This window comes from Lepidochelys kempii, chromosome 13, assembly GCF_965140285.1.
Source record: "Lepidochelys kempii isolate rLepKem1 chromosome 13, rLepKem1.hap1, whole genome shotgun sequence".
Lineage (NCBI taxonomy): Eukaryota > Metazoa > Chordata > Testudines > Cheloniidae > Lepidochelys > Lepidochelys kempii.
The window spans coordinates 2027120-2149015 of NC_136392.1; the positions used below are offsets into that span (position 1 = coordinate 2027120).

The following is a 121896-nucleotide window of genomic DNA, read 5'->3' on the forward strand; positions in this document are numbered from 1 at the left end:
AGCATGGAACAGTCCAAGGCACAGTTCATGTTTTTAAACGGTGCCTAAATGGGACCCTCCTTCAGGATAGAAAAGGTTGGAGTTCTGATGAGTTTGGGGCACTTACTGTAGACAGAGAACAAATAACTGGACAGCTCTAATTTCAGTCCTGTCCCCTGGCCAGCTGAGTTTTGTGAATTAAAGCTTAATCCATCAAGATTGTATTCTGTAGCCATTCCACTGTGTGCCAGGATCCTGGTTCTGCAGAGTCAATTATTTATCGTGTTTATTATGGGAGTGTCTAGAGGCTAACTGAGAACAGGCCCCGTTGTATTAGGCACTGCACAAGCACAGAATAAGAGAGAGTCCCCATTCCAAAGAGCTCCCACACGAATCTAAATCAATGGCACTGTGATATACTGGATCATGTGGGAATCTATTTCTCTGGCTACTTGAACTCAACAGAATTCAGCCATTCTGCTGATAAAGACTGATGTAAGACGTAAAGATGCTAGGTAGGAAATGGAAACGTATCCAGTGACGAGTGAAAGGGTGATATTGACAGACCCAGCACAGAATACCGGCACTCACAGCACGTTGATACTGATGTCCTTGAGAACCACAGCACACTGGCAATCCCTGACGACAACGCTGGTGGTAAGCGGCAAATACTTAGGCAGCAGAACAAGAGCACTACAGTCTACGCGCATGTTGATGGTGGTCAGGCCAGATAAGAGGACAGACCAGCTGCAGAGACAAACACACATTAAACGGACAGGTTTCAGAGTAACAGCCGTGTTAGTCTGTATTCGCAAAAAGAAAAGGAGTACTTGTGGCACCTTAGAGACTAACTCTACATGCTCAAATAAATTGGTTAGTCTCTAAGGTGCCACAAGTACTCCTTTTCATTAAACGGACAGATACTCACACACAGCACGGCAACCCTCTGATCTGCTCCGGGTAAATGGAGGCTTGTTTCCAAATACAGGGTGTGTACATTGAGCAAAACCCAGTTTCCTTCCATCCCTGCCACCGCTACTGCTCTTCCCACCAATCAACTCACTCACTGTCCACCCCTCAAGGGCTCCTCGGATTGCATTCTGCGGAGTCATAACCCAGGGCCAGATTCTGACACCCTGACTCGCAGTGCATATTACCTCACCGCCGTGGGTACCCCCCCGATAGCAGGGGGAACAGTCCATGTGAGCAAGGATGGCAGAATCTGGTCCTAAAGAGTGCAAGTATTCCGTGTGTAGATTTGCTTTGCAGTGAGGATGGGTAGTAAATACTTTGATCCCCCTGAGAGGATTCCACCCCTGGTTTTCCTTTAGACAACGTAGGGGACATTGTTTATAGGCTCCAGGCCGTGGCATTGTTGAGTTAGTGCACGCTGGCTCAAATCCACATTTACAGGAAATCACAAGTGGTCAGTGGAGAAATTAGAGACAAATGACATAGGCTATTTAGTCCATCGTCTGAGATCATGGCAGGATTGTTCCCAGCGGCGGATTCACCAGTGCTTTCAGGGATCCGGGTTTAAATGACTCATGAAATGGGGCCTCCACTCCAGTCCTTGGGAGCCTATCCCCAAATCTTACAAACCTGGTCTAGCCAGTCCAGAAGGAGAAGGAGAAAGACAACCATCTGAGAAAGCTCAAGCCGCAAGCCAAAGGGAGCAAGAGACACACAGGAAACAGGGAGAAGCTGGCGGCCAAGGGAGCAAGAGACACAGGAAATGGGGAGAAGCTGGCCAGCCAGCTCTGCAGATCAGAGACCTGCTTTAAATTGACTCCTGTCATGGAGAGATTTTGAAATGTTAAAAAAATAAATATTACCAAGCAAAAAATCTGAATCTGGAGCTAAAGTTGAGAGCGGGGAGTGGGAGTCACTATAGAAGTAAAAAGGAAGCGAATGTTGTAGGTTTTTTTAAACACAAACATTAGAAAGTGAGATATTCAAAGTTAAATTCCCATGTTAAAAAAACAAATGACCATTCTGAAGTATGGACATTTATTTTTGCCCACACAGCCAGAGTGTGACCTCCGATATCACTGTTCAGACAACCTCCGGAAGCTTGGATCCAATGCTCACAGCAAACACGAAGCAGGGGCATTTCAGCGGTGACTCCCCAAAGTACGCATGCAGTTAACTAGACTACCCTACTCTTACCTTTAGAGTAATGACAGACTGCTGTCCCACTGAAGGGAAAAGCTACACTTGTCTAAATCACAGACTCATGCGATTCCTGGCTTCTTTAGGACCATATGGTCAATGGAAATATGCATTTGGCCACTTTGTGCTGAACAAAAAGCATCCTGGGAACATCTCCTCTCCATGATCGCTAAAGGGACCCGGGCTTCCAATAAAAGCGTGGTTAGACACTAAGTACTGAATCAACAGTGCACATTTCCAAGGCCCAGGACCTGCACATTAAGAGGTTAGTGTAGTGATGAAAGGAAGAAACCTGCCTGAAGCCAATGCCTTAAAATACACAGGTGCTGACTCTCACGTGGGAAATGCATGAATCCTTTCAAATACCTAGAATTTCTGCAGCCTTCCAAAATTTCATTCCAGGCCCACTTCTGTTTAATCACATCTTACATACCCGGCATGCTGGCTAAAAGATGGGAGGCTGGAAAGAGCACAGAGGAAGATATAAGGTTATCAGGTGACTGTGGTATCCTTCTGACTGGTGGCCTGTTCTCAGCAGAGTCCTAGTTCAAAGACTACAATTCCCAGTAGCCACTGACGCTGCAGTATCCGAGAGCAAAGGGACCAGAAGTACCATACGTCATGAGACCTCCCACTGCCCTATTAGTGACTTGCAGAGCCACCAAATGGGCAGGGCACAGAGGTTGAGGGGGTTTGGGTTAAAGCCATCTGTTATTAGAGAGTCTAGTACCTTCAATTTTTTTTTTTTTTTTGCTCTTTGTCTGATGTTCTCTGAGCCTTGTGGGCTACAGGGTCTGAGTCTCACCAAGTTTTCATCATGGAGAGGGATCCCAGGTGCAGAATTTTAATTTTTGCAAAGTTTTCTGAAGCAACATGATGTTTCCTGCCTCCCCACCCCCATCCACCCAGACAGCTTCCCTCATTCAATTCCCTTCTACCATGGAAACGAACTAAAAAAGAGTCTAGCTCCACTCACCAAGTGCCAAGGATTTTGAGTTTAGCAGAAAATCCCACCTTGACCCCAACTCCAGGAACGTACTCGGATTTCACTGGGAGCACAATGGCTTTAGCAACATGCAACCTGCAAAATGAAATCAGAGTGGATCAGAAAGAAAACTAGGCCCAGATGTTCAGGGAGGCTGCTTCAGAGCCCCGCTCATAAATATTATCTGCTGACCTGACCAAGAACACCCCGTAACACAGTGACTAGGGCGAAAAGTTTTAAGGGAGTCGTCTTTCTCCTCCTCTTCCCTCCCACCCCCAGCTCTAGTCCTGGTTGAAGAGTGGGGCCTCTACACACTACCATGATACAGATACAGAATATTAATAGTGCAGAAGCCTTGGTTCTATTTTTCGTTACTCACCCATTGATAGCGAATAAGGTAATTGTTAATCCTGGGAATTTGAGTCTCTCCATTTCAGACTGGAAGAGGCCCGTTACTGACTCTTCAAAAGCTGTAAAGAAAAACGTTCCACGAGACCTACTGTTTCGGACACTGAGCTCAAGTTGGATATAAGAGAAGGCGGTTTAAGTCATCACTTTCTCTAGTCTAATAGGCCAAATAGACAGAGGAATCTTAGCCCAGCCTCTGATCTTGTGCTCTCCGTCAATTGTGGCTGCAGACTACAGGATTTAGGTGTCTTAATGAACTGATTTACGGGTGCAGCAAAGGAAGCAAAATTTCTGCCACCTGCACCTGTCATTTTGCTCCCATGTGTGACGGCAGGTGTAAATTGTAGGTACGATAGTACGGGTGTTTTAATACTCGATCCTGGCGTGCTCGCACGTCACTCGTTCAGAATTCTCAGTACTCTCTCGACCTAGCAAAAAGCGTCAGAGTTCAGTGCAGTGCACGCCTTACTGAAAACTGACACAAGGTTAGTTTATTGGGCCTACTGTCTAATTCTGCTTCAGTCCATTGAAATCAATGGAGATCTACAGCAGCGTAAAGCTGCAGTAATAACGCACTGGTGTAGCCTCAGGCCCATATCTGTGTTTATGGAAGGGTGCTTTGCGCTCAGGGGCACCATCCACAGAGCCAGCGGCGAAGGAACTTCGAACCATCATTTGCATGGTAACAAGTTCAATGACCCTGATCCTTCACGACACACAAGTTGCACTGGAGCGTGGTGGCTGCAGGGCAGATCGGATTCGGGCTCTACCAACTCCGGAGCTAGTTGGGGCTGCACAGCCTGCCCTGGCTTACACCACTCAAGGGCCTCTTGCCAGTGGAGGATTGGGCCTCCTCTCTTCATCCCATCCATGCCCCCCTCCATCCCTTCAAGACAGGGAATGTAGGCAGTTGGCCTGCACTAGATTTCCAGATGTAAGTGCCCCTGCACATAGCGACCTCTCTACTGGCCTTCTCCAGCCACTTTGTGAGGCTTACAGAGTTCCGACTGGCTTTAGCAGATTGGAGAATCTGGCCCAGAGGCTTGCACAGTCCAAAAATGGCACAAATCCAGCAGGGACTCAAAGCAGCCCATCCATATGCTGTTCCTCTCAGCCTGACATAGCAAATGGGATCACCTCCATGAATGAAGAGAGCAAGAACGGAGTACAGCTCCCAGATTTCTCTGCTAATGGAAACTGTAAAGCATTTCCTTGAGTCCTTTGAGAAACCAATTATGCAAAGGACGCGCAACCTGGCCCTTGACATTTGTGCCTGCAATTTCACTTGCACAGCTGTTTGCAAACACAAAAACCCAGATTTGCGCACATAAATCTGGGGGATCTGTAAAAACACCTGCATCTCCTGACCTGCAAACACGACTTCACAGGCTGCTTTGTAAAGTTTGGCCAATAATGTGTTCTGGGAACGTTTTCATTTCACAAGGGACAAGACTGCCATGTTCCTTGCAGGGCAGATTATTCTGTTGCCTCTCTCTCTCTCAAAAGGAAGAGACAAATACCTTCCTAACTCATGGGCAGGAGAGGGGTCTTCAGTGCAGTAGCCTGTCTGAATTTCCTAAAGGAGACAGGAGTTCAGAGGACTTGGGACTGCCACAAAACAAATCAGTAAATGCAAGAACAAACAGAGCAGAAGTATTCAATAAGAGAATGAAAATGGCCTGGTGAGGCAGGTTTTATCCCCAATTATCCTGCCACACAGTGTAAAGATTGACATGACCTGAGTCACTTACCCTTTTCATATGACTCTTGAGGGACAATGCAGCGTCCTGTGCCTGAAACTTGCATTGGCATCAGCAGGCCACAGAGAACAAGGCCCAAAACCTTCATCATCTTCAGTCCTTGTACCTGCCGAGAGCATTCAGGATCAGTGCAATGTCACAGAGCAACGGGGGAACCTGCCCGCAAAGGAGAAAAGGTGTCCAAGGAGACAGGCCCTGTCTACACTACAGAAACTCATGCTCCATGGACAGAGTTACAGCAACAAACCCCTAATGCAGTCATGTTGCATCAGCACAGACTGGCACTTACATCAAGTATAGGGGGCCACAACTTTTCAACACCTCTGTCCTTGTCTACACTAGGTGCTAAGTGGTGTTTAAAAACATGCTAAACATACCTCATTTCCCCAGTGTAGACAAGGACACAGGGAAGAGGGAACAGAAGGCTAGAGAGCCACCTGAACAACAGCTCAGGCCAAACAGGAATACTAAGAAGGCACCTATGTGAATTAAGGACCAGAGGAAAGAAATTGTAAGCTTGATTCTCCATTGTGTTGCACCTCAGGGAGGTTTTATACCCATGCAGACTGGATAGCATTTCACACTCACTCTGCACAGGGGTGAATACTACACTATGTGCAGGGTGGAGAAAATTGGGCCCAGTGTATCTAGTAGAGAAAATCACACTGGAATTTTGAGAAAGAACATACAGAAGATGGCACCAAAGTGGCTTCTTTGCCTGCAGCAAGAATTTACCAGTTTATTTTTCAGCTCCTGTTTGATGCCTTCAGGTATCACCAAATTACATCTCCGTAAATGGACTTCCTACTTCCTCCTTGTCCATTGCTCCTTGTGCAAAGCTCAGCGATCACTGAGTAATGTGAACAGAGAGATGGAAGTTCTCAGTGGCCCACAGAGGTGAAACTGAGCAGCCCACATTAAAACGCTTTGTTAGATAAAAGCACCTGCCACACTTGGTTCTGTACCCAGAATAATCTTCCCTAATAACATCCATATTAGGACCTGAAAGAGTTTCAGAGACAAACTGGAGGCACATTGAAAATCTCCTTAGAAGAACATGGAGCCCTTTTTACTGATCCATAAAAAATAATGAATTGGACCAAATTTGAAGTCCTTATGCCGCTAGAGCAATGTGTGTTTTCCCTGAGTAATGACTATGGAACGTAGCTCTAATAACTATTCACTAAGCCACTCCCCAAAGCACAGCACTCTTGGCATGCCACACAAAACGCAACCAGCAAAACTCATTGATGCAAGTGGTTCATTCCTGTGTTCTTGACTCATTATTGCCCTGCCAGGAAGAATCAAAGGATCTTTCTCGTACAGTGTCCATAATCAATCCATAAAGGTAACAGGTTAGACAAAATAATTAATCTGGGCTAGTGGTCTCCTGTAATTCACTGTGACCAGAAAAACGCAACCCCAACCAAAATACCAAATGGCAAGCGCTGGGTACTCAGCAGGGCGCCATGACAACAGGATAAGATTGGTAAAGGCCAGGAATCCACCATAAAATCTTCCTAAAGCTGAAATCACAGGCAGTCAAAATCCTTCCTCCTCCCCATCCCATAATCACCACGTTCTTGTCCACCAGCCCTTCAGATGGACTCCCAGGGGCAGGTTCTATTTCTCACCATTCTCTTTGTTCTCTACTAGCTTGGCCAATCACCCACAAATTAGACGCAGCAGCCCACCCACACTCAGCAACAGCATGAAACACACGTACAATTTGTTACCAACAGCAGACAAATTGCAGGTGCAACAGCCCAAAGCCTTCTCCTCCCTGCTGAACCCGGTAGGCACCCGACACTGGCTGGCAAACTCACTTAAATAGAAACTGCTCTGTGCCGAGTACCCAATCAGTGACCAAACCGATGAGAATCCCTTCATGCACAATCACATCAGGTCATACTAACCTCCCAGACAACACGTCCAGAACAAGCAGTCACTAAAGCAATGCCAACAGACCTAGGTGCCATTTCAAGAGATGGGCAAGATGCATTGCCATTGTTTGGATTTAGCCAAAGTGGGAGCTAAAGCTTTCCAGGGGAGGCTGACAGTATCTGCAGCTCAGGAAAGGTCATTGCAGGTACTCTAAAGGCAAAATAATTGCTCTGTAACCTTACTACATCTGAAGTGAGTTTTGCTTGACATGATTCGGGGGCCATATCCTCTAAGGAAGCACTCAGCGCATACCTGGTACCACCCTTCGGCCTGTGCACACCACACATGCTCAGTTTGCCTAAAAAAAAGAGAAGAAAAGGCTAATCAAAAATATTTTCAAAAAAGATGGTTTTCCATCTGCTGTCCCTGCCCAGTCCCTTGGGCTCTGAGTATCAAACCAAGCTCTTTCTGGACCTCACACCATCGCTGGTGATAAATATCTCGCAGCTCTCAATGTTGCTGGATGGGATAACTATGTTTGAGCCAGGAAAAAACTCCAGTGGCTGCATTTTCCTTCGCAACACGGCTGAACATCTCAAGCGTTCATCTACCATCCACTCAACACCTGCCCATCAGCTGCCTTCTCTGATTTCAATGCCTGTTTCTGTCTCTTCTCTGCATTGTCTCCCACGCTCAGCCTCGCTAACTTCAATTTCCATGTAACCTAGGCCGCATATTCAACTCGGGCCTCTCTCTAGGTCCTCAAACGCTGGCTATATCTAAATCTCACCAGTTCTTTCAGCACTTTCCTATCCATCCCCACAGCTAAAACTCTTACCGAGGCTCTCCACATCTTATGTCTTGAATATTGCAACATCCTTTTCTCTGGCCTTGACAAATGCAATCTTGCCCTGCCTGAACCCATCCATAATGCTGCTGCAAAGATCGTTTTACTAACCCATCGCTGTGGCCTCGTCATCCCACTCTGTCACATCAAACATAAGCTGCTTGCCTTCACTCCCAAGGCCCTTCACGGCCCATCCCCACCTTGTCAACTCTCATTTGCTATCGAGATCTCAACTCCCACCTCTAGTCAGCCCTATGACACCAGCCTCCATGGCCCACTTGTTACATTTTCCAACAAACACCTTCATACTGCTCCCATGCATAGGAAGAGTTCCCTTTAACTGTCTGCAAAGCCACCTCATTATCCTTCAAACTCTCCTCTGCCACAATGTCTACAGCAAAATTGACCATGCCTAGGCCACTGGTGTGCTGAGACCAGTACCTACTGTGCTAACCAATATTGTTTCTCTGTACTTCCCCCATCTATCTGTATCCATCTGTTGTCTCCCGTCTTCTACTCAGATGGTCAGCTTTGGGGGAAAGGACACTCTGTTTGTACAGCACCTAGCACCATGGGGTTTTGGCCCATGACTGGGGCTCCTACACACAACAGAAATACAAAAACAACACCTCCTCAAGGTCTGAGCTCTCTCCCATTGAAATAAATGCTAACAATGATGATAACCAATAGTAAATAACAAAGATCCTTTCAGAAATCAAACTCTTCATGGAGTAAAGCCCAGCCCAGCACAAGGATGGAAGAATTGGGCTCAGGCCAATAGCAAAATGTCCGTGAATACGAGAGGAGGACAGGTCCCTCTGAGGAGTTAATGGGGGGTGGAATCAGAGGAATTCTCCTACATGTCCACCAGACTCCTTCTCGCTCTCCCACACCACAGCACACATGATGCTGCGTCTCTGGGGAACGCCTCTGCCAGTACGGGTACAAACACAGCTGCCAATTTTCCATGAGACAGGCGACATGCCCCGTGCACCCAAGTTCCTAAGGAACTGGTGGCTGCGATGTTATCGGCAGCCATTGTCCAAGCTCCATTCAGTGCCACGGTTCAAAGCCACTTCACAAACAATGGGACACTTCACCACAGGAGGTACAATTGCGGCTAATGTTACCTCAACGAGCTTTGTACAGCAAAAGGCTCCTGCACACACTACTAACCACTCACATGGGCCACTGCACGGTAACATCACAGGCCCTGCAAATGGCCTTAGGGGAGAGTATGTGAAAAATCTATAGCTATAAATCTCAGGTAGAATAAAATGTCCACATGATTCACCATTTTCCTCTGCTGTGAATAAACAGCTCCATAGAGGGAAAACAAGGAGCATAGACCAAAAAAAACTATTTAGGGGTAGGGATTTGCCGGAATCAACTCCCTCCCCTTCCCAATCTGAACACTATGCCCTGCATTTTTGGATCCATTTATGAACTCCTTGGGTGGCTCTGTCTGAAGAGTTAATTCCACCAAAATCTCCGTTTTGAGACACCTCAGACTATAGGGATGTTCAGATCTGAATCCAGCCCCAAACTTCACAGGTGAGACTTCTCACTTTCATGAACCCAATCCCTCTTCTCCAGGTGGGAAAGGTCTGGATCCAGCTTTGTATTCAGAATACATTGAGCCAGACCCCTCAGCTCATGGCAAGCTGCACAGCCCCTTCGATTTGAGTGGAGTTATGCCCTATTTACATTAGCTGAGAATCTGGCTTGCTGTAATGTGTATACCAAGAATCAGCAACCTTTGGCTCACGGCCCACCAGGGTAAGCCCCCGGCGGGGTGGGCTGGTTTGTTTACCTGCCGCATCTGCAGGTTCGGCTGATCACAGCTCCCATTGGCCACGGTTCGCTTCGCCAGGCCAATGGGGGTTGCGGGAAGCAGCAGCCAGCATATCCCTAGACCCGCACCACTTCCAGCAGCCCCCATTGGCCTGGAGCGGTGAACCGCGGCCAATGGGAGCGGCGATTGGCCGAACCGGCCCAGCCCACCAGGGGGCTTACCCTGATGGGCCACGTGCCAAAGGTTGCCAATCCCTGGTGTATACTCATTTTCTTGATAACGGAGTGAAGGAGAAAAGGAATGAAAACAAATACAGACAAACCTCATGGGCCCGTTCCTCTTTCTTTCATTCTATCCCTTTATGTTCCACAATTTGTTTCCTACAAAAGAAAACTGAACTCAGACGGATGTCTACTTCTTAAAATATTAAGATAATTGAACAGAAGCTGTTCCAATCCCGGCTCAGCTCTGAGCTTTGCCTACACACACAAGTTGCACCAGTTCAGCTTAAACTGATTTTAAAATAGACTAAGTCCAAACCCTGTGTGGACTCTCTTGCTGGTTTAAAACTGGTTACGGTGGTTTAGTCTGCAAGCCAGGTTTAAATTGATTTAAGAGTGTCTGCACACAGACCTGCACTAGTTTAACGCCATCATTTTAAAATCAGAGCTTTAGTTAAACCAGTGCAACTCTGGGCACGGACCAGTCCTGAGATTTGAGGATCTCAGTGCAAGCTCGGTACTACGGGTTAGAGGGTTTCGGGACCTTGCACAGATGCTCAGGGAGGAAGAGAGGACACAATGAAGCCAATGGGAGCGGAGACCACTCTAGGAAGCATTGTAAGTGTGGGTAAGGCACAGTTCTGCTCCCGTCCCTGCCACAGGCTTACTGGGCAACCCCGTTACCTTCACTATAGCTCAGTTTCCTCCTCTGGAAGAGGAACAACTTTGAAGGAAGTCATGAAGCTAAATCCGTGAACATTTGGAGAATGCTTTGAGAACCTCGGATAGAAGGAGCCATAGAAATGCCAAGTACTATTATACTGCATTGGACGGACTTGCAGCTCAGCTCAAGGAGACTATCTGCATGACAGGCTATATAAGGGTTACCAAAAAGTGTAAGAAAAGGAACAGGCCTTAGGCGTCTGTCACAGGGAGGTGCCATCTGCAGTGCAGGGGTGTTATCCCCTGGTGCCATGTGTCCGTAGCCACCAGATCAGGGTGCTACACAGTGCAGTGTCCGCTCTCTCCTTTGTAAATGTCCTGCCTGGATTCCTCATGGCTAGCCCCATTCTCCCAGCACCCCTTCAACAGAGCCACGGGATGGGTTCATGACTGGAGGCCAGCCAAGCTTTTCAGAGAGGCCGACTCTATATTTACTTTGATAAACTGGAAAAACCTGCTGGGCGAGCGCCTTTTGTTTTATATTCCCCACCCAAGCTCTGGGAGTACAAAAGGCTGACATGCGTGCCATAGGGGTGTCGCTGTCAGACAGCAGGGCCGGCCAAGGACTGCTCTGACGGGATTTCCGCCAGTGGTCCAGGCCCCGGTGTGGTTGTAGGACAGCTTACCCTGGTTTCAAGCAACTGCAGTGTACAGCAAGTTACCAAGTCTCCATTAGGGGGTCTAGCTGTGGGCAACCATCGGAGGCTGAAATTCCCAGTGCAGCAGGCAAGGCCTAAATCAAAGGCTGAAAGCGTGGGTACCTGCTCACCCACTAGGCCCAAAATATCTACATTTGTCTACACAAAACAGGCAAATGTGCACTCACATGGATACATGTGGATAAAGGCCACAACGGCTCACCCACCTCTCTCATATCCTGGGACCAACACAGCTACACCAACACCGCAAACAATTTCTCCTGCAATCCATCCACGTAATGGATTTTAGCAAGAGTTTCTGGATGCAATTTCCTGTGTGCACCTATGTTTTACACTTAAAATTAGGTCATAAGGAGCAATAGATCATTATGTATGGAAAAAAATTAAAACCTATAGGCTTGTTTCTGCTGCTCCCTCCCATTCACGGGTGTGCCCACTGTGCATCTGATACAGTCAGCTTTGAGTACGTGTACAAACCGTAGTCAAAATGTACATGCTACAGGCGACATGCCCCGTGCACCTGGAGAGTCCAATCAACCCCCAAATGGGCAGATGGCCGTGATGTTATCAGCAGCCATTGTCAAAGCTCCATTTAGTTCCAGAGTTCAAAGCCACTTCTGTAAATAATCAGACTCTTCTAGGGAGAGCTATAATTGTGAGCTAGTAAAATGCCAAGGAGCCCTGTGCAGCATAAGGCCCATGCATTGTTCTATCAGCTACTTGTGTCTGCCTCTGTACATTACAATATCCCATGCCCTGCAGATCTTTGACTTGGATAAGAATTTTTTTTAATTATTTATTTTTAAAGGGTGGGATTTTTTTTTATATACCTCATCATTGGATATTTCCTTCCACAACATAATGCCTCTTCAAAAACCAAAGAGGAGAATAAAATACTTCTCTCCCCGAACAGCCTTCTCTCTATCATCTCACCCCTTCTTTCTTACAACAGAAAACTGAAGACTTCAAATGTTAACTCACACCAGCAGCCTTTTAGAATAGTTACATCCCTGAGAAAGAGTTTACCCACTGCTGAGTCCTGAAATGCAAAAGAACTCTCAAGTCAAGCACTGAGGGGTTTTTCAAGCAAGCAGTCAGACTTACCGGATGTGTATATTGATGATGTAGTGGAAGCTGCCACATTTTATAAGTTTTCATAACTGTTCCCTGGGGTGTCCTTCAGTATAATTACCAGATAATAAGCCTGGTATCCTTAGGAATCCAGTGCCATGGCAGAAGGGTCACCAGTCACTTAACTCTCTTGCTGAGGATAGCGTCTCCCGCCAACATAGCTACTGCGGCTCACTGGGGGCGGTTTAATCATGTTGACTGGAGAGCTCTCTCCCATCAGCATAGAATGGCTACATGAGAGATCTTCCAGCGGCGCAGCTGCATCAGTACAAGTTCTCTAGTGTAGACACAGCCTAAATACCACTGTTGTGACTGGACTGGACAAGGCTGATACTGTAGGCATCCTAGTGATCCCCATCCTGAAAAGGGATTACCAAGGCAGAGAAGTGAGTGTTGGCTCCTGGTTTGATCAGGGAATGAAGAGGCATGACTGCTGGGGTCCATTCTTGGCTCTGTCATTGATGTGCTATCCAACTTTGGGCAACTGACTTCACCTCTTTTGCCTCAGTCCCCTCCGACTGGAAGACGATTGTGATGACTTACACACACTCCACATGGGAACAGAGTTACAGTTAGTCAGTGTTTGTAATTGTGATCGCACCTATCTCAAGGTTTTTCCTTTTGTAGTCTACAGGATTCTCTCCCTTAAAATGGATTGATAGCAGCAAATTAAACCCAAGAGAAACTCTTCACTTATTTGCAGTAAAACCCCCTTTTCTGATAGCTGGTCCATGGGGAGTATAAAAATAATTCTGCTCATGTCACCCCCTCTTTAGATTTCAGTCCGAATTTTTTAAGATCAGAAAAGGACGATACATGGCACAGGAACCTGGAAATATTGAGGTAACTTGCAAACATTTAATGGAAAAAAGAGGGATTTTCCCCAGTCAGGTTTTGAACTAAGCTGGTTTGGCTTAGCTCTCTCGGAGATCTTGAAACGTAACTAACCTGGTTTTCCCCAGTATACACATATTTCTGCACATGCCGAAAGAGGAGCTGAGACGCTCAGCATCAGTAGCCAGCGGGGAGGAGCGGCAAGGGGCTCTACAGTTGATATACTGAGCAAGTCCATGCGATTCAGCACCTGTAGATCACGTGCCCTCTGATCTTTGATGCCTGCCAGGTGGCAGCAATATCCCGTCGTATTCTTTTGTTTACCAGATTTATTCCAGAGCTGTTTTTATCAACTAACACACATTTTTACCTCATGATTTAGTGAGGACACCACTTGGGTTATACCTATATGCCCTGAGACACCTGCTCCCTGAGTCACAAAGATCCCTTTAAAGCTTTTTTTACCACTTTGTCTAGTCAATATCAGCAGAATATTACACTTCTTTGTAGAAGAAGCTAATCAAGTAAGGGACAGCATTGTCTAATGGCTAAAAGGTGGGGCCATTCTCAACTCTTCCTTTGGCCCACTGCAGCACTGGGCAAGTCACTTACCCTCTACCTACCTAGAAAATGGAAACCCTTGCCTGTCTTACAGAGATGTTGTAACAGTCTACACAGCTCTTAGGAAGATATTAGTATTAAATACTTTAGACATATGATGAAGTTGAGACTTTTTCCTCGTGATTACACATCACACTAACTGTTGGGAGCAGAGGGGCGCCTCGCTACATACCCAGGACAACCCTGCCAATGACGTGTAATGTATCTAGAAGCTGCCAACCCTAACTTCTTTATGAAGGCCACTGCATTCTGGTATTGAGAGCTCTGTGAAAGATTCCATCCTGGTTTTCTGCAGCTCTTCAACAAGGTGCATTTAACAGGTGGAATTACTCCAACTGGCAACATTTCAAGGCTCCATGTCTCATTCACGAAGAAAAACATGCAGTGCATTAAACTCCAAGCTAGCACATAAAATAAATGTTTCCTTTATTTGCAAGATCCTGCATTTTCTCAAATACGTTACCTGTTCAAAAATTGTTTCTAACATTTATAAAACCAGATGGCTAGAATGTCTATGACTCTTACAAGCTATAAATGATGCCCATATATTGTATGGACTCTAGCATCTGTTAAGAAAACAGAGTTAGGTTTTTCACATATCCTACACATTTTTCCCCTATTACATGTCAATCTATTTCAAAGGACCATATCAGCTTCTTTCAGTGAAGTTCAGTCTTTTGTGCGTGAAGACAGTTTACTTTGTTGATGGGTTTTCAGATTTAGCTTGTGAGAAATGACAGCTGATAACCTTTTCCCTGACCTTGATTTTCTCCTAAAGTTTGCTTGAAATTGTTGCATCTCTACCAACATCTCAGGAACTGGAGGAGGAGTGACATTCTGCAGGTCAGCATACTGGATACAGTGATAGACCCTGGCCTGGACGAGACAAAAGAAGTCTTGTTTGGAAATTTTTAGAGGCTTTTTTTTGCACTTTCAGGCCTTGTTCTGTAGCAGTCGTAGAAGGAAAACAGGCAGCAGTAGCACAAAAAAATGACTGTACTGCGCCCCCCCCCCCCCCGGCCCCCATCAGCCTCCTGTTCAACATCCAAAAATTGCCTGCCTTCCTTTAGAACCTCTGCTCCATCCTAAGTCCTACCTGCCTCTACCCAACTTCTGTTCTTTTCACATTCCTATCATTTGCCTCCTTTCTGCTCCTGTCCATCTTACCATTTGTGCAAGATCCCTCTCCTCTGCAGTGCCTATATCTGAAACTATCTTTCCATTGTCAAGGACTAAAGACATCTCCCTCAGATATTCAGGCCCTGAGGGTGTAGCTTCCAGTGGAAAGACATTAACTTACCTGCTCTTTGTTGGTAACACAGGCTTTTACATCTGGGAGGAATTCAGATAAATGACGCCTCATTTTTTGCTTGTAGGAGGAGCCCAGGATCTCACTCTTCTGTGATAATTACAGTAAAAAGAAGGCAGTTTACTACATTTGTTTCCCTGTGCAAGATTCTCCCTCCAGCCCTCTGTACATTGTCCCTTTTAAACAGCATGTCAGACAACATCACTGGTTTCCTCACCAGCTTCCCCTTCTTTTCCCACTGGTGCCACTCGGCCTCAATTTGTTCATCCATATAACGGGTCAGTCGCTTCTCTTTCTGGATCATTTTTTTAAAGTTCAGATTAAAATCTAAGATTAGGTCTGATTTTCCTCGCAATAAATTCGTCAGCATGGAATGCTGCCTCCTCTCCTGGCTAAGCACATGCATAATGCTTCGAGTATCTCTGGGCACAAAGGCATAAGGAGAGGATTAAACTTCCACAGCAAACTAATAGCCTTTCCCCTCTTCCCTAATGCAGCAGAATGGAGCCCACCCTACTCATTGAACTAGGAAATATTTAAAGCAGATGCTGCATTTGGACTACGCAAAATAATTAGGATAAAATAAGAGAGGACTTGAACTGGAGCCTCTCTGGGTTTAGGAAAAGTCAGCATCGTTTCTCATTCGCCCCTCCCTGCCCTCTTATCTAACATTTTCTCAGCTCTCTGCAATTCCTAGTTCGTGGTGGGACTCAGCACTTCTACTTCTAACACTGGCTGCTCTCCCGAGGCCCAGCTCTGCCCTCACTACTCTCAGTGGTTTCAACCAGAGCTGATGGGTGTATGTGAGGACAGGACTAGACCTATGGAATTTAGTGTCCAGTCAGACAAAGAACAAATCTTCTCAGAGCAGCCCTAGAAACAGAGACATATCGAATGCTTTCGATAAGGCTCCATACATTTTTCTTGTGAATGGAACCCTTTGGGAATGGAAAAATTGATTGAATTTATCTCAAGTCTAAATATTACAGACCCCCAAAAGTCCAAGGCTATATGTCTACACTGCAGACCTTACTGCAGCACAGCTGTACCTGTTGTAAGGTCTCCCATGTATGCTGATGGGCAAGAGCTCACCTGTCAGCATAATTAAACCACCCCCAACAAGCAGCGGTAGATATATTGGCAGGAGACGCTCCACACCAGCACTTTTGTCGGTGAAACTTGTGTCAGTCAGGGGTGTGGTTTTACTGACAAAAATGCTAGTGTAAATATAGTCCAAGAGAGACAGCCCTAAAAATCCAACTTGGAACCATGGAGAAAGAGATTGAATACCTGCTGAACAGAGATTTATAACAAATCATGGCAGCTACTGGGTTTACCCCCCACCCTGCTGACAAAAAATGAATGAGTTAATCAGTTCCTTTAACCATCCCTGTCCATTATTTTGAGTTCAGATACAGACTGCACCAGCATACTGAAACCAGACGTGACAAAGACAGAGGCTATCGTATTTACCCTCCACACAAGAAAGGCATTTGCTTAAATGTGACTCTTCAAAGACGCATTCCAGTTCACTTACTCCCAGTGCGGGAACTTGCCCTCATTGAGCACTTTCAGGGTTTGAGTGGAACCAACCCTTCGGATTTCCGATGGCACCTTGGCTGGCCTCAGATACTGCAGCCCAACGTTCCACAATGACTGCCCAAAGGTCCCTGCCATTTAAACCAGCAGAAAAGAAAGGTCAGAATGAGGGCTGAATGGATAACCCAGACACAGCAATTAACAACTGCCTACAAGCAAACCTCTCACTCTTGTTTGCCTTTGGAATGACTGGCAATTCTCCTATCTCTGGAGAAACAAAGGTTTTTGCAAGTGAAGCCGATGATAAACACAGGACTTTATGGTCATCACTATGCTACAGATCCCTAGAGCTGGGTGGAAATGTATTGACAAAACATTTTTTCTTCAGAATATGCCAATTCATCAGAACTGAAGCTTTCCATGGAAACTTATTGGCTGCGACTAAAATTTCATCAGGAAGATTTCTCCAATCCAGGATGGAATTTCTGGTCAACATTTCCTTCATTTCCCTCAACAAATTAGATTGTTTTTTAAAAATTGACAAATTGGATTGAAATCTTCTTTTTCTCTTTTAAAGTAAAATTTACAGAAAAGGGGGAAATCCTAGAAATGGGAGTTGTATGGCATCATTTTTCTTAACTGCAATACTGTATGCAACTGGTGTTATTTCTACAACATGGAGGCTCCCAGTCGAGCCTTTACTAAAGACCAACTTTATCTTCCTAAGGGCTGTCACATACTTATCTTTAATGTTTTAGTAAGAAATAGCACTATGCCTGGGATGGCTTCAGGCAGCAGCTGGGCATTGCTAGCTCACCTACAGAGGTTCGTTCCCTCTAAGGCACCTGGCATTGGCCGCTGTCAGAAGACATGACACTGGGCTAGATGGATCTTTGATCTGACCCAGTTTGGCCGTTCTTATGTGCAATGTTCTCCCTGAAGATTTTCAGCTGGGTCCTGAGCCATGAGACAACTTCCTTGTAGTTTTAGTTTCACAGTCTTTGGTGAGAGTTGGCTGACACTTTCCGTTCTGCAGCACTTTCCTCACCTTATAACCAAAACGGCATTGATGGGCTCAGAATATTTCTAAGGATGTAGTTTTTTGGTGGGGTCAGCTGTGGTCCAATTTAGACTGAGCTGAGAGCCAGCCATCCTACCCAAATAAAAATCCGTTAGAGTTAACAAATTGCACTTAAGTTAGGAAGCCAGTTTTATCTAACAAGACAGCAAAAGTGACACATCTATTTGTCTCTTCTGTCTCATAACCAAGGTGGATGTCTAGAAAACACCAGCTGGTATGAATGGCTTTAGCATTCCAAACCATTGTACCTATGTGCCTGCCTGAGAGCATCCAGAGTTTGACGTTGCAGTCATAGCTAGACGTGACAATTAGTCTGAGCTTTTCCACATACACAATGTGGGAGACGTTCTTCAGATGACCCCTCCAAGAGTTTAGAAGATCTGGGGGGATAAGGGTGGTACTCCAGCCATCCAGGACCTGCAGAACAGATGACATGAGAAATTAATTTGTGAAGATGCTCACTTGGGAGGTCAACAGCTTTGTTTAAACATGACACAAACCTTTATAACCGATAAATAATCTCCACACCTTATCTCAGCTATTTTTATGGCAGTTATCACCATGGTATTTAAATACCATGAGAACGTAATCTACCAAGAAACAAACTTTTATCCCTTCAGGTTTGTGGACAGCAATGATAATGGTATAAAGCTAGACATAAGAACGGCCATACTGGGTCAGACCAAAGGTCCATCCAGCCCAGTATCCTGTCTACCGACAGTGGCCAATGCCAGGTGCCCCAGAGGGAGTGAACCTAACAGGTAATGATCTAGTGATCTCTCTCCTGCCATCCATCTCCACCCTCTGACAAACAGAGGCTGGGGAAACCATTCCTTACCCATGCTGGCTAATAGCCACTAATGGACTTAACCTCCATGAATTTATCCAGTTCTCTTTTAAACCCTGTTATAGTCCTAGCCTTCACAACCTCCTCAGGCAAAGAGTTCCACAGGTTGACTGTGCACTGAGTGAAGAAGAACTTCCTTTTATTTGTTTTAAACTTGGTGCCCATTAATTTCATTCGGTGGCCCCTAGTTCTTATATTATGGGAACAAGTAAATAACTTTTTCTTTTTCACTTTCTCCACACCACTCATGATTTTATAGACCTCGATCATATCCCCACTTAATCTCCTCTTTTCCAAGCTGAAAAGTCCTAGCCTCTTTAATCTCTCCTCATATGAGACCCGTTCCAAACCCCTAATCATTTTAGTTGCCCTTTTCTGAACCTTTGCTAATGCCAGTATATCTTTTTTGAGATGCAGTGACCACATCTGTATGCAGTATTCAAGATGTGGGCATACCATGGATTTATATAAGGGCAATAAGATATTCTCAGTCTTATTCTCTATCCCTTTTTTAATGATTGCTAACATCCCATTTGCTTTTTTGACTGCCGCTGCACACTGCGTGGACATCTTCAGAGAACTATCCACGATTACTCCAAGATCTTTCTCCTGATTAGCTGTAACTAAATTAGCCCCCATCATATTGTATGTATGGTTGGGGTTATTTTTTCCTATGTGCATTACTTTACATTTATCCACATTACATTTCATTTGCCATTTTGTTGCCCAATTACTTAGTTTTGTGAGATTTTTTTGAAGTTCTTCACAGCCTGCTTTGGTCTTAACTATCTTGAGCAGTTTAGTATTCATCTGCAAACTTTGCCACCTCTCTGTTTACCTCTTTCTATAGGGTTCTATAGTTCTGACACCTTTTTGACCATAATCTGTAACTATCTTGATAGCGGTATGCATCAGCTGGCCAGGTCTTCCTTTTGTATCCCAGTTCCACTGGGTATCTCCTAATGGGTTGTATCCAGTACAATACTAGGGAGTCTACAAAGTCAGGATCCTCTTGGCCCATATTTCTCAATTCAAAGAAGGCAAGTATATTTGTTTTTCCCCTCTTGCTATGAAATCACATCTCGCTGAGCCAGGAAGGGCTGAAGAACCTCCTCCCTTCCTCACTGAGGTGGTGTCAATTTAGTGCAGGTCACCTCCAAGGGTGAGGAGAAAGGTATGTTTTCCTAATGTCACTCCAAAAAGAGAAATAATCCTGGTATTTATTTTGAAAATAATGTCATGCATCAGCACATCCAGTGATACCTTCCCAAAAGCAATGAGACCAATCCACATAGCTTAATTAATCTACCAAATATTTCAAGAGGTGGTCACTGTGACGCTGGCAGGCCAAGTGCCAGCTCACACCAAGGCCCCTAGGCCTCACAGTACGATGACAAATGCACGGCTGGAAGCCAGTCTGACTCACCTGTGTGTTAGTATTGTTAAAACAGGTATCAGATTAAGAAAAATGGGTTTAGAATTTATTAAATGCTTGTGAGTTGCTGCCTGCATTAATCTCACTTCTAATGTCTGTATCCCAGGTTATAAGATAGCATATAAGCGTTTACTCTGAAAGTGTAAACCTCACAGTCAGAAGAGAAGCCTTACCAAGTGTGAAATACTAGTTTTCCACAAGGGGTGTCATCTCCTGCCCAGCAAAAGAAGAACCACAGACATCAGACACGCCATTGTGGAAAATCCGGGGACAGAAGACTTTGCTAATTGCTCCCCTCCCACTCACAAAGAGGAGACATGCACAAGCACTCGTCCCACCAGCTTGAACTCTGGGAGGAAGGCAATAAAAATCCACCATGAAGAAACTGATATCTCTATGCTGCTTGAACAATAAGGGGCAAAGATTTCTAAGCATAAGCAAGGGATCCCCAGCTGTTTGCCCTGGGTTAACCCTAAAGGGCTTATAGAGCTTGCATATTACAACAGCTTCTATTACCTTTTGGAACTTAAGACTAACTCATTCGTATGTGTTTATCTGCTTTAACTTTGTAAAGAACTCATTTCTTTTTCTTAGTTAATAAATCTTTAGTTAATTTATTATAGGATTGGCTACAAGCATTGTCTTTGGTGTAGGATCTAAGGTGTAGCTGATCTGGGGTAAGTGATTGGTCCTTTGGGACTGGGAAGTTGTAATTTTTGGTGTAAGGGAGCATCTATCACACAAAGGCAAGTTTACTGGGTGGCAAGATAGATAGGAGTACCCAAGGGGACTGTCTGTGACTCCATGTTAAGCCTGTTATAAGTGCTTGAGGAGTTCACACTTGATCCTTTGTTGGTGAAATCTAAGTATAGAACTCTCAACCAGTTTGGGATTTGTGCCCTGCTGCTACGCAGTCTGACCTGAGGCTGGTATTCATGCTTGAGTGCCACTCCAGACAGCTTGACAGTCAGACTTCCAATAAGCTTCTAAAAATGCGTGGGCAATATTTGTGGATATAGGGTGGGATTTTCGAAAGCACCTACATGATTTAGGAGCACAAGTCCCATTTATCATGCAGAGACATCTTAGAGGCCTGCAGAAAATTCAGTTCACTACAGAAAACTCTTGAAATGCCAACCCCACCCTGAATGTGATGAGAAGAGTTTAAGGAAACAAGGCTATGCTACTGCTAATTAATATAATGTATAAACTCTTTACAGCACAGATTCTGAAATGCACTACCTCATTAGTTTCCACAGATGGATTTTTTCCGGCAGGAACTCTGCAATATTTTGGGATTAGGTCACGAAACACGTTCTCATTTCTATGAGAGGTTTCTGTCTTTCCTGCCCTGGAAACTTTCTTTACCTCTTTTGATTTGCAATAATTCTCGATATCCCAGATCTAAGGAGAGACTTTGTTAGTAATTTTTTAATTTTCATTTACAGAAACACCATGTTGCACATTCCCCTGAAACTGGCTAGGAAGTGACCAGTCACAATGCTCCCATTCACCATAATATGAGTGATGCATATAACTCACCCCCCAGTTTTCATTCTTGTGACATCTCTAGGGACTAAAGATAGTCCCATTTGCTCTGCAGCTTTGTTCATTCATTCACTGGGTTTTAAATTAAGGTCTCAAGTTTTCACACAGCTCATTACTTTCCCAGCCTTTCAAATGGAACAAGCTGTTTGGTCTGTTTTGAACAGCAGACAAGTTACAAATCCTATGACTTTATTCCTTATCTTCAGAGTCAGACTCTCAAAGAGGCTGTTTCTCAGATATCATAAAACAATCACCTTAATATAGCCTAGGGAATCTCCAGTCAACAAGATGAAGTCCTCTGGATCCGTGGACATGGTACCGACTACTGCATTTACATCATCACCATGTACTGCCTGAAATTTGCCCAACATCCCCCCTTCACTACTGACTGACCAGGCATAGATGTAGCCACCTGCAGAGCTGGTTAGCAGAATGGCTGTGTCAGGGGACTGCTCACGTGTCTCCAGGAAAAGTATCTGCAAAAGAGAAAGCCATAGCAACACGTTCCCTGTCCACTCTCACATCCACTCTGATTGCTGGGTAGGTCAAAGAGAAATGTAGATGTCTAACCTTTTCCACAGCAGCTGGGAGGCCCTTCAACTCTTCCTGCCAATTTGGATAGTTTTGTTTTTGGTTGCTGGTTTCAGCAGTATCTTGGTCTTTGGGAGAATCACTGTCTCTGTCAGTATTTTCCCCTCCTGGAGGCTTTGCCTACAGAATCAAAAACACCACCACATACCTATAGCCAGGCCTTTCACCGGAGGCTGATTAGGTTCTGCTCTTCTTGACAGCAGTCTCTGCAGGGTGGTAAGACATGACAGTGATTTTTTGAGGGGCCAATATTTCTTTCAACCTTAACTACAAGAAGTTCTCGTTATAAGGCCAAGTCATGAGACCCCCTTACAGAGGTGAGTAAGGGCCAAAAGAAGCAGAGAGCTGTGTAAGAACCATGCAGTGGCAGCAGGGGGTGGGTGGGGAGTGAAAAGAAGCAAGAGTACCAGGAAACCACCTTGAATTTTTACCATTTGCTGTTTATGGTGTGGTTCACTGTGTAAAAGACAACAATGCTTACGCTGTGACATGTCTTCACCCCAGCTTGGAACAAGCCAGAGCTTGTTGTGGGTTTAGCCTAAAGCACAAGAGCCTTCACAGAACCATACCTGCTGTGCTTTAGCTTGATCCCGTTGCTTTTCTCTGGACTGTCTTATAACAGATGGAGCAGGAGCCAAATTTCTGCCTTGGCCAAAAAAGGAAACCGAAGGCTTCCCAGTCGCTGAAAGCCTAGTTGAGGCGTTAGTCCTCGAGCCTGCCCAACTCTTTTTCCCAGATTCAGCATAACCGCTCAGCTTTATGGATACTGATGGTTTCTTTGGGATGTTTCCTCTGCTGGGATCTTCCTTACTCTCAGTAAACACCTAAGCAATGGGAACAAAAATTGCATTCAGGGTGAAACTGTCCCTAGAGACTTTTCCCATCTTCCTTCTTCAAACTGCTACATCCCATCCCACCTGCTGGGCTGCATGACTGAAGCAGCAATGGGTTCTTCACTTGCAAAGCAGACCCAGCCATTCTGGCCAGCAACATCACTTTTCTGCTGCAGTAGCTTAAGGAGAAGTAGAATCCCTGTTTCTATTGAGAAGTAGCTGCCAGTGGGACTAAATTAGGGTCTGATCTTTCTCCCATTCATAACTTCTGTGACTTCAGTGAGAGAAGGATGAGCCTTTAACATGTGGAACAGATACCAATGCAATATATTTTCAATACAAGATCTGAGGGTTCATAGTGGTCAAAGCTTCCCACAATCCAGCCTTGTAAAGCATTGGAACAAAAGGAGGGGGGAGAAAAATTGTTGTTCTTAACCTCTGAGGATAGGACAAGAAGCAATGGGCTTAAATTGCAGCAAGGGTGGTTTAGGTTGGACATCAGGAAAAACTTCCTACCTGTCAGAGTGGTTAAGCACTGGAATAAATTGCCCAGGGAGGTTGTGGAATCTCCATCATTGGGGATTTTTAAGAGCAGGCTGGACAAGCACCTGTCAGGAATGGTCTAGATAATACTTAGTCCTGCCATGAGTGCAGGGGACTGGACTAGATGACCTCTCCAGGTCCCTTCCAGTCCTATGAAAACATGCTGCATCTTACAAAGCACACCACAGATCTATGCTGTCCCCCAGTGTGCAGATGCTAGCTCTGTTCTGTAAGAGCTAAACCAGAATTCTGGGCACTGACATGCGGATGAAACATCAAGTGACTCTTCATGCTCCACAATTTCAATCTGTTCCAGTGATAGGACAGCTGCTGTTTCAGCTGAGATGAGCGTGCTCTGATGTGGACAAGCACAGACTTGTTCTGTGCCTCAACCAACTAGAGACCAAGAGACTGATTAAAAACACAATTGACTGTACTTTAACTATCTTGTTTCCGATTGGCTGGAGTATTATTAATATTCATAATTTTATTTGGATAACTTCTCTATCACTCCCAACTTAGTGTGTAGAGGATCCATCTTGTGTCCAATAGCACAAAACAACTGTAAAATTCATCAGATCTCCAGGTCCCCATTCAGGAAATGGAAGAGCGGGGACGTTATAAATCAGGATTGCAGAACGTTCGTAGAACTAAAGGCACACAGCCTGGCTCCAGCTATCATCCGTACCTAATTTTGATGAGCAACAAATTAAACTTTTTTTTTAAATAAAATAATATAATATATTTTCTAACTGTAAATCATAACAGCACAAGAACGGCCATACTGGGTCAGACCAATGGTCCTTCTAGCCCACTATCCTGTCTTCCAACAGTGGGCAATGCCAGGTGCTTCAGAGGGAATGAACAGAACAGGGCAATTTATCTAGTGATCCATCCCCTGTCCTCCAGGCCCAGCTTCTGGTAGTCAGAGGATTAGAGACACCCAGATCATGGGGCTGTGTCCCTGACCATCTTGGCAAATAGCCATTGATGGACCTATCCTCCATGAACTTATCCATGAACAGACTGGCTGAGACCTTGGGATTTGCCTTCCTCTGCAATTTGGGCCATGGGTCACTTGCAGATTTAAACTAGTGTAAATGGTGGGTCCTCTGTAACTTGAAGTCTTTAAATCATGATTTGAGGACTTCAGTACCTCAGCCAGAAGCTATGGCTCTATTTCAGGAGTGGGTGGGTGAGGCCCGCAATGCACAGGTCAGACTAGATGATCATGATCCTTCTGGCTTTAAAGTCTATAATGCTTTTTGAACCCAGTTATACTTTTGGCCTTCACAACATCCTGTTAATGACTTCCACAGGTTAAGCTGGACAAGCTGACCCTGTTATAATGTAGTGCACGCATCCCCTCAATTTAACAGTAATTGGAAGGCATCTTTAACATACTGCAGCACTGAATTGTGTAGGAAACAGAGCTGGGCAGCTGTTCTTGAACTTACCCTGTTTGGCTTAAGGGTCAAAGGACTCTGGGATGCGTTAAACCTGCAGACTGCCTGTCCCGAGTCTGTACTCCAGATCACTACATCTCCATCGCAGGAGGCAGTAGCCAAGAGTTGACTGTTGTATTTGGCTATAGATAAGATGTCCTCTGAGTGGTAGGATTTCCAGTGTTTGTATTCAATTACCTCATTTTCTTTCACATCTCTGGTAAGCAAGATCAAACAGTCATCCAGGAAGAACAGTGTATTTAATAAAAAGAAAAGGAGTACTAGTGGCACCTTAGAGACTAAACAATTTATTTAAGCTTTTGTACATCCGATGAAGTGAGCTTTAGCTCACGAAAGCTTAAATAAATTGGTTAGTCTCTAAGGTGCCACAAGTCCTCCTTTTCTTTTTGCGAATACAGACTAACATGGCGGTTACTCTGAAACCAGTGTATTTAATGAAGTTAGAAGGAAGTGGACTGTAAAGTACAACAAATCCCTCTCCAGACCATAATCTACTTCACCTTTTAGGTATTGGTATGTTTAAGGAAACATTTGGTACACAGCAGGGTTAGAGATAACGAGCCAGCAATGGGAACCAAGGAAATACATTTTTACATTGGATCGTGTAACCCCTGCCCACTTCCTACTTACAGGTACCATGTAACTCTTTTACTCCACCCAGTCACATATATCTTCAGATTGATATACAGAATTCCACTGATCTACAGGAAAGACACAGACACAATGCTAAGTTATAACTAGTAATTGCCTGGAAAACATCTGCTCACATATGCAAAATCCACACTTCCCCCATTTGTGCAAAATTTGCACAAATCAGATAATTGTGCACCAAATTACCCATCACTGCTGTCACACTTGGTCAAACTACATGTAGGAAGGCAGGTTTTATATGCACAATGGATGCCTCTGCAACGTTTGCAGGGTTTTTACAGACAGTTTGATAGTCTGGCCCTAAAAGGGCCCCTTTTCCAAGTAAAATTGTTACTGGTATTTCAGTCTGTCAGTCTTCTCCCACTTACTTATCCTAGGAGATAAAACACTATGGTAGCACCACCCTCTGCTCCCTGGCAAGCTGAATCAAGGATAATGAAACGGTGTTTCTACTCCAGGCTGGAGCAGAGGAGAGATGGACGTGACAAGCGCTGATAAAACACATCTCTCTCCTTTCATGCGGTGCTGACCTCCGTTTTATCCAAGTAAGGCATCTCAAGCAGACAGGCCCCATTGTTGAAGTTCCAGAATTTGATTGTCCCATCTTTCAAAGCAGTGATGAGGCGTCTCTCCGGCCCATCAAAAGCCATTGCTGTTATTTCAGTGTGCTTGCCCTCCGAGGTCATAAACTGCATCATCTTTTGCCCAGTCATGATATCCCAGACTCTGACCATCCCACGATGGCAACCACTCACCACCTGCACAGACCACCATGAAGAAGTACATATTGTCAATCTATCAAGTTCTCAGCATTTCAAGGTCATAAGATATAAAGGAGGGGAGCAGATCAGTGCATTAGACATTGATATGTCATTACGGCAGTTTATTAGTGACCACAGATATTAAGGCAGTTTATAATCCTGGCACTCACCTGTTTGAAGTTCCTGTTATACAGGGCTGTACATAGCGGCTGGTCATGGGACGTGACTTCTGAGTTAATGGTTTCCATGAATTCTAAATCTCCATAGAAAATTCCAATCTGGATTGAAATAGATTTAAAAAACCATAAACTGCAGAAACAAACATTTCTGCAAAAAGAACCATCAGGATTTGAATAAAAGATGAATTATATGAATCAGAGCTGCCACCTCTAGGCAGTGAATGGAACATAGACTAAAGGTATCTACATGCTTCAAGAACAGGGAAACCATCAGCAAAGATAGCCCCCCAATATTACTATACCCCCCAAAGAAAAATAAACCAGGACCTCAAGAACATCTGCACTGCTGTGTTACTGATACCAAAGTGCCACTTTCCTCCATTGAAATACCCAGACTATAATGTTTTTTCAGGATGGCCATCCTCCTGCAGATACACTGGAAGGAACGTTCGGTTACATCCAGCTATTCCTTCTTCTAGGGGGGGATATCTGGAACTGATGTCAGAGCATCAGTTGGCCTGCAGAGCCCTGCGTGGATACAAAATTTGTAACCATGTCTGATCTGCAATCCTCAAAGATGGTCCACATATACCCAGGGATATACGCAGATCTGCAGGGCTCCAGATATAGAATTTGGATCCGCGTCCATCCCCAGACACGGTCAGTGAATATCTGCATCTCTATTCCAAACCGCCTACTGAATAAAAATCCAGCATTTACTAATACCGCCACCATGTATCACTGACAGCATTTAGCACTTTATGTCATCAAAGCACTATAAAAACACTTATGGGCAGGACCTTGCAAAGTGCTGTGCTCATGCAGTTCCCATTGACTTCAGTAGGAACTAATGGCACCCTGTGGAAAGCACTCAGGACTCTGCAGGATCAGACCTCAACAGAGGGCCAAACCCTGCTCCCCTGACGAACGTGAGCAGTCCCACTGATGCTCTGTTCACTTGAGCAAGATGAGAATTTCAGTCAAAATCTTGTTTACAATATCCCTGTGAGGTAGCTAGAGAGTACCACTGTCCCAGTTTTGCAGTACAGAGAATGAAGTTAGTTGACCTCCACTTGGCCACAAAGCATGCCAGTTGCAGAAACGAAACTAAAAAGTACATGCTCCTGAGTTTGTCTCCACTAGGCCATGCTGTGTCTCAGTGGGTGGACATTCACCTCAGGCACAAGGCCCCATGAAGGACTGGTTGGGATTTTTTGATGGTTTTTCAACAGAAATGTCAATTTGGTGAAACACAACCTGCTGATGAAACGGGGTCTGCTTCAGCAAGTTTCCCCCTTCAACAAAACGTAGAGGAAAAAAAACTTTGAAAAATAGTTGGAACATTTCATTTTAACATTTTCAAAAAGAAAAATACTGGTTCTGCGGTTCAAAACAACTTCTCATTTTGAAACTTAAGCGAGACGGACTGAAAAAGTTTAAAAAAAAAGAAAAAAAGGGCCAAAATCAGACATCTCAAAATTATCAAAACAAAAAAACATTTCAATTGACCCCAACCAAGAGCTTACACGACGTCTGTTCGAGCCGGGAGGCGTGATTCCTTGCTGGTGTACAAAAACCTGCCCTGGTTCTGCTCCAAAGCCAGGACAGCACAGACAGCAACTCCGGTTCCCTGGGTTTGTACTTGAGCCGCTAGCCCCCACAACACCTCCAACCACACCGCTATGTTTGGGTGCTCGCTTGAGCAGAACTAGCTCAGGTATGTCGATGCCAGACCTCCCGGCTCAAACAGGGATGTGCTTTCCGGTTTTTTTCATTTGTGAACAGTCAAGATTTCAATCTTCCATTCCCATGCTGATGGTAACATTTTCAAACTCTCAAAACCATTTGCAGGTTGGGAAAGACATTTCCTACCCAGCCCCAGTCCCATGTAAGCCCTAAAGATTTAAACGGTGCATAAGCCTTGAGTTGGCCCTTTGCACAAGAGTGAATTTAAATCAACAAGACTAAGTCTTTGAACTTCAGTCAAAAATTAATCCCTCACTGATGTCTGCGAGAAAGATGAGCAAAGAAAGGAGAAAAAATATGTTTTTTCCTTTTGTGAAAGAAAAGGGTACATTATGTCTTCTGTTAAATGGTAAAATAACTAACTCACCTTGAAGGTGGTGCAGATAAGCATATTGTTTAACTCGCTGTAATAGGCATCAACAATCGGGCAATTTCCTAACGAGATAGTCCTGCCAGGAATGGACTGGAGACAAAAGTGATCAAGCAAATCCCAAACACGGATATTCTGAAGGATGCAGGAAAGAAACCAGAAGTCAAAGGGATTAAGGCATTTGTGAAGCACATTAGAGAGTTCATGCTGTTTGGCAGTTCAACCCAGAGGAAATACACTTTTCCCATACGTTCAGGCCAATATCCAAACATATGCACAATCCCAATGTAAGGTTTCGTTCACTGCAATAGCCCAGGAATGGAGGCAAAGGACCTACCAGATAGACACCGCCTTCCCCAAGGAAACCAAATATCAACATTCTCCAGGAAATTTTTGTTTTGCTTGCAGAATTCCAGAGAAGGTAGCATTAAAGTATGAAGCTGCACTAGCTTTAAATTACAATACAAGCTATATGAATGGAATGCTTAGGGGGGTTGGTTCAAACCCACAACCTACAAGGAGATTCAAAGCTAAAGCTAAAATCTTAATATTTTAGCCTTTTCTACTGCCCTTGTTCTTCCTCCCACCAATGTTAGTGAGCTGAGCACAACAGACAAGGATACAATAACAAAGGCTCTTTGTACCCGACATCTGCTCAAGATGGAGCTACAAACAAAGGTGGAATGGCATCACTGAAGATGGCCAGGGACTGAGCAGTGTTACTGATTTGCTCTGGGTTTTGATGGGGTTAAGACAAACAGGGCCAGAGGAAGGCAAGGAGGAGCAAACTGCATTTTCATGTTTTGGGAGCCCCTAACTAAACAGATGTGGGAGCTTCCCAGGCTCCTGGCAGCTATAATATTTGACTAACTGATTCTGGTGCCCCTCGGTACCCTGCACCTGGCCCACAGAGGATGCAAAGATGTAGTTTTCTATTCAGCCAAGCTAGTTTCACCAACGTTTAACCTCTTTTTGAAGAGCACGTACTAATTACACCAAAGGCTCCTCTCTCCTGATCCCACGTCTAGCACTAAAGAATCTCTCTCAAACCTAATACAAATCCAGCTGGTCATTCAGGCACAGCTCCTGCACACATCATACCCACAGAAGTGTCATCTAGTAAGTTCTACTGATATTTAGAGGACGATGCTTTCCCATTGCCCGAGCACAGAAATATACGGCTGCAAATGCAACAAGCCATTTTTCCTTTAATCCGGACTTTGTACTTTGTCTTTGGAGATGCTGAGGATGGTGTTTCTCTTTCCATTGACTATGATGTGAGTCACAGCAGTAACGTGGCCTTTCATCAGCGTTATGGGGCTGTTGGTAACAAATGGATTCCATATTCTAACCAGTGGATCCAATCCCCCGGTCACTAATGTAAAGAAAATACATTTTAGTTACAAAAGAAGGCAAGGACGTACCTAACTTCTCCAGCATCCCATGAAGGAAACACTGGAACAGGACATCAGAAGACGCTTAGGCCCAAACCTAACCTGTCTCCTTGTTCGAATTCAAAGTAATTACCACACTTGACACACAGAGGAGAAAACCTAGGACCATGAGATGAGTAATAGGGGGTGAAGCACAGATTGGGAGAGTTCACTGTATCCAAACAGTGTGTGTTCTTCCACAATCTCCAATGGATAGTTATTTTAAAATAGGTTTTTTTCCTACATGTGCTATAAATCTTAAATAAGGCCAAGCCTGTGTGTCGTCACTAAGTCTCCTATTTCTAGTCTGAAATATTACAGCATTCTAAAACTGGCTTAGAGAGCGACAGATTCCACCAGAGAAACACAGTGTCACATGCTTTAGTCTGCAATGCAAGTACACGTAAAGGGATTCAGATGTCAGGTGTCTCACATTTCTCTACGGATGATGACGTAGGGAATTTGTATTGATTTTTTTTGCTGATTGATAGCTTCACTGAAAAATTTACTCAGGCCACTAAGAGCAGGAGGCAGAAGAAAAATCTCATTGCCCATGCTCCACTTAACCCCTATTTTGAGGGTTTCAGTGGGATTGAAATGGAATACCATATAGGCCGTGTGCTGGCTTTTACATGAGGTAAATTTCACACATACAGAATACAATCAACCTATGGAACTCCTGCCAGGAGATGATGTGAAGGACAAATCTATAACCGGGTTCAGAAAAGAACTAGATAAGTTCCTGGAGGATAGGTCCATCAATGGCTATTAGCCCACGTGGTCAGAGATAGAACCCCATGATCTGAGAGTCCCAAACTCCACCATTATGATGAGGCCACTGCCATTAAAGTAACCAGAAAGAAAAGGAGTACTTGTGGCACCTTAGAGACTAACCAATTTATTGTGAGCAATTTAATGTGCTCACGAAAGCTTATGCTCTAATAAATTGGTTAGTCTCTAAGGTGCCACAAGTACTCCTTTTCTTTTTGCGAATACAGACTAACACGGCTGTTACTCTGAAACCTGTCATTAAAGTAACCAGTTTCTGCTTGTCCCCTACATGGCTGCTTAAGACACGGCTCTCTGTATTTGAACTCATACTCTTTCCCAACACTTGCCTTTTTATCAAAGCTTTCAACACAGCAACTATAGATGGAGTGCAGAGATCAGTGGGGTGAAAAATGGGCTTTGATGATGGTGACTTACCAAGCACGTTCATCTCAGGTGAATAATCGAAGCAGAGAATGCCTTTCTTTAAAGCAATCGTTGATGATCTAGAACAGAGAAAATAAAATGAACAGACTTTTGCAAGAACCACAGCTGGCCCTTTTAAAACATATTCCAGATTTGGTGGGCAAGGCTGTGGAAAATACATCACTTGTGTGAAGGACACTTTATGCTGATTAAACAGGGGACCTCCTGCATAGGTGGGGTGGTCAGAAAAGGGGGAAATACAGACAGAAGCATGGAGAACCAGAAGGAACAGCAAGAGAGCTCTATAAAATTAGCGAAACTCTGTAACCTGCCCTACAATGAGCTCAAACTGAAGCCCCCGATCCAAAACATCCCCAAACTTTGGAAAAGACCCCCTCCGAAGGGTGTAGCTCAGACCCATCTCTAAGAAGAAACGATTAAGGAAGAGAAGGGGCCAGGGCTGGCCTTCAGCACAAGCAGAACAAGGGACTGTTTGGGTCTCCACATCCCATACAAGTTCCATAACTTACGACTGTCACCAGCAGGAGCCCAGGGGGGAAATACTGCAGGCCCTTTCACCCTCTGCGAGAATAGGACAGGAAGGGGAGGCAGACTCACTTCCCGACTGCTAGGGCCTCTTGCATTGGGCTTCTACATATGGTTAGGGTGACCAAGCAGAAAAGAAGTTGCAAAGAGAGAGGAAGAGCAGGGTGAAAACTCAAGGCGGAGAAGTGCTATGTCGGGGGGAGAAAAAGAGAAGTTAACCAGGAGAGGCAGGATCACAGAGAACGTGCCCCTTGGTGGCTGGCAAAGAGGAAATGCAACAGCATTCATATAAAGAGAAGAAATGGAGCAGCCTGTAAGGAAGGAGCTGAACACAACCATCCCCGAACCCATTCTTATGGGTAGTACAATAGTCAAGAGCAGGACAAGGCCCGGGCTGGGACTATTCAGTGATTTATTATCTGAGAGCCGGGGGTCATAACAGAAGAATAACGCCCGACACTCGAAGAGAAAACACCTGCAGAGAAGCTTCGGCTCACCTATTGTCAGAGGGATTGTTCTCTGAGAAGGAAATGAAATAAAGATCTGGGCAGTGTGCTGTTCTATTATTTTTGAGTCCTTGGAGCTCCATCTCAGATGATATTCGGACCCCAGGGGGACAATTCACCCCACTGACAGCTGTCAATTCCGTGACTTCCACCAACCCATTTCAAGGTACACAACCCACTTCTAAAAGCAAAAGCAGCACCCGTTAAAAATAATGAGTTGGGGGGGGGAGCACAAGGGTGAAAACCATAAAAATGGGATTGGTGCAGAGCAAAAGACTCAGCTGCATTGGAACAGTAACCTCAATAGCTAGCTCACGAGTGGAGACCATTAGAAATGAAGAAATCGGTCTTCACGAGAGAAAAAACACTTGCAAACAATTAGATGATTTCTAAATAAAATCTCTCTCTGACTGTGTCCTTTTTATCCCCTCATCATGAACACACACGAGCAAAGATTTGCAATACAAATGGACACAGAGCAAATTCTAAGCCTGCCATATGACCCAAGGTCCGCTCAATCACTAACCAAGCTACTGTTTGAAAGGAAGCTGGATCAGAACTCATAAGCGTTCGGCCACCTTGCCAACAAACCAAAACAATACCATGAAACTTAGTTAACCAGCAGCACAACTTAAATACCAAGTTATGAATACTCAAGGGGTTAGTTAGCAAGTGACCCGCAGGCTGGAATTTATTCACACAAAACTTCCATACAAATAGCATAATAAAAATGCTGCAATGATCCAGGCTAAAGCTGCCAAATAAACTGTTCAGTGTGAATTGCTCACACAGCTCTCATCTACATAAAGGAACAAAACCAGTAATTCTCTCTTCGCAGGTAAAGGAAAGCCCCGTAGCACCACCTGCTGGTAAATCTGCCGCTTCGCAACCGGGGGTCATGAAATTCTGAAATAGCTATTTTAGCATTAATCCAGATTTTCTTGAATTAGGCCAGAGAAAAAGAGAGAGAGAGAGACACACACACACCACCACACAACTCTTCAGAAATTACCCAACATACAGATACAGCATGGGACAACGTCTCTGGATTTAAGGATGCACAATCATCAGAACTGCAGACAAATCCATTAATAAAGCAAGTTTGTTTAGTATTAAATGCAGACGAACCCAATGTAGTCCCGCACACACCATCTTTACATTCACAAATCACTGGAATCCTTTCCTTTAAACCCATCTGTCACTAGAGGAACATATTTCTACAGTAAGAACACCATGACCAAACAGAGAGATTGTTAAATTATATGCATTATCAACAGAAGACTTGGCATTACTCTCTCCAGAGGCTCCAAAGACAGATGAGTTTCAACACCCAGGTGTCAGCAGCATGCGATTGAGAGTTTAAACTCGACTCCTGGAGGTGGTTATTTAGCATTCACATCTTTTGTTATTCCATGATCGTTTGGACAGATTGCAGATGCAGAGGCCTGCGATTTCCAGGTCAACAGATAACTGAGCCTTTTCAAGAGCAATAGCCACCATTGTCAGAGGGATTGATTTCTGAGAAGGAAAGAAATGAAGTCTGGGCAGGGTGCTGCTCTAGTGGAGCAAAGCATTGCATGTATTGGGAAAGGGGAGAGAAAATGGTGATTACCAGGGGCCAGGGAAAATTGCAGAGGGAGTAAAATTGTGGATTCAAACCATTGGCCGCTATCTGCACAATTTACAGTGAGCCAGCTGCTGAAATATGTATTTGGCCTGTTGCCAGGATGCTAGCTAACTACTGGGCTTTCTGCTGCACCCCATTAGCTTTCAGGAGGCGATGGACTGCTGCCAGCCCTAATGCACTTTGAAAGCAGAGAAGGACAGGGACAGAATACAGAGATGACAAGGGCTGGGAAAGAAGGAATGAAAAAAGCAGAAAGGATTGAGGAAGAAAAGACAAAGAAGGAGGAGAGAGGGGTATGTAGAAAGCAGAAGGGGATTAAAGGAAAAGGGAGATGAGCTAAGGCTGCAAAGAGAATAATCAGAGGAAGGAGTGAAGGGTAGAGAGAAACGAGGGAGGTGAATGGCAGCTGGGGTACACAGTGTATACAGCTTGTGAACACTAGCAATGTATTCAAGACAACCTCATCTTCCCCTTCCTTAAACACTTTCAGAAACATGGTCTTCACCCTGTGCTTGTCCTGCCGGATGTGTATTACTCTAGATCCAACCCCTGAAACATTTGAATTAGCGATAGGCCTGGACTGGAAACATTGGATGCAAACTCCCCTCCCCATCTCTGATGTTAACTTTGGGGTGAGCTGAACTTTGGATCAGAATTTTGCTGCCCAGTTCCATCCAATTTACATTCACCTGCCCAGTCCCCCCACAGCCTGCTGGGCCTGCCCAAATCCCACCCCCTCCTCCTCACAACATGGAGAGTCCTACCTGTGCTGCTCCCCAATGATAGCTCAGCTCTCGCAACACTCAGATTCAGCACCACTGCCTACAAACAAGCACTGCACGCTTGGGCCCAACAGACCAGGAGCAGCAGCAGCAGGACGGGCACCCACCCCCAGAAAACAGAGCAGAGGACTGTTCCCAAGCTTCGCTACACTGAAGCCCCACTTCACCTTGCCTTGCCTCGCCTCTTGAAGATGGGAAGAGGGAAAAAACAGGAAGTCAGACATCACTGCGGCTGCATTTTGCTTAATTCCACTTCAGCAAATCTAATAATAATTTCTTTTTAGCTAAAAAGAAAAGAGTCTAAGAGACTTCCATTTGTTTGTTCACTTTTCCTGTGGAGTACAGCACTTGAGGTTTACAGGACACTAGAAAGAAGTCCAACCCAAGCAAAATTTTAGATCCAAAGCCCCCCAATTGCTAGGGAAGTTTGGACCAAGATTGGGACTTCCCAGCTAGACCTTTGCTCTGTGACAGATCAAACCAAACCCTTCAGCCCAGCAGCTCTGGGGACATTTGGGTCTAGGTTAGACTTCTCAGGTCAGGCCCATCTCTCTAAAATATAGACGACATAATAGAGCTGGAGCAGTGTCTTCCCATCTTCTCTGAAATTTTCCTCAAGAAACTGTTCCGTATCCAGCCATTTTCCCACTGCCTAGAGGCCCCAGAAATGACTGTACTTACAGCCTGAAGTCTGTTGGAAACTTCATCTATTTACAGGCCACTGAGTAGTGTCCGTTATGGGCCCCTTTACCCCCGTTCTGTAATTTAGGTTTCCTGAGCCCTGCCTGAAAGCTGAGTCCCAACAGGATTTTCCTGGAGGAAATGGAATTTTAAGAGAACTGTAACATTGCCTGCTACCATTGTGTGATGGATAATTTACAGAACAGACAAAGAGACCTGTCTTACTGGGGTTTACCCATGATATGTAGTGGAAGTGAAGTAAGCACCATTGCTCTCTTATCAGCTGCTGAGCAGGAGGCAACAAGATTGAGCTGAGGAATGAATCTTATCTGGTGGCACCAGTCCCCATGGAGACCCTGGAAGAGAGAGGAAAGACTTTGCTTAATGACACTGCAGGTCATAAACAAGAGCACAGAGAGCTCATTCTGCGTCATTACAATCGTCAGTGGGGGCCAACAGTGCCACTCCCATTCAGACATTCCTGGGTTCACGTACAGTTTGAAGAAGACAGAAAAACTCCAGCGAAAAACAGTGAAATGTGAAGCTGAGGAACAATAAACACAGGAAAAGTGGGACAAGGAGCAGAGGCAGAAGAAAGAGGGAGAAGAGAAACATTAGGGTGGCACACACAGCAGAACCCTGAAAAGGGAAGGGCATGGTATTTGATTGGATGAGTGCAGTTTTGAATTAAGAGGAGATGGTTCATCATGTACATCAAGAAATGTGAAGAGGGTCATAACTTGGACATGGGGATTGAGAGGGTTCAGACCAAAAGGATCCTTATAGACAAGGCTCTTCTGGGATCCAGGAAGCAGCGGTGCTTTGCATGTGCATTAGCCATTGTAGCGAAGGGACGTGGTCTCCCCCTCTGATTGACGCGGAGAGACCCACTGTCTTCCCTTGGTGGGCAGAACCGGGTCACTCGTGGCTGTCAGAGGAGCAGGACATCTCTCTCCCCACAGCTGCTGGAGCCTGGCTGCTATACTTCCAGAGACCTGGAGTTGCTGCTGGGGCTGCCAGACAAAGGGGGCACTGAGGAGCTGTTGGGGCTGCCACGAGCTGTCTACCCCAGCGAGGCAAATGATGACCCCAGAACCTAGGTACCCCCCAACTGGGAGTGTAGGAAGGAGCCCAGGGAAGCTGTATAGTGTTCAGCTGTGTGACTGACTGCAAGCTGGTCAGCGTGTGATGGACAGATTTCCCCGCTGACCCAGTGGCGGACCAGGGTTAGGGCCTTGGGCTGGGATGCAGTGCAGTGGGTGGGCCTGCATCCCTCAACCCCCGCCACCCTACCATCAGGGGCGGCAGCCTCCACGCCTTTAGGCCGAGAGGCCTGCATTGGTCAGACACCCACCCGAGCTAGGACACCAGATGGTTTTCCTGACTCTCCCATCAGAGAGCTAGTCTTTCCCTAGACTACTGAGTTGCTCTGCCTGACAGCAGGCCAGAGCCCTTTAACTGATTACGGCCCCATCCTGATTGAAGAAGCCAGGCCTAGCGATGTGCCACTACCCTGCCCGACCCATTAACTATGTGCTGCCCCGCTCTGGCTGAACGTTGGGGCTACCAGACCCAACTGCTGCCCGGCCTGGACTGAGGGCCAGGGCCTATTAACTGTTGGCTAATCCCCCCCCCAAACAGAGCCGCCCTAGGAGTATTACAGCGACTGACAGGGAGAGACCCACAACCGCCCTACAGCCAGCCAGAATGGTCTGAATTGGCTGCTTGCTGAGCTGCAAGATCCTGAATGGCTGGCTGGCGGAAGGATACAAAACGGCCCAGGTGTAAGTCATTGTGGTTTGCAGAGCCAGCCTTCGGGATGTGTAAACGGCGCAGCCCCTGGTGGCGCTCCGCAGCCCATACTCCGCTCCACGCAGCGAGCGGCAGCAGGTCCCAGAACCCAGCTCGACAGATTCAGACTCGCAGAACTTGCACTACAGGACTGAAAGTAGCTGTGCAGGGTTCAGGCTCCGGCCCCGAAGTCCACCCCCTTCCTGAGGCTTCAGACTCCGAGCGCCCGCCCAAGCTGCAACATTTATGCAACCACTTTTAACGCTATAGGGAAAACCTTGCAAGCCTGACTCTGTAGACCTGCGCTCTGAGACTCACCACTGTGGGCTGCTCCTCAGTGTAGACACACCCCGAACGGCCAGAGTTCTTGGTCTACGAGCAGCAGCAGTAAAGCACACTTTTCCTTTTTACGTAAGAAGACGGAAGGAATGAGAGCAATGGGCGTCCCACAGACCTATTATTAGTAATGTTTGATTATGGCAGCACCCAGAAACCCCACTGTGCCAGATGCTGCACACAAACAGGAAGATGAGGCCTCTGCCCCAAAGAATTTACAGATTAAGAAGGCGAACAACATACAGAGGCTGTGGGAAAGAGACAATTCTGCTAGACATTGTACATAATGGCTTTTAAGTTTTTTAGTTTGTAATTTAATAAAGATCAACTTTCCTCAACTTTCTTCAGGATAGGGGAGCAACAGGAATCTATGCAGGAATGGGGTTTGTCCCAAAATGTAACTTTAGACAGAGAAACTCACTGGCACTCGGAAATTTCTGTACAGGCTGGCCTTTCCTTTCAGGAGAAGATGCACTGGAATTCTGGCTAAGACGCCTGATGGAGAAAAGCCATATATTAATCCTGACCCAACACCTGCCCCATTTCTCAACAGAAGTTATTTTAATTGTGCTGAAGTGCACTGAAGGCAATAATAGTAACCTAAACCCCATGTGTGACCTAGGATATATGGTGTACAGGATAGCTAGTCACAAGGAACATTCATTAATGCCTGGAAGGATTACATGGTATTTTCATAGATCCACCTTAAATGTCAAGACACAAGCATGGCACTAAAAGGTTTAAAGTGTTAGCTACAATCCATGCTTAGAAGAAGTATTAGCAAATGCATTCAAACAGGATATGGGCTAAAAGATGAGGATTTGGATCCAGGTCACATTTTATCCAACCCCTCAAAGTTCACAGATGTTCAGAGAAATGGTTCCAATTTGGCCCCACTTGTGTTTCAAACAAAGATGGACAAAAAAGAAAAGTTACTTATGCTACTGGCCCTCTGAGATGAGTAGTCTAGTACATTCCACTCTTGGAGCGCATGTGCCCTTGCGCTGGAGATCAGTCTTTTGGCCAGCAGCATTCACTGGGGCCACATGTGCCTTAAGTGTCCTCATGCTCCCTTACCAAAGGCATAAGGGTGGAGCAGGCCCAACTGCCCCTCAGTTCCTTCCCCACTGCAGAATCCAGGTGTAAATGGCCTCCGTGGTAGTGGGGAAGGAGGATGGGTCATGGAAGTATGGCAAGAGACCACCCTGGCTTAACTAGGAGATCTTCAATGATCTAAAAATCAAAAGAGAGTCCAACAAAAAGTGGAAACAAGGTCAAATTACAAAGGATAAATAAAAACAAATAAAACAAGCATGTAGGGACAAAATTAGAAAGGCCAAGGCACAAAACGAGATCAAACTAGCCAGAGACATAAAGGGTAACAAGAAAACATTCTACAAATATATTAGAAGCAAGAGGAAGACCAAGGACAGGGTAGGCCCGTTACTCAATGAGGGGGGTGAAATAATAACAGAAAATGTGGAAATGGCAGAGGTGCTTAATGACTTCTTTGTTTCGGCTTTCACCAAGAAGGTTGGTAGTGATTGGACGCTTAACATACTGAATACCAGTGAAAATGACGAAGGATCAGAAGAGGCTAAAATAGCGAAAGAATAAGTTAAAAATTACTTAGACAAATTAGATATCTTCAAGTCCCCAGGACCTGATGAAATGCATTCTAGAATACTCAACGAGCTGACTGATGAGATATCTGAGCCGTTAGCAATTATCTTTGAAAAGTCATGGAAGATGGGAGACATTCCAGAAGACTGGAAAAGGGCAAATATAGTGCTCATCTATAAAAAGGGAAATAAGTACAACCTGGGGAATTACAGACCAGTCAGCTTAACTTCTGTACCTGGAAAGATAATGGAGCAAATAATTAAGTAATCAATTTGCAAATATCTAGAAGAGAAAAAGGTGATAAGTGACAGCATGGATTTGTCAAAAACAAATATAGTGTCAAACCAACCTGATAGGTTTCTTTGACAGGGTAACAAGCCTTGTGGATGGGGGGAAGGGGTAGATGTGGCATATCTTGACTTTAGTAAAGCTTTTGATACTGTCTCACATGACCTTCTCATAAACAAACTAGGGAAATACAACCTAGATGGAGCTACTATAGGGTGGGAGCAAAACTGTTTGGAAAACCGTTCCCAGAGAGTCGTTATCAGTGGTTCACAGTCATGCTGGAAGGGCATAACCAGTGGGATCCCACAGGGATCAGTTCTGGGTCCGGTTCTGTTCTATATCTTCATCAATGATTTCGATAATGGCATACAGAGTACACTTATAAAGTCTGCAGACAATACCAAGCTGGGAGGGATTGCAAGTGCTTTGGAGGATAGAATTAAAGTTCAAAATGATCTGGACAAACTGGAGAAATGGTCCGAAGTAAATAGGATGAAATTCAATAAGGACAAATGCAAAGTACTCCACTTTGGAAGGAACAATCAGTTGCACACATACAAAATGGGAAATGACTGCCTAGGAAGGAGGTCAGGCTTGACAAAGCCCTGGCTGGGATGATTTAGTTGGGGATTGGTCCTGCTTTAAGCAGGAGGTTGGACTAGATGACCTCCTGAGGTCCCTTCCAACCCTGATATTCTATGATTCTATAAGTACTGCGGAAAGGGATCTGGGAGTCATTGTGGACCACAAGCTAAATATGAGTCAACAGTGTAACGCTGTTGCAAAAAAATGAGAACATCATTCTGGGATGTGTTAGCAGGAGTGTTGTAAGCAAGACACGAGAAGTAATTCTTCTGCTCTACTCCGCGCTGATTAGGCCTCAACTGGAGTATTGTGTCCAGTTCTGGGTGCCACATTTCAGGAAGCATGTGGACAAATTGGAGAGAATCCAGAGAAGAGCGACAAAAACGATTCAAGGCCTAGAAAACATGACCTATAAGGGAAGATTGAAAACATTGGGTTTGTTTAGTCTGGAAAAGAGAAGACTGAAAGGGGACATGATAACAGTTCTCAAGTACATAAAATGTTGTTACAAGGAAGAGGGAGAAAAATTATTTTTCTTAACATTAGGAAAAACTTCCCAACTGTCAGGGTGGTTAAGCACTGGAATAAATTGCCTAGGGAGGTTGTGGAATCTCCATCATTGGGGATTTTTAAGAGCAGGTAGACAAAGACCTGTTAAGGTTGGTCTAGATAATACTTAGTCCTGCCATGAGTGCAGAGGACTGGACTAGATGACTTGTCGAGGTCCCCTCCAGTTCTATTATCTTAACAGTAATCATATACAATTACCTAGAGATTCGAAAAAGTGGTGCATCAGGACAGAGACACTGAGGAACAGGGATGATTCTGGTTTTGCAAAACCTGCAACAGAGTTTGTTTTTTCAAAACCAAAACCAAGTACTTTGGATCTAGCCCTGCTTAGGGAATCAGGATGGTTAAGGAGCAAGCAGAGACCTGAGGGCCAGGATTCCTGGATACTACCCCGACCCTGTGTGACTTTGGACAAGTCATGGAAGGTGTCATTTTCAGAGGGGCGAAGCACCTGTCAGCTCTCTGAAGTCAATAAAATCTCAAAGTCAGTCTCATAACACCTCTGTGTTTGTAAAATGGGTAACACTTGCTCTTCCTCCAGGAAGGGCAATTCAGATAAATCCTCAGTCCTGGCTCATCTCTCTAGTATATCAGACAGGAGAACATGTGATGGTCCAAGCATAGCTATAAAGTATCTGTACCTGGTGTAGTTATATAGTGACGGACATTGAAGATCCCATTTGCCAGAACGTCCAGCGAGGAGAAGATCAGAATGTTTCCTTTCACATCGCCAATACAAAACACTCCTTTGTGCCCATCTGTCCTGACTCAGGGAGAAAGGAAAGAAAACAGATCAGACCCCCCCCCATGTACATTGCCACTTCAGGCAAGTATTAAACTAGAGCACTAGTGGGGATCACAAATAGAAAACCCAGTTTTCAAACAGGGCCAGCTTAACTGAACATTTGTGCTTCAATTGGCTCACAGGCACATGTAGTAAACACCCATCTTATGCACCTAAGTGCCAATCTAAGCATGCATAGGCAGGACCTGGAGAGCCTATTTGAGAACTCATCTTTGGAAAGTGAACACCTAGTACCATAGCTGTGCACTGGGCACAAGACAGATGTAGGAAGCAAGGCCGTCGTCTCTCTGGAAGCAGCTTTTTTCAGATTGTCTGAAATTTTTTTTCCAGGTAGTATCTGAAAGCTGAAATGTTGCTCCATTATACACAGCTGCAATTCAGATACAATAGTATTTATTTATTATAAGCATGAATTTGAATTAATAAAAGTGACCATCCCACACTCGGCCCCCTTGACAAAGTTTTAAGGATCCTAAACCAGACTCCAGCAATTATCCAGTGAAAACACTACTGCCAGGCAACCTAAATATGGTGAAGAGGGAGGATTCAATACATTTTCCACTTGACTATGATTTTGGTACACTCCAATGCTCACTGAAGTCTCATGAACAACTGAAAGAGAAACATTCAAGAATAATTCTCTGTCCATGATAGTCACTGTCCCCTCAACATACGTGACCGCACAAGCGGCATACCAGAGACAGTGATATTGAGATAAAAGACACTGAGTCCTTCGGGAAGTCATTGAGCGACACAGAAGTGTCAGGCCTATTGGAGGAGCCACACAAAACATATGGCCCTTGCAAAACACATTTTCTTGTTTTTAAAAAGATTCATGAGCAGTTGAAAAAGGGGTGTGTAAAAAACAAAAGAATAGGGTTGAACCTCCCCTAAACTCCTGTCACTACACTATTTAGTAAGAAAACAGAAAAGGAGAGAGTCTCACTATTTAAAGTAAGAGAATGTAGGTGACAAATCTGCGGCATCTCACAACTTGCCATTGTCTCTACAATATATACGGTGGCCGCTCAGAGCTTCACAGCAGCAGTAGATAAAGAATTCAGGTCTCTTCTACTCCAAAAAGCACAGATCCATAGCCTTTAAGTGTTAGCCAGTACAGGGGCTGTGGTTCAGTGAGCAGTTCTCTCTCTGTCCAGTAGAGGGTATCTGTGCTCACGAACATCCCCCAGTTCATTACAATAGATGCATCCGATGAAGCGAGCTGTAGCTCACAGAAGCTCATGCTCAAATAAATGGGTTAGTCTCTAAGGTGCCACAAGTCCTCCTGTTCTTTTTGCGGATACAGACTAACATGGCTGCTACTCTGAAACCTTACAATAGACAGGTAATCATTTCTCCTGCACCCCGCACAGCAGAGGAGCCATGGGACTGTGATGCAAGTATCTATTTTAAAACCGGTAACAGCCCTTTCGGAGAAGCAGGTAACCTACCAGTAATCCAAGGCCGTAACACAGCTGTCAAGCTCAATGAGGGAAAAGAGCCTGTCACATTTGTTGCCACTGATATCAAAGAATTCTGTGTAACAGAAAAAAAGAGAAAATCCCACGAATCTCAAAATTAGCATCAACATCTTGACGTTTGGTGTTCATGCAAAGACAGACCTTTTGAACCTATCACATGCATCTGTGTTTATTTAGACATTCTGCCACGCAAACATGCCGGTTGCTGAACAGGTACTGCAACTGACTGACACTACTACAGCCATACAGAGCAGGACCTCGTGCTCGCTGCAGACAATGGCAAGGCTTCCGTTAACGTCAGTCAGTGGTGCGGGATAGGGTCCAGATCGTCACAGGAGGGAATGATTTGTCTCTATTTACCAATAATCTGATCAGTAGACGCTATCGCCAACAGGTTGATATTAGACAGACACACCATGTCAGTGACCCACATCTGCTGACTGGGCCGTCGTCCAGACTGGTCAAGCTACATAGAAATGGAAACATACATTGAAAACTCAAGTAACCCCAAAGTAGTTGCAAATCCCACTCAAAGCTCACGTAATCAAGCACTACCATGCATCAGTCTATGGGCTTAAGCAGGGTGTAAGCAATGCATAGGCATTGGGCTCGCTGTCTGACCTGAGGAGAATTTCCCCCTAAGTTAGCAGCAGCTCTGGTATTTTCCACCCTGAATGAGAGCCCCAGACCAGCACTTATTTTTAAATAGGAAGAGTTTTACTGCTGAAATGGTAGAAAGATGCAGTGATTCAAGGGTCTAATTGATCTTGTCCTATAGTGCTCATCTCTCATTCATTATCTTATGTTTAGTTTATAAGAGGAGAAAACTTAGCAGATAGATCAAAACTTGAGCTGAGACCAGGTGCTTCTGTTTAAAGAGATTCTCCAGGGAAATTAATGCACAATATTCCTTCCATGAGAAATGGTTCATTTTCCCCTTATACTCCCTCAATATTAGGGTTTTTGTGAGTGCTGGAATCCAGAAGAGAAGGCTTTGACCCCACCCTCTGCATCCAGTGTAGCAGAGCACTGCCTTGCCACTTACTAAAGTGATTTGGTGATTTAGAAATACTTCATACAATGGGCAAAACTCTCCCCTCCGATCCATGCTGTGGGTCTCTCATCTGCAGTGGGGGGCTCTGTGGTGCATCCACACTTGTGGAATCGCCACTCATGGCAATGGGATGTCGCACATGCAGAACGAGCACTACATATGCCAAGGAGACACCTGCACCGTGTGTTCAAGCTCCATGAGGGCATGGGTTGAGACCCCCCAGGGAGGCCACATCCACCTCATTTCTAGAGGGCTAAATGGGAGGGTGTCATGGTCTGGGAAAGGTTGAGAGCCCTGCATTATGTGGATTAGAGAGAATCTAGCCCTTCACTTCGATCAAGTTCATGAGCCACGTACCTGGACAGTGCGGAGTAGTTTGAACGTGTCACTCCAGTAGAGTAGGATTCCATCCCGGCTGACCGTCAGGAATCGCCCTGAGAGATTCCAAACACTACTTTTCTTGGCCTTTTCATTCCTGTCCATTGCCTGGCCCTGGTTTAGGAAAAACTGCACCTTGATGATTTCCTGGCCTTGGATCCTGAGCAAGGGAAAGGAGTGAGATAGGAGAAATGGAGCAGAATGGTCAGGAAGCAGAAGGGTAACGTAGGCCTGTAAGAGGGCAGGAATGGAGCAGGTGGGAACACAAGAACTGAAAGGTGATGACCTTATACAGTCTGATGGGGCACTCAGCACTTAGCAGAAATTTGAAACTCCGGCCCCTGAGCTGAGGAGCTTTTGATGCAAGTTAAGTCAGTCTCAGCCTCACAGAGAGAGAGAGAGAGACAGAGACACAAGGCAAAGTGGTGGGAGTGAGAAGGAGATTGTCACACTATCAGGTTATAAGGTTACTGGTGTTCACACTGCAATGTCTCCAACCCCTTAGCACAAAGATACATTACAGCATATAGAGAAGAAAATACCTGTTGGAGGGACTGTCACGTGTGGAAATAAATTGAAACCTGGACACATCACGTGGGATGTTTTTTTTTCAAGCTGGAAACAAATTGTTCGTGAAGATGGGCTGAGCCTTTGGGTGCAGCTTAAAAAACCCTGTATACACAGGATAAACTAGATGATCGTAAGTTTAAGATCAAAAGAGACACTAGGACTGAAGTATTTACAGCGTACCCTTTTTTGTGAGGCCTGGACAACAAAAGACCCACCTGTCCCTTTATTTAATACCCTAGAAACTGAAGCCAGCCAGAGTCTCCATGGTTCTGGAGCATGCTTCTCTAGTCGCTAACCTCCAGTTCATGCTGCAAAGCTCATCTATTGCCAGGCTCTATCCAGGTAGGAAGGAAAAGGGATGCATGACTGGGGGGAGAGTTTTGGCTGGGTTGGAGAGGATCTGAGTTTAAACAAAACAGAGTCAGAAGCAAGTGTGCAAGAGAAGTTAGCCATATTTCACCACACTCGCTCTTTGTTCTTCATCATAGCACCAACCCCAAGTGGTATCACACTGGCAGGTCTGAGAAAGAGGCAACACCTCACTTTCAAGTGACCCCCAGAGAAGGGAGTGTTGTCGTTTCTCATGCTCTGATTTGTTGCTATAACAGCAATAATCTACTGTGTCCCTAGTTATACTCACAATATGCTACTGAGACTGAATAAATCCTGACGGGAATTCATCTCAAGCAGCCGTTTCACCTAGGCTATTATCTTTCATAGAGGTTGTTCCTTAAATGATTAGAGGCTAGTTTATTAAGCCAATTTCATATGGGAAGATGCACATGTTTGTCATTTGCTGTTAAATGATTTTTAAAAAGACATTTTTCGCAGCTAGGATGTCACAAGAACACACTAAACTGGAAGACAAATACAAGCGGCTTTAATGTGGCTCACTCCTCCTCAGACAGTAATGGCTAAGAGCTTACACTGGAATGATTTTCATGGGGGTCTGAAAATGCAGAGGAGATTGGCTTTTCAGCATGTCATCCTTTCCTCTGTACTCTCGTAATATATAGTTCAGATATTCTTCCTGTGAGAGAGAACAATTTCATCAGTATAGTATAAAAAGGAGAGCAGAATTAATTATCTCAAGTCCTATGGTGCTGACAGATGCAGCAAGAACTATAGCAAAGATAATAGGAATAGCAGGAAACTCTGCCTTCCCCCATCATTAAACCAAGGTAAATAAAAATCAGGAAATTTTTGCAACTGCTACATAGCCACCATTCTCTTTGATTAGAGTACAGTATTACCCAGCCCACGGAGCCATCACAATCAGTGTCAATTTTCATAAATATGATATCAATATCTTCTTCAGTAATATTCTCCATTATCTTCTTCATTGCCTTGCGGAACTCCTTAATATCCAGCCCTGGGAGAATAAGCACAGTATATTCAGCCCTAAACTTTTCCAGACAATTGTATCTATTGAAAAAAATAGACTGAACAGAGCACATCAAAATGGCAATTAAGTATCAAAAGCAATTCCCCCCAAAAAACAATGTGGGCAGATTTCTCGATAATTTGTGCATACAAAAAACATATGCAGTTGGATATCTAATTTGCTCATACAATCTATTGCAACTGTGTAAGTAACATATCGATGGGTGCAAATGCTTATAAATTACCTGTTTACATATGCAATTTCCAAATCTGCATGCACATCTGCAGTAGTTGTGCACACTGGTAAGCACCAAATATGTGCAGAACTTCTTTGAAAGTCTGATCGTGGGCAAACAGATTTTTGAACAGGGGCCCCTAACTAAGATTTTCCTAGAGTGTCTAAACCTGACTCACAACGTGGAGCAATGCTCTTGCCCCTAGAAAGCGTTAGCCCAAGTTTTATTGCCTACAAACCTTGGTCCAGTGCCTAAAGAAAGGAGTGAGGCAGCTTACAGATTTTCATGGCGAGCAGGTTATAAAATAGGAGAAAAATAAGAGAAAATGCTTTTCTGTTTTCATCTAGTTTTCATTTCAATTGAAATTTTCCAGACTGCTCTATTTTCACTTGTACCCTATTGTGTCTGCTGTTAAAATAATCCCTCTGAAACCTAAACTTTACCATTGCAGAAAAATCATCCTGCTGGGGGTGACTGGGTACAGTACATGGCTCTCAGACACGCTACGCACAATGTCTCTGTCAGCCAGTATTTAAACTTAGGCTGCTCTTTGACAATACTAGAGAACTACACCCAGGATCATGCAGGGATGTCCAAATCAGCATCTCTCAAAGTCAGGCTACAGATCATCCCTCCTCAAAGACCAACAAAAAACTCAGCCATAGGAAAAAAAGCCTAAGCATAGAGGAAGGTTAATATCTAGCCACATGTCTAGGTAAGTACAGAACTGGGAACCCGAGAGTTGGGGTTTAGCCTTGGTTCTGACCTGTTGCGACACCTTGGATTAGTTACATACTCTGTGCCATATTTTTCCATCTGTAAACTACCCTGCTGCCACACTGGGAGCATGTGAGGCTTAACTTATGCTCTTAAAGCAAGTCAAGATTTTCAGCTGGAAGATGCTATGGAAGTATTCGTGTCATTATTACAATGTGTGATTTTACCCTATTTAAACCAAACCTAATTAGAGAGAGTGGTAAATTTGTTCTCTTGGCTTCCTGACATCTAGCAACTGAGGAAGAGGAAATCAGAGTCTGCTTCACCATATAGAAACCCAACGCTATCACAAAGAATGGGTGATATAGACTCACTGAGAGAGGTAAGCTGGAAACCTCTCTAGTGGAAAAATCAGGTCCAAAGTAACGAATGAAGCTTGAAGGGGCTAATCTGGTGGATGCTGTTGTGTAGACTGCATGCTTCTTAACAGCAACAGAGATAGCTATGAAACTAGAAAAGTGACCAAAAGAGCAGTTATTTAGAAACTGAAATGCTTTGGGAAATGCTGCATCATCACCTCCACCCTTGTCTAAATCCGCTTCCCGGAATGATTGCTCCAATTTTTGCAAATGCTCATAATTGATCTGGTCCTCAACTTGCTGGGCACGGGAGGTATCGGTGGATTCTGGGAACCTCCGTATTTGTTTGGGAGATGAGCAGCTCGAGACAGATTTCCTCAGAAGTCCAGTGAGCTGAAAAAACAGTTGGGATCAAGAACAGCATGTGCAGAGTTTTTATTCCACCCAAGATAGCCCTCTTTACTCAGGTCTTACAGAAATGGGGCAAGAGCAGGAGGCCAGGAAACATCTTATAAGCAGTATACTTATGAGCGCATGTACAGATAAGCAAGAGAAATGGCCCCTCTGCCAAAGACCTTAGAAACTGAAGGTCCAGTTCTCTAAACTCTTGTTCATGGAAGTAGTCCTCACTATTGATAGTAGCCCCATGGACTTCAACAGGGGTAAATCCATGACAGTGCAGAGACCCCACACAAGGTCTTGTGCACCACAACTCTCACTTAAGCCCCACTGCATTACTACAATATCATTAATTTTAAATCACTTAAGAAATGCAGGACCCAATTTATAGCTTCCACCAAGCAATTACCTTTACATAGAGGGCTTCATTGGCTGGGGTACAGCCGGCATAGCTAGCTCTCTGCCATCCTCCTGGCACAAGGGGCATGGCAAAGGCAAGACCAGAAATAAGCAGGCATGGCTAAGCTCTCTCTATTCCCAGCTGCTATGCGGGCCCATTTGTCCCAGGCAGCTGGGTGCAAATCAGCACAGCACTCAGGCTGTTTCAATCTGTGCTGTGAGCTGAACTGGCCCTTCTCTGGTCGAGGATAGGAAAGGAGCAAGATAAGCATAAAGCCAACATTCCCTGCACCTACTCAGCGACTGCACAGAGTTTAGCCCCAAAGCCAGGATGAACTGGGCACATTGTGGTTTCAAAACAGGAAACACTGTGGTAAGTTTCAAGTTTAAAACAAAATATTTCCCTTCCCCATCTGATACCTTAAGGTAAAGGTATAACCATTAAAGCTTGCTTTAAAAAAATAAACACATGACCAGCAGTTCTTAAAGTCATTTAAATCTGAGGGAAAAAAATATAGCTGGATGCAGATATTAAAGGGGACATGAAATACGGCACTTGAGAGAAGCAAGGATATCATTCAACCTTCCAAAATATTGATGTGTACAGTTAAGAAAATAAGACCACCACATCAATTCTGCTCCATTTGCATTTTAGGAACACTTGACAACAGCCCTTTTTCACATAACACTCTGTCCATCAATACCATTTCTGCTCATTTACCTTTTGCCCCATTTGATGCTGTTTAAGGCTTCCTTCATCTTCAGAATCGTTGCCTGCCCTGAAATGTTAAATGTAGCTGTATTTGCTTTGGGGGTGGGAAAGAGATTGTAATCATTAATAAGACTGCAAGTCTTTCGACCCTGAAAATGGCTATTCAGGTAATATTTGTATTAAAGTAATTTCAGTATAAATTAGCATAACCTGAAGTGGGACATGGCCCTCTCTATACTGCCTTAGAACTATGGACATCATAGTACTTTACTGTAGAGCTATGTAATCCTGAACTCACATCCTGGTAGCTATGGAAGAATTTGATCATGAGAGGTGCTAAAGCAGCTTGACTGGGGTCTCAAACACGCAGCCTGCAGAGTTATTTGCTGCAGCCCGCCAAGCTCCCCGCCCCGTCCCCCGGAGTTATTTCCTGCGGCTGCCAAGCTCCCCTCACCTACAGCTCTCCCCCCGCCCGCCCCACACCAGCACGCCACGTCCCCGCTCCTCTGCCTACCTCCAGGCACTTCCCGCCACCAAACAGCTGTTTGGCAGCGCTTAGCACTTTCCAGGAAGGAGGAGGGGGGAAGCCACATGCTCAGGGGACGAGGTGGAGAAGAGGCGGGACAGGGTCAGGGATTTGGGGAAGGGGCTGGAATAGGGGCAGGGAGGGGGCAGAGTTGGGGTGGGGATTTTAGGGAAGGGGTTGGAATGTGGGCAGGGAAGGGGCAGGGCCTCATGAAAGGGATGGAGTGGGGGCAGGGCTGGAGGCAGAGGAGGGGGCTTTTGTATCTTTATATGAAAAAGTGTCAGTGATGTGGCCCTCAGGCCAATGTAGATAAGAACGGCCAAACTGGGTCAGACCACAGGTCCATCCAGCCCAGTATCCTGTCTGCCAACAGTGGCCAATGCCAGGTGCCCCAGAGGGAGTGAACCTAACAGGTAATGATCGAGTGATCTTTCTCCTGCCATCCATCTCCACCCTCTGACAAACAAAGGCTGGGGACACCATTCCTTACCCATGCTGGCTAATAGCCATTAATGGACTTAACCTCCATGAATTTATCCAGTTCTCCTTTAAACCCTGTTATAGTCCTAGCCTTCACCACCTCCTCAGGCAAGGAGTTCTACAAGTTGACTGTGTGCAGAACTTCCTTTTGTTTGTTTTAAACCTGCTGCCATTAATTTCATTTGGTGGCCCCTAGTTCTTATATTATGGGAACAAGTAAATAACTTTTCCTTATTCACTTTCTCCACACCACTCATGATTTTATAGACCTCGATCATATCCCCCCTTAGTCTCCTCTTTTCCAAGCTGAAAAGTCCTAGCCTCTTTAATCTCTCCTCATATGAGACCATTCCAAACCCCTAATCATTTTGGTTGCCCTTTTCTGAACCTTTTCTAATGCCAGTATATTTTTTTTGAGATGACGGGACCACATCTGTATGCAGTATTCAAGATGTGGGCGTACCATGGCTTTATATAAGGGCAATAAGATATTCTCAGTCTTATTCTCCATCTCTTTTTCAATGATTCGTAACATCCTGTTTGCTTTTTTGACTGCCGCTGCACACTGTGTGGACATCTTCAGAGAACTAACCACAATGACTCCAAGATCTCTTTCCTGATTAATTGTAGCTAAACTAGCCCCCATCATATTGTATATATAGTTGGGGTTATTTTTTCCAATGTGCATTACTTTACATTTATCCGCATTAAATTTCATTTGCTATTTTGTTGCCCAATCACTTAGTTTTGTGAGATCTTTTTGAAGTTCTTCACAGCCTGCTTTGGTCTTAACTATCTTGAGCAGTTTAGTATCATCTGCAAACTGCCACCTCCCTGTTTACCCCTTTCTCCAGATCATTTATGAATAGGCTGAATAGGATTGGTCCTAGGACTGACCCTTGGGGAACAACACTAGTTACCCCTCTCCATTCTGAAAATTTACCATTTATTCCTACCCTTTGTTCCCTGTCTTTTAACCAGTTCTCAATCCATGAAAGGATCTTCCTACTTATCCCATGACTACTTAATTTACTTAAGAGCCTTTGGTGAATGACCTTCTCAAAGGCTTTCTGGAAATCTAAGTACACTATGTCCACTGGATCCCCCTTGTCCTCGTTTGTTGACCCCTTCAAAGAACTCTAATCGATTAGTAAGACACAATCTCCCTTTACAGAACCCATATTGACTTTTGCCCAACAATTTATGTTCTATGTGTCTTTCCTATTGTTTCAACTAATTTGCCCGGTACGGATGTTAGACTTACCTGTCTGTAATTGCCGGGATCACCTCTAGAGCCCTTAATAAATATTGGCATTACATTAGCTATCTTCCAGTCATTGGGTACAGAAGCTGATTTAAAGGACAGGTTACAAACCACAGTTAATAGCTCCGCGATTTCACATTTGAGTTCTTTCAGAACTCTTGAAGTGAATGCCATCTGGTCCCGGTGACTTGTTACTGTTAAGTTTATCAATTAATTCCAATGTAGTGGCCCTTGTAGTGATTTGAGTTTGAGATCCCTGACCTTGACCTTGAATTGAAGTCATTTAAGGCCTGATTTTCAGGCATATGCAGAAAGTCCAGCTAAAGTCAATGGGAACTGCATGTGCAGGCCCTTCGGTGTTTCACAAGTTTGAATTAACCCTTACAATGCCCCAAGAAGGTAGAGACATTTTTATTCCCATTTTACAGACGGGGAAATTAGGGGAGAATTTCAGTGCACTTACACATTAATTTACTACATCATCCTAGCAAGGAAGCAGGATGGATTAAGAGAAGGGTTTACTATACTGGAGGGTGGCTCAGAGAAGAAGCAATAAATTAACTAGGTATTGTGAGAAGCAAAAGGTTCCTTGGGTGTTCTGTCTTTCATCACTCACCATGCCACAGAGGGATGAATACTGATCCTATGAGTCTCTGAGCCCACCAAAAAGCTGCTCAACTTCTCAGAAGTAGACATTCTCCCTGTTCCTGCTCCTGCTGTGTATCCACTGGGGACTTCCAGCCCAAGGCCCTCAGCAAACTCAACTATGATGTCACCTCTGGATTTGTGACATCACCCGCAGAACATCAGGCAGACTTCTTTCCCCAGCCTCTGTTGGAAGGGGTTCTCTTCCTTAGAAGGGCTGGGTGGAGGTCTCCATGCCAAGAAGCCACGGAGCAGCCCATTACTATCCCTCTCCGTCAAAGTAGCTGGATGAGGAGAGGGAATTCCTCTTCAATTGCGCCATCAGGAGCAACACATGCACATGTATGCACCAGAGATGACTTGAGGCAGGAGCTCTACAAAGGATCCATAGAACACAAGAGAGGAACATAGCAGAGGCCATTTCCAGGGATTTATGGCTAGAGATCCTTTCCTTTTCCTGCCCTTTTCAAGGACTGCTAGGAGAGCAGTCTCTGCAATGGATCCATAGTCAGGACTCCCATTGGTCTTGGTCATTAAACCAGCCCCTCACCTTCCAGTGACAGGATGATTGAGAGAAAGCCAAGCAGAAATGAAGTTTGTATTTAGATTTTTTTGAGCTGATCTCACCTCAATTGTCCCTCCATTTTAGGCAAACGTGCTGCTTGTTTATTTGATATAAAATATTGAATCATGAAGTTGAGGTTATGTTGAGACTTATGTTAATGTTATCCCACATTATTTTATCCAGGAAGCTTTACAGTTCTTGTAGCTCACATTGGAACAGCAGTAGATTCAGAGAGATCCTGGAAGATTAAGAGGCAACCAGTTTATGAAGCTACTTTGCAAAAGGACATCACTCTTCCGGGGCCTTGCTGAAATTTCTTGCAGACCTCAGAAAAAGCACCCTCAGTTCCTGTTTTCTACATTTCCTGACAGGTCAGCCACAGATTTTTAAAAGGCTGCTGTTTGAAAGCTAGCCAAGCTTACTAAGAAAAATTTGCTTTAAAGAGAGAAGCACATCTTCTGACAAACACCACTGTCTTCCAGATCACGTCTCTATGGCCGGCAGGCAAAGAATGGGTTTGTGCCAATATTTTACTTCTATACGATGTAGAAATAAGGTGGCTGCTTCAACCTTAAACAAAGGGTTTTTTCCCTTCACTTTCGTAATATCAGGAAGGTCAAATTTAGCTTTGTACCTGTTTGGGTTGAAGCCTCTCTCGGACAATGCCGACTTGTGCACTGGAAGTTCTTGGCCTCTAGATAAAGATTCAACACCCACATCCTTTTCACAAATTATTTTTTAATTCCAACTATTAATTCAGCTAGTTGAGTGAAGTAGGGGTTTCCAAAATGAGTTTTAAACCTCCCATTCCCTTGTCTAATATAAAAGCTATAGGTTTTACCCATGCTGTCTCCAATTTTTGGTATGTATTGCTATTTAGGATATCACACATATCCCACTCTCCAGCTCCAACCACCAAATACCAAGGTCTTCACCCATCCCATCCGGAGAATATACTGTTCAACATTCATAAATGATACGGGAATGGAGGTAAAGAGTAAGGCGGCAAAGTTTACAGAGGATACAAAACTACTATCTTGAGTAGTTGCTGACTGCCAAGAGTTACAAAGGGATCTCACAAAACTGGGTGACTTGGCAACAAAACGGCAGATGAAATTCAATGTTGATATGTGCAGAGAACATACGTTGGAAAACAATCTCAACTATACATATAAAATGATGGGATCTAAATTAGCTGTTACCGCTCAAGAAAGATCTTGAAGTCATTGTGGATCGTTCTCTAAAAACATCCACTCAGTGTGGAGCGGCAGTCAAAAAATCAAACGGAAAGTTGGGCATCGTTAAGAAAGGAATAGATAATAAGACAGAAAAGCTCATATTACCTCTATATAAATCCATGGTATGCCCACCTCTTGAATACTGCGTGCAGATGTATTGGAATTGGAAAAGGTTCAGTAAAGGGCAACAAAAATTATTAGGGGTATGGAACAGCTTCCGTATGAGGGGAGATTAATAAGACTGGGACTTTTCAGCTTGGAAAAGAAATGACTAAGGGGGGGATATGACTGAGGTCTAATAAAATCATGACTGGTGTGTAGAAAGTAAATAAGTGTTACTTACTCACTCTCATAACACAAGAACTAGGGGTCACCAAGTGAAATTAATAGGCAGCATGTTTAAAACAAACAAAAGGAAGTATTTCTTCACATACCACACAGTCAACCTGTGGAACGCTTTGCCAGAAGATACTGTGAAGGCCAAGACTATAACAGGGTTCAAAAAAGAACTGAAATTCAAGGAGGATAGGTCCATCAATGGCTATTAGCCGGGCTGGGCAGGGATGGTGTCCTTAGCCTCTGTTTGCCAGAAGCTGGGACTGGGTGACAGGGGATGGATCACTTGATTGAATGTCCATGTTCTGTTCATTAACCCGTGAAGCATCTGGCACCAGCCACTGTCAGAAGACAGGATACTAGGCAACATGGAACATTGGCCATACTGTGTGTCTTGAAAACTTCCTTCCTTGTGTGTCTTGAAAACTTAAGAGTGGTCTGTGAAAATGTTTTATCCTATGAATGAACCACTAAAGCAGACTGGTCTGTGAAAATGTTTTATCCTAAGATTTCAAGACACACTAGGAAGGAAAACTGCCCAGTTGTGAGACCAAGGGGCTAGTAGAACAGTAGGATTACCAGATGACCACTAACATCAAGCTTCCCCCTCTCAGGGCAGGAAAATCACCAAAGTTCACCATTGAGAATCAGGCAATGAAGCCCATAAAAAGAAAGCTAGAATGTCAGGGGGACAAAGTGTGCTCTGAACCCATCTAATAACAGCACAAATGCTTTTCATAGGAATACGCCACCATAGTAAAGGAAGCAGAAAACCTTCTATTCGATCATTATAGCTGGCAGAAACTACCCCCACCTAATAAAACAAGTGGCTGCAGATTCCAATCGTGGGCCCGCAAGCACCAATCCTAACTCCCATCCCAACTTTACAGGAATTGTTAATGAGCAAGAGGTGTTGCTAGATCACCCTCTTTCATAAAGCTCTTCCACCATAACACAGGGAGAACAAGACACAGACACTGCACTAATCCTGAGAAGAGTCCTATCACCAGGGAAGGGAGAAAAGCAGAAGAATGCACACAGGCCGTTAGGGATCCTCCACCAACACATAAATTATCTGGATAAGAGCTCAGGTTTTTATTTTAATTTTTTTTTTTAAGTTTTCGAATCTTCATACATCAAAACCCAAAGATGATCTGCAAAGGGAAAAATTAAGTTATCTTTCAAAGATGGAACTCTGAGAATAATTTTTGAATCAATTAATACCACCCAACTTGTAAGAAAAAGCAGCAAAGGAGAAGGAAAAAAACTCAGCCATGATTTTACACCTGGCAATTCTAAGCTTAAAGCATCACACCTAAGCTATGCTGCTCTGGAACCCACACCAGTTTGCTGCCATCTTTTGTACAGGTGTAATGAAGCTGCTCTGGAAAGTCAAGCAATTTCCAAAAACAAGGGAATGGCACCCTCTTTTAACCAAAATGCAGTAGGAGTTTCTCTCACAGTGACTAGGTGGGCGGCTGTCATCCTCTGCTCTGTATCACAAGACTATAATCACATGGCAGGCATCTGTTGAAGAGCCCCATTTTGCCAGAGTAGATGTATTGCAAACCATGCGTGGACAGTATTAGAAGACTTCAGTACTTACACATTATGCCTTCAGTGCTGTAGAAGCAATTGGACTCGAGTTTAAGAGTTCCTGCACAACAGGCCAAGTTATTTTCTTAATTGCACAAGTGTAGATGAGCTGTTTACACTAACGATGGGAATAGCTACAGAATTTTCATTATTAAGCTCAGAAATCCATAGAGCATTGCATAGTGCCATTTTTCTTTACACTGGGTTCTTAAGACTTGCGTAGTTCCAGTCAGAGCACTGTACAAACAATTCCCAGCTAATCCTCAAACCCTCTGAGATATAGCCACATCTTAGTAAGCACAGTAGGGGGAAGAGAGCTATGATCAGAACTAAAGGAGGACTTGTGGCACCTTAGAGACTAACAAAGTTATTTGAGCATAAGCTTTTGTGAGCTCCATGCATCCGATGAAGTGAGCTGCAGCTCACGAAAGTTTATGCTCAAATAAATTGGTTAGTCTCTAAGGTGCCACAAGTCCTCCTTTTCTTTTTGCGAATACAGACTAACACGGCTGCTACTCTGAAACCTATGATCAGAACTAGTTCCTAGCTCCCAGTGGTGCTCAAACCACTAGCCTAAGAGGATCCCCAAGTACTAGTTCAACTTCAGCTAATTCTATAAATGTGTTATTGAGTGCTAACATCAAAAGCAAAAACAGGATATCATTTGTCAGTGCAACAGTGGTCACATTAAATATTAAGACAAATGAGTGATGTAAATTCTTGGCTTTTATTTGGAGCCTTTTAACAGTTACAGTAAGAATTGTCATTGCAAACCAGGAATTTTGAAAAGATTGAACAATTAAGTTAAAAAAATCAGAGTGCACACCTGTAAGACACATTGGGTACAGAAAGATAGATATAAGCTTTTGGTTGTTCCATTTTGTTTCACATAACTGATAAAACTAAATCTAAGAAAGGTTGTTTGTTTGTTTTCTGAAATAGTCATTCCAGCAGAAAAGCACTTAACATCTATCAGCCAATGCTGTACCAGGTCAGCAGAGTAGCCACTTGAGTTTTAAGTTTATTCTGGTTATTTTCTTTCCAGCAACGAAATTATAAAAGACTGCCAAAAAAGTCTATGATACAAACTTGTAAATAAGTTACCTGTATTATGGATTTCCAAATTCTATTTATGACTTGTCATTTCTTGGTATATTAGGGAATGATGCAGCAATCTGGAATTTCATAGGACTTTGACTTGCAAGACTGAAAGTTTCCACATTGAGTTGTGTAGACTCATTGGATACCAACTAGACATTTGACTATTTTGTGGTCAAGGAGCACAATTCCAATTATTCTTTCCCCTTTAACCTAAGAGATCTGTTTGCTTTTGGCAGAAGCAGAGGTCAAATTGATCACAGCACAACTCATCTAGTGTCATGGTAAACATGGATCCATCCTTGCTCCTCACCAGGTAGGATCTTGTGATACAGAGGTAAAACCACAATGATCCATAGCACGTAGCTGACTCTTCACAAAATGTGTAAAGCCTACAAATGTAATTTCCCACGGCAGGTCACACAAGCCACATGTTGCTACTTTGCCTTGAGTATGCAGAAAGGATAACAGTGATCTACACAGTTATCAAAAGAAAGATAGTAAGTTTTTGACCTCATACCAAATAAGTAATAGTAGAGAAGATTTTATGTGCATCAAAACCCCATTTTACCAATGCACTTTCACACTGCAGTACTAGTTTTGTTGCCATCAGTAACTATTCCTTAGGATAAGACCTCTATGGACCATTCCAAAAGTCTGCCAGCATGAATACTGGCAGGACTTTGGGGGATTTATCAGAATTTAAAAGGCAAGACATGCCACATTAGCATTTGTTTCTGCAGAAGCTAGTTAGTACTTGTCTAACATTAAGGCTTGGCTCACTGAAACTAACGGCAAGTTTAACAAGATGACTAAATTAAAAGAGATGTTTGCTCAGAGAGGCCGGTGACTGAACCTAAGGTCAAAAACATGGTATTCTTTTAACTTTGGTGTTCTAGTAATGCAATGCATTAGACTTCATGAGTTAGATACAGAGAAACAGACCAAATGTTGCTGTTACACTGCTCCACTACATTACACCCAAGGAAGGGGAAGCCCACAGTCAAACTATGATTTGTATTCACTGTAAGCCTAAAATACCAAAAGAAGTTCTCTCCCAACAGGATACAGGGGAGCCCCAAGATAAATCAATGCAGCAGTAATTTGAGCAAGGAATGGAGCTATGATTTGAGGATGAAGGCCAACGTTGCAAGTAGTGTAGCTTCAGACTGAAAATACCAGGATCCTTTGCTTAGTCTAATCATATCCCCAGAACATGACGACTCCAGCAGACATGACACTCTTGAAATACAGAACTTTATTTAGAAACGGCTTAAAGTAGAAAAAACCCTGTCAAGAAAAATCCAGGTGGAATATGGTTTTTCAGTAAAATGGAATTTTAGGGCAACAAAAGTCTAGAAGGCCACAAGAGAAATAGCACCACTGCAATTTTAAACAATGGCTAGTTACTTGCATTTTATTTTATTTTTGGCATTCACTGAAATTGGGTTTTCCACTGAACTTCACAAAGATTCATGCACTACACAACAGTTACCATAAAATGCTCGCCTTCTACACACATTTTAGGACAAGCTACGACCAGAAACAAATGCATACAAGCACATCAGGACTGATCAGACTCAGGGTGGGTGGATCATATGTCCTGTGGGATCTTGCCAAACACAAACAGCAATGAGAGGAACTTGATAGCAAAGGAATGGACAGTTCAAGAATAAAGTATCTTAAATATTAATATTAAAGTTAGTCTGGGTACTGTATTTTCTGCAGCAACATTAGCTTTTCTATTAGCTAACACATTTTTTGTCCCCAGAAGGTTACTGTACTGGCAAGTATCACTATTAAGATACACCAAGAGCTGAGGAAGACTTCCCAACAGGCACAAAATAGGTAAAGCCTCAACCCGCTCACTCCCTTTAATACAACAGACACTTGCATAAGGCAGGTTCTGTTAGGTCCATTGATTTAACCAGTACTCTAGGACGGGGGAGAGAATGGGAAACAGAAACAAACATACCAGAAAGGACACCACAAAAATAGAGGGAGACAGGACAAGTAGAAAAATGATCCAGAGAGTGAAGTGAGAAACTTTTGAAGAACCTTCCAGGCAATACGACTAGATACATGTTATTTCTCAGAAAATATAGTTCACGGGTTTGGCAAAGTTGTTAGTCACAATGTCAGAGAAAGATTTAGCACTCAAGATAATTTGTACGTTTGTCTGAGCTCTTCATACTCCCTCCCAATCTTATGATGGGCAACATTAAAGCCTATTTTGTCATTGAGAACTAACCACTTAGTAAGCGACTTTACACAGGGATGAAGTTTTATTTTACTAGCCCCTTTTGAGTAGTCACATTGCCACACAAGGCCTCCCAGACAGCAGTGCAACGTAGACGCTTTCTTACCCCATTATGAAGCACATAAAATCTCCTGTCACATCACTTTATAATTTGGCATATGGAAGCATATTTTAAATACTCTTAAGGCATTTTTATTAGAAGTTCTCTGCCGCAATTTCACATTAACTCAATCTTTCAGTGAGTCAGTCATTAGTTTCTCTACTACACACTCCACCTCAGTAAGATACAGAAGAAAAGACTTTCCACAAACCAATGTTTAACCAGCAACCAAACAATTCCGCAGCAAGCTTCAAAATATTCAACCTCTTGTTCCCTAAATATACCAACTAGATGTTAATACTGTTCTGCTACGAAGTGAAAAAGAGCTCCTAACTCAAACCCATTGGAAAAGAGTAAAACTTCTGCAAAGTGCACTTTAAGAAGAGGTACTTTTTGCTTACGAAAAGAAACCAGTGAGTCCTCTAAGAATAATAAAGTGGAGTATTTTACAGTTAAGCACATGATTTGGGGCAAAGAATTCTGATGTTCCTGCTCTGCTGGTACAGTATGTGGACTGTTAATACTCTTCTTGTTCCTCTTGTGGTGCTCCTTCGTCAGGTATCACAAAGCCTTCCTGAAGGGGGAAAGAATGAATGTATTAATGGAAGCAGATGTCAAATGAGGCCCACTGATCCAGCTGGTTGCACATACCCTTCCCTACAGTTTTACTTGGGATACTGTCAAGGAGGTATACACTCACTTATGAAAGACCAGACACAATACTAGAAAGATTTTCCCCTCTCAAATCTTGGATCCAGTTGTCACGGAATTTCAAGTATTTTTCCATTCAAACTGAAACTCCTGCGTAACCACAAGGATACTATCTAGAGCTTTAGTACAAAAGATGCCTGCCCCAAAGCACATCGAAGAAAGCAAGATTTGACACTGGCTTCATGGAAGACTTCTAGTTAGAGAAAATTCACTCGCTTGCCAACTAGTAGTTTATGTAAAGGCAGACTTACATCTGTTGCATAAAGAATTTCCACAATCCTCTGCAACACTGGATCACTCTCCCCTTCGTTCTCTTGGCAGATCAATTCGATATTTCTCAGTTTGCCGAAGTAGAAGTCCCTCTCCTTCTCCAGATCTTCAACAGTAAGTTTCAATACATTGATCTGCCAAAGAGTCACACATGACCATTTCTCCACCAGAGAGAAGTCTGCAAAGCATTTACTCAGAAAGCAAGATTCTCACAGTTCACAAAAAAAGCAGCTTTTCGTGATGTGAGACCACTTTGGGACTAATCAAGACCTGCACTGGTCTATTACTGAGACTCAGTTTACTTCATATATGTTCTATTTCTGTGCTAGACATCCAATTCACATGAGGGATGGTCCTCTTTGCAAATGTTAAGAGATCACTACTTCATGCAGGTAAAAACCCAACCATCTGCCCAGCTTATTCTTTTAGAGGCTAAATTACCATTTACATGAGGTCAGTTTAGTTTATAACAGTGTGATCCATGACATCTCACACTGACTACTGCAGCATAGCAGCAGCCATTCATAGTTTAACTGCAATGCTGCTAGATGTCTGCAACAGTGCTGTACGATGAAGTATCAGGATGTAATAGATTTAAGTTAGTGTGTGTGTATGCCATGTTGCACAAACATTTGAATTGTTTGCTATATTTCCAAGACCCAGTCATTTCTTAACTTAAATAAAGATTCAGGTAGATTAATCTAGAGCACTTTCACTTAACCTGACAGTCCACAGGTTTAACACTCACCTGCTGGATCAGCTCTGCTGATTCATCCTCTACTATTCCTACGGGAGCCTTTTTAACCATTCCAGTGCCAGTTTTAGGAGCTGCTGTGGTTCTCTGAGTAACAATGGGCCTTTGAGGAGCTAGAAGGCAAGATGCAGTGTTAATTCTTAGCCTAATCATTTTTAGAACCAAGTCCCCTCAGGAGTTATTTCCATCCATGCTTAGATAGAACAGTGAAGAATTTGAAAGCCAGTGTAATGCAGGAAGAAATGCCCCAAGCTCCCCATGTGAAGTGTCCCTTCTCCCTGGCAAGGGTGTTGGTACCAATCATCGCCATTTTCTTTAAGGAAGAAGCGTCTGTTCTTGCAGCCTTCATTTCTGTGGCTCCCAGGAAACTGTCATCTATAAGAGGTATAGCAATTCTAATGGTTACACACTATCTGACCTGAAAATGCCTGCCATGCCAAACCTACAGATTAAGTGTCTCACATGGAAAAGAGCTTCCTATCCTCCATGAAATAAGAAGTTTAGCACTACAGTGTGATCTCAGGCATATGATTTGATTCTGTGTTTTGAGAGACTGGAATCTTTGTGAAATAGAGGAAAGCTATGAACTACCACAATTTAATGCACTGAAATTAAGCAATGAGTCAGTTTTGCTATTTAGGTTATTGAAGCTCTTATCAACTAGAAAGACTTTCGGAAGATCTTCAATGTTTCCTTTACCTGCACTGCCGGAACTGAGAGCTTTCTTGGGTTTGTTCAGTACTGGAGCAACAAGGGTGGGTGCTGGAGCTGTTTCTTGGCCTTGTCGAGCCGCAACAGGGTCATACTCTTTCCCATCATAGTTTGCGTCAAAAAATTTTTTGAACCATTGAACAAATTCAAAATTGTCCTGAAATTTTCCTTTCACTAGTTTGTCCACAGGGATTATCTGGGGAGGGAGAAATAAAGCTTGTTAAACAGAAGGGAAATAATCTGAGAGTAAAGAGCAAGCTCTACAAAGTCACAGACTGTGCTCAGGATTGTGTAAATTCAATCTCTAGTCTAAATCCAGGGAGGATTTCTCTTATGTATTTAAACGCAGGAGTGGTCAAAGATTTTTCTCCATTAGTTGGAATGGAGAGATAATTGGACCCTTAAAGTTGAGTGGCGACTATCACATCTTATACCATTAGGCAGTAAGAATTTCTGCAGTGAGTTCCAATGTCAAATTTGCTCCTCCTATCCTAAAGTCTGTCCATCTCTCCCTACTCTAACATCTTAACTTCATGCCAAGTCTCACCTGTTGGCCCACCCCCCCACACACTCCTCAACACCCAGTTTTGGGATGGTTCCTCTCTCCCACAGTGCACGCCACCCTGCGAGAAGGGAGATAGAGAATTATTAAAAACTTGAAGGTCAGTCCAAATGGGCAATGACCAAGGCTAGCCATCTGATGGTTATTCAGTGATCTGAGACATAGCAGTCCAGCCCAGTTCTTACTAAACAAGAACTGCACAAAATAAATAGCAGTCTTAGCCCATTCTCTATATCCGTTCAGTGCACCTATGAATTCACCCTTAGGTGAGGTTCCCTCAAAATAAGAGATAACATTGAAATGTTAATATTGAAACCTTGTACTGATATTGCTATGCAGTACCCGTTACATGAATAAACTGCACTTTCCATGAACACAAAGATTATTTAAAAGGAGGACTTGTGGCACCTTAGAGACTAAAATTTATTAGAGCATAAGCTTTCATGAGCTACACTTCATCGGATGCATGCAGTGGAAAATATAGCGGGGAGATTTTATATACGCAGAGAACATGAAACAATGGGTGTCTGTATGGTAACACCCATTGTTTCATGTTCTCTGCATATATAAAATCTCCCCACTATATTTTCCACTGTATGCATCCAATGAAGTAAGCTGTAGCTCACGAAAGCTTATGCTCTAATTAATGTTAGTCTCTAAGGTGCCACAAGTACTCCTTTTCTTTTTATAGATATAGACTAACACAGCTGCTACTCTGAAACCAAAGATTATTTAAACTGTGAAGCATCACTTTCACAGGTCTACTCTACAGCAGCTTGGAATTTGTGGGAAGTAGTAAAACTTGCAGTCCTTGGGACCATCACACCAATTGGTTGTAGCCACGTCTGGCACAAACAGAGCAGGAAGCTCAACTGCAGTATGTCAGAAGAGTTGTAACAGTATTCTGTAAGTAAACATGTATGTTTCAGGTAGTGAAACTCATTCTGTTTGTAAGAGCCAGAAATCCAATCCTAGCAGCTCAATTTCCAATTTTGGGAAGTCAGAAGGGTAAGTGCTGTCATCTAAGCTGATGACTGGCAGACACCCAGATGTAAACAGAAATCCAGGTCTAAGCCATAGGGTTCATACAGCTGTGCAGCTGGCAGTACTGATAACTTGAAACTAAAATGTGTGCACCCAAGTGCAAGGAGTACCAATTACAATTCCAGCTTACTTTGTCAACACCCATTCGCTTAAAACCTGCTTGTAGAATCTTGAAGTTTTGAATGTATTCATGTTCCAGCTTTGCTTGAAATTTCACTTTCTTGAGTGCTACAGAACCAGGGAAGAGCATGTCCAAAAACTGACAGTAGGCAGCACCTGCCAAGAAAAACAGAATGTTTCCATAAGCCATCTTATACAAAGAGAAGTTGGGCAAGGTAATATCTTTTATTGGACCAACTTCTTTTGGTGAAATAGAGAAGCTTTCAAGCTACACAGAACTCTTCTTCAGGTGTAGCTCAGAAGCTTGTCTCTTTCATCAACAGAAGTTGGTCCAATAAAAGACATTGCCTCACCCACCTTGACTCTCTAATATCCTGGGACCAACATGGCTACAACATCTTATTCAAAGTAAGTCAGAATCAGAGACTCCTGGGCAGACCATTTACTGCAAGAGAGGGGAAATATGAAGGTTATAAGGTGGTCCCTGTTATGATTTGAACCCTTATTACACTGCCTCCATAACTCACTGAGTGAGCATGTAACTAGGATCTGCACCATGACATTACTTCAACAATTAACTCAGTGGGGTTATGTGGGATAGATAACCAGTCATATTCGGCTAGGCAAGAAAACCTGGTTCTCTAACTAGTGAATAAATTTGAGATTATTTTAGAAATTAGAATGACTAAATAACTAAATAACTAAATAACTAAATAACTAAATAACTAAATAACTAAATAACTAAATAACTAAATAACTAAATAACTAAATAACTAAATAACTAAATAACTAAATAACTAAATAACTAAATAACTAACTAAAACAGCACTTATCCACAGTTCTTGGTGCCCTGGGAGTTAAAAGGCCATATCAATCCTCACTCCCTAACAGAAATCCAGACATAATAAAAGTAACAAAAAAGCCAGTGCTTCATTCCACCCACCTCAAAGACCTCTCATTCCCTTCCTGTCCCCACATAACTACAATTTAGAACTTGGGGGTCGGGGAGGGGGATGAAATCCACTCACCCAGCAAAAAATAGAAATCTTTCCCCAGCAAGTATTAACTTAGATTCTGCAAAAATTTTAATTAACAAAAAAGAAGTTGCCAGCCCTTCCGGTTGGCTGCAGAGGTAATATGTATTTGGTAATAGGTTTGGAAGGTGAACTAGCCACATACATGGGAGGTGCCTATCTTGGAGGGGTTATTTTTTTCCAGATATACCAAAGGAGTCCATGTCCACATTCACTGGCGACAACAGAAGCCAAATACCCTGAACTGTCATACCAAGACCGGTGGTACACTTTTGTGGAAAATTTGTAAGAAGTCCGTTTAACTGCCAAGAACATAGAATTCATAGAATCATAGAATATCAGGGTTGGAAGGGACCTCAGGAGGTCATCTAGTCCAACCCCCTGCTCAAAGCAGGACCAATCCCCAATTAAATCATCCCAGCCAGGGCTTTGTCAAGCCTGACCTTAAAAACTTCTATGGAAGGAGATTCCACCACCTCCCTAGGTAACGCATTCCAGTGTTTCACCACCCTCCTAGTGAAAATGTTTTTCCTAATATCCAACCTAAACCTCCCCCACTGCAACTTGAGACCATTACTCCTTGTCCCGTCCTCATCTACCACTGAGAATAGTCTAGAACCATCCTCTCTGGAACCACCTCTCAGGTAGTTGAAAGCAGCTATCAAATCCCCCCTCATTCTTCTCTTCTGCAGACTAAACAATCCCAGTTCCCTCAGCCTCTCCTCATAAGTCATGTGTTCCAGACCCCTAATCGTTTTTGTTGCCCTTCGCTGGACTCTCTCCAATTTATCCACATCCTTCTTGTAGTGTGGGGCCCAAAACTGGACACAGTACTCCAGATGAGGCCTCACCAATGTCGAATAGAGGGGGACGATCACGTCCCTCGATCTGCTCGCTATGCCCCTACTTATACATCCCAAAATGCCATTGGCCTTCTTGGCAACAAGGGCACACTGCTGACTCATATCCAGCTTCTCATCCACTGTCACCCCTTGGTCCTTTTCCGTAGAACTGCTGCCTAGCCATTCGGTCCCTAGTCTGTAGCTGTGCATTGGGTTCTTCCATCCTAAGTGCAGGACCCTGCACTTATCCTTATTGAACCTCATCAGATTTCTTTTGGCCCAATCCTCCAATTTGTCTAGGTCCCTCTGTATCCTATCCCTGCCCTCCAGTGTATCTACCACTCCTCCCAGTTTAGTATCATCCGCAAATTTGCGGAGAGTGCAATCCACACCATCCTCCAGATCATTTATGAAGATATTGAACAAAACCGGCCCCAGGACCGACCCCTGGGGCACTCCACTTGATACCGGCTGCCAACTAGACATGGAGCCATTGATCACTACCCGTTGAGCCCGACAATCTAGCCAACTTTCTACCCACCTTATAGTGCATCCATCCAGCCCATACTTCTTTAACTTGCTGACAAGAATACTGTGGGAGACTGTGTCAAAAGCTCTGCTAAAGTCAAGAAACAATACATCCACTGCTTTCCCTTCATCCACAGAACCAGTAATCTCATCATAGAAGGCGATTAGATTAGTCAGGCATGACCTTCCCTTGGTGAATCCATGCTGACTGTTCCCGATCACTTTCCTCTCATGTAAGTGCTTCAGGATTGATTCTTTGAGGACCTGCTCCATGATTTTTCTGGGGACTGAGGTGAGGCTGACTGGCCTCTAGTTCCCAGGATCCTCCTTCTTCCCTTTTTTAAAGATTGGCACTACATTAGGATTCTATGAATTCCAAGTTCCCTTTTGCCTTTAGTCCTAATGTGTGGTCTAGTCATGCCATCTGCAGCTGTTAGGAAGGGGAAGAATGCAGGAGTTTCAATCAGGCTGCTGTTCCTGCTTGGGGCTCCCACTGTCTCCTCCTGTTATTGGAAAAGAGCTTCTTCTCCCTTCTCCATAACCTTCTGATGGTGCAAATTAAGGTAGGAAAGAAGCGTCTGCAACTGAACCCTCCAGCATCTTTTTCTTCTATTCAGCGAATAACTCCAGTGTCTGCCTCTGCTGCTCATGACATTCCCCAGGAAGTTGACATGACCAGTCAGTTTTCATTGAACAGCAGCAAAACTGTTTCATCTTGCTTATTTCACACTGTAGAGAAATGAGCAGCAGCACTGGAGAGGTCTGTTTTCAGACACTGGAAAGTGACACTACGCAGTTAAGAGAAAGTATGCATTTGAAAGTTTTTCGTTGCAATGGTGAGTGGTAGGATCTAAGACCTTTAAAAATTAATCAAGATTCTACAGAAGCTGATGTAGGTTCTCTCACTCCCCAGGGCAAGGTTCTCATGGAGTTCAAAATAAAAGACACCAGCAATCCAAAAGTCTTTATTCTTATTCTGATTTAAAACCTTGGACACTGGGTAACTCAGCTCAGTTCTTTGATTCTTGTAACTCTGTACTTTTGGTTCTTTCTACCCTTGCTGACCATTTCTGCAGCATCTTATTAATAGCACCTCACTCTCCTTTCCTTCTCCCCCTCCTTTGTCCAATCAGGAAATTCCATGTTTCCCACCTACTGGATGTCCTGCCACTGTCTCATACTCACCTCCTAGAACTGAACTATTTTCTCCTGATCCTCTCCACCTACCTTATCTACCACTACTTTTCCTGTATCCCATGCTCACAACCTTGGGTTAGTCTTCAACTCTTTTTTCCTTCCCCATATCCTGTCTCGAGGTCTGTTACTTCATTTTTATCAGCATCAAAAGACACCCTTTTGTTTCAATTTCCAGAACTAACTCCTTTAAAATGTGACTCTTCAGGACCATAACCCTAACACACTTCCCTTCTCTCCCCCTCCAAGTCTATCCAAAACACCACCATATCAAAATCCTCTCAACTCCAACTATATCACCTCAAATCACCTTGTTGGGCTTTGCCTCCTTACCCCATTAAATTAGAGATCCTTGACCTCACCTTCAAAGTTCTACCAGTATATTTTTCCCATCTGCTGTCCCAGTTCAATCCTTAAACTCCTCCCAGGCCTGCCACCTTACTTTTCTTTTCATCTTTTTAGTAACCAGCTATTCATAGAAGTTGGTCACCACCACCACTATAAACAGTGGCCACTATCTAGTTTCCGTCTTTCTTTTCGTGTTGGCATGAAAAGATGCTTGGAAAGTCTACTTCCCGTTGATGAAATCCACTTCAAATCCTCCTTTAGAACTCAGTTTCTCCCAGGAAGCTTCCCCTCTCCACACCAATGATTTCACTTCATTCTCCCTTTCCTGAACTTTTGTCCTATATCTTAAACTATAATCTTCTAAGAGGAATACACCTTTCACATTAAATGCAGGGTTTCAGAGACAGTGTCACAGCCAAGTTATAATGCAAGACCCACAGATTAACTCTGATTATGGGTTTGTCTATACTAGAATTTTAACTAACCATGTAGTTGTGGCAGTGTAAAGGTGTATCATAACCATGTTTTACAGTCTCCAGCTTTTGCCTATTTTGTTTGACAACAGGGCTATGAGCTGAAAGTTCAAGGCTATATGCTAAGGTAAGAGTGGAGCGTACAAGTCTTCAGCTTCCACAAAGCTATAGAAGCAATCCTTTGCACTCACAACTAAGATAGTTTGGGGTCCAGGGTTAGCAAGCCTCAAATCAAGCAAGATCCAGTGACAGACTACTGGATGCTCTTAAAACCCCTATTCGTGCCCTGTCATCAGCCCTCTTACCTGAGCACAGATGTTCAATCTTTGTCAGGTTCAACTGCAAAGACTCGTTGATCCAGGCAATCATGTCATGTCGACTCAAGTTATCACTGGTCACTGAAGTAGAATACACATTAACTGCCATTTTCTGAAAGATAGAAACCACAGATTAAAGTTTCATACTAAAGTTGTATATGGGTAGAATAAGATCTGCTACAGACTTGACTGGTTAGAACAGTAACGTACACCCTGATTTACACCCTCCTGTTGCTACAGAGGGCAGATTCTAACAGGGCCCGGTAACAGAACTAGCTGCTGGAAATACCCCAAGTCATCGGAAGCGGAGAGGAATGGATTTAGTATTTTGTGAGAGACGTGGGAGACAGATCAGCAGATGCCACCCAGACTTCCCCGAGCACGCTTCCCCCCGGACGTCTCGGATGAGCTGGTTCAGCCCTCTTGCCCCTGGCCCCGAAGACTGCCGAAAAGGATAGTCCACTACACTGCGGGGCAGGTTTCCTGGTGGACCGTACCGAGTGCAGGTGGCAGGGCTGAGGCCGCTAAACCATTCAGCCGCTCGCCACCCCCGCCCATAAGCAGAAGCCACCCTCTCCTTTCCCAGTACCAGCCTCCAGGGAAGTCGCCTCAGCAAAAAGCCAGGGCCCCTCAGAGTCTCTTTTTCTCACCGACACGGGACCGAAGGAGCGCGACCCGCCCGCCCTGCAGGGCTGCCGGGCCGGGCAGGAGGATCGTCCCTGCCCGCGCCTAACTCCCGCGGGGAGCGGTCGCCGCTGGAAGCGTCCCGCCGCCGCCGCCGCCGCCCCCCCCCCCGCGGGACGCGCACAGCTACAGACCCCCCCGCATCTCTCACCTCTCCGCCCCCGGCGCCCGCAGGGCCCGGCCATCGCGGCCCCCGCCGACGGGGCGCTTCACGCGGCCGCCGCCCCGGCCGTTACCGGCCCTGCCCGCTGGGCGGCGACACGCGCCCGGGGAGGGGGCCGCTGCTGCCCCAGGCCGGCCCGTCAGGGCTCAGCGGCCCGGGGGCGGGGGGGGCGCCTCAGCCGGCCCCGGCCCCGCCCCAGCCCCAGGCCTCGCGCCGGGCCTCACGGCCTGCCGGCCCCGCCCCCTAGGCCCCTCCCCGGCCGGGCCGCGGGCCCCGGCCGGCGCCGCGACCCCGTTACCTGCCCCGGCTCTGCCCCGTCTCCTCCGCGTTCAAACCGGCCCCGCCCGCCTGCCCGCCCGGGAGCAGCACGTCACGCGCACTGTACGTGCTCGCGTCACTACCCGGCGTCCGTTGCAGCGAGCGTCGCTTGTCACCTTTCCTCGTGTTGGGGGGGGGCGAGGCGAGGCGGGAAGTAGTTACTAAGGGGCGGGGCCGAGGCCTCGTTGCTAAGGCGCAGCACGGCCTCCTCCTTGGGTCACGTGATATTATTTAGCCCCTCCCCCGTTGAGGGCGGAGGATTGCTGGGGTCGGTCATTGGGCTACCTTGCCAGACTCCGCCCCCTTCTGGGTCATCCGCCCCCAGCCCCTCCCCGCCCTTCGCTCATCGCTTCCTCCACACGGCTCACAGCCCCTCCCCCCAGCCCCTCCCCGCCCTTCGCTGCCCCCACACAGCTCACAGCCCCTCCCCCCCGGCTCACAGCCCCTCCCCCCAGGCCCTCCCCGCCCTTCGCTGCCCCCACACAGCTCACAGCCCCTCCCCCCCGGCTCACTGCCCCTCCCCGCCCTTAGCTCATCGCTTCCCCCACACAGCCCACAGCCCCTCCCCCCCCGGCTCACAGCCCCTCCCCCCAGGCCCTCCCCGCCCTTCGCTGCCCCCACACAGCTCACAGCCACCCCCCCGGCTCACAGCCCCTCCCCCCAGGCCCTCCCCGCCCTTCGCTGCCCCCACACAGCTCACAGCCCCTCCCCCCGGCTCACTGCCCCTCCCCCCAGCCCCTCCTCGCCCTTCGCTGCCCCCACACAGCTCACAGCCCCTCCCCCCGGCTCACTGCCCCTCCCCCCAGCCCCTCCCCGCCCTTCGCTGCCCCCACACAGCTCACAGCCCCTCCCCCCGGCTCACTGCCCCTCCCCGCCCTTAGCTCATCGCTTCCCCCACACAGCTCACAGCCTCTCCCCCCGGCTCACTGCCCCTCCCCCCAGGCCCTCCCCGCCCTTCGCTGCCCCCACACAGCTCACAGCCACCCCCCCGGCTCACAGCCCCTCCCCCCAGGCCCTCCCCGCCCTTCGCTGCCCCCACACAGCTCACAGCCCCTCCCCCCGGCTCACTGCCCCTCCCCCCAGCCCCTCCCCGCCCTTCGCTGCCCCCACACAGCTCACAGCCCCTCCCCCCGGCTCACTGCCCCTCCCCGCCCTTAGCTCATCGCTTCCCCCACACAGCCCACAGCCCCTCCCCCCCCCGGCTCACAGCCCCTCCCCCCAGCCCCTCCCCGCCCTTCGCTGCCCCCACACAGCTCACAGCCTCTCCCCCCGGCTCACTGCCCCTCCCCCCAGGCCCTCCCCGCCCTTCGCTGCCCCCACACAGCTCACAGCCCCTCCCCCCGGCTCACTGCCCCTCCCCGCCCTTAGCTCATCGCTTCCCCCACACAGCCCACAGCCCCTCCCCCCCGGCTCACTGCCCCTCCCCCTAGCCCCTCCCCGCCCCGCCCTTCGCTGCCCCCACGCAGCCCACAGCCTCTCCCCCCCGGCTCACTGCCCATCCCCCGAGCCCCTCCCCGCCCTTAGCTCATCGCTTCCCCCACACAGCCCACAGCCCCTCCCCCCCCGGCTCACTGCCCATCCCCCGAGCCTCTCCCCGCCCTTAGCTCATCGCTTCCCCCACATGGCTAATAGCCCCTCCCCCCCCGGCTCACTGCCCCCCCCAGCTCTTAGCTCATCACTTCCCCCCACGCGGCTCACAGCCCCTCCCCCCGGCTCACTGCCCCCCCAACCCTTAGCTCATCGCTTTCCCCCCCCCGGCTCACAGCCCCTCCCCCCCAGCAGCTCATCGCTTCCCCCCCCCCGCTCATGGCCCCTCCCCCCAGCTCACTGCCCCCCACCCCTCCTCTGCCCTCCAGTCCACAGCTCATCACTTCCCACCTCCCCCCCGCCCCTCCTCTGCCCTCCAGTCTCCCCCACCCTTACCTCATCGCTTCCTCCCTGACTCACAGCCCCTCCCTCCAGCCTCTCTGCCCCCAACCCCTCCTCCTCCCCCCCAGCCCCTCCTTTGCCCCAGGCAAACTGCCCCCCAGCAAACCCCGACCATCCTGCACAGAGACCCCTCTAGGTCCCAGCAGCCTCCAGTTTCCCTGTTTGTTTGGCCTGTTGTCTCTGGTGCTGCATAGGGACCCTGGCGGGAACTGAGCTCCTCTCCTCGCAGGGGGAGGGCCAGGGGACTCTGAAGACACATGCACACTTTAGGTAAGAGAATCAGCAACGGCTGAGGCGTTTACTCAGGTTTGTCTTTTGCATAGTGGCCATGTCTCCCCTTACTGCCCAAGCCAGACCTTGGCCACCCCCAACCACCAAGTAGGACCATGTTCATCCCCACCCAGCCACCCATCCCCATTTCAGGGAGATAAGCCCTTTCCCGCTTGGCCAAAAGAGAACTGGCATGGCTTACCCCACTCTCTAGGACTGGGGTGGGCAAACTTTTTGGCCCCAGAGCCACATCGGGGTTGCACAACTGTATGGCGGGCCAGGTAGGGAAGGCTGTGCCTCCTCAAACAGCCTGGCTTCCACCTCCATCCACCCCTTCCCACCCCCCCTCAGAACCCCTGACCCATCCAACCCCCCCTGCTCCTTGACCCCTGACTGCCCCCTCCCAGGACCCCCTGCTCCTATCCAACTCCCCCTGCTCCCTGATTGCCTCCCCCCAGAACCTCCACACCATCCAACCCCCCCCTGCTCCTTAACCCCTGACGCTGCCCAAGAGGAGCCGCGGGCCAAAGCCCTGCCCACGTGGCGGCATGGCTGCAGGGGAGGGAGGACAGCGGGGGAAGAGCCGTGGGCTAGCCTCCCCGACCAGGAGCTCAGGGGCCAGGCAGGACAGTCCTGCAGGCCACTGTAGCTTGCCCACCTCTGCTCTAGGAATACATCATCTGCCACTTCAACCTCCCAGGGTATAAAAACATTTGCCAACAGGAAAATAAGGCATCACCAGTCCTCATCACTGGGTACAACAAATGAGTAGCCATTGCTCATCCTCAATCCAGGGCTAAAAGAAATCCTCACAAGATGAAAGACAAGTGTAAATTGTTCTTTAAATCTGCATGGAATCTACCTCAGTACTATCAGTCAATGACTCTGTCTTCCCTGCATTCACATACTCAAACTTCTCATAGCTCCCTAGAAGACCATGTTAGCCTGGGTAGGTGTTAATAGCTAAGGACCTGAATCTTCTTTGTTCTTCAGCCTGTGTTGTACTTTTCACCAGTTCTCTACACTCACTTTGTGTAGATGTAGATGGAGACACAAGATGCCAGGCAGTGGAGAATTATGTCTCCTTGTTGTATGTCTCCATTGTACATATTGCACATAGCTGGAGACATAATATAGAAAATACCTCATCTTTATGACTACAATGTGCAAAAGCAAACAACAAAAATACAAAGTTTATGCTGCTCCTTGATGCATGTATATTTTTAACATATCTTGCAGTTAGTTTCCTTTTTTGTTCATCTTGAAGATATGTCTTTGCTCATGTGATATGTAGCACTGTAACGTAAGGAGCATGATGAACACAAACAAGAGGAGTGTTTCTTTAGCAATAACTATTTAGAAATTCCTGTCCAATCATGTGAGTTTCTAATGCTTTAGAGAGCAGAAGGTTCACCAATTATAATTTATATATAGTTCTTTTTGTAACAGCCTTCTCTAGGGGCTTCGCTCTCTAAAAAACAGTTCAGAAAAACAGTTAAAACTTCTAATTAGTATCACGGGCTTTAAGAAAAATAAGGGAAAAGTCTTCAGTCAGGCCAGACCAAATTCTCTGGCAGAGAATTCACAGCCAGGAGCAAAGGCTTCTAGATGACCACAAACATCCCTATGAAGAGAAGTCAAGCTGTAACTGATAAAGTACTACTGGCTTCTTATCCACTTCAGAGTGAGGAACAATGTGGATATGATCACCTCAGCTAGGTGTTTAAGATGCTTGGTAGATAACCGTGTGGGTGTGGTAATAACGCTTCTACTCACATGACAAGAATACTAAGTGGACAGCTAACTAATTTTAAACACATTTCTTATCACCACCATTTCCCAGCACAGTACTGTGTTTTTTTTTACTTTCTCTTGTTTCTGTTAAAAAAAAATTGTCCAGTCGTATAGAAATACTGATTTTAATTAAACTGTGATAAATGTTAAGGTAAACTCAGGGCATTGATCTTTTTTCTTTTCCATAAGAAAAGCAGTAAACTGTTTAGACAAGGCAGAGTTTTGATTTTTCACACTTTGGTACTGGGCCCATTTTACAGAAAACATGAATTATTGCAACACAACAAAAATACAAGCTTGTCGTGATTTTAAAAGATCACCCACAAAAGTTTTGACATTAAAATCCTTAGTCTAAAAAAAATAGCACCAATGAGAGTAAAAGGCTTTTAAGAATCATTAAAATAGAATTCCTGAAATGCAGCTCTCTCCTTAAAACATTTGTATAAACACGTAATAAAAGGCAGATTTCACAGGGAAAAAATATTTTGCGGAAAATTACAATTTTTCATGTAAATTTAATGCCAAGACAACTCTTATTCCTCTTTTCCTTATCTTTGTTTGCTTTCCAAATCTTCTGCATTGTATTTATTAATTTTTCTTTTGATGAGGAAGGGAAGGATATAAAAACTGGGATAGAGAATTCAAAGATGAAGCTGAGTTGAGGTTGTGTGTGTTAATTCAGTCTGAAAAAAGGTCAAAGGCTAAAATAAATGGAGGACTCACATGAGGATTTTGTAATCTTCTTGTCTCATTTGAATTTAAAGTCTCAATTCTGCCATGAGCTCCATGTGGGCAGACTCCTGCAAACATGCAAAACTTTGTTCTTCTCTGTCGGGTTTTGCGGTCCACCCACTTGGAGCTCAGGGACTATAAAATGCTTTCACATTACAGTAAACTAGGGCTGGGATGAGGAATTAGTGTTCTAATCCAGATCCAGAATAGGTTTAGGGTTCAGAGTTTAGCTTTTGTTTCAAGAGTTTCAGACGAGGTAGGCATGCAAATGCATGTGGAGTTACTCCAACTTTGCACACAGAGGCACCCAATTAGCCAGCTGCATGTGCATTAATGCATGCAGACTTGTCAGTTGCATGCTCACTTGAGAAGAGCATTTTGAACACCTGCATCACTTGAAAATCTGGCCCCATGTGTCTCCTGAGTCGCATCTATGTAGTTTATGGGCGTGCAATGAAGAAGGGAGATGATAGGCTGCTTCTTGTCCCTGAGTTGCTTAGAAAGAATGGAGGTAGCACATAGGAGAGCGCTGTTTTGGAATCAGTGCATTCTCAAGTGGATGTCACCTGGGAACAGCTAACTGACAGGGTTTCCAAGTGCAACTGGGGAGGAAGTGCCAAGCAGGACTGAGAGGAGAGCATTACTCAGTCTCTCCTCTGTGGGAAAACCCCTGTCTCCCATGGCTCTGACCTGCTTCCCCCTGCTGTCAGTTCCCAGCTGACTCTGGGCGTCAAGAGGAGGCAGGCTGCAGCTGCGGCTGGAGGTGGGAAACAATCTGCACGTAGATCAAAAACAGCTCAACACAGGGTAAGCGACACCATGAGAGGAGTAGGAAACATGAGAGTTTTCATCCACTGGAGATGATGCCCTCTTCTAGGACCTGGGAAGGAAATGCACAGGGGTCTCCTGGGGCAGAAGGAGCAGAGATAGGGATGCTCTCATTTCTCATGGATCCCTGTTAAAGTGGAGGCTGCCCTTTAGGAACACTGCTGAGCACAATGCAGAAAGACTTCTGTTTGCCCAGCTTTTCACACAGCCTGCAAGACTGTATGAGGGGGCAGGCAGATGTTTACTTGGCATAGGAGACAGAGGCTTCTCTTAATTTAGAAAAGCAAGAGATGCTTGAAGGCTGCGGAAAAAATGGAAGCCCTTCCAACTACTATCCAGAGTCCATTGGTCTGTCTAGTGCTCGATCCTTTTCTTAGATGCAATGGCATTTGCTTTCAGTCAAATCAGATATAGCAACACTTAATGCAATTCAGCAAAGCACTTCTATAAGCACATGCATACTATTAAGCATGGGCATAAAAAGTGCTTCACTTCACTGGGGCCACTGTTTTGAGTGAAGAACAGAGCTAGGAGAGGACAGAGGAGCTGAAGTCCTGGACTGTTTCAAAAGCATGGCAGTATGCACATGAGGGTGCCACTTTTAGGAGAAGCTCTGCGGGGAAAAAAGTCTGACTTCCCTATCAAAGGGTCCTGCGCCATTAGTAGATCTATCAGAGAGACTGTTCATCATGGTATATGTACAATATGCAAGCGAGCCCTACACACTGGCTTGCCCGGCCCATGATTAATGTATTTGATGGTGAAATCTTTGAGTCTAGGCTTTATCCAATTCAGGATCCAGCAAACGCCAGTCAGTCTTGGGAGTTTCTTTCAACGTTTCAAATGTTTGTTTTTTCCAGTAAAGGCAGGAAGTAAGGTGAGACCCTCAGCAAGGCGCTGGGGCAGCAGGTCTGCCATAGCCACCATCACGACGGCTGGACCTGATTGGGACGTTCCTTTCTCAGAGCATGGCAGTGGATTAGACAGGAAGGTTCCCGTGGCGCTAGATCCATATTTAATTGTTCAGCCTGAAGCCAGATTTTCAACCCTGGTCAAACCCAACTCAGCAAAGGGCATCATCCACTTCACAATGGGTAGCTGACTGCACCTGCCAAGGCCGGGGCCATGCACACAACTGGTGCTGGTGGAGGCCCACCTGTCCCACCTGTTTTGCACACCGTTTTGTGCCTGTGGGCGGGCAAAGATCAGAGTAAAAATGTGACCCTCTATGCTTCTTAACAGACATTAGCTACATGTGCAGGGATGGCAGATGAGATAAGAACAGTGAGACTCTGTCTGATAGACCGTATAATAAAAACTGACTCTCCCGGGGGAGGGCGAGGGGTGTTGAGCGTTTACTCCATGGCAGGAGGGTTTCCTATTCTGTTAACACGGGCCTGCTCCAGCCCCACTGTAGTCAGCAGGAAAAGCACCACTGACTAACCCGGGAGAAGAATCAGGCCAAAGCCCAGGGCAAAATTCCTAGGGTGAAATTTTGGCTGCACTGAAGTCAATGGAAGTCTTGCCATGGACTTCAAAGGGCCAGGATTTCACTCCTGGAGACTTAGTGGGATCAGGATTGAGCAGCACTGTGTTGGCAACACTGTCCAGGTTTATAAAACAGTTAATAAAAATAAAGTTTTGCGGTTTTTAAAAAAAACCAGCATTGAACAAGATCGCTGCCCCTTCCTGCCCATTTCAGCACATTCGTTTGCAAAACGTTAAGAGAACATTTTCCTTTTCGACTTGGAGCCCAAACCCTCCAGAAACTGATGAATGTTTTACCTTTCTAGCTGTTCAGCAGTTCTTAATGTAAAAATTAAAAGAATGTTTTAAAAAGGAAGGAGTGAATATTGGTAAAACTACAGCCAAACACAAACAACAACATTTCGTTAGCTCTAACTAGAACAGTCATTCTATCACCTCACAGTTCAGTTTCAGCTACATTCAGGTCTAGGAATTTCCACATTCTCATGTAATGCCTTAAAGCAGCAACAAAAGTTTAAACACAAAATTAAACTTTAACAAATAAAAAAAATGTAAAAAGCGATTTGGTTCTTGTATCCCGCTTGTTCGTTCAGTAACCTGACAGGGTTCTTTATACCTGTGGCTACCGTTCTGATTTCTTAGCAACTGTTTTGAGAGGCTGGTTTGTCTTCACAAAAGCTTTGTTTCTACCTATTTCAAGTTTGGTTGCAGCACGCCAGCCAGGGGCTTTCACCACCCAGCCTCTGAATTGCTACTTTTCAATTGTACAGTAAAATGGAATGATTAATGCTCTGTGTCTCATCCACCATACCTACGCTCTCCTGGCTGGGGTAAGCTAGCTTCTGTGTTTGGTATTTTCTAAAGAGCGTTGTCTTCTGTCCCTTTGAAAAAGTCACCCTAACAGGTTCTTTGGTTAAAGAAAGTTTCCTACACTCTCCCTACAGGGCCACACTTCCTTCCCAAAGCGTGTGGCTCGGGGGACCATTTCCTACCAAGTAATGGAGCTTGTGGGCCATTCTCTTCCTTCCCTCTCCCACACAGGCAGTTGAGCTAGTGCATCTTTACCAGAAGAGACAAAGGAATCCCTGCTATTCACAGGCAAAATAATCCTTGAGCGGGGCAAACAGGTGCCGAATGACCGGGACGCTCCACGATCTCCCGAGTAGCTTCTGACGTGCTCCACGCCCCATGTTGGACACATCCGTGTAGTGAAGGGGGAAGCCAAAAATCCTGCAGGGGGAAGGAAGAGAGGAGAAGCTTTTAGAACAGCCGTTACACTTTGATGATGTCTTGTCCTTGTAGTCACTGGGTTATTCCTGAGGGCCAGAACCCTGACCCTGTGCATCGCCCAAGGCACTGGGCTTTGTGCATGAGTTCTCTGGGTGTTCCAGCGGAGGGATTCCCTCACCCACAGACGGTGAGCAACTGTACAGCTCCTGGACTGGAGGAGTTTTGGCCTGTGGCTCTTTGCAGTAGCACACATGTAGTCCATGCTCTCACCTATGCCCACTTCTGTGTTGTCCTGGAGACAGCACCCCCCTACCCTGTATGACACACAGTTGGTGTGGAGTGCCCTTGCATAGCATCACGGCATTATTTCTACACAGATGTCTCATGTGCTGGTCACTATGTTGTCTCACTAAGGGGCACATTTCCACAGGGATGAGGCCCAGACCCCCACTCTGTGGGCACAGTCTCTGCCTACTGTCTCTGCACTGGAAGTATAGGTGAGAGTCCTCAAGCATCTCTCTGATTTGTGCCCACAGTTCCATTTTAGGTACATGTTACGCTCACATTAAAGAAGCCCCCTCCTCCGTTTTACAAATCTGGTCCCAAGACCCTGACCCTGCTCTCACTGACGCCAATGGGAGTATTAGGGTATTTACTTCACATTTAGGACAGTGTTCCATATATGCTACATATTTTTTCTTTCCTGTAGAGATCTGTATCCTGAAAAATCACTTCTGCCCCCATCTGTAAAAGCTTGTCTAGTCTCATGATTCTGGTATGGCTTTTATGTTTCCACATGGCTATCACACACTTCCATACTCATGGTTTTCACAAACCTAACTCAGGTTTATGGGTTTTTTCAGCTTCCATTCAGGTGCTGAAATCTAGTGACCCACGCTACTGTTGGAGTACTTTTCCTTCCATTCATCTATGATCTTGGTTCTCTTGTATTACTGAAAGGCAGAGATAATCTCTCTTCTCTGAAGCCCAGCAACAGGCTCTTGTCATACGGAAAAGCCGATGTGCCGACAGTCAGGTGAAATGCAGTGACCGTGCTGCACTTGACTGAAGTGCAGTAATGTATTTATCTGAATGGCGATCTCTAGTATTATTATTTATTATTACTGCTGTCCACTGAAACACGAGGCAAGTGAATGTGTCCAATCACTTGCCTGAAGAGCTCAGACAGATGTGTCGGGCACTGGAGAATCACTGCGCAACGTGGAAACCAGTTTCCACAAGAACTGAACTTTGGAATCCCCCTGAACTAAAGAACAAAGCGCGTTCCACCATCACATGCCTGGACTAATTCCGCTGAGAGAACCCCCACAGCAGAGCCCAGCTGTTCTGGCTGAAGAGACCCTGGATGCTCTGATTAACAAATTCCCCTTTCCTGGGGTGCCAGCTTTATTTAAAACATAACCAGGGAAGGGGAAATAAAAGAACCAGACGACACACCCAAGACCTCTCTGCCCAGGGATCAGGACTGGGGGCTCTTTCAGTCATTAAACTGCAGCAAGCAACAGCAAGAGGGAAGCCTACAGAGTCCACAAACCATTGAGAAGTCCCCCTTGTTGGCTCCCTGGGCCATCGCCCTTAGTGACAAGCCAGAAAGCCTGCAGTGTAAACTCCTAGGCCCCTTCCAAGGAGGGTCAACAGATTCTGCTTCTTGCTAAGGAACTGCCAGGTTAGAAAAGGCCACCTCCTATGCCTACTGCACACATTTCTCCAGTGTATGCTGTAGAAGTATTTCCTTTCCAGGAACCAGTTTAAGGCAGGGGGCTTCTAGAGTACAGCCTCACCCTCTTGGAGTCTCACCCTGAAGAGCCAGTGAACTCCATCACAGACTCCCATGGAAAGAGCTGGCAGATGCATGCAGCGCCTCCTACAGATCTTTAAGGGCTTGGCCAGACGGACCCTGCTACTGTGCACTAAAAGTTCCATAGACCCTTTGATCTGAATAGCAGTAGGTCAGTGCGCTCCACGGTACTTTTTGTTCACACTAAAAAGACCCACATGGCCAGTCAGTGCACGGCAGGCTGAAGCGCTGTGGATTTACACCCCAGCCTGCCGTGCACTGACTCTCCCTATAGACATGCCCTAGGCGTGTGGTTCTACCTAATCCCCACCTTTTTTTTCCTCTCCCATCCCTCCACCTCTCTCTGAGTCACCCCTTGGTAGTGACGCTCACCTTTCTAACTCAGTGCACCACAAATTGTCTTCTTTCCCATTCATGAGCACTGGGAGCTGCATGCTTCTCCCCTGCCTGAGGGAGTTGGATTTAGTCGTTATGGTTTGCACTTTCCTCAGCTGAAGAACAAAACAACAAGAGTTGACGTGAACTTCTGGGCTTAGTCTTAGGGATCAGATGAATGTTCTGTGGGCTATCCTGCAAAGATCTCGTCCTGAGACCAGGGCTGATCTACGCAGGGAATGATAAAAGGAGGGAGCAGGGATTTTGCATGCCAGCATTTTTAGTATTTGCACCAATATGCATCAGATGCCAGCAACGGATTCTGCAACCACCGGTAAGTCACCTCTGAAGAGAAGTGGTTGCACTCGCAGAAGAGGGTATTTGTAAAAAAAAGTATATGGAAATAGATGGAGCTACTTTTACCTGAGCAGTGAAATCCATAGCTCTCAAGAATTAAAAATATCTATAGAGAGATCCAGAGGGAGAGCAGCAATTTGTGGCTCCTGTAGGAATAGCGTTGGCATGTTGGGAACAAGGAAAAGTAGCAGGCCAGGGTTTGTGCCCATTAATCAGGACTGTGCCATATGGCATTAAGTCCCCACAGTTACAGCCAAACACTCAGCTTTGGGCCTCATTTGTACATTCTCATTTTTGTGTGGACAATACCTCAACAGAAAGCCCCTATGAACAAGACAGAAGCCCAGCATCATCTGTCTCACCAGATCCACAGAGCAGAACAGAGGGGAAGGTAAGGGAGGTGTGGGGGAGGGAGGGAGAGAGAGGTTGGAACCACAGAGAAATCCCTCATTAGGGTTGAAATGAGAGAGAATATCCACAAGTCCAGGAGAAAGCAGAGAATCCTTGAGAGTAAATCAACTAGAGCGTCCACCAGAAAGGACATCCCTTATTATAGCATGCAGTATTATGCGACGGAGCCCCAGGAGGTGCCTGCGTCCCGAGTAAGTGCTATTCGTGGCAAGCTGAGAAATACCAGACTGCCCCAAGGAAGAAAAGGGAAAGGGTTGAACAGCAAGTCTTACCTTTGCTATCCTACTGTACTCCAGGCAGTCCTGAAGCTCAACTCTATCAGTCCTGGAAGCTACCAGAGGCCTGAGAACAGGCAAAGCTCATTACACTCTACAATTAACTCTGTTCTCTAGTCCTTCATCAAGCTTTTCTTTTGTGCAAAATTCATTGCGTCCTCTGCTGTAGCAGGGAATGCGGCATCATTTAAAGAAAAGGTGAAAATCAAATGTAATCCCAGACTGCAAGTCAAGTGGGTGAAAATAAAGCCTCACCATTATCATTTCATACACATGAACACCCTTTGTGAAAGCCCCACACAGCCCTGCTCAGCATAAGCAAGCTTTACGCAAAAGAGGCAACAGACTCCAGAAACCTCCCAAAAGAGAGAAGAACCAAGCAAGGTCATGGGGGAAGCATGACATTAATGGCTGGCCGGGGCTTCTGGTTTTGTTCTTTAATTATAGTTGTAAGAAGTGGGAAATATTTATGACGTTACAAAAAAAAAAACAACACACCAAGAGATCAGTGGAGTTTTTCTTGGATTCTTTCAAAGACAGTGTGACCGTTAGAGATCTACTTGTGAAGGGGAATAACCTGCACAACAAGTCTGGCAACCGATTACTAGGATTTGTGCACATTCTTTTTGTGCCATACCTAGCAACTGTATCCCTGGCTTGTTGTATCATTTCATTTCCCACCTTAAAATGGCAGGCACAGGTGAGGAGAGAGGTCGTGAGACTCCTTTTTCCTACAATGTCAATGAGGGATGGAAACCAAACCTCCACCAGCTTGAGAAATATAAACAGAAAAATGAGTGTTCCAGTGGTAAAGCCCACTGATGCTCAAACGCTGATTCACATTTCTTGACTACTTAAGAGGCTTTAATGAACATGCCTATTTATTAGATGGTGCAAGAGCATATAATCTATTTACAAATATCTCCTAATCACATCCCCAAAGTACGGAGCTCTGGGCTCAGATATCAATTCACTTTGAACCGCAGCGTTCTTTAAAGGAGGGTAACAACTGAGTGCTTCTTCCAAGAGAACAAATAAGCTGTTTCCTTCAAATATAGGACCACGCAGGAACCCAGCCGAAAGGCTGCTTTCACTGCTCCTGTCCTTTGGGACTTTAGAATCTTCCACTACACACAGCGAATCCTTGGGATGTACCAGACACAGATGTCACTTGTGTTGCCCACTCCCCCACTCTATCCCTTTCCGAAGTGCTGTGGCTTCCTTACCTGTAAAGCAGAATGGAGCTACAGCTTACAGAATTGAGCTGTTATCCCTTCCCTTCCTGCAATGTGCTGCCAGCTGTCTGAATACACAGATCCTAGGTCGTCTGTGAATCTCTCTCATACTAAGCTTTCCAGAGAGGAACAGTGCCTCTCTCCCTCTCCAGACCATACCTGCCTCTTCAACCACATTATAACGACATTGTACATGCCCTTGTTCAACTTCATTGGCTGGGGTCAGCCATATTACAAAACCAACCACACCCCTTTACAGGCTGCTAGTGCTGTCTCCCTGCAGAGTTCACTTGTTTCAGGTAATGTACAATAGTTATGCAATTTACAGTGGCTGCCCCTATCCATCAGACACATCATGATGTGATCAGAAATGATTAAAGGGTCAGGGAATGATCCATAATAATACAATTATGGTGAGTCATTGACAGTCTCTCTCTCTCTCTCTCAACAGTCTGAAGGAAACATTTTTTAAAAATTATAGCAGAAGTGATGAGAGAGACACGGTGAGGCAGGTAATATCTTTATCTTTTATTGAACCAACGTCTGTTGAGGAGAGAGACAAGCTCGTCCAATGAAAGGTATTACATCACCCACCTTGTTTTTCTAGTACCCTGCGACCAACATGGCTACAACTACACTGCGACAATTGTAGGGTTTTATCCTGTTACAACTGTTGTGGATACCTGACCATTTTAAATTAATAGAAGCAGGTCAAGTAGCAACAACAGCTAGTACAGTCAGCCTCATTTAATCAGCTGTTGTTCAGAGGCACAGGTTCTAAATTGGGACATGTGGCTGGTAACTCATTTTCTGCAATGCTCTCAATAGGTTTTCATGGGTAACATTTTCAAGAGTGCCTAAGTCCCATTTTCAAAAGCCCCTTAGGATCCCACGTCTCATTAAAAGTCAATGGGACTTGACTCCTAAGTGCCCATCAATTTGGAAAATGGGATTCAGTCACTTGAAAATTTGACCCCAAACCCACCTCCGTGGGACACCACTAAGACCTCATGCTTTAATTTCTATGCTCAGTTACAAACACGTTAAAGTGCAACTACAGTTTTCAAAATGCAGATGTAACAGAAGCCAAGCAACTGCCCTTTCACTTTCCAAATGCCTATTTCCATCAGGTGCAGCTTTAACTATTTATAACTCCTAAAAGTATTGGCAATTAAAGTGCAATCAAGCATATAAAGTTCAGAAATCCATGAGGGATTCCATTGGTTTATTTTCGTCGGTATTTTCTTACTGAGTATTTTGATGTGTGAAAATTCCACCTGCCGTTGCTAGGAATCTCTGGTTAACAAGGTCACGATTAGCATCATTTTATTTAATTGCAATGTAATTGTATTATAACTTTTTCCTGTGAATTTGGTGATGGTGAAAGGGGCTGGACAGAAGGCTCAGGGAGGGTGGAGCCTCTGTCCTGTAGCTTTCTGAGGATGAACAGACTGCAACAATGCCAGCTTTCCCCATGTTGCCCTGCAAATGGGCCTTACTACGGCCCTGGATGGACCATCTCTGGGACGGAGAGTTTAGTTTGAGCTCTACGGTCCTTCCAAACCCTTGTTCCCTTATGCTGAGGCTGTCAGCAGGGGGAAGGCCAGTCAGTGCCACTCACAGTGGTGGGTTTTGGTCCATAGGGAACTGGAGTGTCAGTGTCCTTCTAAAAAGGCAATTGTGCATGTGGGTTTACAAACACTGAACTGGTATCTGTAGAAGCAAGGTCTCCACCTGGTGGAAACAGGGTAGTGTTTTGCTTAAGAGAACTGGGTACATTTATCACAATGTCTGTTAAACGTATCAAACCCAGAGTGCTGACCGTATCCCAATCTCACAGCACTAAGCAAGGGAAACCAAGTGCCCTGTGTGGCGGCAGAGGGGAATTCAGATTACCCACTGTCCTGTCAGCTGTACTAGAGTTTGCTGGAGCAACCCATTAGGATGGAGGATAACGAGTTTGAAATTCCTAGTACAGCTCCAGCAAACTGCACGAAGGGCCTGAGCCGGTGCGCCCTGCTATCCAGGGAAGGGTCCCATTGACTTCAATAGGCTTTGGATCAGGCCCAAACTCTACAATTTTTCCAGATTCACATAATTGCTAACGGTAAGTGCAATGCAGAAACAGAACCATTGTTACGACGAAGATAACAGAGCTCTGCAAAGGGCTGTGGGGTGGCAGGATAGTGAGTCTCTTTGGCTCCCAGGAGCTGCACGTGGTGCCGAGGAGAAAAGAACCGGGAGAGCTTCACAAACAGAAGAGTTACCTGTTCATCCCAGGCAGATTGCCCCAGAAATAGCGCGCTCTGTGTGCAGCTGATACCTTGATGGCATCGATCATAACAGGGTTGCACTGCATTCCAAGAGAGAAAAAGGGAAAAGATTAAAGAGAAGCAGCTGTGACCAGCATAAACCGCACCACCCAGCACTAACTGCAGCCACCTCCAGCAGCGTTCCAAATCAACTCACTGCACAGAGATGGCTGGCGAACTGCCCTGCTCCTCAGGTAACCAGTGAACAAGGGCTTAAAAGGCCGTCTGTCTAGGACCTTAAATTTCCAAGCGCTGCCGCGGCATCCTCCAGCTCCCTGAAGTCCTGTGTGCCAGTGGCCAGGGCTGGAGCAGCATCCTCCAGCTCCCTGAAGCCAATGCCCAGCATGGGAAGTGCATTCTCTGCTACATACAATTTTAAAAACTCAGTAGATCCTCTCAGAGGGAGCCAGCATAAATGTCTGTCTGTTCTGCGTGCGTACAGGGCCCAGCGCATTGGGGTCCTGATCCAGAATCAGGAATCCTAGGCGCCAATGCAATACAAATGAATAACAATGACACATGTTGATCAAATTCCAGTGTCTCACTGTTCATTACTTTGGGTCAGGGACAGAATTATCCTCCTAGGCAGAGACTCTTACAAGACGCAATAGACGGGCTGCAAATGATGCCACAGAAGTTGCAGCCTTCTCTGTAGCACCGTCTTTGTTGTTGTGAGAGTTAATGCTTTGCACTTCCCTAAAACCTTCCAACTGGAAATATCAAAGCACTTTACACTAATCAACGGCAGCTCACAATCCTCCTGCCAGGCTGCTAAGAACTATTAATCCCATTTTACAGATGAGAAAACTGAGGTACAGAGAGGGGAAGCCATTTGCCCAAGGTCAGAGAGGAAATCTGAAGCAGAGCCAGAAATAAAACCTATATCCTCCAATTTCCAGCTCTGTTCATCATCCTCTAGAACATCCTTCCTCCCCAATTGTTTTGTTTGAGCTTTTTAACCTCAGGTCCCTATACAACCACCGCCCATACATATTCTTACAACCCAGCTTCATCCCAGGATGCAAGAGCCTGCCCGTTCTAGGCCCTTGTCTGCAGAGCAGGAACGCAGGGAATGGTCTGCAGTGACTCCTACCTCCAAAAATCGAGAAATGTCCCTTTTATCATTGACTCTCATGGCCACGACATTCTCAAACATCCAGAAGAAGGGTCGCTCTTCCCCTGCCTTGGGACGTGCGTAATTGAGGAGATGATAGAACTCGAAGAACAGCCTCCCAGTTCCCTCTGTAATAGGGAACGTATAAGATTGTGAGGGCTTACCCCAGCCCAGAAAGAAGAGAGAGACTCCCGTCTCCCGGAAGAGCGATGGCACAGGCAGGAACAACAAGAGCTTCCCTCACACAGCGCTGCAAATGCGTCTCCACCCTGATCTAGTAGTGGGACCCCTTCCAGAGGTAAGACAAGCTCAGTCTCCAGGGTCCATTCAGTCCTGGACCTCCCTGCAGCAGGTGCCAACTGGGAAACATATTAACACCATTTATGGTGGCAGTTTTGGACTCCTGTCCACCAGGAACTGGAATGAGACACCAAGTAATTTCCCAGAAACCACCAAACAGTCACCAGAGCAGATGGTAGAATCTTGGAGCCAGCACCAACCCCGGCTGGATATGAACCAGTGGGCTAGAGGTGAAATGTTCCATTCCCCATTACCCACCACCTCCCTCCAGAAACAAACAGTCTTACCATACAGACCCTTTCTGGCAGGATTCACAATAGAGAGATCGTTACAGGGACTTCCACCAATCACCAAGTCAAAAGGACCCCATTCCTCAATCTAGGAGAGACAATCAGATTCAGTGTCAGTGAACACCAGGTAACAGCCCTTTCCCATTAAAGTATGTGCCACTGGGGGCACGACAACAATTGTATCACAGGTCTGCACACTCAGCTCACACTTCTCCTTTTCAGTAGTAAATAAAACAAAGTAAATCCCCCTGGGCGTGGCAAGTGTGTTTGCCAGCCCCTCCGTAGAACACATTTCTCTTGGTTATGCTCACGTTTCTCTTGGTTATGTTCCTGACATCATGCACATATGTGATGTTCCCTTCATGCCGGACAGTTCCCACAGCAATGGAATCTTCACAAATCTCAGAGGCAATGTATTTCTCCACTTTAATGCCTAGGTCCTTCAGAACCAGGTAACCTGTTGGGGAAAAGACACCCAGCTTGAGTTCTGGTCAGGTGGTTCTCATCAGTCCCCCATCCTCCTCCATCGGCCCATAACACACACTCTGTGCCACCCTGGTGCTTCATGAGCAAGTGCAAACGAAGGATCTTCTCTATGTCAGTACGGGTGGCAGAATCTGGTCCTCTGAGCTCCCCCGGCAACCTTGAAGATCAGCTCCATAGAGAGATACCTTCAACGAACACATTGGACTTCTCCCAGGAGCACCCATTCATTCTCTCCAGGGTGAGGGAGGTGTGTGCAGAACTGGATCTTCAGTAGTCAAGCCACCTGCCCTGAGACATTTCCCCACTGGGGGCTCCATCTTACAGGGAAGCCCTCAGAGCTCCCTCGCCTCTCCCTGAACAGAGTGGGCAAGGAGGCTGCTCAGCACCTCAGCGAATCAGGCCCTTGCTTTATAAAGCCCAACTGTTCCAGCTTTCAACATTTATGTCTTGTCAAGCTCACTATATAGAATCCATTCCCCACCCACATCCAGTCCAGGACTTCGGTAGAACTTATATAGCGTGTAACTGCCGAATTCATCCTAGGTTTGGCAGAGGACACAATGTGTGCGAGGACACACTGCCCTGGGTGCACTTAGTGAGCAGGACATGGTCTTATGGCCAAATTGGGTGCATTTCAACAAGCTGATGGTTCTTCACCTTGAAGCTCAATTATAGGGTCAAATCCTGCCCTAGTGTAAAAACAAATACAACTCGACTGACGTCAGTGGAATTGCGTCTTACATACAGCAGAACGCAATTTGCCCCAGATGTGTTGAAAGAAAGACGGACAACCTCCCCCACCCAAACAGTCCAGTGATTAGGGACTCAGCTGGGATGCAGGAAACCAAAGTTCAAGTCCCTGCTCGGTCTGATTCAGAGAAGGGATTTGCACCTCATCTCCCTGGCCCAAGGCGGGTTCTTTACCTGCCAGGCTCTTGGCTGTTCGGGGGTGGGTCAGTCTCTCTCACTCCAAGGCAAAATTAAGACGACATTTCAAAACCTCTGATTTTTTTTTGCAAACTGGAATTCTCGTTTCCCAGCCAGCTCTACCTGGGACACGATGTTGGCATCAACCTCTGGCTTGATTTGCTCTCACATTCTCCATATCAGTTAAAAAGCAAGCTGGGTCTGTGCTCAGGCTCCGCTGGTGAATGGAAGGGACAACAGCAATTGTGTCTCACGTGCCTGCCCTCTCCCACCACAACTTCCCTCTGTCGAGCAGAAAGAGCAGCTACTCAGATTCTGGACTCTTCATCCTCCGCATTTAGTTTTAAGGGGTGGTTTTGTGGGTAAAGCACTAGACTCAGAATCCTGGCTCTGCCTCAGGCTCATTCTGTGTGAACTTGGCCAAGTCACTTCTTCACTCTGTGCCTCAGTTTGCCTATCTGCTTAATGGGCATGATGACAATGACCTAGCACCCTGGGGTGCCATGAGGCTGAGTTCATTCACGTTTGTGAGGGGCTTGGAGCTCCCCGGATGGCAGGCGCGAGAGCAGTGTGAATCAGCAAGATTTAATACTGTTAGTCATTCATAAATAATCAGCAAAATTTAATACTGTTAGTCATTCATAAATAAGCTCTCTTGGCTCCTCACCCGTTGCTATGCCATCAAATAGGGACAGCACTCTAATTGGCCTCCTCTCTGTTGCAGGGACTGCCGGGTAGATTTTAGGCGCATCCTGCAATTAAACAGAGAGAGAAATGAAGTAGGCAGCACCTTCAGCCCGGCTCATGCTCCTATTGCAGCAGGACTCCCCTGCTCTGGGTAACATCTCAGTGCCTCACGAGGCAGGCCCAAGCCCTGTCATTACGTGGCTCTCAGCTGGCATCTCTTCAGGAGAGCTTCTGCTGGGGGTGAAAGGATCTGTAAGCCCAGAACCCTTGGGAGACGTGTGAGCAGAAAAACACAAGTCAGGAACACAAAGGGCACCACGACTGGGTCAAATGCTAACAGAAAAGTGAGGATTTTGAGGAGTGGTTTTAAGAATCCAGCAGATTCCCATAATCCCAGATAAGAGTCAGCAGGACCCCTCAGGAAGATGCTAACCTCCCTTTTATAGGCAGCACAAAGGATTCAAGCACTCAGAGACCACAGTGACGCATGCCATACAAGAACCAGAGAGATCAAACATTCCCTGTTGCCTCAATTCCTCCTCCCTCTTCAGCTGTCCTTCGGCCATTCTGCTGCTCTCCCCGCGGCACATCCTCAGCTCAGGAAAGCTGTGATGGCGCCACTGAAGTGCACTGGCTAACTAAAAGCAGCTGAGGATTTGCCCCTCCACCTTCACGTCCATATGTGTAGCTAACATTTCCTCTCTGCTGCTTGCCCTCCTGCTGTATGGCCTGAGGCTGCCCCAGTCCAGACGACTCTGGGTTCTGTGCAAATCCCCACTCCCATGTCCTACACAGCATCATGTCCTTTCCCATCGCTAGTGTCCTTCAGTATCTCTTGCCCATCCCCACATGAGATCTGTTGCACTCCTGCCCCAGGTCGATTTCCTTACATATTCCTGTCCTTTGTCGCTGGTGAAGAAGTCTTGCAGCCGTACGTTCCAGTCCGGCCGGCGCTGTAACACCCCATAGCACTTCTGTGGTTGACACATGTAACAGCTCCAGGGCTCTTGCTCTTTTGCCTTTGCTGAGGTACCTTGCCCTACCAGGACCTCCAAGCATTCGACACAAAAGCACCTGCGCAAACCAGGAGAACACGGTAACTCCGAGTTCCAAAGGCTCCTCCACTGAGCCACCTTCCACCTCCAAGATTATGCTTGTAAATCTCCCCAGGACAGGACATTATCATGGAGCCCAATTCTCTCATCTCTCCCACCTTTCAGGGAGACAGTAGGTCCCCAGAACTTCTCTGGCATCCCTGTGGAATGCATGTGTCTCTAGGTGTTTAGAGCTGATGACGCCAGCTATGTGTTCAGCCAGGGTATTCGCGCCCCTGCATCCGGGGCAAGGCACATGCTATTCTCTTTAAGGGCTACGTTCACAGACCCGCTCAGGTATGAGGCAGGCCGGTCTGCTGAGCACAGCACACCACAATCAGGCCCAGGGAATAGTGCTTTCACCTGGGAATTGCTGTCCACAAGCCAGGTCTGATCAGCGGAACTCACTGAGACAACAGTGCGTAAAGAGAAAGGCTGTACACTTTTGGGTTACAATCTGGGGAAGGCGAGTCAGGAGCCACTGGGAAAGTATTACAGAGACTTAAAATAGTGTCTTCTGAACTATGTCTGAAGTGGCTTCTCCCTTTCTCTGGCTGGAGTTTTCAAAGCAGCCAGCCAGCCAGGTCCTATTGAATTTCAACTCCCTCCAGTCTCCTCTGAAAATCTCAGCCCCCATTACTGCACTGATCAGCCTGTCCTAGTCCACACCTATGGGATGCGTAAAGGTTGGAGGCCAACATTTTCAGATCAGACTGCTTATCCCATGGCTCCTCAACCTAGGTACTGAAACCCAACTGCCCAGATTTTCTAGCAGTGCTGAGCCCCCTCCCCCCGCAGCGTCTGCCCCAGGAATTCAGTGTTCCCTCTAATTTTTCCCACACGTGCGGAATGAATTTTGTTATTCACACCAAGACGGAGGTGATGTGTGACACGTCACCTCCACCTTGGTGCACATAACAAAATTCATGTGGCAGGGGTGGGGCCAAGAGATTCAGCATCTGGGAGGGGGCTCAGGGCTGTGGCAAAGGGCTCGGGTGCAGGAGGGTGAGGGCTCTGGCTGGGGATGCTGGCTCTGGGGTGGGGCCAGGGATGAGGGGTTTGGGGTGCAGGCTGCCCCAGGGCTTCAGCAGGGAGAGAGAGCTCCCCCCAGCTGTCTATCCCTGCAGCAGCACCTGGGCTGAGGTGGGAGAGGTGCCTCTTCCCCTGGCCGCAGCAGGTCCAGGGCTAGGGGAGAGGCATCTCTCCCCACCACAGCCCTGAGCACCTGTGCAGTGCTTAACAGGCTGGGGCACAGCTGCGCAGCTGAGAGGGAACTTAGCCCAGGATCTGCTGGAGAAGGAGAACCACCAGTGGCGGGTGCCAGGGTGGGGTGCCTACCTGCAGCAGCTGGCATTGCTACACAGCAGCAGCTCCTTGCCTTCGCAGCAGACGGTGCAATAAGACTGGTACCCGTCCTCGTCGTACATGTAGAAGAGCTCCAGGAACCGATCCTAGCGAGAAGCACCCAACAGAGAGTTAGAATCCCAGGGTCTGCTGCAGAGACAGCCCCAAACAGCACCAGGCAAGATGGAGAGAACGGAGGGGGCACATGGCGCACGCCAAAACCCCTGAGGCTCCAAGAAGGCTCTGGCTCATGCTGAGAGGCAGCAAGGAGCTTTACCTCTCCGGTGTCCCGTGGGAGTCTCCCAGAGCTCCTGGATGCACAGGGCAGCAGACTCTGCATCCGCACGTTCCCATAGGGGCTGGATCCAATTCCCAGGGGAGCCAATGGAATGAGTCTCACTGACTTCCATGGGCTTTGGATCTGGTGTTAGAAGGGTGCCGCATGCTCTCCCCTCTGATGGGCAGGACAAGGGTGTGGCACCCTGGCTCCACCTTCCCCTGCCCTATCCCGGGAGGGGTGACTGGCACCCTCCCCAGCCTTGGCGCACAGTCACAGCGTGGCCCCTCCAGCATCCCTCTGGCAGAGCGAAGTATAACCCCGACACAGAAAGGTCAGCAGAGCTCCCGTAGGCCCTGGGGCTTCCCACACCAGCTGGTTCTCACCCCACACCGCTCGGCAGCTGCTCTCAAAGCCTCGCAGGCTGCAGTAGCCAGAGTCACTACACACCGACAGTGACCTGACCCAGCCTTCTCCCCCGGCCCCCCCACCCACCCTCACTAGTGACTTACCCTGCAAGTCTGGCAAAGGCCCCCCTCAAACAGCGGGTGGAATGTGGCTGGGTTTTTTCTCCCGCACGATAAACAACTGTCTGTTTAATACAATGAACACACCCTTTAAAAATAGTGTTATTGATCCCAGTAGCACCTAGAGGCCCAGAACGAGAGCGGGACGCCACAGTGCCAGGCGCTGCACGGACGCACAGTGAGAGACAGCTCTCGCCCCGAAGAGCTCAATCTAGGCAGACGAGAGACACAGGAGGGCAGAAAAGAAGGATGATTATTCCCCGCGTTAACGACAGAGAGCCGCAGCAAAGAGAGACAAAGGGCCCCGATTCAGGTGCTCAGCACCCACAATGGGAGCCAGATGTCCCAGGCAGCTCCGCTCCCAGTTTGCTTTCGCCTTCGTTGCTGTAATCAGTGAAAAGGGACCCCTGAGAATCGAGTGGCAGGCAGCAGCCTCTTTGCCACACACAGCCCTTTGTTTATCACTGCCCCCTCCGTGGCTCTCACCACAGCACCCACCAGGAGTCCACAGGGCCCTACCTGCTAGTCTGCAGAATGAAGCATCTTAAGAGCCAACCACCACCTCTGTGACATAGGTATGATCATTAGTACTTTGCAAAGAGGCACAGAGAGTGAAAGTCAGTTCTGAGTCAGTGGCAGAGCAGACTAGAACCCAGCCGTCCTTAAATTGCTACCACCATTCCCGACTGGGCCTTGTCTCACTACACTCCTGTCCCTTCCGGAGTTTCAGTTTTGCCTAGTTTGTAAGGAAACACTGTCCACAAAAACAACAAGGAGTCCGGTGGTACCTTAAAGACTAACAGATTTATTTGGGCATAAGCTTTTGTGGATAAAAAACCACTTTGCCACCGGACTCCTTGTTGTTTTTGAGGATACAGACTAACACGGCAACCCCCCGATACGGTCCATAAAGATAGGCTACTTCTCCCCTTTGCTGCATCCCACTGAATACTGGAATAATTATATTCCAGCCCCCGCCTCATTGTCTCCATTTTCCGTCGACCATTATACGGCCCTTCGCCCCATCTCATTTTGTCAACATGTTTAGGTATAGCGGAATTCCAAGAACAAACCAATTTCTGACCAACTTGCATTTGACCCTTAACTTTTAACCAGCAGACTGATCTCTTAGACTGAAATTTACCCCTGTAAGTACAGAGGGCCAGCGAAAGGTCTATCTACCCCGTAGACTCTCCTGAGAGGAGTCAGGACCCAGTCCTGCAAGGATACACACATGCTTCACTTTGTACATTGACAGCAGCCTCAGCGAACTCCAAGGCACTGCTCCCAGCGTCTGAAGTTAAACACATGGGTAACTGTTTGCAGGGTCAGGGCTGTAAATGAAGTTTGCGTAGTGACTGGCCCTCCTGCATTTCAGCCTGAGGGAAGGATGGTCACCTCTCCAGCAATCTGGAGAACTTCCCAATAATTCCACACGGTGGAATTAAACAGGGAAGACAAATTATCTTTCATCTGAGACCGTATCCAAGCACCTGACTTAGCCACTGACTTTTGACGGAGAGAAAAAGGAAACTAATTACCTTCAAGGCTCCTGTTGTTGTTTGTGACTTCAGAAACCATTTGCTCTTTACAAATAAAAAACAAAAGGAAAATGTGCTCAGTCCTTAAACGATTTTATGTAGCAAACTTTACATATAGCCTATTTAATAGCACTCGAGTTCCTTAATTTAAACCACTATAGCAATATTGCATATTCACACGAAGGAGTATATATTCACATATTATGTACTTATCTTATACAGACTGTGTGTCCTTTTAGGAGCTTTACTCCAGTGGTTCACTGCTCTGAAACAGTCCAGACAGTCCCAAATGAACGTGGGGGACAATACAGTTAAATACATTTTGGCAGAAAACGTTCTGTATCCGTATATTAGCAGGCAAAATGAGGAAGTGCGTGAATGGCCGTGCCTAGATTCGGCTGTCATGCTACACGTGTCTATGTGCAGATTAGGGTATGTGCAGATAAGGGCTGTGTGTAGCGGGGGCGTATACAGGTTATGTGGGTGTGCAGAGGTGTGGATACGGTACTGACACAGCTAGACAAATACTCCAGCTCCCACATTTCTGGTGTTACACCAAAAAACCGTCATTCGTTCAGTGCTGCCTGGGAGGGAGTCACAGCCTATCACCGTCCCAGAGGGGTTTCTCTTTGGTGCTTTCTATGCCTAAGTTTTTGCTGAATTGTGACACCCACCCTTGGTGCCACGCCCCCCCATCTCCCGCATTACCTCTGCTCTGGTCCTCCTCCACCCGCTCCTTGCTGTTGTTGCAGAAGTTAGTCTTTAGTCGCTTGGCTGGGGGGCAGTGTTCAGGGGCACAGACCTCTTCAATGCCGTTCTTGAGGGGAGCCACTCCATTCTCTGTGAAAGGAGAGCAGCCTCAGGCTTCCCAGACTCTGTTCGGTCCTGACCCACTACCCTGGCTCATTACAGTCTTGAGAACTTCCAAGAAAGGTGTTGAATTTCTCTCTCTCTCTCTCTCTCCTTTCTTTCTCCCTCATCCACTCCAAGGATAAGTGCCCTACTCCCGTGGCCAAATTTATCCTGGTCTAGTGCGAGGACCATGACAAACAAAGGCCAGAGTGCTCCCGAACTAGAATCATGTTACATGTTCTTTCAGTGGGAAGCCTCTTCCGCTAAGACATGCTCAACCCGATGCCATGTTCCCCACAGCGTCTGGCAACGCGGCACCCACACCCCGTCCTTCACGCAGGGATTTAGTCTGAGCTTCTGATGAGACCCTCAACATTCCCGCTGTGCGCCAGGAGAGTTAATCCCGATGCCAGACCTGGGAAAGGGCTGCATGTGCTGGAGATGATTGGGAGATTGGGGAGAGGGCTGGGAGATTTCTTTGCACCTGGCACGGTTCACCCCCCTCTCTTTCTCACACACTGAGCCCTCCCAGCCAGCCATGACTCTCGGAGAGGCGTCTCAAGGGCCATTCTTACTTTTTGCCTTTGCTGGGCATCAAAATATTTCCATAGAGGAGGAAGCTGTGTCCCCCGAGCCCCTCGTGCCTGCCCAAGCCCTGCCTGCTGGGTGAACACAACCAAATAACAGTTTAGTTCCTGGAGCAATATTTTTATGCCAACGGAAAGGTGCTTCGTGTCCTTCCTCTGGCCTTTTGCTAAGCTGCTGCTGGGCACCTTTGTCTACTGGCACCCACTGTGCTACTGCCCAACCAGGGCCAAACGCATCCCTGGGACAACTCCACTGCAACCCCTAGAGTTACACTAGAGACAGCTCTGGCCCAAGGGGATCCTGACCAGCAGATGATGATGCAGACAGGAGGAAAGAGGTTGGCCAAGGCAAATGAATTCCCCACTGCAGGTTACACTGTGGGGTCAGCAGCAGCTAACCAAATTCAAATGGCCAGGTGCATTGACAAGTCCCGACCAGGCCAGCTCTGCTGTCTGGCTCACAAAAGCAGCAAACCTGGAGTTTTCGGTGGTTTCAGTCCCTTGCATCCCATAGGCTTGAAGCCACTGAACGCCCAGTCAATCATGGGCTTTAGCTGCTCTTCCAGAGACTCCCCAGTGGTGCCTGGGAACGTCTTCCCTGCCCGGCTCCTTGCAACCTGCCAGAGAGAGAGGAGAAGTTACCATGTTCTGCACAGCCGGATGACAAGTCAAAGCATCTCACAGTGGCATCCCAATGACGGTCTCACTTGGAAACAACCACTCAAGGAGAGGAGTACTAGTGGCACCTTAGAGACTAACCAATTTATTCGAGCATATGCTTTCGTGAGCTACAGCTCACTTCATTCTTAGGAGCTTACGCTCAAATAAATTGATTAGTCTCTAAGGTGCCACAAGTCCTCCTTTTCCTTTTGCAAATACAGACTAACACGGCTGCTACTCTGAAACCACTCAAGGAGAGAGGGCGAGAATCATGGGGGCTCTCTGTCTTCTAGCCTCTGGCTGAAATGCTGAACCCAGGCGACATGGCTGGCCTGACTTTTCTTGCTTGGATGCAGCCTCCTGTGCCAGCCCTCTCCCCAAACATATGTGCACACTGGGCTCATTCATATCAGCACCTGCAGCAACAGCTGCTCCCAGGGGTGGGGGACGAACAGGCCTTTCCTTGAGGGCAACGCTGCCAGACATTCCAGCAGTGGGTGTGCCAGCTCCGGAGGGCTCTCTTGCTTCCTCCGGGGCTTTCCCTCCCAGTCAGCTGGGAAGAGCGTGCCTGCAACCAGCCACGTCTGCGAGCCCCAACCCAGACAGGAGCAGGAGGAATGAGCCCAGAGCCACTGGCCCAAATTCCAAAGGCAGTGGAGTCCCTGCAGGTTTGCAGTGAGTAACCAGGAGTGGAATGGGTCCCACTGTACGTACGAGATATTAGCGTCACGAGGCATTTAGCCCCAGTGCCAACAACAAGACCTGCTGCTCATCAATCATCAGCAGGGAGCAACTGCTCCCTGGATAACACCCCTGAGCAACTGGGGAGATGCTGCAGGAGAAGCAAAGATCCTGACACAGAGCCAGACTCAGCAAGACCAGCGTGACTCTGGTGGAGCCAGCAGTTACTCCGATCCCCCGCAGCATAAACGTGAGCAGAGTCCGGCCCCAAGTCTGCACCTCGGCATGGTGCCAGGAGAGCGGTGTGAGCATCACTGAGCCCACCCCAAACAGCTGGGTAGAATCACTGACCCTTTGCAGCGTCCCCGGATCTCAACGCGCCCCCCACATCTTAACCAACACCTTGATAGCAGGAACTCTCCTCACCTCCCCGTGCACGGAGGGGAAGGGTCTTGACGAAGCTTATGCAGTGAGAGAGTAACAGATCAGGGAATGGAAGCCAAGAGTCCCGACTCCATCACCTGCTCTCCCCAGAGGAGGGTGGCAGCAGGGCTGTTTTTAGGGGTGAAGGGGCCTCGTTTCCTGGCCCATGCACTTTCACCCTCCTTAGTTTCTTCAGTATTAATGTTGAGCAGACCAGCTGCGCCCCTGCGCCAGCTGCCTCAGTCACTCTGGGCAACACAAAGTGTGCGCCTCACGCAGCAGATCACTAATTACAGCCTCAGCATGGGTGGGATATGGCAGGTTCTAACTTCCCTTCCTATGTCCCCAGTGCTCCCCATGCAGGCCGGAGCCCTGAGAAATGCTATGCCGCCCTGCATTGCCAAGAGATTCCCGCTGAGTGAGCAATCTTGCAACAAAGCCCAACACTGCTCTCCAGTTACCTCCAGGGCATGGTGTACGGCTCGTCGATAGGAGACCAGCTTATTAAATGTGGAGTGGTTGAAATGCTGCCTAAAAGCCACCAGACCCACCAGCTTGTCTGCTGAAACCTAGTAAGAGAGTGATTAATACTTAATAACAGATATGATTATTATTAATAAAATACAAATAATAATAAGTACCAGGCACTTATCTAGCTCCTTCCATGTAAGGACCTCAAAGAACTTTATAAACATTAAGTCTTGCAACATCCCCATGAAACTAAGTTGCATTATCTCCCCCATCCCACACCAAGGAAAATGAGAGACTTGCTCAAGGCTAAAAAGTGAATTAATGGCAGAGCCAGGAATAGAGCACAGGTGTTTTGGCTCCAGTCCCTTGCCTTAGGCACACTAGAGCACATCTATATTTACAATATTTAGTCCTGCAGAGAAGAAGAAACCTGTAACAAACAGAAAGGCAATTAGCAGCATTTGCAAAAGGTGCTTGAACAGCCAGACACGGAGTCAGCTTGTTGTTTACTCTCAAAACATCCGGGCACACAAGATGCCTACGTGACATGGTTTGTTTCCCCCAAGAAAGCTCTGCTCAGATCCAGCATCTAGCTCCTAGTGATCTCAACCACCATGCGTCGTCCCTGGGGAGTGGGAGGCAGGGCTCACATTGCTCTCCAGTAACACCAACATGCGCAGAGTTGTTAATGGGCATCTGGAGGGAGACTCATTCAGCCTCTCTCTGCTGGAGGGAGGATCCGTGCGATGGGGAGAGTGGGTGAGTGGAAGGGAGAGCGTAAAGAACATAGGAATAAATGGCTGACGCTTTAGGCTCCAAGGTGCTCTCAGAGGATCTCACCAGGCTAAAAGAGCCCTGAAGCCCACGTTTTCAACCAGCCTCCATAGCATCACCCACAACATTCCTGGGGGCATCCATTTCGCCTGTGCAGAATGGGCAACTTCCGATGCAAATGGCCATCTGCTCACTCCCCTGCCCATTCTGCATGGGTCGGAGGTGGGAGAGCTACACCTGGACATTTTCAGGTGTGGCTAAGGAGAACCAGCCCCTGTGGCAGAGTGTTTTTCATAGAACCACTTTTTAATCTGAATAACCTGAGAAGTCGGACACTAAAATCTAGTCCCTTAATCACAAGCTCTCCCTCCCGTTGTTGTTGTAGGTTTGCTCCGGGCACTCCTGGCGCTTCTGCTGCAGATGGGCTTATTTTCTCTTTTTGTTCTTATCAGAATCTTTGTTTTTGAAAATGAAACCATGCAAAGAAATCCAATCCAGGCTTTGCAAACAGGGGCAAGGCAATAAGATCCTGGAGGGGATCACAACGACGAGACTTGGGCACCCTCTACTGGCCATCTGGCTGCCTCTGCAGCAGCACGGGAGAAATGTCACACAGAACACGGCAACCTGAGTTTCAAGGAAATCTGCAAGACAAGAGTCTCCAGCCTGACCTCTACCCCAGGCTGAGCAAGACTGCTGGAGGGGGGCAGTGAGCATCTGCAGCCCCTGTGCTTTCAACATACCTCGGAGAACTTCCCGTCCCCAAACCATTGCACCCAGCGCATTCCGGAGATTGCCTGACGTTTGGATGTGACTCTGTAGGAGACGATGATTGCAGGCCACCAGGAGAAGCCCTTGATCTTCCCCCACACGAGCTCCCCAATTCCAAAATCTTTCCCATCCTGAAAAAAACCAGGGCAATGCAAATCAGCAGCAGAAAACACCAGCCAGACATTGGAGGAGGAGCCCACAGAGAAGCCAATAAACAAGCGCCCTCGAGTGATCGTGAAATTGCCCAGCTGCAATGTGTACACAAAGCATTCTGTTTGCACCTCTCTCACCTTTACACAACGCACATGAGTCAAGCTACTCATGTGTGTAAGCATTTACAGGATTGGGCCCTGAAAGCTAGCTCCTACTCCCTCCCAGATGAATGACAAAACTGCCCTTGATGTCAATGAGACCAGGCTCAGGCCCTAAGTCACCAGGGAACAGGGAATTTTGGTTCTAAGCTACTGTCTATAGGAAGTATTGTAAGATTTTCAGAAGAATGAGGGAAAGCTTTTTCTGTTGGCAACTTCACACGCAGCTATGCCTCCTGGGCACTAACATACAGTGCATGCCTCCTCCTGCACTCACGCAACGAGCATGCCCCCTCCTGCTTGTGTCCTGGCTTGCACTATGCAAAAAAAAAAAAAAAAAAAACTCAGAGCAGCCTTTTCTCTGCATTCAAACAAGCCAGTCTCAGGCGCTCCTGGTTTCACTGATGCCGAGACACACAGGCTTACCACCTTCACGCTGTTGGCTGCATCCTCAGCTGGTGGAAACTGGCGAGGTGAGTGAGCTCCACCCATTTCACCAGCAGAGGCCCTTTTCCCCCGCAGAGGTACTAATTATGCTGTGTTATTGGGCATGCAGCAATTCTCCGAAAAGGGCTATATTTTTGGAGTTCAATGTACCCGCCCTCGTCATCCACGCCATATATCATTTGAAAGCTTATTGTGTGTGCGTTTAGATGAGGTATGGGGACAGCAAGCGGTGCTGTAAGCTTGTGGGCAAGGTGGGACAAGGAAACCCAGGCTGGGCCAGTGTCATTTTTTGCATAGTTCCAGGAACCGTGCAGCATGCTTATGACTACAACTTTTTACTGTCTACATTCATTTCAATGCCACAGTGTGGCGGTGTTGTTTGGCCAAGGCTACCAGACGACAATCTATTAAAAGATTTTTATTGGTTTTGCATGTGCAAGGTTCCCCCTGCCCCCGGAATGAGTATGCTGATTACCATGTTGCAAAAATGACAAATATCAACATTTTGCAATATACTCACATGAACTGTTTTCACGTTGCATATTCTTAGTTTGCCAAAGTATTTCACAAGTCATTAGAATAGTTTTTTTTTTTATATTTTCAATTGAAATTTGCTGACCAGATCAGTCTCACACTGAAGGTTGCACACCAGTAGCCATAGATTGCATCCCTACAGTTTGTACTGCACAGTGGGTAGATATAGATACATGTGAATTCCTGATGTAATGCTTCTCCACTTGTGAGTTCTTGCACATACATCACACCTAGTCTGCCTGGTACGAGGTTTTAATGTGCAACTGTCTATGCATGCTGTACTAGCCTTTGAAATTTCTAGAAACTCACTTTTTAATTCAGTGGCACTTATGCACAGTATTAGTGCAAGAGAGGACAATCCACAGTTTCACTCTGGGCTTCAACGAGTTCACTAAACAAAAATGACCATTTTGATACTAACGTATAGATCTAATTTAGCACAAGTCAGTATACTTGTACAAAATGAAAAATGGTGGTGGGAATGCTCACAATATACACTGGGAATTTTACCTTTGCGGGGAGTTGCAGTACGGGAAGCTATGGAGGATGCAAGCCCCTTAACGCCTATACTGAAGAGAAAAAAAACTCCCCGCAAACTTTGAAAAATGTGTTATTTGTCAAGAAAAATCAAAAGAATGCAAACCCCTGTCCAAAGCCCCCAGTACTGATGGTGGCAGGAGAGGGGAGTTGTATCAGCGGCTACGCGGTGAGTTTTCTAGTTTAGGTGATGCGCCACCAATGCTCTCTCACAGACGCTGCTTTCAGAAGTACACAAACAAGTCAACCATGGCACTTGCCAGAGGTGTGTTGAATCGAGGGAAGAAAACAGACTCTGAATCTGATCAGAGAGCATCATGTTCACCTGCTTCTATAGCCACCAGAGCAAGCACGTTCTCCGCGAGTGGTCCTGCTGCCGTGCTTGCTTGAAAAAAAACATACAAGTAAGACAAGACACTCCATAAAACAGAAACATTTCAGAGAGCAACTAATCTAAGGGAGGCACCAGTTCAAGTGGCGAGGACGACATGTTGCACAGAATATCTGTGGAAGGCTTAATTGCTAAGGATGCAGTTTATCACTTGCCCTGCCTTTCTTCCTACCTGAGTAAAATGAATCTTAAATTAAAACCATCTAGTAACACTACAACAATACAGTCGCCTTACAACTCTGTGTTTTATCACCTAGTTGGAGACAATACAACAAGAAGGCTCATCTCCTGTCAAGCTGCTCCAAAGATATAAAGCCCTGCTTCCCTCAGATGTAGAAACTGCAAGCTATTCCAGTAGCAAATCACAGGCAAGATTAGCAAAACACTGTGGCTCTGTAATTTCATTCCATGCACAGCATGGGCAAGGCAAGTCGACCATTGTTCTATGCTGCGCAACAACATTAGCTGATGCTGTCCAAGCTGCTAGTAATCTGAAGCAAGATCTTAAGTCACCCAAATGTTTTGTGAATGTTCTTCCAGTGAGTGAGCCTGACTAACTGCTTTCAAATGATCAAGTGGTTCCTTATAATACCACTTCAACCCTTCAGTCTGAAAGAGCCAGATCGAAAGCCTCAGAATATTATCCAGAGCCAGGTGATTGTAGAGGCCAGCTACTTCTGTGCCCCAACTGGGACATGAGTTTGGTCTTTCTTTGATAGATAAGCAGGCATATAACTCAGCCACCAATGAGTACCATCCTGCTGAAGACACACAGAGAAAGTGCCTCTCAGTTGCAGAATGCACAATGTTTAACAGTTCCGAAGTTTTCACACCACTGCACATAAGCCTTACTGCACAGCCACCCCGTCAGTTTGGGTCTCTCAGGCTTCACCTTCAGAGACCCTGCATCAGTTATGACGAGCTGAGGCAGCGCATCCCTAGTGCTGCCAAAACCAAAGTAGAAAGACTCCAGGGAGGTGCGTTCATTCCAAACAGAATCGTACCACTTCATGCCAGTGCAACTCTCATCCATGAAGGAGATGAAAAGATAGACATCAACATAGAGACTGCTGATGGTGTGACAGAGTGCTGGGAACCAATGGCTGGGCCAGCACTCTGATCACTTAAACTCCCATTAATTCCCCCGGAGTGGATCTGAATGGGCCTAATGAGCAGATCAGAATGGGTTTGGGAGGACTAAATGGGTGAATTATCCCATTAGAGCAGAAGGTGGCAGTGGAAGGAAGTACTGAGGAGAAAGGCAGGCAGGCTAGTGGAATTAGAACCAAGAAGGGTCTCTGGATGAAGAGATCTCTTCTCTCTTCAGCAGGGGGATAATGAGAAACAAATGCTGTGGTTTGTGAATTAGAAAGGTGGTAGGAAGAGCAGTGTAAAGAAACTACATCGTGGTGTTTAATGACTGACGGTCTCCAAAGAGCGTGTGAAGACAGACAGAGAGGAGAAGACAGGAGCGAGGCCTCGTCTGTGACAAGTGAAAATAACACCTTCCATTCAATGGCTAGAGCAGTATTTCAAGAAACAGTCTGCCAACAGTCCTGAATTGTTGAGCTTCAATCTAACCATCAACAGGACAGGACAAGTGTACGTGCCTCTGAGAGCCTGATCCTGCGAGATGCATCCTTAGCCCTTACTGCAGACAACTGGAGCTGAGGGTACTCAGAGCTCTTTGTAGGGGACACTGCATCCTACATGCATGGATTGGGTCTGAGAAAAGACCCAGCGAGCAGGCTCAATCCGTCCCTCTCAGCTCTGTGTCAGGAAAGGCCCATAATTACTGGCTAGTGATTAGGCAGTATAGTCCGCAGTATAGTCGCTCGCCTAGGCCAGGACGCAGGGCGTGCCACGTGGGGACAGCACAGTCTCTTTGTCAGTCAGGGTGCTGGAGGGAACCACCAGATCTGCCCCTGTCCAGCAGCACACTGAAGAATCCCTTTCCTACCCTTTACAGTGAGTCCTGTCTCTTCTCTAACACAGGAGGTATCACCGGGAGGGAGAGTGATGCCTGGTCAACAGGCCCTCCCACCCCATTCCTGACCATGGGCAAGAGAAAGGAAAAGGTCTGAGGGGGAAAAAGGCAAAGAAACTAAGGAGGTGGACAACCAAGAATAACCCTGATGGGGGCCCCAAATCCTGGTCCTGCACGGAACACAAAGCAAACAAGCCAAATCCAAACCAACGCCTATTCCTTCAGTAATCTAACCGGTAGGATGGGGGAGGCAGCAGCATCACATGTGCACATCTTCAGGCTAAGCTTTGGTGTGCATTTAGGTGCCTAATTATGTAGCAAAATGCAACTGCACAATTCCAGCGAGCCTCTGACCATGCCCCGGCACTGGGACGCTGTCAGAGAGCGATGCTCTGGAACTACTTCATATGAAGCCAGTCAGGACTCTGGGGGCACCTCCACTCTCTGAGCAGCTTGTCTCCAGGGCAAGAAGCTTACACAGCTTACACCTTCCTAGATCTGACCTTGGAGCATTCACCATCCCCTTCCACATCATGTGCTTCCCACACTGAGTCCGCCCGGGCGGGGCTTCCGAGGAAGCCAGAGGATCCTGCACCCCAACTCCGCAGTCAGCAGTGACTCTCAGCCAGCCAGTAAAACAGAAGGTTTATTAGATGACAGGAACACAGCGTAGAACAGAACTTGCTGACACGGAAATCAGTGACTTTCAGCCAAGTCCATCTTGGAGAGTCCTGGGCCAGAAGCCCTGGACTCCCCCTCTTCCAGTCCCCCCAAGCAGACTGCCAGCTTCCAGGGACCCGACCTCCGACACCCCTGTTGCTCCTCCTTCTCTTTGTCTCCCTTCCCAAGCAAAAAGTCACCTGGTCATCACCTGGTTGCATCCCCCTCCTGAGTCTCAGGTTACGAAGGGCACTGGCCATAGCCTGTCTGCAGGCAGCTGGAGCAGCCTCACCTTCCCCAGAGGTCTCAGCCAAAGTCATACCCCCCTATTCCCACCACTGAGGTATTGGTGCAGCACACAGGGAAACTGAGGCACATACAGTATTCAAGCAGAACAGTAAGACTCACATACAACTTAACAAGGGAAAATCCCCACTTCGTCACAGATGCCCTCACCCACGGGAGCAACCAATTCGTCCTCTTTGGCACCTCCTGCTGGAAACAGCAGTGTGTGCAAGGGGCACAGCTCTCAGCCTGGCCCATGGCACACCAGGGATTCTTTTGGAACATCTAAACCTCCGCACCACTGCTTGCCCTCAGGGCTTCTGCTGGGGGAGAGCAGCTGTATTGTACAGCACGGGCTCCACAGAACGGTTAACCAGAGCATCCCGGCTCGGTTCCCTCCCTGGCCAGCACCGCACAGCGAGGGCGGCAGACCCCAGGGTGGAGCAGGGCTTGCAAGTCACCTCGTGCTGACTCAGCCCACTTACTGCCACCAAGCACCTAAACAGAGCCCCGGGCCTCCTGCCCACCTGGCTGGAAGAGGAACCTTGAAATGTGCAAGGGCACAGGAGTCAAAGGCAAACAGCAGGCAGAAAGAGAGGTTGCCATGAAATTCCAAATCGCGTGCCGGGTGGGTCTGAGACTGCAAAACCCAGGAGACACCTGCCCCATCTGGGGAGTCTGTCCTAGCTCTGGGTACTGTTTTGCTGTCCCGAGATCTCAGTGAGGACCCAATACTATTCCTGGGTGCAAGACAATGATTTGTCTGGAACAGCCACAGCTCTGGCATCACTGGGCTCCCCTACCTGGTATTCCACCACTTCCCCTGCAACTCTGCTCCTCTGCTCTCCGGCGACGAGCTCGGGGGATCCGTTCTGGTCCTCCTGGGTGCTGCTGGCAGACGTGGTACGGCTGCCCTGGGAGGACTCCTTGGAATCCTCTTCAGTGAGGTCAATCAGGGGCGCCTGGACAGACATGCCCGTCCTCCTCTTAGAGCACTGGGGAGAAGGAATAGGGCATGAGAAGCCAGAAGAGGAAGGCAGGGAGGGAAACAGAGGGGAGGGGAGGAGAGAGAGAACAAAAGCATGAAGGGCCAGGAAGGCAGCACAGACCCATCCTGCGTCACATCATCCCTGCAAACTGCATCCCCCAAACGCCCTAAAACACCGCATTTCCAGGCTGAGCATCAGAGAGAGCCAGACTCACCCCAGCCTCTTCCTCCAGAGCCCTGGACAGGCACCAGGATAAAGCTTTGCTCTTGAAGCCACACTACATACCACGTGGGCTCCAGTTCTGCCCTCGCCAATTCAAGCTCTCCCTGTGTGTGGTCCCCTGCCCCAGGCAGAGCCCTACCCGAACAGGAGCCAGGGACTCCAGGTCATTCTCTTCTTTAAGTTTCGTCTCGTGGAGATTCAGACCTGCCTGGAATATCATGCGAGCTGGAGGCTTCTGCCTCAGGCTGCTCTCCCAGCCAGCAGCCCCACGCAGTCGCACCTGGAACCCAGAGAGGACAGGCCTTGGTTACACCCTTCATGCTCTTTCCCCAGCATAGAGTCAACACAGAGAATACGTTTAATCAGTACTGATGCGTTCCCACAATGCACCGCAAGGGCCATGCTGTGACCATGGGCCAGTTTCATTCTACTTGTAGGGCCAACAGCCATCGGAGAAGGAATTGGGAGTGACAGCAGCAGAGGCTACGAAACGGGCGTGGTCCAGTGGGCAGGGCACTAGCTGGCGGGCAGGAGGCCTGGGTTTTCGTCCTAGCTCTAGCACAAACCAGCTGGGAGATGTGGCGTGAATCCCTCCATCTCTCGGGGCCCCTTTTGCCTCCTACCTTGTTACCTCAGCAAGAGCTCGGTCAGCCTGACACTACCTCTCACTGTGGAAAACAGTGCAAAACGGGGCCCCAACCTTGACTAGAGCCAACCGGTGCTACAATAACCATGTGTATTGTCATGTGGTATCTCAGCATCTCATTGCATGGGCCTGGTGCCTCTAAACTACTTGATATTCCACCCCCAAGAGACCCATTATTCTGTCCTTGGGGCAGTTACCTTGCCCCAAGAAAGCCCAGCCCAGATCCTAGAAGGGAATCCCTGTTTAGAGGGACAACTTTTGTTTTCGGTCATTGTGTTTCACTGACTGTCTCTACTCCTAATACCACCATTTCTTGGCAGAGAGGTAACCACACACATGTTTAAAATGCAACAAAAAGGACCTGAGATTTGGCAGCTATTCTGAATGCTGTGGACTCTGGAACACAGTGTTTGCAGCTGGGCTGTACTTCGGGGAGAAGGTTTTCTCTCTGCAGTCCCTTCCTAGGCCCTACCCCTCGTAGACCTATACACACACAGGCTGATTCTGCAGAGGCTCCCTCCCATGGCAGCTTTTCCCCTGTGGTTTGTAGATCTCATGTTCAATGAAACATTGTAAACCGGGCGGGCTTCCTGCATCTGGGGTAACAGAATTTTAAAATAAAACAAGTCTTCAAAGCGGCCTATGGGTGAACAGGCCCTTCAAGCAGACAGAATTTTAACCCCTGAGTTTGTTTTAGAGCTTCTGCCATCGAAAGGTCTGTCCTCACAGGAAGATCTCTAGTTTTGGGGTTTCAAAGTCAACACAAAGTTATGCTGGAGGCCAGAAAGGCCTTTGAATTCATCGTTTGACACATGGAAGTGAAAGGCAAAAGTAACCAGCCCCAGTTGCAGCAAGGTCCCAGCTCGTGTCTGGGGGAGGCAAAGGTTTGCAAGCTGGCTCCAGTTCCTTCTTTCCAGTCTTTCACTCTCAGCCATGCTTTGGCCTTCTCTATAGCACCTTCCACACAAGGATCTCAAAACAATTGAAGAGCACCAGTGAAAGAGCCCTCCCAGCTCCCATGCGAGGCAAGTACTCCCCCCACATTTTAAAGACAGGGAATCTAAGGTGGAGAGAGGGGAAGGGACTTGCTCAAGGTCTCACCATCCATGGCAGAGCTGGAATTAGAGCTCCGATCTTGCGCTTGGATCACAAGACCATGTACCCTTGTAAAGGAATATAAAGCTTACACCTTCTATACCACACTCAAATCCTGGGGCGAGAGGGGAGGGAATTATTGACTGTGTCTCATTGTTGACACGCTCTTCGTTCTATAAACAGGAGATAACCCAGCTATAACTGAAGGCTGTTTGGCTTTTTGATTTTCTTTTTGATTAAACTGTCCCTCAGAATTTCTCTGGTTTGAGAAAGAAGCTAGAGCAGTTTGGCTCCCAAACTGCCGACAGAGACTGCAACAAGGGCCAGACTGGATCAAATGCACGGTCCATATTGAATACATCTAGGAAGCTGCCAGGCTTGTCACAGGGCCAATTCCCGCAGCACTTCCTCAGGCCACAGGAGTAAAGAACAAATGAGAAGCACAGAATTTGGCCCACGCAGTTATCAGCAGCACTTCCCAGCTGAGCTGTGCGCCTGTTTCACCGAATGGGCTGTTAAACCACCATGCAGACACGTGCAGTGTCTCTCAAATGCGGCCACCAGCAATTTCTTTGCTGCCAAAAAGCCTGGGCAGAGACTGGGGGCACGGGCAAAGTAGCACACGGCTGCTGCTCCTGACTAGCTGTTACCCAGGGCAGCGAGATGCACTGCCTTGGCGCCGGCCCTGGTGCCACCACAGGGATTGGCACCCTGCACCGTGCAGCCTCCTTGGGGGCTCCAGGCAGTGCCCCTGGAGACGTGGGGCTGGTGTACAGGGCGCCGGAGGAGGCTCTTGTCAATGGAGGCGGCCGCAGCATTCGGTTGCCGGGGCACTCCCCTGGGCAGCTCTCCCACTCCCGCCTGGCTGGGGCATGGGGAGCCAGGCACTTCACACGCAGCTGTGAGTTCCCAACCCACCTTCCCTGGGGCGTCTCTCACTGCCAGGCCACAGGAGGCAATGGACAGGCAGACAGGTTTGTCAGAGGCCACTAAAGGCCTCTAAGGCCACCAAAAGATTTGTTGCGACAACCCCAAGGACACCACAGAATACAGCCCAGGGAAACCAGAGCACAATGTTCCACGAAGGGAAAAAACTGACCTCCTGAGCCTCGCCGAGCTTCATGGGCCAAGACAAGTTTTCCTTGGCGAGGTCTTCCTTGGCAACCTTCTTGCTCCTAGTGGACACTATTCGTAGGTCCACAGCCTCTACAGGAAAAAAAGTCCAAAGCAATACTGCCCTCAGTCAGTTGCTCTGGAATGGGACCCGCTTACAACAGCATGGAATTTGGTATAAATCAACAAGTCCTGATTTGGAGAAAGAGAGATCTCACCCACGACCCTCCCACCCTAGGGAAGAAATCTGGCCCAACTCTGAAGATTTTGACATTCTCAGACCTCACCTCTGCAGGATTGCGAACCCCAAGCATTCAAACATCATCAGTCAGCTGTCAACAAATTGTGAGATTGCCTTAAAAATTGTAAAGGGTTTTTATTTTTTAAATGATAAATGTTAGGCCTTTAGGGTGCAATAATGGTAACTGCCAGTTCAGAGAGAGCTTTTCAGCAGCAGACCTCAAAGCGCTTTACAGAAGACGTCAGTATCATTATCCTCATTTTATACATGAGGAAACTGAGGCACAGAAGAGAAGCAACTCCCCCAAGGTCATCGGCAAAGCCAGGAATGGAACCCCGGTCTCCTGAGTCCCAATTCAGTGCTCAACCCCCTAAGCCGCGCTGCCGCTTCCTCTTTGTATTTTCAAGCTTTTCTCCACAGCCACACAGGCTAGAAATTTACTCCTTTCTCTTTTTGATTAAAGCTGACAGTCTGACCCAACCACACGATTCCAGGAGCTGGGGCACTGGGGAAATCTATTCACTATTACAAGACTCTTGATAGAATCGCAAGAGTTGGCAAAACTCCTTTTGTGCATATTTATTTGTCCTCTGTGTTGCTTGCCTGGCTCAGGGTGGCACAGTCAAATGACTCAGGGAGGCAGAGCACAGCTGGTCACATGATTCAGGATGGCAAAGCCTGTCACATGGCTCCAGGCAATTTGCAATAGGAACATGTGTTGCCATTGTTAATTATGATGTCTCGTCAATGTGCTCTACGGCTCAGAAGATGCCAGTGGTTTATTATTAACTTGTGCAGCATCAGTGAAATAAATCAAGCACACCGAATACCAGCGTGTGAATCTGCCCTACTGCGCTTGCTCACTGCCCACCTTGGACCCAGTCCTGCTCCCTCTCAAGTCAATTGCAAAACTACCTTTGTCTTCAATGAGAGCAGGATCCAGCCTTACAAAGATAAGAGCCACCGTAGAGAAGCCCGACCTATACCAGCACCCAACGCAATGATCTCCACTGCACCCAGCACCACCCCCAAGAGGTCAGCCGTGGAAATCCAGAGCCCAGCCCATGCTGCGAGTACAGTAAGAGGAGACTGACCTTGTGTATTGAGCCTCCCATTTGCTTCCAGAGCTGGGGAAGAAGCTTCTTCTTCAGCAGGGTCACTGCAGCCTCCATTGACAAAGACCAGCTCTGCCCTGCAGTCTGTCTCCCCATCGCCATGGCACTTGTCTCTTTTCATGCTAGCCTGCGGAAATGATTTGCAGTACAACAGGGGAGAAATTTAGCCACTCACTAAATACAGCCAAGTCAAGTCTGAGAAAGACAAACTGGGCTGCGTAACCTACTAAATGCAGCCCAACTGAACATCCACTTAGCGGCTTTCTTAAGGCCTGGTCCAATGCCCATGGACATTAATGGAAATTCACCGACGCGAATGAATGTTACATCAGTCCCTTTCTGTACCCCGTCCTGCTCAGATTCACACACGGCTCTGATTCTGCTCAGTGTTGCTCCTTACATCATTCTCCATGGGGCCAGGTAACAATCCGAACGGCGCGTCTAGGCATTAGTCCTGAAGTCAGGCCAGTTTCACATGCCAGCGACTTCAGTGGAGCTGCTCCCAATTTATCCTGGTGCGCATGAGAGGAGAAATACCAATCTAACAGACTGGATGGACATCCTTAATCTAGAGCGGAATTTCTTGTTCCGGATTTCAAGCTGCTGTCCCCAGTCAAGCTGGAGGAAAGAGATGTCTCCAAAAAGCCTATATTACCAGGGAAAACCAAGTCCCCATATTGCCACTAGACTGGTTATTTTCCTTTGAGAAATGCGCGAGGGGATTTGTCCTGTAGTTCAGGGCAATAGGATGAGCTGGGGCAGCAATATTAAAATGCACCAGCCAGACAGCCAGTGGGGACAAAGTCATGCAGATCATACTCAGCTGCAGCTCCCCCTGAATTCCAAGGGGGCTTGGTTGCAACAAAGACCGAGCGAGAGCTGCAGAATCCAGCCCAGGAGACGTGGTTTATTCTAGTTCTAAAAAAAACAAATAACGCAACAACTTTGATTCCTAATGTAAGGAGTTTATCGGGGAGTCCAGACAACAAGTACACAATAGCACACTTTCTGCACAAAAATCCACCCACCCTATAGAAAATAAAGAAATACAGCAGGTTAGCAGCTCAGGTCCCCACAATCGCAGCCCGGCTCCAGCTACTTTGGGAGGGCAGCTACGGCAACTGCAAAACCTGACATCAAGACAAGGTCCGTTACAAACATTCAGTTTATTGGCATTTACACCAATATCAATAGCTTAAACAACTCTCTTTGTGCACTGGCAAGCAGTTGTAGTGTCTGGTTAAACAGATATAAATCTCCCACTAAAATGCTGCCCGGCCCTTCTCAGCAGGGGCAACCAAACCAAAGCCATTGTGAGATTCTTATCCAAGCTCCTTTGGAGACAGAATGAACCACAAAGTCAGAAATACAGAACCAAACAGGGCAGGGGCTTTTTCAAATGTTTAAAATGTTTCTGATTCTCATCAAACTGCCCACGCACCTCCTCTCCCTGAGGTGAGCTGCAGAAGGCAACATGGCAGAAAGCACGGGTCTTTTTTTGCAGAAGGTGGTGTGAAGGGGGTTAAAAATCCAGCTTATTATGGGATGCTTTAAACTGACTAGGGGACAGCCATTGCCACCCCATACAATATGTCTGCTGAAAAATAGAGGGCCAAATTCTGCTCTCAGTCACATTGGTGGGGAGCTGGATTAATGCTGATGTAGTCCAGAAAATACACTTCCAGCCCTACCCTGACATTGCCTCAGGCCTCTGCCTCTTCCAATCCATTCTCAGCATCTTCCAACTCTCTCCTCTCCTCTTTGGCCTAACCAAGGCTAGTGCATTGTTTTCACGGTGGTCCATATGGGACAGAGAAAGATGTGACCAGAGAAGCTAGGCAGGGAGGCAGTGGAAGTGTTCTCTCCCCCAGCACTGACATTCAAGGGCCCCCTTACGCTCCCTTCTCCCTCAGCAGACTAGGCCTGTGAGTCCCACTTTCCAGAGGAGATTCAGGAGCCAGGGACAACATCTGCTCCTTGTTTCATTGGTGCTAGCATACTGAAGTTGCAGGGAGCACAAAGGGGGTGGAGCTGAGAGCATGCATCCCTTCCATGAACCCTGGGAGGCACAGGGTCGCAAGCTACTTGAGAGCAGGGGCTCAGCAGCCAGGCGTGTTTAATTATGCAGAAGGGCTTCAACTGAAGTAGGGGCATAATCTTGATAGAGTCAGAGTAATTATTAATTTAAAATGTTTTCTCTTCAGCCAAACCACAGGAACCATTTAACCAAGTCTAGAGCCACTGGCCCACCTAATGAATTGTTTATAGGGGGATAAAACTATTTCAGAACTGGCAGTGAGATGGATTCACTACTACTGCTCAGTTGTGACAACTGACCGAGGGAGGGCCCAATCCTGCTCCTATGGAAGTCAATGGCAACTGCCATTCACTGCACCGGAAGTAGGATCTGACCCATTCTGGACGAACACAGCACATCAGCTCTAGGGGTAGGAAATGCATCCTGAGTGTCTTATTAGAATTTCCTCCTCCTTGGTCTAACTTCCCCTCATCCAGCTAGAACCAGCACCAGCTTCACCTTTTCCTAATCAGCAAAGATTCACTGAGAACGACACAGCTACTGTGGATCTAAAGGACACGAGGTTGCAGGTTTGGGCCTGATCCTGCTCCCATACATGAAATAAGTATTAGGTTATTGGGCCCAGCCCTACAATATGAATAATTATCAAGAGCCCAGCCCTTCCCTATTGAATCCAACCTGAGCAGTGCCGTTCCAAAGTGTTTTGCAGATTTCAGAAACTAACAACAACAAAAAATGGATAAAATAGAAAAGGAAAAAAAAAAAGGGGGGGGGGAGGACTGAAAACATCTTCATTGCAGACATAGCCAGTGAATTCACTGTGGTTGCAGCAGGATCACTGAAGGCCCAATTGGACCCGTCACCCATTTAGAGATCAAACATTTATAACTTTAAATAAGTTGGTGGTTTAAGTACGGGAGAGTCTGTCACCTACAAAATTAAATTCTCCGCTCCCCACCAGAAATGTAATGATGAATAGGGTCTCATAACCCTGTACAGGGTGCAGGCAACAGTGTTATAACTAAAGTTATAAAGAAAACCTGGATTTGTGCTGGAAATGGCCCACCTGATGATCACTTTAGATAAGCTATTACCAGCAGGACAGTGGGGTGGGAGGAGGTATTGGTTCATATTCTCTGTGTATATATAAAGTCTGCTGCAGTTTCCACGATATGCATCTGATGAAGTGAGCTGTAGCTCACGAAAGCTCATGCTCTAATAAATTGGTTAGTCTCTAAGGTGCCACAAGTACTCCTTTTCTTTTTGCGAATACAGACTAACACGGCTGTTACTCTGAAACATAACTAAAGTGATTTTTCAAATCGCAATTGGTTCTAAAAGTCTTCATTTTTGCCTAAAAACAGAACCCTCCATTTCCTGACAGCTCCCCACTAGGGGTCATGCTCTTTCTCTGGAGAACACACATGTGTGGGAACAAAGAGGGGCCCACAAGGAGTTCTGTGGAGGGCCTCAATCTCTGCTTGGGGCCTGATCCAATTCCACTGATGCAGACGCAGCAGAATGGGTGCTTAGAGCATTCTCCTGCCAGCACAGCCATAGTCACAGCAACACACCGGTGCACAAAATGGGGTCTGCTCTGCTTAGTACTCAGCACACCATGCGTTTGTGTCTGCCAGAATTTCTCATCACTGTCGCAAACATACATCCTTAATGTCACCCTGGGGCCTCCTGAGCTGTGGATTGTCAGCTGGGATGCACAGTCTTGAGCCAAAGAACAAAGACAGGGCGGGTTTTTGTTTTTCTCCTCTCTCTCTTTTTCTCTTATTCAGACAAGGGTTTATTTTCTCCACCCCCCCAACCTGTCCAGCAGTTCCCATGCAACGAGAGGCACTTCACCTGAGCCCACGTGTCTCCTGCCCTCCCAATATGTCCTTGCTTGGTCCTGTTTTAGTAAACGGAAGCTCCCAGACTATCTCAGAAGCACTCTGGACCAAAAGGCTGCAGTGCAGCATCTTCCCTTGGACCAGTGAAGGAAGCCATCTTGCTGCTGTGTAGCAGGAGCCATGATGTGACATGAATGTTGTCTACAACTTTTCCCAGTGTAAACCCATGTTTTTCCTGGGACATTTTTAACTCAACTTGAAGGGCCTGATCCTGAGAAGCACGAAGGACCTGCTGTTCCCACTGGCTCAGAACCTGAGGCCCATATTCACCCAAACTCCCATTGACGACACTGGTATCTTACCTGACTCAGGACCTAGTGAAATCTTCCCTAGGAGCAGAGGGGTGCTGGTACCCATTGACCAGGTCACTGATGTCCTCTCCAGGTAGTTCTGCATCCAGGACCAGAGCCTGGGTAGGAGAATCCTATCTTTTCTCTCTCTCTCTCAACTTGGACATAAATGCCTCTGTAATCTATGTGTTATAGGCAGTACAGAAACAATTGAGGTTTCTGCTTTCAGCTCTTCTTTCACCTCATCCGACAAGCATAAAGGAGCCGTCTGGACTGAACTTTTAGAGAAGACGTTTTGACCTTAAGACTGGTTACGCTCTTGACACAGGTCATCAGTCAGGTGTCCATCCCACACCTGCCAAAAGCAAAAAGTCCCCACAAAGTGCACATTCAGATCCTTTCCCCAGAGCACAACAACAGTGTCTGAACACAGGGGCAGAAGAAAGAGAGAGTCTCAAGCTAAGTAAACCCCTACAGCTGTTTGTAGCAATCCCACTGATCCAGCACATCTGCTCTCAGACCAAATGAACAATTACTGGGAGCTGCCCAGACTCGCTAGACTCCCCTCAGCTACTCAGAGACCTGAAAGGCCTGCTGACTACTGCAGCTAGCAGCTCAGGGGGAGCAGCATTTCCTCCCCCGAGATGCCTCACCCGGAAGCTGGGAGTAACAGACTCACACACCTCATAAACAAAGGCAGCAAAGGTCACAGTTTCTCTCTCTAGGGACTCCAGGGTCCCTCCACAGATTTCAGGTTACTACTGAATATTAGGAGTTTATTACTAGAGACAGGCCAGACCCTGAACCCTGGATCCAAACATCTTGAAACCCACCCCTACATCCACATCCAAATTTTGCAAATTACCTCTATCTTTAGAATAAGTCTACACCAGAATCCCGGCTTTGAACAGCCCTGAACTCAGGGATGTCCAAAATCTGCACCTGGGTTTTGCTGCCTGATCACGGCTGGTTAGTACACAAACATTCAAAGTCTGTAGCGGGCAATAAGGGCTTACTCCTGTTTCCACTCCAGCCACCACTGCTACGGAGGGCTTCTCTAACCAAGCTGCATTTTTCCCTTCCTAGCGTGCATGAGCGATCCCGAGGGAGAACACAGCAAAGACCAGGCACTTGAGTTTAACCACAGCCCCAAAGCTCAACCCCAGGCAGGTACGTAGGGCTGGCCCGAGCGGTAAAACTAAATCAAGTGCCTTATCTCCACTGTAAAAAGAAAAGGAGTACTTGTGGCACCTTAAAGACTAACCAATTTATTTGAGCATAAGCTTTCGTGAGCTACAGCTCACTTCATCGGACGCTCAAATAAATTGGTTAGTCTCTAAGGTGCCCACAAGTACTCCTTTTCTTTTTGCAAATACAGACTAACACAGCTGTTACTCTGAAACATCTCCACTGTGTTTTCACCTCCGGCTCCCTCGTGCGGGATAGCCACCCCAAGGGTAAAAAAAAAAAAGCTTTTTCAGCAGTGAAGGCAGGCCCTGGGTATTACAGTACAGCAATCTACAGCAACAGCTCGAATCATTAAAGAGCTGAATCCTGTAATCTTCATTCAGACAAGGGTATGTTCTGGGCTGATCCAGTAAAATGCCTTACTATTTTTAAGAGGGCTGTGATTTCTTGTGAGCATCTCAGGCTCCCCCAGCAACACAGCTCTCTAAGGGGGTCTAACGCACGTGGCTTTCAGAAAGGACTCTCCTTCATGGTGAACCCCAGAGCTAAGAAGTTCCGACATTTCACTGGGGGTCTTTTAGTATTTCATTGAAAAGAACTGTGTGTTGTTTGAAAGTAAACATTCTCCTACAGAGCTGGTATCCCATACACCACAACTGTACCAGAAAGTGAAACAGGCCAGAACGTACCATACGGGCTTCGGGGCTGAATTTTCAAAAGACAGGCTGTATGCTGGGCCTGCAAAATACGTACAGGCATGGAACAGATGGCTATTTGCATGGACATTTTCTTGGGACAGCCTCAGCACTCACTTTTTGAAAATATTGCTTCACTGTCCAGGATGAATGGAAGAGGGTAGTAACCAACCAGTCCAAATGGTGCAAAGCAAGTTAAAAAAGTACAAAGACCTGGCCAGGGTGACCCCAGTTTTTGTGACTGCCAGCCCTGGTTTATTGCAGCCCATTAAATCTAGGAATGAAGGTGCACACCCTGAAAAAGCTCTGACTGATACTGAACAGGATCTGCAACAGCCCACCTCCTTATCATCACAGCCATTGTCCATTAACGCACCACTCCAGTGCCCTGCTCCCTGCACTTAGCTCCCACTGAATACAAAGCTCCAGTGAATATAGGAGACAGAGCTTTTTTCAGGGGCCAGCCCCAGACTGAGAACAAACTCCTCCAGGAGCAAAGAACCAACCCAAACCTCCCCATTTTCCTCTCCAAACGCATGGTACATTTCTTTGACCTGCCTTCTCTAGCGTACACAGATAGCAATGTGTGTATATACAGATTATATATAAAAATTAAAAAAAAATAAAAACATCCAAAACTAAACATCCCCCTGCACACACTTCTTCCCCTGGGGAGAGAAGGAGAGAACAAACATGTAATAGTCACAGTTGCTTAATGCATGACTGGGAAGACACTCAGGTACTATGGTGATGAGCACAGTGTAAGAACCTATATGGAACAGAATAGAATGATTCCAGGTCTTGATCCAGATATTCAAAGCCCTCCAAGAGGCTGGGCCCAGCTACTCCCGGGATACTTCTGCATCTGGAACCATGATCTCGCCCCCAAAAGTTACATCCCACTGAGACAATGAAACTGTTGAGATCAGATCCAGATCCCAGCTTTGCAGCCCAGGCCATTTCAGGTTTGCCATGCTGAGTAAAGATCATGTTGTACTATTCATTGCTTACAGAGCAACACAGATCCACCCCTGCCCTAAAGAGCTTACCGCCTACATTCAGGAGAAGGAAGGCAGAGACAGCCTTGCCTTCTAAACCCTGACTTGAGCTTCCCCTGGAAACACTATTTCCAGGCCTTTCCGCCCTTCGGAACCTGCTTGTCCCCCTAGGCCCAGTGTCCGTTGCTGCTGACTACTGCAGCTTCAATTACCTGACTCCACACCCTCCCAGTCCTCATCGAAGATGCAGTTGGGCTAGTTTCAGTTTTAATTCCAGAGGAAACAGAGTTACCCTCATCAGGTACATTTCCTCTGTAGGTGCAAAGAGTGCAATGGAAACAGCCTGGTTTTGCCTGTAGATACCTCTGTGTGCATGTCAAAAGACCACAGGGAAGCGTTTTACATGATGGCTGGGATGTCAGCCATGACCCAAAAACCATTTGAATGACAAAAAAGAAATAGCTGATACCAATGGCTGATTTGGGAGCTCTGGGCCATCACTTCCCAAATGGTCTTTCATTCTCCCTAAAATAGAGCATTTTCCGCTAATCCTGAAAAGTAAAGAGGTACTTGGGGTGTGCAGTTTCATAAGAAAAGGAACTTCTTGATTTGCAGATGTGCTCGTTAAAAAGGCCAGTCCCTTCCCTGCCCCACCCACCTCCTGTTTCTACCCCCTATCCTTGCTGCCAGTTTCCCCTTTTTCACCCACAATCACAGGCTTGGAGACTTCCCCGATTTTAACTCTACCGTCTGTCTTTTTTTTGTTATTTCATCTTCTCCTGCCCCTGCTCCCACCCCCACCTTCACCTCAACCTGGCATCACATTTTAAAACGACAGCTGCCTTGTCCACACTAGGATTTCACTAATGTGTGAGTCACCATGTGTTAGCTAAAAAGTGGTGAAAAAATACCTTGTTGCCTAGAGAAAGCAAGGCCTAGGCGTTTGCTCTGAAGCAGCTACACACATGGCCAGTCACTAGTCTACTGTATTCTATTCTATATGGGTTCGTATCCCATGCTCATTGCCCCAGTATCTGAGCATCTTCCAGTAATGCATTGAGCAACTGGGACTAACATCTATCACATGTTATTTGTTCTCTCTGAGTTCTCTAACCAGGGCAAATCCCCAATGCAGAGAAGAGATTAATTACTCCCAGGTCTGGGCTGAAGCAGGAAGTAGCAGAGAGTTGCTATGTAGAAAAAGTTTGTCAGTTTCCATGGCTGTCAGCTGGGCACCTTTCACCAGTGCTAAACACATACAAGCAACAGCACAAAGAGAAATAAAGCAACAAAACCTCACTCTTTCCATCCACGCCTGTTCCCGCCCTCCGCCCCGGGCCCATCATTCAGACTTCAATGCTATAACAATAACCACAGCAATAAACAAGCCAGTCATCTAGGAAGAAATGGAGTAACTGAGTGTACCTGCAGAGAAGCAAGTAAGTGCATCCCCTACAGTTGGGCCCAGGGGAACCTTCGCTTCTTTCCAATCTCCTACTGTCTGTGTTTCCGTGGATCATTTTCTCTAATACACATTTACCAACCACAGAGACCCTAACTTTCAGCTCTTCCCCATAGGTCTCCATCCAGCTGCATTTCCCATCCACCTGGGACTGGGGCAAGCTCCAGAGCTGCTGCAGAATTTGCTTCTTAGGCACCACCTAGCCCCTTCCCCATTATATTACCAAGGGAGTTTCTTCTCATTGGCCTTTGGGAGGATGAAGCAGAATAAAGTGCAGTTTCTTTAACTGTGTCACTACCTGAAGGCTTGGTGTATGGAACCTGCGATGAAACGTCTCAACACTGAAGAATTCCCTCGCCCCTTCCTTCCCCAGGCCAGGGGTAACCTGATGCCCTAGTAACCAGCCGAGATCTGCTTTTTATAAACAAAAAACAAAAACAAAAAAGGTATTTCCAGACAACCAGTCAAAAAACTAGGAATGTATCCAAAGGTACTTGAGCATGCAAATGCCATAACTCAGGTCCCAGTGGGGAACCATTACAGCTGTTATTATTTATGCATTTGTATTACAGTAACACCTATGAGTCCCAACTGAGATCAGGGCCCTATTGTGCAGAGTGCTGTACACAGTCATGGAGATAGGTCCCTGCCCTACAGAGACTACAATCTACACAGACAAGACAAACAAAGGAAGGATTGCTATCCCTATTTTACAGATAGGAAATTGAGGCCCAGAGAGATTAAGTGATTTACCCAAGGTGGCATTCTGTCTCTCCCCAACCAGCCCACAAGCAGCCAGAGAATTCCCCTGCCATGGGCACTGCATTGTGCCATCATAGGCAGCCCTACACTGCCCCCACTGCACACTTCAGCTGTGGGAGGCAGAGAACTGAACACAGAGCTCTTACTTTTGTACCCCCAGGACCATCCTTCATCTCTGTGTAAAAACTCTTCCCAGAAATAAGTGTGAACTTCCAAGACATGACAATAAATACACTGGAAGGCAATCAAGCTGTTTGACCCATTCCTAAAGCCTACAGCTAAAAGAACCCAACACACTATGTTTGTGGCACACAATTCTGCACATACTCATATGCAACAATCTGAAAAGGAGGCCAAACTGAGGTTCCTTTAAAAATATGGCGCTTTATGCCTAAATCTGGGGAACACTTAATATAATGTTACCTACAGATTAGAGCAGCTCACTGGGTTCTATCTCTGTCTGTGCCACCGATTCATTGGGTTTCCTTAGGCAAGTCATTTAATCTCCCTGAGCCAAATTCATTGTGTTCCAGATAATCCCCATCCCTCTGCCAATTTCCCACCCAGAACATGAGGGAAAATCCAACTAAAAGTCTGGCTGAAACAAACAGTACTAATGTATGGGAGAGGGAAGGTTCCCAACATTAACCAGTGACCTAAATAATGATTAAATTTACTACTGTGCACTCCTGGGCTTTATAAACCCACAGCTGTGGATGCAGGAAGATTCTCAGGATAATCCCCCAAGGCATGTGTGTCCCTCCCTCTTTGACAAGTTACTCATGCCCCAGGTGCAGCTCTTTTTGCAGCGTGACATTCTTCTCCATAGATTCCAGGGCCAGAAGGGACCATTGTGATCGTGGAGCGAGTCTGAGCCTCCTGCACACCCCAGGCCGGGGAACTGCCCCAAGGTAGCCCCCACCGCAGAGCTTTTAGTTCTTGGTTTAAAATGGCCAGTGAGGGAGCATCCACCAGGACTATTATTAGCGAACATCAATAAATCCGCGGGTGAGACTCTGCACAAGGGTCCCAACAGCAACCCGCCCCCGCCCCCAACTACCAGCCCCGATCATCCCACCACCCCCAAGCCAGCTCCAAATACCAGCGACAATCCCCTAATGAGATCAGCCCCATGACCTCAAAGAACAGCCACCAGCCCCAAATCAAAATACCCTCAACCCCACCCCCACCCCGAAACGCCCTCCCCTCCCCTCCCCCTCCCCCTCCCGCCGACCCCAGACAAAGCCCGGCCGGCGCCCAGCGGGGGCTGCCGGCGCCTTTGCTGCCGATGTCGGACCAGCGGCGGCTGGATCCGGAGTCCGATCCCGAGTCTGCCCCGCAGCGGTCCCGTGCCCGGATCGTTCCCTTCCTTGCCCCCCCCCGCCCGGCTCTGCCCCCCCCAGCGGTCCCGTGCCCGGCTCGTTCCCTTCCCTGCCCCCCCCGCCCGGCTCTGCCCCCCCAGCGGTCCCGTGCCCGGATCGTTCCCTTCCCTGCCCCCCCCCGCCCGGCTCTGCCCCCCCCAGCGGTCCCGTGCCCGGATCGTTCCCTTCCTTGCCCCCCCCGCCCGGCTCTGGCCCCCCCAGCGGTCCCGTGCCCGGCTCGTTCCCTTCCCTGCCCCCCCCGCCCGGCTCTGCCCCCCACAGCGGTCCCGTGCCCGGCTCGTTCCCTTCCCTGCCCCCCCCGCCCGGCTCTGCCCCCCCAGCGGTCCCGTGCCCGGCTCGTTCCCTTCCCTGCCCCCCCCCGCCCGGCTCTGCCCCCCCCAGCGGTCCCGTGCCCGGATCGTTCCCTTCCCTGCCCCCCCCGCCCGGCTCTGCCCCCCCCCCAGCGGTCCCGTGCCCGGCTCGTTCCCTTCCCTGCCCCCCCCGCCCGGCTCTGCCCCCCCAGCGGTCCCGTGCCCGGATCGTTCCCTTCCCTGCCCCCCCCCGCCCGGCTCTGCCCCCCCCAGCGGTCCCGTGCCAGGCTCGTTCCCTTCCCTGCCCCCCCCGCCCGGCTCTGCCCCCCCCAGCGGTCCCGTGCCAGGCTCGTTCCCTTCCCTGCCCCCCCCGCCCGGCTCTACCCCCCCAGCGGTCCCGTGCCCGGATCGTTCCCTTCCCTGCCCCCCCCGCCCGGCTCTGCCCCCCCCAGCGGTCCCGTGCCAGGCTCGTTCCCTTCCCTGCCCCCCCCGCCCGGCTCTGCCCCCCCCAGCGGTCCCGTGCCCGGCTCGTTCCCTTCCCTGCCCCCCCCGCCCGGCTCTGCCCCCCCCAGCGGTCCCGTGCCCGGCTCGTTCCCTTCCCTGCCCCCCCCGGCTCTACCCCCCCAGCGGTCCCGTGCCCGGCTCGTTCCCTTCCCTGCCCCCCCCGTCCCAGCCCGGCTCTGCCCCCCCAGCGGTCCCGTGCCCGGCTCCCCCCAGCCCGGCTCTACTCCCCAGCCGTCCCTGCCAACTTCTGCCCGCCGCCGCCGCCGCCGCCGCCAGGCTCCTTCCCCTGCATCCCGACTCTGCCCCCCAGCGGTCCTGTATCCGGCTCTGCCCCCCACCCCCCCGCAGCCGTCCCTGCCCCCCCTTTTCCCCTCCCAGCCCGGCTCCCCCCGAAGTCCCGTGCCCGCTCTACTCCCCAGGCACGGCCCCCCCTTCCCGGCCCGGCCCCCCCCCGCGCTCGCTCACATGGGTGCAGAAAGTTTCGCTCCTGGATACAAAGTTGCAGCGATTGTTGCCGCAGCCCGGCCGGCCCCTCCCCCGGCTCTGCCCCCCGCCCCCGGCGCCGCCTGGTGGGGGTGGGGGCGGGGGCTGCTGCCCGGACTCACCGTTCCGCGCCCCCCCCCCGGGCCCCGGCGGGCGCACGGAGCCAGGCGTGACTTTTCCCGGGTCTCGAATCGGAAACTGGCAACCGCAAAGCTACGTTTACTTGGCGCGTTAACCCTCCCCGCGCCGGGCCGCCCCTCGGTCCCGCGCCGAGCCCGAGCCCTCTTCGGGGCAAGGAGCGTGCCCCCCCCCGCGCCCCGGGGACGCTGAAGGAGCCCAATAAATCATACAGTAATGAGCAGTAAATGTCCTCATGCCGCTGAACAAATACAGGGTAGGCCCACACTGGGATTACCGCCCCCAGGTCCCGTCGCCCCCATCTCAGAAAAGATCCCTCAGGGGTCAAAAAGGGCCAGAGAAGGGCAGCGGGACTGAGGAGGGGGGTGGGGCAGCTTCCAGCTGAGGCAAGGTTAATAAGACTGGGACTGTTCAGTCTAGAAAAGAGACCGCTGAGGGGGGGGATATGACCAGGATCTATAACACCATGAATGGGGCGGGAAAAGTCAATAGGGACCTGTTAGTTACTCTTTCACATAAGGAAAACCAGGGGTCACCCAATGAAATCAATGGGCAGCAGGCTTAAACAAAAGGAAGCACTACTTCACACAATGTACGGTCAACCTGTGGAACTCACTGCCAGGGGATGTTGTGAAGGCCAAAGGTATAACTGGGTTCAAGAAAGAATTAGATACATTAATGGAGGATAGGTCCATCAGTGGCTATTAATGAAGATGGTCAGGGATGCAATCCCATTCTCTGGGTATCCCTAAGCCTCTGCCTGCCAGAAGCTGG

At 47.1% G+C, this 121896-nt stretch overlaps 3 protein-coding genes across 8 annotated transcripts; all 3 read right to left on the minus strand.

The window, feature by feature from the left end:
- Window positions 1-14391: 14391 nt before the first annotated feature.
- EFCAB8 (EF-hand calcium binding domain 8) lies at window positions 14392-52339 on the minus strand. Its single transcript, XM_073308876.2, has 27 exons — window positions 52260-52339; window positions 49383-49440; window positions 48082-48256; window positions 46422-46540; window positions 46095-46198; window positions 44578-44758; window positions 43527-43632; window positions 43137-43221; window positions 41522-41643; window positions 38236-38309; window positions 35913-36043; window positions 31558-31625; window positions 30145-30293; window positions 28916-29053; window positions 26794-26901; window positions 26393-26620; window positions 25842-25912; window positions 25203-25407; window positions 22939-23193; window positions 22349-22489; window positions 22033-22254; window positions 21473-21634; window positions 18197-18365; window positions 16866-16998; window positions 15546-15750; window positions 15320-15418; window positions 14392-14895 (listed from the first exon to the last, which is right to left on the minus strand). The coding sequence occupies exons 1-27, from the start codon at window positions 52337-52339 to the stop codon at window positions 14689-14691; spliced, it is 3795 nt and encodes a 1264-aa protein (XP_073164977.1). The 3' UTR covers window positions 14392-14688.
- A 4397-nt stretch (window positions 52340-56736) lies between these two features.
- MAPRE1 (microtubule associated protein RP/EB family member 1) lies at window positions 56737-69762 on the minus strand. Of its 3 annotated transcripts, none has more exons than XM_073308706.2 (7): window positions 69539-69762; window positions 68378-68501; window positions 63664-63809; window positions 61916-62123; window positions 61211-61329; window positions 60444-60596; window positions 56737-60055 (listed from the first exon to the last, which is right to left on the minus strand). In XM_073308706.2, exons 2-7 carry the CDS (start codon window positions 68496-68498, stop codon window positions 59999-60001), a joined length of 804 nt encoding a protein of 267 aa, XP_073164807.1. In that variant the 5' UTR covers window positions 68499-68501; window positions 69539-69762; the 3' UTR covers window positions 56737-59998. The 3 variants fall into 3 exon arrangements, with proteins under 3 accessions (XP_073164807.1, XP_073164805.1, XP_073164806.1); XM_073308704.2 differs by having other exon boundaries at window positions 69535-69762; XM_073308705.1 differs by lacking the exon at window positions 69539-69762 and adding an exon at window positions 69225-69326.
- A 3938-nt stretch (window positions 69763-73700) lies between these two features.
- Window positions 73701-121057, minus strand: DNMT3B (DNA methyltransferase 3 beta). 4 transcript variants are annotated; one of them, XM_078848307.1, is made up of 20 exons: window positions 120967-121057; window positions 117862-117974; window positions 108968-109115; window positions 107619-107725; window positions 104918-105058; window positions 104371-104562; window positions 98388-98546; window positions 96861-96968; window positions 95111-95252; window positions 93905-94036; window positions 93197-93241; window positions 91641-91720; window positions 90846-90958; window positions 89304-89487; window positions 88394-88478; window positions 86625-86770; window positions 86311-86401; window positions 85703-85851; window positions 84565-84650; window positions 80517-81129 (listed from the first exon to the last, which is right to left on the minus strand). In XM_078848307.1, exons 3-20 carry the CDS (start codon window positions 109107-109109, stop codon window positions 80892-80894), a joined length of 2340 nt encoding a protein of 779 aa, XP_078704433.1. In that variant the 5' UTR covers window positions 109110-109115; window positions 117862-117974; window positions 120967-121057; the 3' UTR covers window positions 80517-80891. The 4 variants fall into 4 exon arrangements, with proteins under 4 accessions (XP_078704432.1, XP_078704433.1, XP_078704431.1 ...); XM_078848306.1 differs by lacking the exons at window positions 80517-81129; window positions 117862-117974; window positions 120967-121057 and adding exons at window positions 73701-77825; window positions 109389-109490; XM_078848305.1 differs by lacking the exon at window positions 117862-117974 and having other exon boundaries at window positions 120967-121046.
- Window positions 121058-121896: the final 839 nt, after the last annotated feature.

What these genes read in the sequence shown, in the direction of transcription:
- MAPRE1 (XM_073308706.2), bottom strand. Translation starts at nt 68,498, where the DNA reads ATGGCAGTTAATGTGTATTCTACTTCAGTGACCAGTGATAACTTGAGT. An exon ending in GATTGAACATCTGTGCTCAG is followed by an intron (nt 63,810 to 68,377) that starts GTAAGAGGGCTG and finishes TTTTCTTGGCAG; the next exon opens with GTGCTGCCTACTGTCAGTTT. An exon ending in AAATTCTTTATGCAACAGAT is followed by an intron (nt 60,056 to 60,443) that starts GTAAGTCTGCCT and finishes TTCCCCCTTCAG; the next exon opens with GAAGGCTTTGTGATACCTGA.
- EFCAB8 (XM_073308876.2), bottom strand. Translation starts at nt 52,339, where the DNA reads ATGTCTACTTCTGAGAAGTTGAGCAGCTTTTTGGTGGGCTCAGAGACT. An exon ending in ATAACAGGAACTTCAAACAG is followed by an intron (nt 26,621 to 26,793) that starts GTGAGTGCCAGG and finishes TGGTCTGTGCAG; the next exon opens with GTGGTGAGTGGTTGCCATCG. An exon ending in ATCAAGCTAAAGCACAGCAG is followed by an intron (nt 22,490 to 22,938) that starts GTATGGTTCTGT and finishes TTGATTCTGTAG; the next exon opens with GCAAAGCCTCCAGGAGGGGA.
- DNMT3B (XM_078848307.1), bottom strand. Translation starts at nt 109,109, where the DNA reads ATGAAAAGAGACAAGTGCCATGGCGATGGGGAGACAGACTGCAGGGCA. An exon ending in AGTCCCTGGCTCCTGTTCGG is followed by an intron (nt 104,563 to 104,917) that starts GTAGGGCTCTGC and finishes CCTTCTCCCCAG; the next exon opens with TGCTCTAAGAGGAGGACGGG. An exon ending in GGAACATAACCAAGAGAAAC is followed by an intron (nt 86,402 to 86,624) that starts GTGAGCATAACC and finishes TGTCTCTCCTAG; the next exon opens with ATTGAGGAATGGGGTCCTTT.